The following is a 144,179-nucleotide window of genomic DNA, read 5'->3' on the forward strand; positions in this document are numbered from 1 at the left end:
CTATATGTACCAACTTTTTTCATGCTCCCTCCAGGAGATTGTGGACGGTGACATCAATGTAGGCGGTGCAGGGATCGTGGTGCCATAAATAACCCCATCAAGTCCCCACTACCCTATACAATGCCTTGATTTGCGGCATAGTGCAGCAGGGGGCAAGGTCCCGATTATGTGATTCACCGCAAATCATGACCGGACTGACCACTTTACTGGATTCAAGAGGCTGGTCTACTTTCCCGCTATACTGGGAAGCTCATGGAATTTCAGGATTCTTCTGGACATTATGGGAGAGTAGGCAAGTATGACATACTTTCACTTAGTACTGTAAGCACAGAACTCATCATATATCGTTTGGCTACCTCATCAAGATTAAGCTGGGTACACATTAGACGAAATTTCGGCCGAGCCGACGGAACGGTCCGACATATTGTCAATATCGTATAAAGTGCATGCTGTATGTCGGCCATATGCGCTCCCGTTAGGTCATCAGCCACATCGTCAGGTCGTCCCAACATGCAGCTCAATCTGACAATGCAACTGACGACCCCATGCAGCGGGTGGTTTGGGCACCGGATCGTCTATTGTGTACAGGCCATCTGATATATAAGCCCGTCGCCCGTCCAGTCGTCTGTCAGATCGCTTGGTACACATATCGTTTAATGTGTACCCAGCATTACAGCATAGTGTTCTGTGCCTGGAACAGAAGACCAATTATATAATGCAACGTAACAAAGAGCTGGGACTGGGGTTACTGGCATAATTTACAGTGTTAATCACTACGTCTCTCTTACCAAGTTGTATAAAGGTCATGATAGGGATTGCAGTGTGCCAAGTTCTACATAGACAATTTGGCACATGAAATGCATTGGTGCACCTGCTCTGCTGTAAATATCAATCTATCAATTATTTTAAAACCTTTCCAGCTAAGTCAGCTTTTGTCTCAGATTGTTGAATGCCATTTGCGTTTAATCAATTGATAAGTAAGCTTAGATTTTATATGATGTTAATGGTATTTTAATGGTATTTTATTTATACGTGCCAGTCTGAATTAGACTTAATCCAATCCTAGCGATGTAATTCATAATGGCTGTATCACCAGGATGTAGTTTAGATGCTGACGCACAGGATGCCGGCTGTTGAAATCCTGGTGTCGGAATCCGGACCCAGGACAGAGCACTAGCGCTGGAATGCCTATGCCAGTTCTGATGCAGACGCCGGAATCCCGACAGCCGACATCCCGAACGTAAGTATAGCGGGGCCGGGTTAGGTGTTAGCCAAGGGGGCAGGAGGGATAGTTTTAGGCACCACATGCGGGTTAGGGTTAGGCTACAGGGGGGGAGGTTAGGGTTAGGCTATGGACAGGGGGGTTAGGTTTAGGCACTAATGGGGAGGTTAGGGTGTCGGGTGGTTTGGGGAGTGTTAATGTGAGAATGCAAGAACAGAGGGTTAGGGTTAGGGGTAGAACGGGGGAGGGTTAGCATACTTACCGGACCCCTGTCGGGATACTGAGCATCGGGATGCCGCTGTCGGTATTTTGACAGCTGGCAACTTGACTGCCGGTATTTCATACACAGCCCATATGACCACAGAGCTTACTTGTTCAAGAAATGCATATTAATCACAAAAAAAAATTATTTACACCCATTCATTCTCATTTACTAACACTGCATTTAGTAGCATAACTGGTGCTGAACCCCCAGTCACCATTCAGCAAATCGCTTGTATCTGTCTAGTGTAAGTTAGATGATGAAAGCAAGAGTTTGATTGGTTGCTTTGGTTCCAAGCAATCTTGGCACATGAATGTAATTATTATGTAATGAGCCGCATAGGACTATTATAGAAAACACATGTTAAATTGAGCATGTCAATAAATTAATGAAAATAACATTTTAACAAATAAATAGATATTACTCGTTTTTTAAATTGCTCCTGTCATTTACACAGTGGAAGCATTTATTTTGTGTGCTGTACCAAGTACCGCGAGGATGATGTAGTGAGGAGGAGTGATGTCACTAGTACCTAGCGAACGTATATACAGTATATCTTCTCTGTGTAGGTGACAGGTGCACTTTAACAAGGCCTTATGATATAATTCTGTTTTAATCTTGAAAATATGTTTCAGAAAAATAAATAGTTCCTTCCAGTTCCCAGGAGTATATTATTATTTTTTGCTTGTTTTCTTGGCTTCAAATATGAGACCACAATATTCTTTAGCCTAAATAGGTCAAAAATACAGATAATACCCCCAGTAAATAACATTTACTATCATAAAGCACAATGGAAATGAGAGCCTAGAGTAATTATCTATGTGGTGTGGGTTCTCAATCTGGAAGCAATAAAAAAGGCAAAGCAGTCTCTTCATGGTCGGGGAGACTTGGCGTCTTCGGACCTTCTGTTTTTTAATGACGTCAACTCCAGTTTGTCTCTTTTCTCCACTGGAAACAGCAGCAATGGTGCCATTCATATCGATCTCTTCTTGTTCTTCATCTTCTTCTTCAGGATCCTGCTGTTTAAAAGAAACACATTAAGCTGTGTTGTTATATTACATTAACTGCAAATTATCACCTCAATGAAACTGGAGGTTACCTGGACCATGACTTGGAGGTAACAGAGGGGGTAGCTTAAATGGACGCATGGAGATGTTCGGGAAGATGGGGCTGGGCAGTGACAGAAAAGATTCTGTTGCTGCCATCTTTCTGAACATCACTGGGAAGGTGGCACTGTGGCGGAGAAGGGACCTGCTTGCTGGAGTGAGGTAAGATGCCTGGTTGGAGGGGGGCGCTGTGCAGAAGGGGGTTGCACACGGGTCCCCTCGGGTGTTAATACGCCCATGATCCGTATGAACAGATGTACACCAAAGAAAGGTTTTATAGCGGCATTAGCATAAAGTCACAGCCGCAACTGCCGCAAAAGACACAAGGCTCTGGCCAGAGCCGGTTCTAGGCATAGACAAACTAAACAAATGCCTAGGGGCACCCCAGCCCACCTAGGGCTAGGCAGAGATTCGAGGCAGGCCAGGCACAGCCGGGGCACCTCTTGCCGGCTGGGCAGAAACTCTGGAAGCTGGTACTGCCACAGTGCAGCGTTCACGATCGGTGCTCAACTGACAGCTCCGATTGGGCCTGGCAGCAGAAAACAGTGAGCGGGCAGCGTCGGAACAGCCGGCAGTGGTTTGCGGGGGCGGGGCACCTGGACAGTGGCTAGTGGTTAACACGGGTGCTGTGCTTGGTGAAGGGTGATGTGCTGGGAGAGGGGTGATGGGTGCTGTGATCTGTGCTGTGCTGGGACAGGGGTGCTGGGTGAGGGTTACTGTGCTGGGAGAGGGGTGCTGTGCTGGGTGATGGGCGCTATGATGGGTGCTGTGCTGTGATCTGTGCTGGGTAAGGTGTGCTGGGAGCGTAGCACAATGGGGGTAGGGCCACAGCAAGTGAGACCATGCCCCTTCCATGAGGCCAAACCCCTTTTTTTAGGATCCTGGGACCCCACACAAAATCTTGCCTAAGGCACTAATTTGGCTCTGGCTGTGACTCTTAATTAGGCCCTAAATGTCTATTTCAATTGCTGAAAACTGTGATTAATTGTGGATTACTACAAAATCTAACCCCATTAAAAATAGCTATTAATTAACATTGTTCAACGGTGCAAAGTTGCAGTGACACCATAGCAACCTACTGTAGCAGTCATGAACTTGCATCTGTCTAGTGCAAGTTACACCGTAAAAGAAAAATGATTGGTTACTGTGGCTTTAGTGCAGCTTTGCACTTTTGACTTTTGTAATTTAGAGCTGCATAGACCTGACTCTGGCAGATTCTGGCCAATTTCACTTTAATTATACAGTAGATACGAATATTTAAAACAAGATGGCTCTGAAGTGCCTTAAAATACAAATAGATGAGACAATTTGTACAATACTTTGTGTTGAAATATCTAACAGCTGCCAGTAATGGTAAAAACAGGTGACACTACCAGCAGGCAGCATTAGGATCTTCTAGAAAAATGACATTGAGATTTTGTCCACACAGAATAGACATTATAAAACCTAGCTATGACTGTTATATTAATAGTCATCATCATCATTTTATTTCTATAGTACTTTTTTCCCAATAGGGAAAATTTTGAGCAATTTAAAATTGATGAAAAATGATCAAAATGCTGACTATAGATGTTGTGCTTCAGGGGCTAAATAACACATCTACTAAAGGACAATTTTTGATTTGTTCTTTAAGTATTAATAAATGTGTGATTTACCCCCAGAAATACAACCTAAATGTTGATCGATCACAATCAATTAAAATCGTCCATTAGTAAATATACCCCGTAGACTTGCCTTAAAGCCTGGCAGTTATTATAATTTGGCATATGGGGCAACAGACTAGCAGGGCACATGGCTCTGGCCCCAACCACAGGCCCTTCCAAGCTGGGTTAGAGGGGAAAATAGCATGTGACTGCATAGACCAATAGCTTCACACCCTCCTGACCTGAACTGACAGCAATGGCTGCTTCTGCATCTGGGAGAGGGCAACCTGAGAATTCATAGTTTCTTCTGGCAGCTCTGGATAGTAAATACTTCCCTTTTGGTGCCTCATACTAATAACAAATGTTTAAGAAGCAACCCATACTAATTCCAAAATATTCCGGAGAATATCAGAAGAAATGTGGCCAGCGCCCTCCTGTGTGTGTGTGTATATATATATATATATATATATATATATATATATATATATATATATATATTTCTTGTTTTATTGCAAGTATTTGTACCAGGCAATAGGAGAGTAACAGAAAATGAAATCCCAGTGTCAGGCGCGGAATATACACATTACAGTATATCTGACAGTTATAGTATGCCGTGGTGATACTAGATGGGATGTTACATTACCATTGCAGTGGTCCTTGGTGCAGAGCGATGAAGAGTACAAAAGTGTGCAATTGCATATTCCAGAAGAGCCCCGAATATAAAGCTGAAGCAAATGCCAAGGTAGACATCAATAGCCTTTATAAAGCAGTTTGCATTCGGAAGAGAACTTCTGGCTCCCATCATGAGTGTGGTCATAGTGAGAACAGTTGTGACTCCTGCAAAAATCATAAAGCATAACTGAGATTCAGCTTTACATGTTATGATGTTAGAATAGAATAAGGTATGACCACAAACTCCAAAATATGCAGTCTGAATGGAGCTTCTATATTCAAATAGATTTAAATGTACAAAAAAATGATAATAAAGAAATATATATATATATATAAAAAAAAACATAATTTGTAGCACATAAAAGATTAGTAAATATATCTATACACTCAGTGTTCTCCCCGCGCTTTATTTCTCAGGCGGTCCACACAGCGAAATTACCCTGCCGTCCGGCACTGTGACGCAGGTGAAAGTCGTGCTGCACTGACTTTTCATACAGAAAGTTGGCGCAGTGCGACCTACGGGCACATCACAGTGCCAGATGGCCTTAAACTGGAGGGCAGAGCAGATCCCTTCCCCAATATAAAAGGAAGGGCATGCAGCTGCCTGGGGCTACTCTCTGGGTTGGTTATCAGTTCAGATAGCAAGAGGGGCAATATCTGGGCAGCACTGCCAGCTGTGTCTAGCCAGCAACAGGGTCTGTCTATCTGTGTCCAAATAGCAAGTGGGGCAGTATCTGGGGGCGGCACTGCCAGCTGTGTCTAGCCAGCAACAGGGTCTGTCTATCTGTGTCCAAATAGCAAGTGGGGCAGTATCTGGGGGCGGCACTTACAAACTGGATTTGTGTCCAAAAAGCAAAAGGAGCAGTATCCGGTCAGCTCTAAAGAGGATTTTCTACTCTAACATGAATTAATACCTGTTTAGTAAATCACACTAAATAATCTGACGCTGATCTCTCTAGAGGGACCAGATCCTACAGACTTTGGGCCTGATTCAGAAATGGACGCTAATGCAATGTTCACGCAGATCGAGCGATTGTTTGTCATCACACATGCATATAAGCTGCACTGCACGTGTGCAGCGATCGCACTGCGACTACGGACGCACCGAGGAATCCATCGCAGAGTGAGTGACAGGTTGTCAGCTTTTGGGGCTTGTAATGGGGAGTGGTCAGAAAAACGCAGGCGTCCCTGTCCGTTTAAATGCCGTTACATGGCCATGCATAAATTAGCCACTGCGAGTGCATACGCAGCATGAGAGCCCTCTGCGTGAGAGGAGAGCTCCCAAGTCTGCGGCTGGTCAGAACTGCCACAAAGGCAAGATGGCCGCCTATGTGCTTCGATGGCACCGATATTTACACAGGTATGCATCATCGCATGCAAGTAAGTAGGCAGCAGTGGGCGTCTTTATGCTCAGGTGATCTTTGCAAACATCAGCATATTTTCGCAGCTGCATTGAGTACGAAAACGCAGCTGCGATTGCATTAGCGTCCGTCTCTGAATCAGGCCCTTCGATAATGAAACAGCTGCAGACAACTTGGCCTCTAAGAACAAGTGAAGAATTAATATATAAAATGTTAAACTGGAGTTTAAATCAATATAAGATAAGGATTTCAACATTTCATAATTGCAAACTCCCCCACATGGCTACTTCTTGATGCCCCCGACTGGCAACATTTTCTGGGGAGAACACTGACACTATATGTTTGTCATAAAAAATATATAAAACATTTCAATTAAAATTTTATTTAAAGATAAAAATGTTACTTTTTAATTGGTTTCAAAATATTATCTTTTTCTTTTATTTTAAAAAATATATTAATTTTAAAGGGCGTTGCCCATTTATGTCTAAAAGCAAAAAATTAGTACACAAATTTACCCAAAATGATTCCCCGTATTGCATAAATAATAAGTTTTTACATGCATTTAGCAGTTTTGGGATGTAGGATGTAGTTGTCATCCCGGCATTCGGGATGCCAGCGTTCAGAATACCGGCGCCGGAATCTCGTCAGCAGTCGGAATCCCGGCTCCAGCATCCTGACGTAAGTAGTAGGGTTAGGGGGAGGGTTAGGTTTAGGGTTAGGCTTTTGGGGAGGGGGAAGGGTTAGGCTGCAAAAAAGATGGGTTAGGGGTAGGGTTAGAGGTTAGATGTCGATATCGGTATTCTGACCGCAAGAATCCTGACCGCCAGGATCCCGTACCCAACCTCCTAAACCCAGTTTCTTACACGCTGCTCAGAAGCAAAACAGCCATTTGTCACCACAGTCAGTATCGAGCACTTTGTGTTGATTAGCGGGAATACATTAAAATGAAATCCATCATGTAATAACACAGTAAATGTGAAAAAGCCCAATGGGCCCCTTTAGAGCCACTGTATGCAACATCACAATCTAAGAGTAATCTAAACAAGCTGCCAGCACTATAGTCCTATAGAAAGTGTTACCTATACAAACTCTTGCGGGTACAGAAGATTGACTGATCCAAAAGGACACCCAGGAGAGTACAACCAAAAGGATTGATGGCACATATGTCTCCAGGATGAAATACAAAATGTTTCTTTTGAGTTCAAAGTGAAACACCAGCTTTGGATATCGCCCTGTGGAGGAAAGGTAGAACAATAGCATTAGAATAGTCACAATTCCAAAGCAATGTAATTCATAGTAATGCGGCATATATGAGCATATATGAATCTGTATAGCGATGGGGATGTTGGGGCTTAGAGGGGCAGATGTACTAAGCTGTGGAAAATGAAACATTTCAGAGTGATAAACTACCAACCAATCAGCTCCTGTCATTTTTCAAACACAGCCTGTAACATGACAGTTAGGAGCTGAGTGACTGGTAGTTTATCACTCTCCAATGTATTAGCTACAAGCTACATGGTCCCACATTTTGTGTTATTTGTTGAGTTGTCAGGTGTGCAAATACTAGTAAGAGCCAACATTCATTAATAGCTGTATAATCTATATAATAATTGTAGATGAATATACATAGGGATTCTTTTCACACTTCTCACGAAATGCGTTAGCTCTGTGTTTTCATGCTCTCTCTTTTTGTATCTCTTGCAGTGTGTAAGCCGCTCTTACTTTTCAGTTTTCTAAAGGTGGGAAGTGGAAAAGTATTCAGGGTGTGGGGAATCAGACGCAGCTAAAGAGCTTAGGCTGGTACATGTTGGATATCAGTCCTGGGGAAATGAATTACATGGGCACTATAACAATAATAATACTTTTGTTACATCCCAGCTCACTTTTTGAATAATGTAGATATTGAATATCTCTAATAAATGCAATGAATAAAAATGCAAGTATAATACTCTAATATAATATAAATTCTGTATACCATTTCAATGAAAGAATTTTTCATGGTCGGCTTAAGCATTACTTTTTTATTTACAAATCTGAAGTATTTTCATTTACTTCCCTAACGTATTATGGACAACATTTGTTGATTTGGATGGATTCCAGGCACTTTAGTTTCTTCTAAACGCCAGTGACCAGATATAATAGTAGTTTTCTTTTAATTTTGCCCAAATAGTTTTATTGTTTAAAACATTTTTGAAGATAAGCCTCACTTTTGCATCAAAATCAAATGCAGGGTAACTTTTCATAAGATTGGCAGTGGGTTTGCCACAATATAAATGCGCTTTCAATATTCATATTTATCTGCATTTTTGCCACAGCCTTTTTTAAAGTTACATACAGAACTGCAACACTGGCAGCAGCATTACAGTTTCTGGAAGACAGATTCTGGTATGAGAAAACATTCTGCATATAGAAATAAAGAGAGGTGCCTGTCGTCACCACCTATCAATAAATAGAATTAGATCATCCTTGATGTAACTCCAGGTATCTGACTGCAGAGAATGACTGTTAAGTCCGGCTATAATCAAAGCACAGTGACGGCAGTAATATCCTCTCCCTGGCTGTTGAATCAGCCAGTTAACTTAATGAACTGATTTCCTGATTTTAATCACCATTATCAGAGTAATACTATTCCTCCCTACTGACTAGCTGATCTGTCTACGCAGTTAGAGAGATCTGCAAAGCCTTGGTTCTGATGCACCATAGAGATCTATTCCATGCTTGGGTAGTGAACCTGTCTTATGCTGCAAGACAGACCAATTAAAATGTATTATTTCCTCCGATTGCTTTTGATGCTGTCTAGCATGCTGGGGGCTACGGCAGAGAACCAGATGCAGGTTATATAAGTCATGATATACTTTAGCACCAATGTCAATGTGTTACATCTCATTTATTTTCCTTTAGCTGAGCTGACACAGCCTGACTTAAAGCAACAGCATCCACTTTTTCAGGATCATGTATAAAAGGCTGGAAAACACTGTAGTGAATTTCAGCAAGTTGTCACACTAACCAACCACAGGATGAAATGTAAAAACTGCATCTGTTGTAGACAAGCCCTTTGTTTTCCTCTGTTATGTCTGCATACTGGCCGGTATTTGGGAGGGAGGCGTATCCCTGTTAGAAATTCACAAGTACTGTACAAATTCAAACTTTTGGATGCTGTTGCTGTTGTTACTATGGTTTGATGTTGTGTGAATTATAGAGCTGTGCAGTACAGGTTTTGCTTAGGGGTTCCGAGTCGTATAGAGTCTCGGCTCTGATCACTTTTGGGGTTCCGAGTCAAATCGAGTCCCGGCACTGATCACTTTTGGGGTTCCGAGACGAATCAAGTCCCGGCTCGGATCACTGTTGGGGTTTCCGAGACGAATCAAATCCTGGATCGGATCACTTTTGGGGTACCGAGTCGAAACGAGTCCCAGCTCGGATCTGCTGTAAGTTCGGAACTTGGATTTAAAAACCGAAATCTGATTTTAGTTTTAATTATTTTTTTTAATCAATTTTAAAGAAATTAAAAAGTTAAACAGAAATGAACAAAAACACTTGAGGGTTGTTTTGCCAAAACCAAAACATGGGGATCCGCGCACATCTCTATAGAATTACATTGAGGCTCCTACCAGTTTCATACACGGCTTCAGATACAGACGTGTAGTGGTCTTCCACTGTATATTGCGCCAAGCGCAGGGTGTTCAGCCCTCGTACTGAATCGTTTCCTCTGGTCCAGTAGAACATGACATCATTAATGTTATAGCCCCCTGCAGGGATGAACAGATTACATAGGTACAGTGAAGGAACTTCTCAGAATTGTAGATGGGTCCAATATTCACGTTCAGTTTGCGTAAGAATTGCCTCAGTGCGGCTAAACATCGTGAGTGAGTTTAGAGCTGTGAGAGCAATTCCTGTGCCACATTAGGTCAGTATCTTTTTTAGAGTTTACAAAGCAGAAAAATAAAGAAAAAATAATAATTTTAGGTTTCATTCATTTCTTGCTACCTTTTCATGCATTTATCCTTGTATGGTGCAAATTATTCACTATCGGCAAATTTTTTAACTACATTTTGTTTCACAAAGGGGGAGTTGTACTAAGCCTTGGAGATAGATAAAGTACCAACCAATCAGCTCCTAACTGTCATTTTTCAAACAAAGGCTGTAAAATGACCATTAGGAGTTAATTGGCTGGTACTATGGCCTTCATTCAGAGGCGGCCGTACGGTCTACGACCGCACGGCCGCCTCGATGTTTGTCTAGTGCGCATGCGCACGAGGGAGCCGGCTCCTTCGTGCGCATGTGTGAGACCCGCTACGACCGACAGCGCCGGTCATAGCGGGTCTCTTTCCAAAGGGGGCGAGCTGTCGATGTTGATTGACAGCTCGCCCTGTTTGGAAGGTGGGCCGTGGGGGTGGCAGCCCAAACGGAGGCATTCCCATAGGAACGCCTGCCGTTTGGGGGAGGCCCCACTGACATCACTGACAGAGCCAGAAGCTTTCCGGGGCTTACGACAAGTGAGACCCTACCCTAGGGTCTCGTCGTAAGCCCCGATGGTCGCGATGGTCATCACCCTAGCGGTCGTTAGAGCTGTGGGTGTTAACCCACAGCCTAAAGACCGAAACAGAGGCGGCCGGTCAGGATGCAAGCGGCCGCCCAGTTTCTGAGCGACCGCTTGCATCCTCCGACTGCCTCTGAATGAGGCCCTATATCTTTCTCCACTTTTTCACTCTCCAGAGCTTAGTACATCTCCCCCAAAATCTTTCTCTGCATGCCTTGACTAGTAATGTATACTATTACACTTAATACAGTTTATTGGCATTCGTCCTATTAGAGCTACAGACAGCTCTGAATAGTACATTTCTAATTATGGCTATGTTGTACAGTTAAAAAAATATATATTCCTATTTCTTTGGGCTCTTTGTGTTTTTCTTTCCCTGTATGGCTGTGGAAGCCAAAGGTGCTATTTAGTAGTTATAGGAGGCTTTTTAAAACTCATTGCGTATTGTAAATGGTGCTCCAGCCAATCAGCTCCCAACTGTCATTTTTCAAACAGATGACAGTTGGGAGCTGATTGGCTGGTGTGCCTTTATCATACGCAACAAGTTTTAAAACTCATTGTGTATGATCAAACTCATTGATAAATGCGCCCTCTAGATGCTCCGCCATGGCTAGCAATTCCCAGGCTTTCATACAATTTTCCTGAAATTAGGGCCTGATTCAGAGGTGCCAATATTTACGCAGTTGAGCGATTATCGTCCGACTTTACATGCGCCACAGTAGCACTTCGCACACGCCAAGCTACCTTAGTGATGTTGCTCGCAGTGAGGATTTCTTTGCAAAGTGATCGATAGCCAGGGACCATTTGGGGGCGGCTAAGAGTAGTGGCAGTAAAATACAGGATTGTCACGACCATTTTTCGGAGCATGTCTCAGCATACTACTGCAATCCTGTACGCAGAAAATATGGAGCACAGTGTGACTCGGCAGTGCCAGTGCGCATGAGTTCACACAAGTGCGCAAAAACCTTGCGATCGGCGGAAGGAGCCGAACAGCGGCTGAGGTATCCGATCGGATCCCTCTTTGCAATTCCGGACCTCCTTCCCCTAGAAAGGAACAGGGGTGTGGGAACAAACACAGGGCCTGATTCACTACGGATCGTTGTTCTGCTTATACGCACGCGCCGCAGTTGCTAATATCAGGGGTGCTTTTTAAATGTTTGCATTCACATTGCGAACGCAGCCAGACATAAGGACGCCCACTTCCCCTTACTCAAATACCAGGGGAACATAGCGAAACAATCGGTACCATCGAGTAAAATCGTATCCATATGCACACTTGCACAAGCCCTGACCTTGTGTGCTAACAGCCACGCACGCTATCAGTGCTATGGCTGCTTATGGCCATGCAGTAGATAATTTATGCACGCCCCCGTCACCACCCACAAACAGCACTTCCTGTCATTCACTCTGCTCTGGGTTTTCGTAGCCTCTGCAATTGCAATTCCCATCGCAATTGGTAGTTTGCGCACGCACACTGCAATGCATAGTATACCCATGCGCAGAACACAACAATCGACTAATTGCGTGCATATTAGCAACTGCTGGATCAGGTCCACAGTCTGTTATACCCGAATAATTCATTAATATACCAATTTATTTTAGGATACTTCAAACACAGAACCTTTCGCTCCTCTGAAATTAATCACTTACTATAGTCACAACAGGTAGCGTAATCTGCGCTTTCAGTGACTGGCAAACTGGAAAACGAGGCTCTATAGGAAAACTTGTAGCCTCTGACAGCCAGAGAAGTTACATATGGCCAATGACAGGCACTGTGGGTCAGTAATGATGAATAGAGCTTTGGGTGCTATTTATAGAAATAATTGCCTTTCAAGCATAAGAATATAGAAAAAGTTTTAAACAAATCAACCTGGCGCACATTTATTAACCTTTACAGCTACACACAAGTCCGTAAGTTCAAAGATAATAATAGTTTTGGGCAATTATAGTAATAATAACTTCTTACAGCTTTCCAGTTGCAAAGTGCACATCTGCTTGTCCATGGGATACTTTGTTAAATCCATGCTGCATGCAACAGTGGTAGTTATCCTGCAAGAGATGAATACACTTAATTAGCTGCTCTGGGATTATTAAAATCATTATACATAATCACATAGGCACATAATGCTGCATACACACACAACGATTTTGTTACCAACGATTTTATGAACGATTTTCTGTCAGATTATCTGTCAGATTTTTTAAAGTGTAATGAACGATTTTTTGAACTACAAATGATTTTTGCAGCTTCCCTTAATGAAAATCGTTCAGATGGTCAGTCAGAATGAACTACAAACGGGAACGATAATCGTTCATCGTTATAACTCAGAAACTGAACGATTTTTTCAACGATTGAACGATAACGACGTCGTTATAGTAAAATCGTTCAAAAAGTTGCTACATGTGTATGCACCTTTAGCGAAAACCTGTCATCAAGAGGAAAAAAGTAAATAATTGTGGTTGTTCATTGATATACACGTTTCACCAAATGCTGTTCATCTTCCTACAGTCACTGTGAGGAGCACACAGGGGTCTATTTACTAAGCAGTGTTATGAGACAGAGTGAAAAGTGATAAGGTGCCAGCCAATCAGCTCCCAACTGTCATTTTTCAAACACAGCCTGTGAGATGGCAATTGGAAGCTGATTGGTTGGCACCTTATCACTTTTCACTCTGTCTCCTAACACTGCTTAGTAAATAGACCTCTAACACTCTAGTTAGCAGGGGGTTCTCAGAGGCAGTAGGGACAATGCAGAGCTGAGCACGTCAGTTTTGCAGACATATTTTGTGTGGTTTTACCGAGTATATGTAACTACGAGAAATACTTCATCATATGCGCCTAAGAGTCTGATTCAGGTTGGATCGCAACTGCGATTACGGCTGCGATTACGCACACAGTCTCACTGCTATGATATGCTAATCCATTGCGATCGCTATGCTGTCGCAGCACTACATAAGGACGCCCACCTTACCTTACACACATCTGTAATACTTTGCAAGACTGCGAAAACATCGGTAACATTGAGTACCATTGCAGCCTCACACACACTTGCACAAGGTCTGACCTTACTCAGGACTTACCTACCTTCTAGTACGCAGTGAGAGCTCAGGCTGTGTATGCCATCGCAGTGGATAATTTATGCACACTGCTGTAACGGTGTTCAAACACCTCCCCCAAACGCTACTTCCTGTCAATCACTCTGCGATGTTTCTGCATAGTCACTACGATCACTGTTCCGATCGCAGTGGCTGGTTCGCACACACGCACTGCGATGCATACACATGCGCAGAACGCAGCAATCAGCCGATAGCGTGCATAATCGCAGTTGCAATCCAACCTGAATCAGGCCCTAAGTTGCATCTTCACTCGCAGCTGAAGGGGCGTAACAGGGTGGTAATGGGGTCTTCATATGTAGACTAAGTGCCTGATTCAGAGACGGACGTAATGGCGATAGTTACGCAGAACGAGCTACCGCTTGTTAATGCGCATGCACGAACGCCGCACTATGCCTCGATTGTTTTGCAATTACGTTTGTATACCATTCGCAAAGTGAGTGACGGGCAGTCAGCATTTGAGGGTGGTAATGGGGGGGTTAGAAGAACGCGGGCATGTCTGACCGTTTAAAAGCTGTTAGTTGGGCATGCATAAATTAGTCACTGCGATCTCCTGTGCAGCATGAGAGTAGTAAGGAGAGCTGCAGTGTTTGCGGCTGGTCAGACTTGACACATATGCAACATGACTGCATCGATGGTACCGATGTTTACGCTGTTGTACGGATATGAGAAGGCAGCTGTGGGCGTCGATATGTGCGGCTGTGCTTTGGAAGGCATTAGCATATTTTAGCAACTGCGATACATGAGAGAATGCAGCTGCGATTGCATTACCGTCCGTCTCTGAATTAGGCCCTTAGTTCAGTGAGGGTGTGACCACAGAATTGACAGCTATGCGCAGTTGTTGGAAGTCCTACTGTACAGATACGTACAATTCATTAAACAGGCGAATATACACATTTACTGCCATGAATGCAACACAGGAGCAATTACGGATGACTTTCATCTCTGCATCAGCTCCAGTGTGGGGAAAACAAGCTTAGATGTTGGGGAGAATTTACAAAGCAGCGGCTTCTGTAAGCCGCTGCTTCCCGGCGGGTTGCAAACATATTTAAGCACCCGGAGTCAGTGTAAAGCCCGGCGTGCTTTACACTGACTCTGGGTGCCGTTTTAATTATGTACATGTAACCCGCCGGGAAGCAGCGGCTTACAGAAGCCGCTGCTTCGTAACTCTCTCCGTTAAATGTTTTAGTACATTTTACTCTTGTTGCTCCATATTACGGGTAACAAAAAAAATATACGGAAATCCTAAGAAGCATTATGTATAACATATATTCCAACATATGGCAGGTAGGAAGAGGGACTCTCTGCACAAGCCGAAAGTGTGTACACAGAAAAGGGGTGTAACCCATGGCAAGGGGGTGTGGCCTCTAATCATGTCACCATTTCCATCACTCTGGGGCGTGTCCAGTGCTCCCCAAGCTGCCGTACTACTCCCCTGTCTCTCCTCCGCACGGATTAATTGTCTTGTGTAGGCACATGGTATCTATTCACCCAATGAGCAGCAGTGAGAGAGCGCACCCTCAACATTCCCTCCACTGTGGAATGCTGTGGCCTGCTGGTGGGAAAAGTGGGACAGTTGGGGGGCATGGTATAATGGCTCCAATTGGGGAAATGTATACACTAAGAAGTATATTTACTAAAGTGATAGTTTTTAGAAGTGGAGATGTTGCCCATAGCAACCGATCAGATTCTAGCTATTATCTTTTAGAAGCTGCTAGATAAATGTTAAGTAGAATCTGATTGGTTGCTATTTGCAACATCTCCACTTCTAAAAATTCTCCCTTTAGTAAATATGCCCTAAGCGTTTACACCAGGGAGGGGATATTGGCTCCAATATTATTATATCAGTACAGAGGCATCCACAAAATTTAGATTTTTTTGTTTTTCCATTTATCAGATAATAACACCTGCCAGTTTAAAGGTTGAGCAAAAAATGTCTAACCAAACAATATGAGATATGGTAAGAACTTACCCTTGTTATCTCTATTTCTACGAAGTCCATAGGGTTCCACAGGATACCTTGGGGTATAGGTGTGACGTCAGTCGCAGGGCACCAAAGAGTTAAGCTTTCAGCCTCCCAGGATGCACTAGGTCCCCCTCCTATACCCCGCCCCCAGGCCAAGGCACCTCAGTTAGTTACCAAGCCATAGGCCGGAGGAGGAGAAGGAAGAGAGAGAACAAAGATCTGGACACATACAAGAATCACATTCTCACCAGAGGGAGACGGAAAACCGGTGACCAGAGCAAAGCCCATCTGCAGCACAGGTGCGACAGGGCGGGAGTCCTGTGGAACCCTATGGACTTCGTAGAAATAGAGATAACAAGGGTAAGTTCTTACCATATCTCATATTTTCTACTTCAGGGTCCATAGGGTATCCACAGGATACCTTGGGGATGTCCCAAAGCAGTATCCTTTAAGGGTGGGGACGCTCCTGTGCAGAAAGGAGAATCCGCCGCCTGAAGGAAGCATCCTGAGAGGCGAAGGTGTCAAACCTGTAATACCTCACGAAGGTATGGACAGAAGACCACGTAGCAGCCTTGCAGATCTGAACTGCCGAGGCACCACGTCAAGCTGCCCACGAAGGACCCACAGACCTAGTGGAATGAGCCTTCAGAGAAGGAGGGACCGGTAGGCCTTCATGAAGATAAGCTTCAGAAATAGCCATACGGATCCAGGCTGCCAAAGTTTGCTTTGAAGCAGGCCAACCCTTTTTACAGAAGCCATAGAGAACAACAAAGCGTCCGACTTCCTAAACAAAGAAGTGTGGTCCACATAAGTCCTTAAGGCCCGCACAACATCCAAAGAGGCCTCACCCACGGAAAGACCCGGTGAGTTAAAGGCCGGAACAACTATTTCCTCGTTAACATGAAACTGGGAAACAACTTTGGGAAGAAACTTGGGCCGAGTGCGGAGCACTGCCCTGTTCCCATGAAAAACCAAGAAAGGGGGTCTACAAGAAAGAGCCCCTAACTCAGAAACACGTCTGGCTGAAGCAACGGCCAGAAGGAAAACAGTCTTAGCTGTTAGCCATTTAATATCCACTGAGCCCAGTGGTTCAAACGGCGGTCCTTGGAGAGCCCTCAGGACCACAGCCAAATCCCAAGGCGCCACAGGTGGAACAAAGGGCGGCTGAATACGGAGAACACCTTGCATAAAGGTGCGCACATCCGGGATTGTAGCAATCCTACGGTGAAACCAGACAGATAGGGCCGAAACCTGTACCTTCAAAGAAACAAGGCGAAGCCCATGATCTAGTCCCGCTTGCAGGAAGGCGAGAATCCGAGACAGACGAAACTCCCGCGGTGCATAACCTCTCGGTCGACACCACTGGAAGAACATATGCCACACGCGATGGTATATCCTCGCGGAAGACGGTTTCCGAGCTCGTAACATGGTACGCACCACAGAGCTGGAAAACCCCCGGGACCTCAGCATGGCCGTCTCAATAGCCACGCCGCCAAAGACAGCCGAGTCAGGTCCGGGTGAAGACAAGGACCCTGAGACAGAATGTCCGGTCGTAGCGGCAACCGCAGAGGACTGTCCACGGACAGACCCTGAAGGTCTGAGAACCAGTGCCGTCTGGGCCACGCGGGAGCTATCAACAGGAGCATCCCTCCTTCCTGTTTGAATTTCCGGACTACCCGTGGAAGAAGGGAGACCGGAGGGAACAGGTATGTGAACCTGAACGTCCACCGGACGGACAGAGCATCCACCAGAGACGCCCCTTCGTCTCTTGTGCGAGACCCGTACACCGGCAACTTGTTGTTGTGCCGGGACGCCATGAGGTCGATTTCTGGAAGACCCCACCTGTCCACCAGTAGTTGAAAAACGTCCGGGTGCAGGGACCATTCCCCTGGATGAACGTCCTGGCGACTTAGAAAGTCCGCCTGCCAATTTAGCACTCCCGGGATGAAGACCGCTGATATGGCCGGAAGATTGCGCTCCGCCCAAACCAGGATCCGAGAGACCTCTACGAGAGCCTCCCGACTGCGAGTTCCTCCTTGCCTGTTTATGTAGGCCACGGTGGTAGCATTGTCCGACTGGACCTGCACCGGGTGACCCTGGAGAAACCGCTGTGCCTGCAGGAGAGCATTGAAGACCGCACGGAGTTCCAAGATATTTATTGGAAGCTCCGCTTCTGTCGGCGTCCACCTGCCCTGGAACAAGTGTGGACCCGAAACTGCTCCCCAGCCCCGAAGACTGGCGTCCGTTGTCAACAGGACCCAATTTGGAACCCAGAACGGACGTCCCTTGTTGAGGTGGGTCGTCTTTAACCACCACGCAAGGGACAGGCGAACCTCCGGGGTGAGCACAATCGTCTGGAACTTCAGAGACTGAGGCAGCCCGTTCCACTTGGACAGGATCAGGTGCTGCAGAGGTCTGGAGTGAAACAGGGCGTATTCCACCATGTCGAACACCGACACCATGGAGCCCAGTAACCTCATCGCCGAGTGTAAGGACACCCGGCGGCTGTGCAGACAACTGCGCACCCTTGACTGTAAAGCAGAGATCTTGTCCTCCGTCACGAAGATCCTTTGCTGTCCCGAGTTCAATAAGGCTCCAAGATGCAGAATCCTCCGAGACGGGATTAGAGTGGACTTCTGCCAGTTGATTAGCCAGCCGTGCCGTTGCAGCAGTGCAATGGTCAGGTCCAAGTGGTGTAACAGGAGCTCTGGAGATCCTGTCACCAATAACAGGTCGTCCAAGTACGGCAACATGCGGACTCCTTGCAGCCGCAGAGAAGCCGCCATGACCGTCATCACCTTGGTGAAACACGTGGTGCTGTCGCCAGGCCAAAAGGTAACGCCCGAAACTGGAAATGGTCGCTGCGGTTGCAAACCGAAAGAACTCTTGATGGCGCAAAAGAATAGGGACATGCAGGTAAGCGTCCTGTATGTCCAATGACACCATGTAGTCCCCAGGTTCCAGCGCCAGAATGATGGACCGTAGGGTCTCCATCCGAAACTTCGGGACCCGCAAAGACTTGTTGAGTGCTTTGAGGTTGAGAATCGGACGATATGACCCATTGGGTTTCTGTACCAAAAATAGATTTGAATAGAAACCCTGGCCCCTCTGGGAGAATGGAACAGGCACTATAACTCCAGCCTGGAGCATAGTGTGCAATACCTTCCGCAGCTCCGTAGCCTTGTTCCGGTCTGATGGTAGACCCGTGGTGAAGAATCGAGCCGGGGGTCTGTGCCGGAAGGAGAGGGCGTACCCGTGAGAGACCACCTCCAGAACCCAAGTGTCTGTCGTAGTGAACGACCAACACCGGGAGAACTGCAGCAGGCGGCCTCCCACCCTGGGATCCCCCAAGGGGAGACCCGGACCGTCAGGCCGCAGGCTTGTCATCTGGCTTGGGGGCCGGACGTCTGGTACTCCATGCCTGTTTCCGGGACTTGCCCGATTTCTTAGGGCCAGCCTGTCGAGGAAACGACTGTGGTTTGGGCCTGCCCTGGGCCCTAGATGACCGAAAGGACGATGGTCCAGAACCAGAAGGAGCAGCGGCCGACGGGAGACAAGCAGATTTGGCTGCCGCCAGCGTGGCCACAATCTTATCCAGATCCGGACCGAAGAGAACTTCTCCGGTAAACGGCAACGCTTCCAGACCTTTCTTGGATCTGCGTCCGCCTTCCAGGATCGCAGCCACAAGGTGCGACGAGCAGCTACCGCTGCTGAAGAAATTCTAGACACCAGAGTACTAATGTCTAGAGCCGCCTCGTTGATGTAGGTGGCCGAATCACGGAGATTGCCAATCAACTCCGCTTGTTCGGCCGGACAGTCGGATTCAAAAGAAGCCTCTAATGAATCCGCCCAGCGCTCCATCGCTCTGGCAACCCAGCAAATGGCCATAGCCGGCCGTGCTGCCCCCCCTGCAAGGGAATAAGTGGACTTCAGGCAGATTTCTACCTTGCAGTCCGTAGCATCCTTAAGGGAGGACATGGATGGCATCGGCAATGTGGCACTACGGACAAGACGGGTCACGTGAGAATCCACCTGTGGAGGGGATTCACACTTAGCAAAATAATTATCCGCGAACGGATAAGCCACCGCCAGGCGTCTCTGCGGCTGGTATCTTTTGCCAGGTTGTTTCCACGCCTCCTCTAAATGGTCCACCAACTGACCCGAAAGAGGAAAGACTGTGGCATCGCCCTTCACATCTTTGAAAAAGGCATACTTAGATTTAGCCGCTGGGGGAACTTCGTCCTCAATCACCAAGGCTGTGCGGACCGCCCGAATAAGTCCAGGAATATATACTTTGGACTTAGCATCAGCGTCCTTAGTATGGAAAGGTTCCTGATCGTAAGGATCCAGAATCTCCCCATCATCAGACGTCCCTTCGTCATCCTCATAAGGAGCGGACAGAGACGCCACCGGCCTTTTATGAGGCCGCATCACAGACTCCCCTTGCAATACATCCGACAAGTGCTGTAAAGAACTCGTCAGGGAGTTAACCCACGCTGGCTCCTGAGAACCCGGGTGCGGGGAAATAGGGAGACTGTGGGGTACCACCAATTGTCTCTGCATGGGTGACGACACCACAGACTGCTGGGACAAACCCATCGGAGTAAACGCGGGCTGCGGAGCTAACTGGCCCACTAAAGCTGTTAACGCCTGAGCGAAACAAGCCCAGGGCGGCTCCTGTACCGGTGCTGTAACCGTAATAGGCCGCGCCATGGACAACACTGCCGGCAAAGGCCCTCCGCGCTACCCTCCCCCTCCGCTAACGGTACTTTGCACGTGGTACACTGTAGCCGGAGGGGAAAATCACTTTCAGACATGATGGCACCACGTATGTGACCTCTCTCACCAATTAAGTATTAAATAGGCGAGAGACCACCCTGCAGCACCGCACCGCAAGGGCTTTAGCAGAAAGAACAGGGACAGTAATAAAGCTGACAGTTTAGTGAAGAATAGTTACAGGCAGCGCTAGCACAGTCACATACAATGCAGAGAAATAACAATTCCTGCACTAACAGCGCTGATCACTCAACTACACAGACACAGGGCCTGGTAGGACACAGCGCTGCATACACAGACCTGAGCCACAGCGGAGGAGAGGTATGCGGGGGGACCCAGACCACGATGCTTCCTTCCAGACTTCCAGCAGCGTTCACCATGCGTTGCAGAGAAGATGGCCGCCGAGGAGCAGAGAGAAGCTGGCCTGGGGGAGGAGCGCTGACACAGGACCAGTCAGCACAGTGCAGAGAGGGCTGTGTGCAGCGGGGGAGGCGCCGGCTGTGAGACAGGGAAGGCGCGCTCCCCTGGCATGCATTTAACCCCTGGGACGCCGCAGCGCTACCGCTCTGCTGCGGTCCGCTGTCCCAGGGGGTAGTGGAAGCGCAGGTTGGTCGCCTGGCTCCACGCTGCAGCCAGTCCCCAGGGAGCCCCCTGCCTGGGGACTTAGGACCATGTGATCAGCGGGGACCCACCGCGGGACCCCGCTGCTTACCTCTGTCCCCCTTGAATCCGGCCATGGTCCGGAGCATCTGGGGTCACCGCTAGCTGTGACCCCAGACGCCCACCAGCATCCCCGGATCAGTACCGGCGTTCTGGTACCGGCGGGGTGTAGGGAAGACAGCATGGACGTCAGGACTGACTGTCCATGCTGTTCATCCAGTTGTGCAGCCACAGCTGCATGAAGAATAAGCTTCAGGGGCTCTTCTAGCCCCCACTCCAACAGGTGCACCCGACTCCGGCCGGGCACCAAACTAAACTGAGGTGCCTTGGCCTGGGGGCGGGGTATAGGAGGGGGACCTAGTGCATCCTGGGAGGCTGAAAGCTTAACTCTTTGGTGCCCTGCGACTGACGTCACACCTATACCCCAAGGTATCCTGTGGATACCCTATGGACCCTGAAGTAGAAAGAAGAGATATATGACACAGTAGAGAGATACCAGCAGAAACAGTGTACACATGGGGTGGTATACATACTTTATATGTAGATAGATAAATATACATACTAGCAATGCAGAACATATTTTACGTATATTTACCTATGTATGTATATATTGGTACTTGTGTACTTTACAGAATAATTGCAGAGAGAACCCAAGTGTCCTACACTCATTATTATTATCAATCATGGTAATGTCTAAATCCCCTTCACAGAGAGGACCCTGATGCCATCAGCCAGTGTCCAGTGTCATTCCCAGTGTCCAGCGTCATTCCCTACCATCCAAGTGGGCATAGAGGGGGAATATAACCTTGTGGCGAGCCCGAAGCGTGGCGAGTGCAGCGAGCCCGCGAGGGGACAACTTCCTTCTTTAGGTGGGGACAACTTTCCGTACTTGTGTACGTAAAGTACACAAGTACCATTTAAACCATTCATTGGGTTCTCTCTGCAATGAGGGGGTCATTCAGACCCGCTCGCGAGCAAAGGACGCTCGCAAGCGGGTCGATGTTGGGCGAATGCGCATGCGCACGACGGAGGGAGCTCCGTCGTGCGCATGCGCGAGACCCGGCGAGCGACGAGGAATACGTTGCTCGGGGTCTCGCACCAAAGGGGGCGTGCTGTCGATGGTGACTGACAGCACGCCCCCTTTGGTGGGTGTGCCGGGGGTGTGGCTGCCAGACGGAGGCGTTCCCATGGGAACGCCTACCGTTTGAAGCCAGCCCCACTGACATCAGTAATGATGTCAGTGGGAGTGATTTTGGCTCTGATAGAGCCAAAATCACTCCTGGGCTTGCGGCAGCAAGTCCCTACCGCAGGGTCTCGTCGCAAGCCCGATGGTCATGATGGTCTTGACCATCGCGACCATCTTTTTGGCCGCTCGCATATGCTGTGGGTGGTCACCCACAGCTATGCGAGCGGCCAGGAGGCCGCTCCATTTTCAGGTAGGAGGGCACTGATTCAGAGCGAGCGCTCTGGTCAGAGCGTCCGGCTCTGAATCAGGCCCTGAGTCCGTAAAGTATCTATATATTATTGCAGGTGTTAGAGATTCTCTAGAATGTTTGAATACCTTAGGTGTGTGTTTTTATGTTATCACTACACGGCCATCGATCACATCATCAGAGGCTTTTCTATCATGTGAGCATGATGTGTGGTGCACGTCCTCTGCCTATGACTCCAGGGGTCCCCGTGCTGCACACCAGGCATCCAACATCGACTACTGTGGCTGTCCATGCGGCACCACCGCTCCCCATACTCGTCAGCAGGGCCTTCATTTTGGTGATATATTCAGAGAGAATGCTCCACACAGGAACAAGCACCATCTTGCCAAATATATCATTGGAAAAATGAACACTGCTAGGATAAGGTGTGTGTATAGGGGTCCATTGCACTGTGGTGGTGGGGATACCTCCTGCGCATGGGCTTCCCCAACTCTTAAAATGCCCCTGCACGTCATGTCCTCTATACTACAATGTACAGATATGTCCTTTCTTACTTTTGCTCCAGTCGCCCCAAATAGCCCCTCTCGTCGCCGAGGACCCGGACGGCTCAGCCACAGCCAAGTATCTTTCTTGCTCAAAATGTGCATCTTATTTGCATAAATAAAACACCTGGTAGCGACAAAACTATATAGCATAGCTGGCTTACTGTGATCAATGTGATGTGCAACAGTTTTACATCTGTGTGCGACTGAGTCTGCATCTGTGTAAAAAGGGCTCTGATGTGAGCGGCTGCTGCACATTCCATTGTGCTTCATCTACCACTTACTTTGTATGTATGTAAGACTCAGGGGTCTATTTACTAAGCAGTGTTAGGAAACAGAGTGAAAAGTGATAAAAAAGTGATAAGGTGCCAGCCAATCAGCACCCAACTGCCATCTCACAGGCTGTGTTTGAAAAATGACAGTTGGGAGCTGATTGGCTGGCACCTTATCACTTCCTTATCACTTTTCACCCTGTCTCCTAACACTGCTTAGTAAACAGACTCATAATTCCTTGTGTCATTAAAGTCGCAGCCCAGCGTCTCTGGTACACTGTGTGCAGCTTTTTGCTGCTTCTTGCGAATAAGACACCAGGCATCACTCACAATATGGTGTACGGACATACGATAAGTGAGGGCACGTGTCGACAAATACAAGTTATGAAGCCACACACACATACCTTAAAGCATAAAGTACTGTTCCATTTGGGTAAATCCGTATGAGACGGTTTTCTACAGTGATGTCATGAAGAAATGACTTTTTTGAATCCACTATAAAGGTGTCGGGCACCCACAGCAACTCCACCAGGCGACCGTCTAAACTTAAACTCTTGTTGCCTTCAAAGCAGAGTCTTTCATCGGTCCAGCGCTGTCTCAGGAATATGGTCGCTGTGTAATCCTAGAAAACACAGAATCTGCTGAGTGAAACCCTAAAAGAACCCTGTTTTTAACTGATGTACAGTATATTGTGTACTATACTGCAACCCATAACAACCAATCAGATATCAGCCCTGAAAGGTCTAGGTCAATCTAGACAATATAAATGATACCTGACTGGCTGCTATGCGCTACAGCACATATGCACCATTAAGATTATTTACAATGTTATTGGCTTGTTTCCCGCTCAAATGCTTTTTTGAACACATCAATTACTTAATTCAAAACATATTTATGTTAACACAAGGTCCTTCAAGCGCAACATTTCAGTACAAAATCTGGACCATTACCTGCCTACACAAAGTACAGTGGAGTTATACACTTGCCATGCAAGTACTAGCTTGTATGTAAATTGCACCAATATTTATAGTTGAGATGCGCTGATGAGCAATGCACTTCTAAATATAACTGGGTGCATTTAACGTGGATGTGCCACAAGTGTGAGGACTTAAATGCAAGGAAGCGGAATGATTTACTGCCGGACCCCTGCCCGGCGGTTGGAATCCCGACACCAGGAGGCCGGCAGAGGAGGAAATCCTGATCGTCGAAGGTAAGTATTAGGTAACCTATTTCTAACCCTTAATCCTCCTTTAGGGTGCCTAACCCTAACCTTCCCCCCCCAGTGCCTAACCCTAATCCCCCCTCTAAGTGCCTAAACCTAAACCCCCTTCCCCGCTGCCTAAACCTGTCCCCCTGGGGGGTGCCAAACCCTAACCCTTCCTCCCCCTAGCCTAACCCCTTCCCTCCCGGGGGGGTGCCTAACCCTAAGTCCTCCCCGGGAGCCCTAAACCTAACCCTCCCCCCTTGCGGCTGTCCGCAGCGGCGCCCGGCATCACTTCGATCGGGATGTCAGGCGCCGGTCTCCTGGCGTCGGTAAAATGACAGTTGTCTAGATTTAGATGCCTGTCATTTAACCCAAGCCGGGATAAAGCAGTCGGGAAGCCGGCTGTCGGGATTAGGTCCACTGGCTTCCCAACTGCATAAGAAATGAAACTATGTACAGAATCAACCTACTGTATATAATATTACTGGTGCAAAATATAAGACAAAATGGCTGCCTGCAACTTGGATGGCCGACATCCTGGACGCTAGAGAAAAACTTTCGTAAATGGTTTCCTAGCAAGTTTGGTCTCAAGTGCCCTGGGGTTACTGCTAGGAGAATGGAAACCATAATGTATTCAGGGAATTAAACATAGTCTTACAATTCAATGGCAGGGGCCTTCCCAATCAACTACTGAAAGCCCGTATCCAGATTATGTAATTACTCAGATTTTTGCAATAACTGACCACTCCAGCGGCCAGTGATATTGCCTATGTATGTATAATCAGCCCTTTCTACCATCTTTGTCTAATAAAAGGTTCCTTGTTAAGCCTCCTGAGATAATTATGCAACTAACTGAGGGCCTGATTCAGCAAGGAACGCAAGGGAGAGAACGCACGCACTTGCCCGATATTTTTCGCACTGCGCATGCGTATGCATCGCACTGCACGTGCTCTAACTAGCCAGTGCGATCGGGTAAGGGTATGCAGACCAGGGTTGCCTACCTTTAATATTCTCTTCCCGGGAGAAGCCCGGGTAAGAGAAGCAGCAGGGGGCCGACGGGGGCGGGGCTTGACGATTCGCGTCATTAAGCCCCGCCCCCTCGCGGTAAAATTGCCGCGGTTGGGCACAATTTACATAGGGGGCGGGGCCAAATGCTGTGATTCATGCAGAATCACAGCTTAAGCCCCGCCCCCTTCACGGAGACCCGCGATTGCCGCGGGTATTCTCCTAATTCTGCCCACTTCACTAGGAAGTGGGCAGAATGCGGGAGAAATGCCTACCCTTCCGGGGGTGCGGGGGGTTACCCAAAAAATCGGGAGCCTCCCGCGAAAACCGGGAGGGTAGGCATGTATGACGCAGACTACATGCAGTGTGTATGCAGACCCTTCCAATTTTGATTGACAGGAAGTGCCGTTTGTGGGTGGTGACGGGGGTTGGTTGGGTGAACACAATCGTGTCTGTGCGTCTGAACGCCGTTATAGGTTTTGCACAATTAAAGCAGTGCGGCAGCATACGCAGCCAGACGACTCGATGCACGCAGGAAGTGGCCAAATTCCTACGCCAGGTCAGGTCATCCTCTATTGTGCATCTGGGTCCGATGGTTGTCGATGTTACCGATGTTTGCACTATCGTGCGTACTGATTGAGCATTGAGTATAGGGAGATGGGCGGCGCTATATATTGCTGGTCGTCTGCATCCTTGTGCTGCGGATGCTGTGCGTACGCATTGATTAGCATATACTCGCAGCGGACGGTCCGTGAGTTACATTTATAGACAGTGCCACTGAATGAGCCAGCACTGGGAAGGGCAGACAGAATCGATCAGTGTAGCTGAATGTGAGTGGGACTGCACCATAGGCAGTACAAGGCGAGAATCAATATGGTGGAGGGTCCTGCCTGTGAAAGCCTATATTCACCTGTGAAGCATTTAGAAGATACAAATGTATCCTCATACACTATTGCCGCAGTCACGCCAAACAACCCTACTTGGTGCTCCAGGTCTCAAGCGACTAGGTTTGCTCCAAGTATTTTTTTTGCATCTTTTTAGTCTGAAAATGTGCCTTAGTGGCAAATGGCAATCAGATGCAACATGAGACTGCACTGATTGATTTGAAATCAAACAATTGCATATCTGCGTGTGACAGTCTGAATCTGTATGGCGTGTTTAAAGGGGATAGTGAGAGAGGTTAAAAGCTGACAAAGTTAGGAGTGGACTCAGGGCCTGATTCAGAGCCGCTCGTAAGCGGCCGCTCGTTCGTTCCGAGCAATGTTTGCCCAACTGCGCATGCGTACGGATCGTAATACGCATGCGCGAACCAGTCAGTGCAGCCGAAAATCGTTTGTTCGCTAAATAGCGAATGCCTGCTATTTTGAGTGACAGGAGGAGGCGTATGTGGGTGGTAACAGGGGAAGGTGCTTGAAAACGGGGAGTGGAGATCCGAACGCAGGCGTGCTTAAAGGTCAAAACGGGCGTTTTATGGGTGTGCATAATTAATACAGCAGCGTCATTGACCACGTCACTGGGTTATTTTATAGTCAGAACTGCTCGCAAGATTGCGGTAGGAAAAAGCAACCACAAGAATAGCGAGCAGTTCATACGCTAGTCGATGTACTCGATTAATCTAATAAATAGCGGACATGACGTAGGATGCGAGCGGCCAGGGGGCGTAGTTATCCAAAAAACGACCGCAAGTTTTGTTCGCTCGTTCAGACATAGAGGCGTGAACAGACCGCAAAGAGCGAACGGTTCATTTGAATAGCCACCCCTTTTTTCTGAACGAACGACCGCAAATAGCGTCCGGCTCTGAATCAGGCCCTCAGAGAGAGAAGGAGCAGAGGAAGTGGGAGGTACTGGTGAAAAGGGTGGAGATGAGTAAATAAGGACATCTATCGAAGTTGGTGGTACATGGGAGAGAGACTGTGGTGCATTAACAATAGGTGCAGGGCTGAACAAATAGCTGGAGGGGGGTGCCCCTTGAGAGGAAATGACTGCATCCCCTGCCCCAGGCCCACAGCCAAGAGGACAGCAAGATCTAGCAGCATACAAGAAATTAAGGGCCTGATTCAGACACACTCGTAAGCACTATGCGCTCGTAAGCAGGTCGATGGCAGGGCAGTGCGCTCACACTGCGTGCGCACCACGCGTGCACTAGTTCCGCGGCGAGCAAGAAATCACTCGCTGTGGGACTCACTACAAGACGGGGCGGCTGTCGATGTTGATCGACAGCTCGCCCCGTTTTGTAGGCGGGGAGGGGGGAGTGGCTGGCCAAACGGAGGCGTTCCCGAACGAACGCCTGCCGTTTGGGGGTGGCCCTACTGACATCATGAGTGATGTCAGTAGTGAGCTTCCTGCTCTATTATAGCAGGAAGCTCACTGGGGCTTGCGGCAGACGAGACCCTACCACAAGGGTCTCGTCGCAAGCCTGATGGTCGCGATGGTCAAGACCATCTCAACCATCACCTGGCCGCTCGCTAAAGCTGTGGGTGGTTACCCACAGCTTAGCGAGCGGCCAGGAGGCCGGCTAAAAAAAAAAAGCGGCCGCCCTGATTCTGAGGAACGCTCGCTTTTTGCGAGCGCCTCTGAATCAGGTCCTAATCCAAACCCAAACTCAAAAAGTAAAAACCAAAGAAGAGCAACAAAAAGCCTGCTGCCAAGAGCTGGCCTCTGAGAAGAAAGCAGTGAGTGCGGAAAGCAAGAAGGTAAAGAGGTTATTTTGCAATCAGAGCTTTGCTGGGACATTGCTTTTTTATATTTATAGTTTTAAGAAATGTTTCTCCCATTTCAGAATAGGGGGTCTATTTGCTAAGCCTTGAATAGAGATAAAGTGAACGGAGATAACGTACCAACCAAGCAGCTCCTAACTGTCATTTTTCAAACATAGCCTGTGAGATGGCAGGTAGGTGCTGATTGGCTGGTACTTTATCTCTGTTCACTTTATCTCCATCCAAGGCTTGGTAATGTGCTTTCCAGCTGTTGCCAAACTGTAAAGCTGCATACACACGTAAAGATTTTCTGTCCAACCATCCAACTAGTTGATTGGTTGGAATGAAAATCTGGTACATACATGCCTACCCTCCCGGTTTTCGCGGGAGGCTCCCGATTTTTCGGGTTACCCCCCGCACCCCCGGAAGGGTAGGCATTTCTCCCGCATTCTGCCCACTTCCTAGTGAAGTGGGCAGAATTAGGAGAATACCCGCGGCAATCGCGGGTCTCCGTGAAGGGGGCGGGGCTTAAGCTGTGATTCTGCATGAATCACAGCATTTGGCCCCGCCCCCTATGTAAATTGTGCCCAATCGCGGCAATTTTACCGCGAGGGGGCGGGGCTTGATGACGCGATTTGTCAAGCCACGCCCCCATCAGCCCCCTGCTGCATCTCTTACCCGGGCTTCCCCCGGGAAGAGAATGTTAAAGGTAGGCAACCCTGATCTGGTAACGTATGGGGATAACTGATGATCAGCAATTTTCCCCTAAATGCCAGAAAACAGATGAAAATGGTCGTCAGACAAATTTGTTAAATGTTTGATCTAAACAATTTGTTCAAACAACAGTATTTGTCCATTCTCCAGCATTTGGGAGCAAATTGCTGATTGTCATTTGCTTTCATACCTTACCAGATTTTCATTCCAACTAATCAACTAGTTGGATGGTTGGACAGAAAATCTTTATGTGTGTATGAAGCTATAGTCCCACAAGGTCCTCCTAGTCGCTGGCTAACAGCTGCATGATAGACCAGTATATGTGCATGGACACTGCTCACTACACTAAAGCTGGGCATACACGTGCAGATAAAATGCCTGACAGACCGACAGACATTTTATCTGGCAGCCTGCCAGCCGCAGATGTCCGCGGCATACACTGTGAGAGAATCAGCCCGACATCTGCGCTCCGCCCCCGGGGGAGGAGACATTTCCCTGTTCCTTCCATGGGGAACAAGGGCGATGGCAGATAACATCAGCAGGATGATGGAAAGGGGAAAGAGGGCTATAGAGAGGACTTGGACGGAGAGGGCTCAGGGGAATGACTTGATTGATGCACTGGGGTGGGGAGTAGAGAGGAGAATACGCACGTCACCACTGTCTGCATCACCGGGGCAGGAGATATGGGAAAAGGAGAGTCCACTGAAGAAAAGTTAGTCTGAGAAGTAGTGTCAGAGTGGGGGATCTAAGTGCCAAGTGATAGGAGAATAAGGGACCTTAGCCAGTTCCTGGATTTTACTTTCCATTGTTCTTGTCCACAAAGATGTGTCCACATACATCTAAAATTGCGCCAAATAGCCCCGTTCTGTGCGCCAGAGTTTGCAGCTAAGACGCGCCATGTGTCCCATCGCACACTTTTGTACAAATATACATTGTATTTGCATCACTAATGCGACAGAATTACTATGCACCTGCACCCAGGACCCTGGTACCGGCATTCCATGCAGTTGCTGTGTGCAACTCAAACGCTAACATTAAAAAAAGCAAAAGACTGAGGACCCATACAAGTGGCCACACCATGCATTGCGCCACTGGTGGTTGTGCCTAATCTGACACTATATACTAATTCCTTTGCAGCAACAACATCTAAGAAATACTAATCCAAAGTGCAAAGCAACTTCGGATGCAGCCATGATGCGACTAAGACACTAAGGGCCTGATTCAGACCCACTCGCAAGCGGCTGTCCGCTCGCAAGTGGGTCGATGGTGTGCACTGAGCATGCGCACGACGGAGGGAGCTCCGTCGTGCGCATGCGCCAGACGCGACGAGCGAAGGAAAGTCCTTCGCTCGTTGTGTCTGATCAAAGGGGGCGTGCTGTCGATGTTGATTGACAGCACGCCCCCTTTGGTAGGCGTGCCGAGGGCGTGCCTCCCGTCAGAAGCCGGCCCACTGACATCACTAGTGATGTCAGTGGGAGTGATTTTGGCTCTGATAGAGCCAAAATCACTCCGGAGCTTGCGGTTGAAAACCTCAACCGCAGGCTCCGGCTCACAGTTTCGATGGTCACGACCATCGCGGCCATCAAACTGCACGTTCGTATAGCCTGTGGGTGGTCACCCACAGCTATACGAGCGTCCAGGAGGACGCTCCATTTTCATGGAGGGCGGCCCTCATTCAGAGCGTGCGCTCTGCTCAGAGCATACGGCTCTGAATGAGGGCCTAAATTCACAATAAAGTATGAAAGTCTGGTAAATCACTACCCGTCGTGGAGTGTATAACTCGCGCCCTGTGTCTTGCACCATATAGCACAAAAAGCATTGGATCAATAGTGGCAGCGGTATCCGGATGCAAGATCTAAAATGTCTAGATAGACAGTAGGTCGACACCAGATGGTCAACTGGTTGACAATTAAAAGGTTGACATGGACCTAGGTCGGCAGGGTCAAATGGTCGACATGGTCAAATGTCGACCATGTCAAAAGGTCGACACACTAAAGGTTGAAACATGGTTTTTCATGTTTTTTAGGGTTAGGATGAGGGTTAGGCACTTGGCAGAGGGTTAGGGTAAGGCTGCAGAAGGGGTCGTTAGGGTTAGGCACTAGGACAGGGCTAGACAAAACCCGGGGGCCAAGTCGCCATGGTGACCAGGTTTGGTTGCCTGGCAACCAGATTTTCAGCAACCCCCGGGCCCTGTAGTCAGTGTCGGGCTGGGCCAGGGGGGCAGGGTGCCATGTGCCCCCCCAGGCTGCAGTGTCATGCGGGCCGCTGGCCGCGGGCAGTCTGTGTCTCTGTCACCCAGCTGCACCACGCGTGTATCGCTGACCAGACGGAGTTCGGTCAGCGCTACACAGTGACTGACAAACACACAGCCGCCGCCCCCGGCAGCTGTGTTTTTGTTTAGAGTGGCATCCAATGAGAGTCTATTAGCCTCTCACTTACTGCCGCAGCGCCCACTGCAGGAGCCGCTCCATCTTCCGGCTCCTGCAGAGTGACCCGGCCCGGGAGGACGAATGGAGGAGCGGATGGCGGCGGCGGGAGTGGCGATTCAGGTAAGTGTTTGGTTTTTATTATTACGTGTGGCACTACAAGGTGAAGAGCACTACTGGGGGCACTACAAGGTGAAGGGCACTACTGGGGGCACTACAAGGGGGAGAGCACTACTGGGGGCACTACAAGGGGGAGAGCACTACTGGGGGCACTAAAAAGGGGAGAGCACTACTGGGGGCACTACAAGGGGGAGAGCACTACTGGGGGCACTATAAGGGGGAAAGCACTACTGGGGGCACTACAAGGGGGAGAGCACTACTGGGGGCACTACAAGGGGGAGAGCACTACTGGGGGCACTAAAAAGGGGAGAGCACTATTGGGGGCACTACAAGGGGGAGAGCACTACTGGGGGCACTACAAGGGGGCGAGCACTACTGGGGGCACTAAAAAAGGGGAGCACTATTGGGGGCACTACAAGGGGGAGAGCACTACTGGGGGCACTACAAGGGGGAGAGCACTAATGGGGGCACTACAAGGGGGAGAGCACTACTGGGGGCACTACAAGGGGGCGAGCACTACTGGGGGCACTAAAAGGGGGAGAGCACTTCTGGGGGCACTAAAAGGGGGAGAGAACTACTGGGAGTACTAAAATGGGGAGAGCACTACTGGGCACTACAAGGGGGGGATTACTACTGGGGGCACAACAAGGGGGGGACTACTACTGCGGGCACAAAAATGGGGGGACTACTACTGGGGGCACTACAAGGGGGATTACTACTGGGGGCACTACAAGGGGGGGATTACTACTGGGGCACTACAAGGTGGGACAACTACTGGAGGCACTATAAGGGGGGCACTACAAGGGGGGGACTACTACTGGGGGAAAAGCATATGGGGGACCACTTCTGGGGGCACTGATTAAAGGGGCACTACATAAGGGGACCACTACGGGGGGCACTATATATGGGGACCACTACTGGGGGCACTGCATAGGGGGGGTGGCCGCTACTTGGGCACTGTATAGGGGGGGATGTTACTAGGGCACTGTATAGGGGGGTGCTACTAAGGACAATGCATAGTGGGGACTACTACTGGGGGCACTGCATAGGGGGACTGCTACTGGGGGCACTGCAGAGGGGGGACTTCTACTGGCAGCACTGCAGAGGAGGGACTACTACTGGCGACACTGCAGAGGTGGGACTACTACTGGCGGCACTGCAGAGGGGGGACTACTACTGGGGGCACTGCATAGGGGGGACCACTACTGGGGGCACTGCATAGGGGGGACCACTACTGGGGGCACTGCATAGGGGTGCCCAAAGCATATTCTTGCATCTGGGCCCACCATTATTTAGGTCGCCCACTGCCGGCGGTGGATTTTCTTGCCCGGGTTTTTTGGCTGCGGAGGGGTGGTCTTTCTGGGGGTTGGTTGCCTGGAGAGGCGGGTTAGATGCTCAATAATGTGGCTGTGGGAGGGTGGTTTACCATTAGTGGTGTGGCCATGGGGGTTGGTTGCCTGGAGCGTAGGTGCTCAGTAATGTGCCCTGGGGGAAGGTCTGCCTCCTACACTTTCATCCTGGCTCCTAGGTTTTAGAAAAATTTGTCAAGCCCTGCACTAGGGGGAGGGTTAGGGTGAGGATTAGGGTTAAAATAACAAAAAAATTTGACCTTTTGACTCTGTCGACCATTTTGACCTGCCGAACTTGGTCCATGTCGACATTTTAACTGTCAACATTATAACCATGTCGGCCTATTGCATATCGACCATCTGGTGTCGACCTATTGACTATCTATCTATACACTGTCAGTCTTTTATAGCACCAGTGGCAGCATTCCTGTTTATCGAATGATCTATATAAAGTTTTGGAATGTTGGTGTAGCTTCGCCATTTTGAAAATGTTCCCAATCCCTGGCTCTGTAAGGCTAAACTCCAAATAGTATTAAATAAGATAACTGTACAAATTATTATACTACTAATTTAATAATAATTAGACCAAGTGCCTGGTTTTTTGAGGCAATACCACAGTTTACGAGTTGCAATCTAGGAACATGCAAATTCTGCTACAACATTCAGATTTTTATTCCAAGAAGTAGTGTAACTGTACCGATTCTTACCATGTTAATCTCTGATATTGTATCAATGCTGGCAATATCCAAACTCATTCCGACTGTCACAGGTCCATCTGTAAGGCATTAATCACATTGAAAATTAGCCATAGAATCATGCAGGTGAACAGCTGTCTGCATCTCATCAGTATTACTATAAAATAAGCAATTTAGAGGAGCTGTACTAAAATATACTGGGCTAAAATACTTTGTTCTTCTCTATAGCATAATGAAATGACAGACCTTCTTTAAGTCACTGTGAGGTCTTTTTGTCAAAGGCAAATAGCCCTAAAATCTTACAATGCAAATAAAAACAGGTCTGGCACACAGCTTAGTTCCAAATTGGTACAGCATCAGTAATATTACCAGGATGATAAAATGTGCATCAGACATTAGAAAGTTAACCAATTTCGAAGTCGTGGGCATATGTACAAGATACATTTCATAAAGTGCAACACTAAAAATGCTGCTATATAATAATAATATATGCTATTCAGTGTTCCTGTAATAAGTTATATAGGCAAAACCCTCAAAGTCCGCTGGTCAGAATGCGTTAGGAATATTAGAAATGACAATGAAAGTCATCCCTTCTCATTGCATTTGAAATTGGTACATAATGTCTCAGCTAAACACATACCTGTAATTAAATTCTGGGGCTTGGATATGGTTAAAGATGATTTGTGGAATAATAATAGAGATACCAAGTTAGCAAAAAGGAAAATAAAGTGGATATATGAGCAGAACACTTTGCAGCCCTGTGGTCTTTTTCAAACTCAAGTGGTTCTTACAAATATAATTTGTCTATATTCTGCCTAAATATGTGTTTCTTCTCCAGGGTCCATAGGGGGTCCACAGGGTTGACCTTGGGGTATAGGTTGGGAACCAAATCCGGGCACCACGCAGTTAAAGCTTTCAGCTCCCAGGATGCACTGGGTCCACTCTCCCTATAACCCCGCCCCGAAGCCAGAGGCACCTCAGTTTAAGTTGGTGCCCAGCCGGAGCCGGGGCACCGTTATCACAGGGGGTGCCGATTAGAACAGCCCATAGCTATGTTTTATTTTATGAGTTTTTGTTTTGTTATTTACTTTAGACTCTTCAGAGCGGCAGCGTCGGACTGTCCATTGGACGTCCAAGCTGTCGCTCCATCACCCCGCCGGCGCTGCGATACCAGTACAGATCTCGGGATCTCGGTGGGACCCCAGAGTCTGTGCTAGCCGGAGTCTGCGGGCGCCCAGGACTGCTGCCGGATTGATGGGGAACAGGTATGGCGAGGATCGGTGATCCGCACATTTATGCAGTCTATTGCCTCGGCAGTGGCAGCGGGCCCCCCCCCCCATACCCCGCGTGTCCACTAGACCACCAGGGACTTCAAGATCGGCAGCAGGAGCCGGCGTCCCGGGGGTTAATAGCCGGCCAGGGGAAGCAGCCTTCCATGTTGTAGCGGCTCCTGCCCTCAGCTCAGTGCGCCTTTCCAGCCTAAGGTCCAGCATCCCTGAGCTGCTTCCTCTGCGGGCCACACTTCCTCTGAGGTCTCCGGCGGACATTTTACTATGTGGTGCAGCACAGAACACCTAGGAAAGCACTTGGTCCAGTCCCCCTGCATACCTCACCATTTAGGTCAGTGTACACAGCGCTATAGCCTCCCCAGACACTGAATCTGAGCAGTTGAATGTAGTGCCATTTGTAGGATATTATATTTAACAATTATGTGTATATATTTCTGCACTGTATGTGACTTTTGCTAGCGCTGACTGTCTGTGCTTTATTCTCTCACCTGTCAGTGTATATCTATCCCTTTTCTTTACAATCTGCGCTAATACAGGTGTACTTAGGGTGGTTCTGAGACCTCACATATATATACTTGTCATTATTTGTGAGGTTTGTCATATACTGTTGCATGCTGCACGTTGCCATATTTTAAGTGGAACTGTGTGTTACATACGCTGATAATGGGTCCCTGCAGCTAATATTAGCGCCAGTCTGGACCAGTATAACGCTGCTTGATATTACCACAATGAGTCAGATACGTCTGACCAGGAAATAGAGCACAATACTGCACCCAATTTTTGCTATCCTGCAAGTCATGTGCTGCAGGTGTGAGTACGGAGGATTTGACTCAGGAAGGGTTATGTTTATGGTGCCATCAGGTGCCGGGCCCCTTATAGGACCCCCTCGGGTGGTTTGTTTCTCAAGACCCTGGCCTCCATTGCGGAACGCCTGGCGGCCCCCATGGTTGTTACCCACTTGGGGTTACCTTAACATGCTACCTTTCCCTCTCAGGTTGTCTCGCAGTTCTTGCAATTTACCCCTGTGACACAGACTGTTGCTCCATACCAGGGTTTTTCACAGTACATGCAATTCCCTCAGATACCACAACAGTCTGTCATTTCCCTTGCAGGGATTACCACAACAGCCAGAAATGGTAGATGTTGTTTTTCTAAGAAACACAAGAAGGCGTAATAAACGTTCTGTGGTGTCTCATCAGTCTGCAAGGCTATCTAACACAGTTTGTCAGCCAAGGGTGATCTGGATAATGTATCGGACTCCTATTCCTTTCACACGAGTGGGAGCCTAAATCAAGTAATATTATCCCTGCTTGGGTGCTGGCGGTCTGGTCCATCCTAGTTATAGAGGATGTCAAACCTGCACCTAAGTTAAATCACACTCAGTTTAAGCATTAAAGTGCCTTCGGCTGTTTTTCCCCCTCTGACCAGCAGGTCTGGCAATCGCCAGATAAGAGGTATCACAAAAGCGTTTGGCCTCATGTTACCTATTCCCTGGGGGTCATTACAAGTAATAGGAATCATCTCCTGGGATGGTTTCTCATGTTACTCATCTGATTAAGAGCGCTACTATGCCTCCCATCTCTGCCCGGACAGATTCTATTGCTACGTAGGTGGTAGCTTTGCCTGAAACCAATATACTCACTTTCAGGGGATGTTGGCAGTCCAACCATGGCTATCGCAGGGGTGGCTAATGATATTGAGAGCTGGGCTGATGCATTTGTAGACTTTTTTCCCTCAAAAACTTTTGGGGGGATCAGATGTCTTTTGCTGCTCACATTCAAGACACAGTTTTAGATGTTGGAGCAACAACATTGGTTACCAGTCTCAGGGTTTAGACTGCAACTGTATCTGCCCTCCTTACCTTATGGCTGAGCTATTGGAAGGCTGAGGTCGACTCCAAGATAGGCCTTGAAATGGATTACCCTATAAGGGGGAGATTTTGTTTGGTCCTAACCTTGACAAGATTGTAGCAATGTTGGCAGTGACACAAATGGCAAATTTCCGCCTTCAGCGACTTCCACTACAAGGCCTTGGACTAATTCCGTTACTTCTTTTTGTCCTCAAGGAAAGCCTAAAGACCAGTCTTTTCCTAGGCTGTCGGCCTCCATGAGGGCCTCCATACCCGGAACAAAGCAGATCTGGAACTCCAGATGCCCTGCTTCTAAACGTAAGGATAAACCTTCAGCCTGCCGGGACAGGCCTTCATCTGGGGGATCCCAGAGGGAGACAACGACTTTTTCAGTTCGCCCAGTGCTGGTGTTAAACCACCATGGATGCTTGGGTAAAAGATAGGGTCTCTCACAGGTACGACCTCTCATTGCTCAGATGGCCTCCCTATCTGTTTTGCTACACAGGCACTTCTTCAGACCTGAACAGGGCCTTACCAATCCAGAAAGCTATACAGTTCTGGCTGTAAGCAGGGGTAATTATGCCAGCCCCACTATCTCAGAGAGGGACTGGTTATTATTCTACTTTCTTTCTGGTTCAGAGACCGAATGGTCCTCATTGGCTTATCCTCAATGTCAAATCCCTGAACCAATTCTTAAAGGTGCCTAGGTTCAGGAGGGAACCCCTACCCTCCATCATCCCAGCTATGGAACCTGGGGATTTTATGGTATCGCTGGATATTCAGGACGCGTACCTATAGGTACCTATAGAGTGCTCTCATCAGTGTTATCTCAGGTTTGCTGTGCCACAGCAATTCTTCCGATTTTCAGGCTCTGCCCTTTGGACTGTCCACAGCCCCACCGGGGTTTACCAGATTTATGGCTTTTATGACAGCCCACCTGCACAGGGTATCCGACTGCTCCTGTATCTGGACGGTCTCCTGCTCTTAGCAGGATCACTATGGTACCCATTTCCAGTTAACCATTGCTTACCTTCAAGAGCACGAATGGTTAACCAACTGGGAAAAAGTCCTCCCTGAATCCCTCAAAGGGTATGAATCATCCAGGAGCCCTGCTGGATTCTCAGAATCTGAGAATCTTTCTGATGTCAGACAAGATCTCCACTCTTCAACTGCGAGTGCGCAGATGTCTCCACAGTTGACGAGTGTCCTTACACTCAGTAATGCGGGTTCTGGAATCCATGGTGTCTACCTTTGGAATGGTGGAATATACTCAGTTCCATTCCAGGTCTTTGCAAAATCTGATCCTCTCCAGGTGGAACGGGTTTCTCCATCAGATCAATGCTCTCTCCGGAGGTGCGTCTGTCTCTATCTGGGTGGCTATGGCCATCTCATCTAACCAAGGGTCGCCGGACTGGGTAATCCTTACAACGGACGCCTCTCTCTGGGGTGCAGTGACCGGTCCGCACTCCTTTCAGGGCCATTGGACGTCAGTTGATTCAACCCTGCCAATCAACTTATTGGAACTTCGAGCTGTCTTAGGGCCCTTACTCTGGCCTAACACATACTTCATGATAAACCTGTAAAGGTTCAATCCGTCTATGTCACAACAGTGGCTTACATCTAGGAGTCACTGGAAGTTGGACAGCAATGACAGAAGTGTCACACATTCTGACATGGACCAAGGGTCACCTCCCGGCCATCTCTGCAGTGTTTATTCCGGGGGTTCTCCATTGGGAAGCGGATTTCCTCAGCCGTCATGACATGCATCCCGGGGACTGGTCTCTTCACCAAGAGAGATTTCAACTCCTAATGAGCAGATGGGGCCTCCCAGAGGTGGTCCTCATGGCCTCCTGACTCTATCACACACTGCCGGTGTTAGGGTCCAGAACTAGAGATACCGGAGTAACCTTTGGTGAGGCGTTGTCAGTGTATGGGACCTTCCAATTTGTGTACCTGTTTCCTCCGGTCTCCCTTCTTCCTCGAGTTCTTACATAAGTTCAATCGAGAAGGAGGTTCTCGATGGTGGCTCCAGATTGACCCAGACATCACTGGTACTTAGATTTTCAGAGTCTCTCCATCGACTCTCCGTTCCTGCTGCCTCAATGTCTGGACCTGTTGTCTCAGTAACTTGCCTTTTCCTGGATCTGGATCGTCTGTCTTTGACTGCATCCCTACTGTGGTCCAAAGGATTCACTGGCTCTGTCATCATCGGGATGTTTAGAGTGCGTAAGTCAGCTTCTACTGGGATCTACTACAGAGCGTGGCGTACATATTTCTCATGGTATCGTACCTCTAGCTACGATCCTCAGGAGTTTAGGATTTCCAGAGTTCTGGCATTCCTTCCAGCTGGATTGGATCTAGCCCTCCGCCTGGCCTCCCTGAAAGTGAGGGTCTCTGCACTGTCAGTATGGTTCGTGTGTGGAATTGCTCCACTCCCGGGTGTCCAGACCTTCCTTCAGGGTGTTCTCTGGAAATCCTCCCTAGGGGATCCTTGGGATTTGGCAGTAGTTCTTCGTGGAGCCTCCATTTGAACCACTACTTTTGATAGCCCATACAGGGTTTATAGCTTAGACTCTCTTTCTAATGGCATTTGTATCTGCCAGTCCCTAACATTCAGGGGTTCACGTCTAAGGCACAGGGCACCCCAAAAGAATCCAGCTAAGGACCATCCCAAGGGCATCACACGAAAAAAGGAAAGAAGGTGATAGTGAAGTGTGATGCGCTGGGGATGGTCTTTGGCTGGATTCTTTTGGGGTTCCCTGCGCCTCAGACGTGAACTCCTGAATGTTAGGGACGCCGGTATAGAGGAGTCTTGACGCTGTCCCGGCGCTTAATAATATATTTTTTCAAATGTATGCAACTAATACCTCTCAATTTCTATTATGATGTAGGGTTCAAGTATTTTTGCTGATATTGTTGCAGTGTGCTGGAGGGAACACCCTTTTCTTCTGTAGTTCAGAGTAAACCCTGCCCTTTACAAGCACCTGTGTAATACCATTAAGCTGATATGAGCGACCACTTTATTTTTTATCTTTTGGGGGGTGTCAGGCTGATTTCCAGAAACCTGGCCAGCAAAAGGGCACTTTTGCGCGTGTGTCCGAAAAGGCAAAATGTTCTTGAAATGCGCCCCCATTACATCACTGTGGGGGCATGCCCAGCACTCATTGAGATACTGGGCTGCCCCCAAGCTCACCCTGCAGTGTGAACAGATGCCGTGCGCATGCCCAAGGCATCAATTCCCCCTGGCGGCGATTGTTGCACCACAAATTTTGCCTCCCGCAGGACACTGTGTCACATGGGTGGGGACGGCATCTGGCCGGCTGATTCAGTGGTGCACCGCCATATGGGCAGGGCACATTTTAGCATTTATAAATTGGGGCGGGACGCGACGCACTGCTAAAACAGACTAGTGGGGACACTACACACCATATAATTAACACATTCATAAATAAACCATAATATTAATAAAGACTCCAGAGACATGTATTTTACTCATTTGTTAGCTATTTCTTTAAAACAAATTAAGAATATTCAAATATACTTAAATGAAATGAAGTATGGCGGCAAAGAAAGGAGGTCCAGAATCGGCCAACTCCAACAATGTAATACACAACAAAACGCTATCCATTACCGGCGGATACCGCCAAAGGTGCACACAAACCAAACGATAACAACTGCCAACAATAGGTATCCACCCAACCCTCTAACATGACCACCCACCCGGAAGGGTGATGACGCAGCGATCTAACAAGTCAATGAAAGGTGAGCGCACCCAAAGATTATAATAACTAAACAACCAAATTTGCACCCGAAGTGGTGACCTGACGTTCTTTCCCACTGTGAAAAACGACAAAAGTACCACCAAAAACAAAAATTTTGAGCGGGAGGGTGAGAAAACAGGAACAAAGAGGCTTTGTATCAGCCCACTAAGCCTCACATGCAGCACTAAGAACATACCCCTAACAACAATAGGACCAATTAATGATACGGTGTTCTACAAGTCATCCCCTTTTTTCTCCAAATATTATGTGTAAATGACGGGGAGGTACATAACCACAAATGGAGCATCTGATCCCTCTCTTCCAGTCTTTTGGCACTCCGCCCCCACCCCCTTCACACGCACACACACTCGCTCACACTATCTTCAGATACAGTATGTCCAATTTATGTCAGTACATAAATACTCTCTATAAGCCCTCTATGCCCTGAGGCGTTAGATCCTTACACAGATGTTATTGTCTTAACTGACCTTAATGAAGACACGGACAACTGAAGTGGAATCAAAATTGAACAAATATTTATTAAATACAAATCTCTTTGGTGGCGAATGAAAAGCATTGCTTTCCGAGCTCTAGCCCACGAATAAACTATGAATGAGGCTACCTGAAGGCCTCTGACGCAACCTGAGCTACGATAGGCTACACCCCCTTTCATTTGGCTTAGTACTACTGAGCCCCACCTCTAGGAAGAAGCCCAGGTCCCCCCTTAAGGGCAGAGACAACTTGCCCTGGGAAAGGCAGGCGCCCCGCAACTACCACTTGCGCCCTGTTGGGCCGCTGAGAAGCAATGCTTTTCCGCCAATGCTAGGTCTAACAGAACCGCAGCACGCCACCAAAACTACAATTCCACCCCAAATGCGGAGAAAAGGCTACGCAAAAAAAGAGTCATGCCCGCTTCATTAAGGTTCACCCCGTCCGAACGAAACAAACTGGGGTCATCATATTTGACATAAGGGTGTTTAATGACAGAACCCCATCTTGCTGCAACGAAGTTACCAACAGAAGCATTGACTTTTTTCCTCGTCCGGTCTAAGACCGCCGCGCTGTAAGGGCATCGCCACACTTGACGTTGGGTGATGTCAGACCATATTATTCTAATAGGACCCCATCGAGACTGCACCTCTTCTAAATCAGCTTTAATACGAAGTATAAGGCTGATACCTGTCCCTCTCCCCAGATCGCTGCCACCGGCATGCAAAACCAAGCACCCGGGTGTCCCCCATTTTGCAATGGACTCAGTGACAAGTGGAATGATTCCCTCCCATCTAAGCCCCCTGACACCTAACCACCTAACCTCCCGACCGCCCAATAGACCTGCTGCCCTGGTGGATTGCCCCACCCAGTAAATGAAGGAATGCCCGATAAACCAAATAGGCGAGCCGTCTTGAGATGTATCTGTAATCAGATTAATCCCAAAACAGTTAATGCTAATCCATTAACAAGGACATACAGGCCAATACAACAATTTCACAACAAACAACACCAATATGAAACATAATTGGGCAGCCGAGGGAAGGAAGGGAGGAAAGGAGGGGTAGCGCGATAATGAGGAAAGGAGCAGGCGACCCAGGTGAAGGTAAAACCATCTAAAAAAACCCTCGGGGGTATAAACTCTTTGTTGTTGTTTTTTTTTTTTTTTTTTCATTTTTTTTTTTTTCTTATTTTTTATTTTTATATTTCTTTCTTTATTCATTCATTTTATTTTGTTTAATTTCTTTCTTTATTCATTCATTTTTCATTTCTTTCTTTCTTTCCCCCGAGGTAAAAAAAATTACTTTCGGACAAATCCCTTCACACCCCCACAATGGTGACGAGTAAAAGTCTGGGTCAACCCCGCAGGGAGCGCATTCCTAGCTGCTGGTGGTAGGCCGGATGTACCGCTTGTAAGCGGACGATTTCCAGCGGCCAAGCGACTGAATGCTGCTAACTGACATGCCCTCCTCCGCAGCGCACGTGGCAGCCCCTATCCTAAAAGAATGAGTGCCGTACACAGACGTATCCAATTTTAAGGGAAGTAAACAACGCTTAAATACAGCTGAAAATTGAAATTTTGTGAGGGGAGAGGCATTAGCGTGCGCCAGCCAGTGAGAACAGCCGTCGGGGCGTAAACTGGCAAACTTAACTGCCAACGAAATGGGGCACGCTGTTGACTGAGGCTGCTCCTTGAGGGTGATCCATCGTCCCCGGCCCAGCTGATCGTTTTTTGAGAGGTGAATTTTGCACAACAGGGAATCTGCCCTAAGGACTACATTCTCCGCTAACATTCCAGAATCCAACGATCCCTTGGATGACGCAACCAGCTCGCAGATTCTAAAGGCCCCGTAAAAAGCCATTGAAAAAGCAACCTGGAACAGAGCTGCCTCGTGTGGATCCGCAGCTACCGTCGTGACTATTTCGACTAGCGAACGCAACAACGAAAGGTCAATGGGCCGCCTCCTATCCTCCTTGGGCTTGTCGCAACGAGCCCATCCTTTCATGGCTTTAGAAGCTAAAAAGGATTTAGTTGGATCTGTTCTGCCATATAGGTTTGAAAAATAAGCAATCCCAGCTAGGGCTGTGCTAGTGGACGGCCTGGATCTGCCTCCTTCGTAACAGCCCCATACAAAAGCGCTAAGACATTGCTCTTCTGTCTTACCTGAAGCAACCTCTGACCCGAGGAAGTGCTCCCAATCCCTCCAGGCCGCAAGGTATGCGCGACGCGTAGACGGCGCTAATGCCATGGTCGCCAGCCCTTCTATGCCGGCTCGACAATCTGCCACACAGAAGGAGGACAAATTAAACCTTGCAAACTCGCCTTAGGAGCTAAGCCCCTAAACCTCAACCACTGGAAACGTGACAATGCGTCTGCTATACAGTTGTCAGTCCCCGGGACGTGGCACGTCCTAAAACCAATATTCGCCTCTAAACAACGGAGGACCAAATGCCTGACTAAGCGCAAAGCGGGCATGAAAGACGACTTTTGGTTATTAATGGCTTGCACAACCCCCAAATTGTCGCACCAGAACACAATGTTCCGATTACTCAATTTGTGGGTCCAGAGCTCAACGGCAACAATTATTGGAAAAAGCTCCAATAGAGGCATATTAGCCGTCAAACCCGAGGCATGCCAAGCCTCCGGCCAAGGCTCGGCGCACCAATCGCCATCAAAATAAGCGCCAAAACCGAATGCCCCTGACGCATCTGTGAACAGCTGGAGACACTTGCTATTGACGGGCGGGGAGGGCCAAATCCTAACTCCATTAAACTTGTCCAAGAACAACATCCACAAAGTCAGATCGTCCTTGATTTCCCTAGGCAGTCGCAATTTGTAATGGGGTAAAGATATACCCGAAGTGGCCCTCTCCAGCTTCCTACACAAAACTCTCCCAATTGGTATCACACGGCATGAAAAATGCAACAACCCTAACAACGATTGCACTTCCCATAATGAAACCTTATTTGCCGCTATGCAATGACTAATCTGCTCTCCCAACCGCTGAACCTTGTCCCCAGGTAAGCGACAACAGCCGGCCGATGTGTCTATCTGTATCCCCAGGTAGGATAAGCACGTGTCTGGACCTTCTGTTTTCTCATGCGCGATGGGCACCCCAAGGGTATGGAACAATGAACTGAAAAAAGCACATCGCCGCACGTGGTATGACCCGCTGGTCCCACAACTAAAAACTCATCCAGGTAATGTGTAATACCTGCATGACCGGAACCCGTCTGAATGCACCATTGAAGAAAAGTACTAAACTTCTCGAAGAACGCGCAAGAGACTGCGCAGCCCATAGGCAAACAGCGATCCACATAATAAGAACCGTCGAACTTAAAACCCAGCAGCCGGAAAGATTCGGGGTGTAATGGCAACAAACGGAAGGCAGACTCGATATCCACCTTCGCCATTAGTGCCCCGAGCCCAAAACTTCTAACAAGCCGTAGTGCCTCGTCAAAAGATTGGTAACTCACGCTACAAATGTTAGGCTCGATGGCGTCGTTAACAGACCGGCCGACAGGGTACGACAAGTGTTGTATGAGCCTGAACTTACCCGTGACCTTTTTGGGGACTACACCCAGTGGCGATACGCACAAATTGGGAATGGGAGGTTCAGAAAAAGGACCGACCATGCGCCCCAATCTCAGTTCTGCACCCACTTTTTCTCTGACCACGTCGGGGTACATTCTGGCCGAGCGCAGGTTGCGAGAAGCTACAGCTGTAACAGGTGTTACAACCGGGATGCGAAAACCGAATGAAAAACCGTGAAATAAAAACTCTGCGGATGCCCTATCCGGGTAAAAACTTAACCATCTGCTCAATGCTGGCAAACGAATCGGGGACGGAGCCAACTCCAGACTACTTGGTGTTGTCGCCGCGAGGGGTGCTTGAAGACCCGACTGTCTTAGTGCAATCTTTGGCGGAGTGGTTTCCGCTGCAGCTAGTACAGGAGTGACGAAAACAACACTTCGCACCCCTGTCGCATTGTCCACTGTTAAAGGCAAAACATTTCCCTTTAACGAAAGGAATGGCCTGCGATTTGCCTGCGACCGGATTCTTACGCTTCGGGGCGCTGTTGCCCACAGGGCACCCCAAAAGAATCCAGCTAAGGACCATCCCAAGGGCATCACACGAAAAAAGGAAAGAAGGTGATAGTGAAGTGTGATGCGCTGGGGATGGTCTTTGGCTGGATTCTTTTGGGGTTCCCTGCGCCTCAGACGTGAACTCCTGAATGTTAGGGACGCCGGTATAGAGGAGTCTTGATGCTGTCCCGGCGCATAATAATATATTTTTTCAAATGTATGCAACTAATACCTCTCAATTTCTATTATGATGTAGAGTTCAAGTATTTTTGCTGATATTGTTGCAGTGTGCTGGAGGGAACACCCTTTTCTTCTGTGGTTCAGAGTAAACCCTGCCCTTTACAAGCACCTGTGTAATACCATTAAGCTGATATGAGCGACCACTTTATTTTTTATCTTTTGGGGGGTGTCAGGCTGATTTCCAGAAATCTGACAGCACTATTCACCTGCTTGAGTTTCGCCGGGACGTGTTTTCACGTCCTTTGGAATTGAATATGGGGATAAGTGGGGACGCGCACAATACTTTTCAGCATGCAAAACCAGCGATGATGGCGGAAACTCCGGCATGCGAAAAGTCTGGGACTTTTTGCACCTAACTGAATACGGCCCTCAGCCGCAGACAGATATACAAGTGGTGCATTTCAAATTAATCAGCTCAGTCACCTCATGCATCCTAGTCGCATCACATTGCCACTAATATGTATCTTAGGGTGATAAAAACGTGTGAAAAAGATGCCCAGCGCTAACATAGGTGCAGGGGGCCTGAGGTGCCAGGCATCTCGCACCACATGGCTTATTTAGGATAGATTATGTGGACACATCTGTAGCTGCAGCTTTTTGATTCTATAGTATTTATTTGCCACTGGGTCCCCCTCGGCTTATATGTATGGCAGCATTAGCACAGATTAGTAAATTATATTAAATCTGCTACATACTGTACTAAGGTGTCTATGGGGCCTATTTATTTTGGACATTAAACTTACAATCGTCTTAGGGGTGTCCCGTGTACACACCTAGTGTTCATTCTAGTGGGGCATGCGGCAGGGCACCTGGCCAGCAAAAGGGCACTTTTGCGCGTGTGTCAGAAAAGGCAAAATGTTCTTGAGATGCGCCCCCATTACATCACTGTGGGGGCATGCCCAGCACTCATTGAGATACTGGGCTGCCCCCAAGCTCACCCTGCAGTGTGAACAGATGCCGTGCGCATGCACAAGGCATCAATTCCCCCTGGCGGCGATTGTTGCACCACAAATTTTGCCTCCCGCAGGACACTGTGTCACATGGGTGGGGACGGCATCTGGCCGGCTGATTCAGCGGTGCACCGCCATATGGGCAGGGCACATTTTAGCATTTATAAATTGGGGCGGGACGCGACGCACTGCTAAAACAGACTAGTGGGGACACTACACACCATATAATTAACACATTCATAAATAAACCATAATATTAATAAAGACTCCAGAGACATGTATTTTACTCATTTGTTAGCTATTTCTTTAAAACAAATTAAGAATATTCAAATATACTTAAATGAAATGAAGTATGGCGGCAAAGAAAGGAGGTCCAGAATCGGCCAACTCCAACAATGTAATACACAACAAAACGCTATCCATTACCGGCAGATACCGCCAAAGGTGCACACAAACCAAACAATAACAACTGCCAACAATAGGTATCCACCCAACCCTCTAACATGACTACCCACCCGGAAGGGTGATGACGCAGCGATCTAACAAGTCAATGAAAGGTGAGCGCACCCAAAGATTATAATAACTAAACAACCAAATTTGCACCCGAAGTGGTGACCTGACGCTGTTTCCCACTGTGAAAAACGACAAAAGTACCACCAAAAACAAAAATTTTGAGCGGGAGGGTGAGAAAACAGGAACAAAGAGGCTTTGTATCAGCCCACTAAGCCTCACATGCAGCACTAAAAACATACCCCTAACAACAATAGGACCAATTAATGATACGGTGTTCTACAAGTCATCCCCCTTTTTCTCCAAATATTATGTGTAAATGACGGGGAGGTACATAACCACAAATGGAGCATCTGATCCCTCTCTTCCAGTCTTTTTGCACTCCGCCCCCCCCCTTCACACGCACACACACTCGCTCACACTATCTTCAGATACAGTATGTCCAATTTATGTCAGTACATAAATACTCTCTATAAGCCCTCTATGCCCTGAGGCGTTAGATCCTTACACAGATGTTATTGTCTTAACTGACCTTAATGAAGACACGGACAACTGAAGTGGAATCAAAATTGAACAAATATTTATTAAATACAAATCTCTTTGGTGGCGAATGAAAAGCATTGCTTTCCGAGCTCTAGCCCACGAATAAACTATGAATGAGGCTACCTGAAGGCCTCTGACGCAACCTGAGCTACGATAGGCTACACCCCCTTTCATTTGGCTTAGTACTACTGAGCCCCACCTCTAGGAAGAAGCCCAGGTCCCCCCTTAAGGGCAGAGACAACTTGCCCTGGGAAAGGCAGGCGCCCCGCAACTACCACTTGCGCCCTGTTGGGCCGCTGAGAAGCAATGCTTTTCCGCCTCACAATATAGCTGAAAGAAGATAAATAACAAAAACAATGCATCAACAATTGGGTAGGGACGGGTGGGAATTTGCAAGTCACAAAGAGGAAGTAGAAACTGCTTCCCCTTCTTTAAGTATGTGAGCTAAGCCCTCCCCACCAAATCTGTGATAGGCTGTTTTAACCAGCCTAGGCCTGTCAATCATAAGGCAGATTGACATGAAAACCCAATGAGCTTCTCTAACCCCCATATACAGAGTCTTATGTAGCATCAGGCATATGCTGCCTTCAGCTACCTTAATATGCAGTGTTTCCCTGCCATATATTTGAGTGCATATGCGTCCATCTTTAAAACTCCCATTGTGGCTAGCCTGCTACATTGTTCCCCACTTACTTATATTTTTCTGGGTGGAAGTACTGTACATAACTTCGTGTGGTAAAAAAGCCAAATGGATTTTGAAATAATACATTTACTGGCTAACCAGAAATAATGGCAAAGCAGGGTTTCAGATCACTGAGGTCCATTAATCAGACAAGTTTAAAAATGAATTTGTCATAGTACATAATATTTTGAATACTATACAAGAACATGTGGAAAAGCATCCTATCATACAAATAAATAATAGCGGCATCAGAGCATTTCCCAGTGCAGTAAGTGTCAGTACCTTGTTACTGTACTGTACAGTATAGGTGCACAATGTAAAGCCTGACAAAAATGGAAACTGGTAATAAAGGTCATACCTGCTTATACTACACCACATTCTGACATTTATAAATGCCATTTATGTTGGAACTCAGCTGTCACTAAGTGGATGGGACAGTTGGCACACTGGGCAGATATAATTCACTATATATAAACACAATAAATGGGCTCTGACATATTGTTCTTTGTCACAGAATGGCAGAGATTATCCTATTGGTTCTTACATCTTAGTCATGTGCTCCATCCACTGTAGCTGCAATCTAAAGCCGCCCATACACTGTGCGACATAGCAGCAAATCCGACGGATTGGTACGATATCGCTGCTATATCGTAACGTGTGTGGGCATGATATTGGCCAGTGCGCTCTCCCGTGGGATCGTACATCTCACCTCTGGATCTTACATGCTGCACATAAGATCTGGGGATGCGATGTATGATCCCATGCCGCACTATGCGGAGGGGGGGGGGGGTGCCGGCATACCGGGCAGTCGGACAGCAGATCACTCCGTGTGTGGGGACCGTCCCGATATGTTGGCCATCGCAGCACAAGGTGCCTATCGCACCGTGTATGGGCACTTTAAGGCTTTCTTACCTCCTCTCATGTAGACCTAGGGGCCTATTAATAAGGGTCAGATTAAATGCCATATCTGCCTGGGGCTGAAAATGGGGATGGCAATCGACCATCGATGATTCATAATCATTGATGGTTTATGGCCGATGTCGAATGCTTTTGCCATCGATGGGGGAGAAACAGATGTCTAAGCGTAACCAAAAGTTTTTTGTTGTTGTTGTTTTTTACAAGGTGCCATGGCTCGGAGCATAGCTCCGCACCTGGCACCCGCAAAGCCCCACCCTCAGGTTCTGATTGGCCCACGGGTCAGTCAGTCCCAAAACAGGGATGACCATCGGTTGGTGAAACCATCGAGGATCATCCATCGAATAGTTTGTAGCCATCAAAAGCTACTTGCTATTTTGCTATCGATGGTAACACCGCCGATGGCCAACCCTAACTGAAAATGATCAAGGGCCTATTGTGAGAAGTGTAGGAGGTGTGACCAGTGCTGTGTGGGTGTGGCCAGCGCCATGTGGGCATTTACACCCTACACTATCAGCACCATTTTCTCCCTTTATACATAAAAGTTTAAAAATGGTTTAATTTTGTGAGGGAAAACTGCTGGAAGTGTGACTTCACTCTGAGCAGTGGTGTCACAAGGGGGGTGCAGGCTGCACCCGGGTGTCACCCGCCGAGGGGTGACACCAAGGTGCTGGCTCCCGCTCAGTGACAGGAGCCGGGTGCTGCACTGTAGCATTAAGTGCAGCACTCGGCTTCTGTCACAGTGAGGGAGCCGGCACTCCGCACCTCCGGCACCCCCCACCACCCCAGTGATGATAACCACGGGCCGGGGACGGGCTGGGAGACCACGTCCCCTGTCTGCGATGCCACACCCCTTCCCACGATGCCACGCCTCCTTTCAGCAACACGCACATGGCATCCCTCCCTGCACCAGGTGTCACCACGGGAAGGGACGCCACTGACTCTGAGTACCAAAATTCTAAAGCTGTCAGCACACAACGCTTACACATTACATGGCATAGCCATACAATGCTGATAATAACTATCAAAGTGACTTGGAGCAACTGAAATGCTAAGACACAAATGTAAATTATAATTCTTTAAAATGTACAGTATGGGCAATGTTCCCCGTGCCTATTGTTTAATTTGTGTAAAAAGAGTATTCATTGCAGTGTAATATGACTTATGACTTTTAAGTAGGGATGTGCAGGCTCGGTTTTACTCGGTTTTACTCGGTTCTTATTGCCACTTTACCGCAATTTCGGATTTATTTTATTGGCTATCCAAAACACATGATAGGCGATAGCCAATAAAAAGATCCGAGTAAATCCGAGTAAAACCGAACCCGCTCACCCCTACTTCTAAGATACAGTTACTGCAGCTGAAATCGAAAAAGTCACCCATATATGTATCATAGGACTATACAATATCTAATGCTATATGATACAGCGCTGTGACCTTCCCTTCATGTCCTTATCTGGACTGTGCTTCCCAAGTGTGCTAAGGGAATCCTCAGATTGTTTCTAGCAGCACAGAGCATTAGCACATGCTATATTGCCAGCAGTGTAGCAGCTGTGTCCGTCAGCTGGATCCTCATTAACTTTTTTTTTAACACAAGTAATGAACAAAAAAAATAGATGATATGTTTGGGGCTCAGTTTTAATTGTTGTATCAATAGGTTAATCCTGAAGTCCTAATTAGATTATGCAACAATGGTGAAAAATAAATAGAATTGTCCCACATCGGTTTGACAGGAGCTTTGTTCACCTCATTACTTTCTGCTGTTGGGGTATTATGCACTGTCCACTATCATATCCAAATTCTGCTGCATTTTCCCTTTTCACGTCATAACACTGCCCCCTGTAGAATGCTGCAGTAACTGCAGTTTTAGACCCACAGCAATCAACTAAATTGCACTGTGTATGGGCTTATTTGCATGTACAGTACATCTAATGAGGACCATAAGTCAGGACAGGTGGTACATTTAGTCAGACAACATCTACGCTGCAGTAATAGTTCACTGTTGGATCCAGCCATTCGGGCGGAGCACTGCATGGCTGGATATCCCAGATTACCACTGTTTGTCATTGCATGGCTCTCGCCATCTTTAGATCTCGCCGGCGAGGTAAGTAATCTCTTTGGACCTCGCCATCAAGGTAAGTAATGATTAATAGCAGTGGTATATTTGTTTGTGTCCAGTGGCGTGTTAAGAGAGGAGGGGTCCCGTGTGCATTCCGCGTCCGGGGTCCCCTCCTCTCCACGGTGGCTGCCAGCGAACCGACCGCAGCAGTAGACACCAGGCACTAGTCTGTGCCCGGAGACTGCTGCGCATGGCAGCCATTTTCCAGGTGTTTCGTGTAGCGATACTCCGGCCGATGTGGGACTTCGGAGAGGTAAGTATAAAAAAGTATGAGTGCAGGGTGTGCGTCCCCCTCTGGACCCAGGGGCCCGTGTGCTCCGCACACCCTGCTCCCATTATAGATACGCCCCAGTTTGTGTATCACTGCATTACTAAACGATATATGCCGCTGGTATTTACGTATGTTGATAAATGTGGCCCTTAATGTAATCCAGATGTTTGAAACTTAAAACATGTCATTTAAAAGCCTTTTTGCAAAAGATACAGTACTATATATATAATGGAAATATCACATTCTCTTTCATTAGGAGATTATATTGCTACCTAATATGAATTTTACAGCCACTATAGCAAAACAAAAGCATCAATCTACAATAAAGTGATTGCATAGCTAAACAGTAACAACTTGGTTGAAATAAAATTAATGTCTGCATTTTAGTGTACATAAAGAGCAGTAAACATTTCATTGCCTGCGTGTTCATTGTAAGTTTATTTAATAATGAACAGAGAATTTACACTCCATTAGGGATGCATTTTATCAGTTATATTGTTTCACCTTATAAACCACTTTGAATCATTCAGTACAAATTTATCATATATCTCCATTTTTCAGAGCATGTTAAAAATTATCAATACTATATTTTTTTTGTATTCTTGTGTTCAGATTTACCTAGCTTTTATATTATGTAATGTTAGGTACACACTGGCCGACATATCAACCGTTCAATTGAATGGCCAGTATATCATGTGTGCGTCGGCCAGTGTGTATTTTGAACGACGTGATTGACAGACATATCGCATTGGCTGTGCAGCACAGCTGATGGCAGAGACAGCTGCACATCGTGCTCTGTGTTCGGGTGGTCAGCCGGCCGTCCATACACTTGCTGCAGAGGCAGCCGGTGACTGACATCACAACTGGGCAATCACATGTAAATACCCGCCCAGTTCACAACACATCGGGCCAATGATTGGTAAGTGTGTGTGCACTTAACAATAGTCAGATCTGTTGTCCTAATGTGTACCCAGCTTAAGCCAGCTTGCAGAATTCACCATTCAATAGAAGTGTCAGTGCTCCTATCCCCCACCAATCTGTTTTATCTACTCCTAGAGCCCTTCTGTCAGCCTTATGCATATGTAAAGTACTTTTCTAATACAATATATTTGAGGCATAGCTATGTGTGTTGTTCTTTAGCATGGCATATTATGTAACTGGTAATGTAGCAAGGTCCAAAGAGAAAATATGACAGACACAACCCATTCGCATATATAAACTAACCGATGGGCCTGATTTAGAGATGGACGCTGTGTTGAGACTGGGAGGTGACCTAAAGTCATCGTTTCATGGGCGTGTTATGGGGGTGTCGCTGACTGCCTGGGTACGTTGCTGCTTTCCCAATCACAAGTCCACAGCGTCAGAGGCCATGTTTAGTTGGATTAAAGGAGAGTAGCTAGACTAGACCAAAGTCTACTGCAGATGTTGATGGTGCGACCGATGTTGTGTCGATGTCGGTGTGTTTATAAACTCATCTCAAATGCACAGAGCACGGTGCCTGAGAGTGGACGTATCACTGCTCTTACACTCCATAGCACCATGGAGCAAAAAGGGGAAGGCTGAGCTTAGCATTTGTATATCCCGTAACCTTTATTGCGAGAGCTGCAATGACCACGGCTGTATCACCGACCATCTCTGCACCAGGCCCTATCTCTACAAATACACTGTCCTGTGCTAGTCACAATTACAATTCTGAGATTAGGAAACACTTACTGAATATACATGATGGGCACTAAAATGCGGTTTTAGTGTGATATTTGCACACTACAATATCACAGGGATTTATCACAAAACCCTTGCAGAGACAGAGCTTGTGATAAAGCTCTGTCCCTGCGAATCCCCTCCGCAGTCTTCTCAATGTATTTTTCGCACCCCGCAAATTTATGATTGTGCCACATATCTACACAATACACAGGGAAGGTGCCACCAACTTTGTTACCGAATGAGATGGATGGGATTAACGTTTATTAACAATGGCCCTGATTCAGAGCCGCTCGCTATTTGCGGTCATTCGTTCTAAAATAAGGGGTGGCTATTCAAATGAACCGTTCGCTAATTGCGGTCTGTTCACGCCTCTAAGTCTGAACGAGCGAGCAAAACTTGCGGTTGTAATTTTGAAAAATACGCCCCCTTGCCGCTCGCACCATACATCATGTCCGCTATTTATTAATTAATCGAGTACATCGAACAGCGTATGAACTGCTCGCTATTCTTGTGGCTGGTTTTTTCAACCGCTATTTTGCCAGCAGTTCTGAGTTAAAAAAAAACAAGTGACGTGGTCAATGACGCTGCTGTATTAATTATGCACTCCCTTAAAACGCCCGTTTTGACCTTTAAGCACGCCTGCGATCTAATTCCACCCCCCCGTTTTCAAGCACCTTCCCCTGCTACCACCCACATACGCCTCCTTCTGTCACTCAAAATAGCAGGCATTCACTATATAGCGAACAAACGGTTTTCGGCCACACTGACTGGTTCGCGCATGCGTATTAAAAACCGTAAGCATGCGCAGATGTGCGAACATCGGTCAGAATGAGCGGCCGCTTACGAGTGGCTCTGAATCAGGGCCTATGTCAGCTTCCCCAATCTTGTAACACATAGGTCCCCAGGACCCTGTTATCAGATCCATCGTGGTGCCCTGTTGTTCACTAGACTCCAGTCATCCTCACCTGTGCGGCATGTGTTGTGTCTGCAGGCCTGACCTCCTCCCTGACGGTTCCCGTACTGCCAGCCCCACCTCTGGAGCTGCCACTGCTTGTAGGTTGTTGCCACTAGCACAACTTCTCTCTCTTCTAGAGGCTTCAGTACCTTGGCTCCTAGTCCTGGGTGCTTCATTCATAGTGTTATCATTGTGATATCCTGAAATGCTGCTTGGTTATCCTGATAAAACCTGCACTGTGCAGTCATGTTGGATCATTTTGCTAAACTTACACACAGTGCATTCCTAAAATCCTGCTGGGTTTACCTGCTAGGACCTGCACTGTTCAATCTTTCTAGGTTATCCTGCTAAATCTGCACTGTGCAATTCTGAAATCCTGGACTGTACAGATACAGGTGACAGGAGTGTGTAGTGTGCTCTCCAACTGGATAATCCTGTTAACACTGTGCAATCCTAATATCCTGCTGGCCATCCTGTTAACCTGCAATGTGCTATCCTGCTGTCCTGTCCTGTGCAATCCTGATATCCAGCTATACCTGCATTGTGCTATCCAGATATTTTTTTCTGTACTAATTGGATTCCTACTAACCTTCCCACAGCAAACTTGTACCTGTGTTCTGCTACACTGTTTTCTACTCCGAGGATCCATCATTCCTGCACCTTATACTGTATATCTAAACACTCCGCAGTGCACTGCTTCTGCTATCTATTATCAGTTGTGATAGGTAGCTCCTGATTCTAGTATGTATAATACAGCAATCCAGCTTCACTAATGTTCCAGTCACCACCGCTAGTCCAAGGGGCCCTGAGCTAAATCCCAATCTTCCTAGTGCCACGTTAACACCTTGCATTCATGGTGATTGTCCATGAAGTGTTCAGGAAATAGTTTTAAATGCCACTCAAGCATCAATCACCACAGCTTGAAAGGAATGTGCCAAAGGTCCAACACATGCATTCTTGTACATCTAATCAGATCAGACATGAGTAATAATCTGGAAACATATTGTTTCAAACATTAACTTTTTGTTGTGCTAACTACTACAATCTAGTTTTTGCAGATATTGCTCTTCTATGCAGTATTCCATGTAATGTCCGCTGTTACTCAGACTGTCAGAGCATGTTATGCAGAGATAGCCACATCTGTTGTCTGTGATGAGTACTGTATATGATTAGACTCAGCACATGCCTTGATGTGCAGTTTGCAACATTAAAATAATAACTGCCTGAAAAGATCTTTCAAACCAGGATGGAACACCTATTATATATATAATGTCTTTTTTATAAGCACATATAGAAGCTGAAGGAATTGTATTGCTTTAACAATATAAGCATCATTAGGGCAGCTAAAAGGGCTGACCTGGCTGTATTGTGAAAGTACATGAGGTCAATCCAAGGCCATTGGGTGTAGAAATTAGTACTGTGAGACAATATAACTGGAACAATTCCACGGGTCTAGGGTATTCCAATCCATATCTATCTGCATTGCAGTTTAAGGGGCCTATTTATCAAACCTTAAACCACAAGGAAACAACTATTGTTGCATAGTTTTGGAAAATGTACTGTAAGTATTGGGGATATTTAACAAAAGCATAAAGCACAAGATATCAGAGCTATTGCAGTATACAGCAGTGCCTTTAATTTTCAATAGGGACCGTGGACCTGAGCAATTTGTTAAGGTTGACCCCACTAGATAACACCATCTGAGGATATATACTGTATACTGTATATATTTGATAGATTAGAGCTACACATATACTGAATAAAGATTGTTTGGATAAACCCCACTTAAGTTGTAAGTTAGATGATTCTGTTTACCTATTGCCACAACCTCTAGAGGATATATAGTGGTCGTGCTATGGAAGGGTTAACGTGGTGTACTACAAGAACATTTTTGCCGGAGGCAGCAGGACATACTGCGGGGAGATATTCTTTTTGGACACAACAGTTCTAAGACAGGTATTACCCTGGAACTAACACTATTATATGAAAATACATTGTTGGATTTATTGCGCCATAAAAGTGGATATATTTTTTGTGAGAACTATTGAGCTCATTTACCTAGTATTGCTATTGTAATTAAGGTGGCCACCAAGCATATCATTTAATCCTTGAGATTGCATATTGGACTGAGAAATCTGTTTTTTATTCCTTATTGAATGATTGCTTATGTGTAGCAAAGATATTATTACATGTGATAGATACTTACAGATAGCATTTTGTTAGCCAGTGTTATTATACCTGATACATTTTATCCTTTTACAATTGTCTTTGTGAATAAATACAGTGTTTAATTTAAAGAAGCCTTGAGTCGGGTTGGATATGAAATGCCGATGGCCGAGGAGCTGACTGACTAAATCCCGACGCCACAATCCCGAATTCTGAATATCCCGACTGGAGCTGGTAAGTACCCTAACCCTCCCCTCTCCCCCCTAACACTAACCCTCCTTTAAGGGTGCCTAACCTTAACCTCCCCCGGGGGTGCCTAAACCTAACCCCCCCTCCCCACAACCTAAACCTAACCCCCCCGGGGTGGTGCCTAACCCTAAGTCCCCCCGGGGGTCCCTAAACCTAACACCCCCCTGCACACACGGCTAAGCGCGAACACTGCCCGGCTTACCTTCGTTCAGGAAGCTGTCTGTCTAGATTCTGGCATCGTCATATAGACCGGCATCAGGATTTTGACACCTGTCTTTAGACCTGCATTGGTATTTAGACGCCAGGATTTAGTCAGACGGCTCCCCGGTTGTCGGCATTTTGACTGTATCCCCTTGAGTCATTTGAATCATTCAAGTATTTTAGCAATAGCGCGGTCTATTCATGCAAATAAGACATACTGTAGTTATTTCTGGGACAGTCACTTATCAGATGCGCTGTCCTGGTATGTCTTTAATGATAAATCGCTCCGTTCATTCATTAATAGGAAGAAATTGGAAAAACTCCTAATTAGTCCCCTAAATCTGACCACTATTTTATTTTAAAGAGCACCTGATACCTCCATACAGTGGAGGCAATGTATGAAACCCATTAGGTACACACTGCAAAATGCTTTTGTCTTGTACCATGATTTATGATGATCCACCCAGCACACAAATTACAGATAATTATAAGGGTCTCACAACTGAATTGAGGAAGTGCTAAGAATATACAATAGTATTAGAGAGATCCCTGCAACAAAGAATTTATAATTTGTCAGTGCATTTGTCCAACTTCCTTTCAGGATTATCCTTTTTGCATTAAACTATTGCTGTTTGCTATTGTTTTTTCCCCCTACTTTTATTTTTCTTTCACAACTTTATATTGTATCTTTTTATTTTTGTGGCAAATTAATGTCTCTTTTTAGGTATCTTTCATTTTTGTTTGTCCATCTTTTTATTTAAATCTAAGTTTTTGGAAATCCAGTCTAATTTAAATAAAATAGCTACTTAAAAAAAAAAAACATCATATGGCATATCACGTCTTTAGCGTTCATCAGAAAATGTGTATCATAAGGCATAACCACACCCCCTACTGTAAATGATTAAGCATCCTACATAAAGCACACAGTTTGCAGTTTTGCATCTTGTATGGTAACTGTGATAATTGATACTGCTCTTATACCTAAATTCCAGGTCTGACCCAGAGGTTGGAACAGGGTTCCAATCCGGAACAGACCCGGAAATTTCCACGGCGCCGACCCAGGATATTCCTGAGTTGGCGCCGTTCACGCTGGAGCTGGGTCTGCAATGACCCGGCTTTTCCGGCATTGAAGTGGATGCTTGGAAATGACAACATCTCAAAGTGCCACTGAATCGGCAGGCATGCGATACGATCCAGGTCATCGTGACCTGGATCGTGCCGTTTACACTGCAGGCTTTCACGGGTTATTCCCGTGTTATACCCTGCAAGTTACCTGGGTTGAATTGCCGGGTCACTCCACCCGGGAATCCAACCCTGTCCCCTTTTACACCAAGGAGCTACCCGGGTTAACCCTGCAATAACCCCGGTTTTAGCTCTGGTGTAAAAGGGGTATGACAGAAGTGGTGAAAACCAATAATAAATGTTTTTAGCACCATGGACAGAGAATTCATACAGCACTGATGCATGCAGGACTGTTGGAAAACATGGACATGCTGTAACTGTGAAAGCCGAGTCGCATGCAAGAAGCAGAGTGAAGTCCTTGTGCATAATAACTGGCAAATACAGTGCACTGTGATTTGTTCATGAATACGTTCTATATACATATGTGTAGTTCTTCTTACCAGCCAGTTTTGATAGAGACTAACAACATTTGTATAAAAGTACAAGAATTTGGCTTCCAACTATATAAACACAAATATATATTACATATGTCCAAATGTATGCATACACTTTAATGGAATGCACAGATAAGTATGTTACATGCCAGCCAATCTTGGCAGCATTTCTTATTTGCCCATCCCTTCCTCTGTGCTCTGCATAGTCCTGCACTATCTCCTTCCTTTCCATCAATGTGACAAGTGACCACATGTTGAGATTGCACCTGTTTAGCCAATGGGCAATGGATGTAAGATATGGCTCAGTACATGTTCTTGTGCCTAGTCAACAGGTGGTACTCTGTCAGCTATTCTATTTGATACTGATCTGGCTTGTTCCCTGCCCACCCCTGTGTTAGCAGTCTAATTACTAGTTTTAATACTTGTTATTGACTATGCGTGTTTCTGACCTAATGTCAGTCTGTGACACTGACCCTTGGCTTGCATCAGGATTTAGAGCCTGCCCTACCTTGACTAGGACTGTGTCTCATCCTTTCTCATATGGTTCTTCAATTGCTAGCTATTGTCTAAATGGAATATCCTGCAGCAAAGTTCATTGCTTCCTTGAAGAGGTCCCTGGTGAAGACTGGGCACTCAGACTATTAGGGCTTATGGGGCCTATTCATTAAACCTAAAAATTCTCTAGAGATAATTAGGTTTAGAACTCGCATGGAGTTCTACCTAATTATAGGTGGAATTCATCATTCCACCTCTCCATAAGTATCTATTCCGAAAAGCTGTAATTTTTGCGATGACAGCTTTTCGGGAAATAGATACTTTTCCCTGCCTACACTACCTTATCGCATCTGGAAACAGTGCTGCGCATGCGCTGTTACATCTGTAAAACCAGCGCATGCGCAGCACTGCCTACAGATGCGTTAAGTTTGTGTACCCCCCGACCCCCCCCGCCCCCCTCCGCTCACCTCCCCCCCCCCAGCTTACCTGTCCGTGCAGCAGCCTCCGGCCCCGTCCTGCTGGTCTGTCATGTGGTTTCCCAGCAGACCACATGACAGATTAGAAAAAAAAAAAAAACTTTTTTTTTTTTTTCTAAACTTTCTTGTGCTCTGCTGGGGAGCACACATGTCCGACCAGCCTCCGGAGCCTGAGGACGGAGCAGAGCGCCGGAGGGACTCTTCGGGGGACCTGCACACGCGGATACAGGTAAGTCGATTCTGCTATTCGCCACCCCACAGTGGCGAATAGTAACTGCATCAAATTCCGAAAATTCATAATTTTCGGAATTTGATGAATACCACAATTTCCACATCCCCATACTAATGTATGAGGAGTGTGGAAATTAATGCAGGGGAACTTAGCAAGGAGATATCTGTGATATCTCCTGAGCTAAGTCTGTTCATGAATACCAAAATAACGTTATTTAAGGAAAATGTCCTTAAAAACGTTATTTTAGTGTTGATGAATAGGCCCCTATGACAGTACAGGGACACAAAAAATCACAGACACACATAAAATAGCACAAAACATTTGAATCAAACCACTGCTTCCACCAATGGAAAAAATGGGCAGGTGAGTTATGTCAAGTATATTAGCTAGATATTGTCCGTGGCTTTACCCACGATGAATTCTCTTCTGCTAACACTGTTTGTTTTTATTTGAGGTGTTCTAGTTGTATTGCTTTGCATAGGGGGCCCTGTTGTGGTAGTGGCCCATGTGACCAGCAGCGCTATACAGACTGGTGGCAGCAGCGCCTTCACCCACCACTCACACCAATGTCACTGTGTGCCCTGTGCACAGACTGCTATGTAGCCTATCCTATACACCCACCACTCACACCAATGTCACTGTGTACCCTGTGCACAGACTGCTATGTAGCCTATCTTATTCACCCATCACTCACACCAATGTCACTGTGTGCCCTGTGCACAGACTGCTATGTAGCCTATCCTATTCATCCACCACTCACACCAATGTCACTGTGTGCCCTGTGCACAGACTGCTATGTAGCCTATCCTATTCATCCACCACTCACACCAATCTCACTATGTGCCCTGTGCACAGACTGCTATGCAGCCTATCCTATTCACCCACCACTCACACCAATGTCACTGTGTGCCCTGTGCACAGACTGCTATGTAGCCTATCCTATTCATCCACCTCGCACACCAATGCCACTGTGTGCCCTGTGCACAGACTGCTATGTAGCCTATCCTATTCACCCACCACTCACACCAATGTCACTGTGTGCCCTGTGCACAGACTGCTATGTAACCTATCCTATTCACCCACCACTCACACCAATGTCACTGTGTGCCCTGTGCACAGACTGCTATGTAGCCTATCCTATTCACCCACCACTCACACCAATGTCACTGTGTGCCCTCTGCACAGACTGCTATGTAGCCTATCCTATTCACCCACCACTCACACCAATGTCACTGTGTGCCCTGTGCAGAGACTGCTATGTAACCTATCCTATTCATCCACCACTCACACCAATGTCACTGTGTGCCCTGTGCACAGACTGCTATGTAGCCTCTCCTATTCACCCACCACTCACACCAATGTCACTGTGTGCTCTCTGCACAAACTGCTATGTAGTCTATCCTATAAAAGTGACCGGGTGCCCAAAGCACCTCTCCCCCCACCCCCTTGCTGGCTGCACACATGGTGCCACACCTATCTCTTGTTTTCATGATGTCATTAAAATTGTATTTCGTTATTACTCAGCCTTAACTTTTAGTTAGTATAGATAATAAGGCAGATTTTTGACAAGGGTGTTATATGTGTATGTTACAGATTGTACTGTAAATAGACAGGTGTAACATTGTCTGGAACAGGGATAAAGAGTGACTAACAAAATTAGGTGTAGGTGGCTGTGATGTCTGATTGAGAACTGATGTCTGTGATTGGTGAGGTGACAAAGAGGTAAGTGACAATTTTATATATTAAGGTCCATCCATACAGGGAATTATCAGTGTGGGAATAGGGCCGTTTGTTAGATTCCATGTCACGCTCTGACTGGGCATCACAGAGAGAGAGACGCTATACTGTATTGTCATACAAACCCTTCTGATGCCCACCAGAAATTACTTTTCAATAAAGACAGACTCAAGGTTCCAATTACTATAATGAATAATATAGCTCAATGAGTGCACAATACATTAGGAGAAATGTTTATGTGTGTTTTCTACCTTTACAATCTCATATGCAAAAATCCCACGTCATAATACAAGAAGGATGAGTCAAACTACCAAACAAAGGTCCTGCTAAGTGGGGGAGTGAACAATGGGGGCACATACAGTACATACATCCAGGCACAAAGCACTTCATTTGCAGTCTAAAAATGGGAATGGGCATCCATAATGTACATAATGTAGTTTCATAGTATGAAGGTTGAACTTATTATATGTACCAGTAGAAGGCAATACAAAACATCATTGAGGCAGTTACACAGTCCAAGTTCAATGTACAGCACCTTAGTGTGATGTAAAATATATTAGGCTTTCTCATCCTGCAAAGATAAATACTCTCCGGTAGTCAGGTGGTTTGAAAGTCAACTACTATATTCCTTGCATTTGGAATTGGAGCTTTGTGGATGGTCACTATCAAATCGGCTCCGCTGACAGCACCCAATGAATGTACTTGAGCTTTTTGCATGGAACCAATTGTCATAATGAACCTTTGCTGTTTACACAACACTGACCATGTAAGAGTGGTGACTAAAAGATACTACTACTTGTGGATGCTGTACTTATCAGGCTTCACTGAAACTCTATACCTGTCTCCTGAAGAAGCTGTCTCCTCTCTCTCCTATACATGCTGGATACTGGGACCCAGAGTCAGTAGGAGGTGCCATCTCCGACCTGAGAATGTCACTGCTGGGCTACTTTTCATCTTTACTGCGTAGTGTCACAATTCTGTGCAGATACGGTAGTTCTTAGCTCCTGAGGTGAGACACCATAAATACCGCTGTTAACCCCTGCAATACCGCTATTCTGCTTACCACTGACACCACTGTGTTACCGCTGTTACCTGCTAACCTGTTGATATGAATAAGAATAAGAATAATCCTGGTTAAGAACTCTCTGTGTGATCAGTCACTTTCACTCTCTGTATGGCCTAATCACTTTCACTCTCTGTATGGCCTAGTCACTTTCACTCTCTGTGTGGCCAGTCACTTTCACTCTCTGTATGGCCTAATCACTTTCACTCTCTGTATGGCCTAGTCACTTTCACTCTCTGTATGGCCTAATCACTTTCACTCTCTGTATGGCCTAATCACTTTCACTCTCTGTATGGCCTAGTCACTTTCACATTCTGACTGACATCTATCTTGATCACCACCCCAATATTAGTAACAGGGAACTGCAGTTTACGACAGAGGCTCAGTCACTGCATCTCATGTTTGCCTACATTGTGGTAACAGTTACATATGGAGATCGATGTCCAGTCATCTGTTTAATCCAGTTCTACAGTATCTCCATTGGAAATACAACAGTGTGTCATTACCTGCCTCATTGAGATACCTTGTGTCACACTTGGACATTGTTTTAATTTCTGATCCACGTATGATAAACTTGGCGAGTGTTACTGTTATCACTCGCTGCTGATGGATGGACAGTAGCTTACTTATTTGTGCACATACATTTTTTTAATATACAGTAGTATAGTAATAGACATTGGGATTTATTTCAATGTTTTCGTAATATATATTAAGTTCCACTCCAAGGAGATGTTAGTTATTGTTACTTTTATTATTTATTTAGATTTTTGTTCTCTTATTTAGTATTGAATAAATGTCATAGATGTTATCTACTAGTCTCTGTTTCTGGATTCTAAGCATTTTTCTATCTTTGCTTTTTGTACAGTGCAGCCTATTTATGGTACTGTTACATTGGTGAGTATTTACCACCGGGGCAAATTTCCTTGGTATAAGGATATACAGTAATCACCACAAAGTGGCTGTAGTCGCATTGGACAATAAAACATCACAACCACACTGAGTACAAGTTACATGGAGAAGACACATGCCACAGAAGATGGACACCCTGTAGATCTATAGCCAGGATTGTTCCCCTATAGCAGGGATGGGGAACCTCAGGCCCGGAGGCCATATAAGGCCTGCAGAAACATTTGGTCTGGCCCTCTGAGCTTTTTTCTGCTAGCCTTATCTGGCTAGCAGGGTGCCTAGAATGGCACCCTGCAGGCAGAATCTATGCAGCAGTGCCGCCTAGAGCGTCCTTAGGATGCTTCAGACGGTCACATCGCTGCCCTTACAGCTTCCCGAAACATCCACAGGATGATCTGGGCATTGCTGTAATCACTGGCGAATGTGACCACACCCCCTCTGTGATGTCACATGGAGGGGGCGTGGCCTGCACCGGGCCCGCTAATAATGTAGATATATGAAAATGGCCCTCGGCAGAAAAATGGTTCTCCACCCCTGTCCTATATGCAAGCCTTCCGTTTCCTTACTGCCAGTGGTCAGACCTGGTATTACACTTTTTTCTAGGACAAACATACAGTTACACAAAAAGTTACATTCTTCTCCAAAGATTCAGTGGAGGGAATTCAATTGTTTTTATTGCGGCTATTAGTAACAGTTGCTCAACGCAGCAATTAAATTGTTGCTGTGATCGGGCGCGAGTGCCTTGGCCGTCTACATTTCTGTTTGCCGTCTCCTGAGGTGGCGAGCAGAAGTGTGTGAAAATGGTAGTTGTGCGCCTTAAGCAGTACATTAGATGAGTTTAGCCACTTTATGCGGCTAATCCTGGGACTTTTGGCTGCCCAAAAAACAATTAAATCGCCCCAATGAGTCCACTGCAGCTGATCAATTCCTCCTTCACAGCCACAGTCCTAAAGGAACTGTGATCCCCAGCCAGGACCAAATACAAAATACAGTACCTCCTGCTCACCTGGACACCAATCCTCATATCTCCTCTAATTCTCACTAACACACAGGGAAAACTAACATTAGGTTGAGGCAATTGGACACCCTGTGGTTGGTGTGTTTGATCAATTCTCCCTTGGGGTTTCCAGATGAAAATAGACCTACTTGGTATGCAGATAAAGGTGTAATACAATAGGAAACCATACCTCAGGGTCAATGGCAGATCTTCCTAAAACAGCGCACTTCCTATCAGTAACCCTATTCAGCGACAGCGCAAACAGCCAGTTGTCAAATCCTTCTGCAGAAACCGATGTACATCACAATTGTAAATTGAATCTGAAACATCTCAAATTATGGCAATCTGTACATATATATTTACAAAATGTTATATAAGGTAACTTACAGTTTAGGTATAGTGACCCCATGAAGAGCTTTTACAGTATGGGTCTGTTTTGTGCACTACAGCAATTTTTTTTACATTTAAAGAAACATTCTATAACCAGATCAAAGTTATATTGGAGACCACGGATGTGTTGGATTTGTAGATATCTGCTGTCACCAACCCTACCCCAATCCCAATATTGTACAATATAAAAACATATCACGCTAGTTTTCTTGCTCTATTTTTGCTTAAATATGTGTGTTAATAATTCATTAGACTATATATATATATATATATATATATATATATATATATTGCTTTGACTGATGAGATCTGAACACATAACCTTAGGGAAATATAAATAAACAAGTATATAAAATAAATACCAAGCTGTCTGATGTAGTTTAGCACTATCTCTGCAGACCTCTCTAGGGGACAATATCTTGGAATGCCTTATTAAAGCAGTAGCTGATTATTTAACATTATGAAATTTATTTGAGGTTACAGTTGTTTCATCCTGTGCACTCAGCCATGATGCTAAAGTGAACACTATAACACGGACTATAATAGGAGGTAATAGAAAGGAATAGGAAACAAAAGAGAGAAAGAAATTGCTTAGAGCAGGTGACAAACGTTTTGAATGTCGCTTTATCAAAAACAGAACTATTCGGCGTGACATCACAATCAGCCAAGATGATGTAATGATAGTGACGTAAGTTTTACCACTAAAAACACATTTAATCAGGTCAGACAATATAATGTGCAGCCACATCCTGCAATAGAAAAACACATTTCAAATTTTATATTTTAATAACGTTTAACAAAAAATTGCTAATACTTTAGTATTATTTGTATTTCATTAACATTTCATTATAAATTACAGTAGCATTACACTGTAAAAAGGATGCAAAGTTAAAAGACTTTGTGTACACAAACTCTGACCAGTTTTTTTGTGTAAGAACCAGATGTGTTTATAGTGTAAATGTCACCATGAATTAATGTTCTCTGATTCAGCAGTGCGCAGCGGCACCCTACCTACTGTATATGTTGTCTTAGACATTTGTTTAGAAAAAAAAACAATAACCTTTTTGCAGTTATTTCTCTTTTTCTGTTCTTTGTTTTGTGGCACTAACTCTCCAATGCTGATGATGGTGAAATTCCAAGAAAATGGAATAGACAGATTAGACAGACATGCTAGTATTCTACTACAGGTCTGTTGAGATATATGTGCATTAGGAAAACTTGCCCTGGGCTCACCAAGACAACCTAAATTAATCTGAAGTTCTTAAATGCAGTGAGTGCTAGTGTACCCTTCCTCTATTACCAGGAATTGCAGAGCGGTGCCCACCCATTTTTACGTTATATTAGGGGAAAGGAGGGGGATGTCTGTCACTAGACATCTTTGGGCCCAATAGCAAAGTTTTGCAAGGGACCCTCTATACCAGGAGTGTGGAACCTTTTTTCTGCCAAAGGCCATTTGGATATTTATAACATAATTTGCGGGCCTGGTGCAGGACACGCCCCCTCCATGTGACATCACGTGGAGGGGGAGGGGCCACAATCGCCAGTGATTACAGCAATGTCCGGATCATCCTGAGGATGCTTCGGGGAGCTGTAAGGGCAGTGGTGTGACCATCTGAAGAATCCTAAGGACGCTCCAGGTGGTACTGCTGCATAGATTCTGGCTGCAGGGTGCCATTCTAGGCACCTTGCTAGCCAGATGAAGCTAGTAGATAAAAGCTCTTAGATTTATTGAATTTCGACTCCCATCTGCTGTAACGTTGCAGGTCCAGACCAAATGATTTTGCGGCCCGTGGGTTTGGACTTTCCCCACCTCTGCTCTAAACCATCTAATGGTGAAAACCCCACATACACGCACACAGGGCTTTAACAGGAAACTACTCCTAAATTTGTAGGTTCGTCCCTAATAAGGTTCACATGATTTTAAAATAAAACCTGTACAGCTATATTTGCATTTAGGTCATACTTGCCGACAATCTGGCTGCTCCTTCCGGGAGGGAGCAGCCAGATCGGCAGAACAGGGGGCATGGCCGGCAAAAGGGGGCGGGTCCAAAGGAGCTGAGGTCGGTTTGCGGGCGTGACAGGGGGTGGGGCCAGGCGATCGCATAATTTTAGCCCCGCCCCCGCTACACAATGCAGAAAAAAGGCATTGCGAAGCAGGGGGCGGGGCCAAAATGACGCGAATCGCGTCAGCGGCCCCCCGCTGCTGGGGTTAATTAGGTAATGGGGTCGGGGGATCGGCGGCAGGCGGGAGGCTTGCCTGCCTTTCCGGGGGGGCGGGAGCTGCACCCGTTTATCGGGAGGCTCCTACCCGAATCGGGAGGGTAGGCAACCCTGCTTTAGGTCCACTCCAAACCTAAGTAAAGCATGTATAGGAGCCTAAATACATTTAACCTGTTAGTATTGAGAATTAAATATACTAATTGGAAAAGCACCTGTGAAAAACTAACTATTAGGTTGATCTGAGCAACCATTATTTTGCATTGCTGTTCTGAGTGGCATGGATGGGACAAGAATTGGGAGGGTGTGCTGGTTCCTGTAGTGCTATTTGGAGCTCTCTGGGGTACCTTCAGGTGAGTTGGCTCTCAACTTAAATATATCTGTGTACAACCAATTACATCCTAACTGTCATGTAACAGGCTGTGTTTGAAAAATGACAGTTAGGTGCTGATTGATTGGTACTTTAGCTCTCTCCACTTTCTCTCTCTCCAAGGCTTTAGTACATCTTCCCCTGAGTCTCGTATAAGCCACAAGGAGTATGCAAAGGAGAATAAAGAACAAAGCCAAGGTACATACACTGGGAGGTCATGGAAAATGTCATATGTTGGTGCTATATAGATAAAGGTAATATCATATAATAGTATTTGTTCATTACAGAATCATGGAGTGATGGGCACTTTAGAGACATAGGTTACACAGTATGGATGAGACAAATAGAATATGCACTAGTTTTCCCATTCCTTGTTCTGTCATCGGGTTAACAGTGGCGTAACTAGGGTTTTTGGAGCCAAGGGCAAATTCAAAAATGGAGGAGACAGTCATAAAAATGGCACGTGCTACTACAGTAGCTGAAGTGCCAAAAGTTTTGCAAGTAAACTGTCTATTCTCCACTACGATAGATCACAGAGGGGAGATGCAGGTGGCAAATGCAGGAAGTGTGGTGAAGTGAATTGCGCAGTGGGTACGGGCAGGCCCGCCGAGAGCCACGGCAGGCTCGGATAATAGGGGGTGTGGCCTAATCGTGGGAGGCGTGGCCACGTCCCCTTCCTAGAAAAAAAAAAGTTTTGCGCGGCGCTGGGGAGGGGGGTCGCTCTAAGCCACCTTAGCCTGGGCGCAAAGCCAGGGGGGCCTGATCAGTGTGATCGCTCCCCCCAGCAAGCATAGGAAACTGCTGTGGCTGCTTCTCAGCAGCCACGAGCAGTCTCCCACTGCAGCTCAGCACACGCTGTGTGCTGTGCTGCTGTGAGGGAAGGGGGGGCGGCGCTGGACCCAGGCCCCCGACGGGCCCCTCAGGAAGCCTGGGCCCGGGTAATCTGTACCCGCCCCCCCCTCTCGGCGCCCCTGGGTTACGGGGCCATGATGATGCAATTCACTACAAATAATGTCATCACACCACCCATCCTGTCCATTTCACTAGGGGAGTGGGACCTGCTCTCTCATGAGTCTGGGGCAGCCTCCCCAAAATTGCAAGTTCTACCCATGTATTTTGGAAATGTGGTTAGTGCCATATTTGCCCTAAGGTCATGATTACGTACAAGTTTATCTACCATACAAAAAAGTAGCCTCTGGACAGTTCTTAAAATAATAGTTATGTGATTTTATGGGGTTATGACAGATCCACTTTTATGGTTGCAGGAAAGTACAACCCCTGTGGCCTCAAAATATCTAGGTGTATTATATTCTATTACATAAATACTACCAAACAATACCTCACTTTGTATCCTGCAGAATTGTGTTGGTGAATTGGTAAAGAGAATGTGAAAGTTTATGTTTAAGCAGAGACCTATGATCGTACTTCATTTTAGAGGAACATACTGTAACACACTTCAATTTAGAAAAACTAATTGTGCCCATACAATGAAAATATTGAGGTCTCACACAGGGCCATTGATACAGCTGCGGGGCCAGAGTAGGGTTGGACTGGCCCACAGGGGTTCAGGAGAAATCCCCGGTAGGCCCCACTGCATGTGGGCCCACCCCCTCTTCTAGGTATCAGGTTCAAGACTTCAAATTATGGATTGTTACTCTATTAGATTGTAAGTTACCTGGTGGAGCAGGACCACTGATCAACATGGTTCCCTTCTATGGAAACTGCACCAAGATTTGACTATTGGATAGCCAAGTGTCTGTGGTGGCTGGCCACACCCTCTCTGGTGGATGGTCACACCCCCATAGCATGGGCCCCTACCACTGCATTCTCCCGGTGGGCCCTTCATGCCTCAGTCCGACACTGGACCAGAGTAATGAAATTCTGGAAAATATACCCCACAGCAGCTATCCAGGGCCCTGCTGGGTGCCTCTAACAGGCCTGGGTAAATAGTCCTCGCCCCCACCCCCTTGGCACCCCTGGTCTGGCATTAAGGCAATTAGTTGAGCTGACAATTTTATTATAGGATCAGGACATAATTACCACTATAGCAACATTGGATTTGGATAGACAGCGTGACCTAGAACATGTTAGTGACAGGTGAATGTTAAAATTGTGAAGCGTTACCATACAAGTATAAAGTATGTAAGTACAATGTTGAAGATAGGTGATAAGATTGGCACACAGCGTAAAAGAATTGTATTGCACCTACTGTATTATTCAAAGCAAACCTGCTATATCAGTACATAAAGTAACATAATATTTGCAGTTCAGTTTGGCAGATTTGATACATTAAAAAAATATATTTTTTTATTTTTGGGCCAGCAGCCCCTTGACAGACAGCAGCACAGCACCCCACAGAAAAAATTGTTTATTTTTATTTTTTTAACACTGGGGTGTACCCCTGAAAAGAGGCAGCAGCCCCTTAACATACAGCAGCACAGCACCCCTGCACTGATGACAAGTGTGGCTAACGCCCTGAACCCCATAGAGCACCCCCAGGACAAAACAGCACTACAGCCAGCCAGCGCCTATGGACAGGACAATGACAGCCAGCCAGCCCCTATGGACACGACAACAACAGCCAGCCAGCCCCTATGGACAGGACAACGACAGCCAGCCAGCCCCTATGGACAGGACAACGACAGCCAACCAGCCCCTATGGACAGGACAACGACAGCCAGTCAGCCCCTATGGACAGAACAACAGCCAGCCAGCCCCTATGGACACGACAACAGCCAGCCAGCTATCCCCTCTATAGACAACAGCCAGCTCTTATTGATAACAGTAGCCAGCCCCTATGCACAGAGTCAGCGTGCAATTAACAATAACAACAGCACAGCTCCCTCCCTCCTCCCTCTTCACTCTTTACAGCCGGAATTGAAAATGGCAGCGAATCGCAGGACCTTTCTAGAATCCAAAAGCCGCGAGAATCTGATAGCGGGATGATGATGTTTTGCCTCGTTTTCAGATCCGATTCAGGCGGGAAAACCCCAGCCGACTCGTATCTGCCTCGTATCTCCGTAGTTCGGGTGAGTTCGGTTCTCAGGGAACCGAACCCGCTCAACCCTAATTATATCCCAGCACTCATTAGTCACTCTGCCAACATTTCTGTATACTATATCACAGTAGTCGCTAGTCACTCTGCATACATCTCTGTATATTATATCACAGTACTCGCTAGTCACTCTGCCAACATTTCTGTATATTATATCACAGAAGTCGCTAGTCACTCTGCCAACATTTCTGTACATTTCTGTACATTATATCACAGTACTTGCTAGTCACTCTGCCTACATTTCCGTATATTATATTACAGTAGTCGCTAGTCACTGCCTACATTTCAATATATTATATCACAGTGCTCGCTGGTCAATCTGCCTACATTTCTGTATATTAAGTCACAGTACTCGCTAGTCACTCTACCTACATCTCTGTATATTATATCACAGTACTCGCTAGTCACTCTGCCTACATTTCCGTATATTATATCACAGTACTCGCTAGTCACTCTGTCTACATCTCTGTATATTACATCACAGTACTCGTTAGTCACTCTGCCTACATCTCTGTATATTATATCACAGTACTCGCTAGTCACTCTGCCTACATCTCTGTATATTATATCACAGTACTCGCTAGTCACTCTGTCTACATCTCTGTATATTACATCACAGTACTCTCTAGTCACTTTGCCTACATTTCTGTATATTATATCACAGTAGTCTCTAGTCACTCTGCCTACATCTCTGTAATTATATCACAGTACTCGCTAGTCACTCTGCCTACATTTCTGTATATTATATCACAGTAGTCTCTAGTCACTCTGCCTACATCTCTGTATATTATATCACAGTACTCGCTAGTCACACTGCCTACATTTCTGTATATTATATCACTGTACTTGCTGGTCACTTTGCCTACTGTACTCGCTGGTCACTTTGCCTACATTTCTGTATATTATATCACAGTACTCACTGGTCACTCTGCCTACATTTCTGTACATTACACAGTACTCGCTAGTCACTCTGCCTACATTTCTGTATATTATATCACAGTAGTCGCTAGTCACTCTACCTACATATCTGTATATTATATCACAGTAGTCTCTGATCACTCTGCCTACATCTCAGTATATTATATCACAGTACTCGCTAGTCACTCTGCCTACATTTCTGAATATTATATCACAGTAGTCGCTAGTCACTCTACCTACATATCTGTATATTATATCACTGTACTCGCTAGTCACTCTGCCTACATTTCTGTATATTATATCACAGAACTCACTGGTCACTCTGCCTACATATCTGTATATTATATCACAGTAGTCTCTAGTCACTCTGTCTACATTTCTGTATATTATATCTAGGGGTGAGCGGGTTCGGATTTCTGAAATCCGAACCCCCCCGAGCCCCCCCGATCCGAGTCCGATCCGAGTCAGGCTCGACTTTTCCCGCCTGACTCGGATCTGAAATCGAGGCAAAACGTCATCTTCCCGCCTTCCGAGTCTCGCGGGTTTTGGATCCTATATAAGGTACACACGTCGGCGCCATTTTCTCACTCGGCTGTGGACAGTGAGTGAAGAGGGAGGGTGGGAGTTAGGGCTGTGTAGTGTAGTGTAGTGCTGCTGTTGTCCACTACTTCAAAGTCCATAGGGGCTGGCTGTGTTGTGCTGTGCTGCTGTTGTTAATAGGGGCTGTGTCCACTACTTCAAAGTCCATAGGGGCTGGCTGGACTGTGTTGTGCAGTCAGTTCTCCATAGGGGCTGTGTCCACTCCAAAGTCCTGTGCAGTGTCCCAGTCCTAAAGGAGTGCTGTAGTGTTGTCCAGGGGGTGCTCTGTCCATCAGGGGTGCTCCCCCCAAGTGCTAAAAAATAATATATTTTCTGTGTTTGTGAATTGTAGTGCGCAGTAGCCGCACGTGCATCAACAAAGTAGTGCCAAGCGTGCGCCTGTGTCATAAGTAAAGGGCCGGCTGGCTTGACCGTTAAGGGTGCTGTAACCCCCGAAAGTACACTCCAGTCCAAACCAAAAAAAAATTATTTTCTGTGTTTGTGAATTGTGTGCGCAGTAGCCGCACGTGCATCAACAAAGTAGTGCCAAGCGTGCGCCTGTGTCATAAGTAAAGGGCCGGCTGGCTTGACCGTTAAGGGTGCTGTAACCCCCGAAAGTACACTCCAGTCCAAACCAAAAAAAAATTATTTTCTGTGTTTGTGAATTGTGTGCGCAGTAGCCGCACGTGCATCAACAAAGTAGTGCCAAGCGTGCGCCTGTGTCATAAGTAAAGGGCCGGCTGGCTTGACCGTTAAGGGTGCTGTAACCCCCGAAAGTACACTCCAGTCCAAACCAAAAAAAAAATTATTTTCTGTGTTTGTGAATTGTGTGCGCAGTAGCCGCACGTGCATCAACAAAGTAGTGCCAAGCGTGCGCCTGTGTCATAAGTAAAGGGCCGGCTGGCTTGACCGTTAAGGGTGCTGTAACCCCGAAAGTACACTCCAGTCCAAACCAAAAAAAAATTATTTTCTGTGTTTGTGAATTGTGTGCGCAGTAGCCGCACGTGCATCAACAAAGTAGTGCCAAGCGTGCGCCTGTGTCATAAGTAAAGGGCCGGCTGGCTTGACCGTTAAGGGTGCTGTAACCCCCGAAAGTACACTCCAGTCCAAACCAAAAAAAATATTATTTTCTGTGTTTGTGAATTGTGTGCGCAGTAGTCGCACGTGCATCAACAAAGTAGTGCCAAGCGTGCGCCTGTGTCATAAGTAAAGGGCCGGCTGGCTTGACCGTTAAAGGGTGCTGTAACCCCCAAAGTACACTCCAGTCCAAACCAAAAAAAAAATTATTTTCTGTGTTTGTGAATTGTGTGCGCAGTAGCCGCACGTGCATCAACAAAGTAGTGCCAAGCGTGCGCCTGTGTCATAAGTAAAGGGCCGGCTGGCTTGACCGTTAAGGGTGCTGTAACCCCCGAAAGTACACTCCAGTCCAAACCAAAAAAAAAATTATTTTCTGTGTTTGTGAATTGTGTGCGCAGTAGCCGCACGTGCATCAACAAAGTAGTGCCAAGCGTGCGCCTGTGTCATAAGTAAAGGGCCGGCTGGCTTGACCGTTAAAGGGTGCTGTAACCCCCGAAAGTACACTCCAGTCCTAACCAAAAAAAAATTATTTTCTGTGTTTGTGAATTGTGTGCGCAGTAGCCGCACGTGCATCAACAAAGTAGTGCCAAGAGTGCGCCTGTGTCATAAGTAAAGGGCCGGCTGGCTTGACCGTTAAGGGTGCTGTAACCCCCGAAAGTACACTCCAGTCCAAACCAAAAAAAAAATTATTTTCTGTGTTTGTGAATTGTGTGCGCAGTAGCCGCACGTGCATCAACAAAGTAGTGCCAAGCGTGCGCCTGTGTCATAAGTAAAGGGCCGGCTGGCTTGACCGTTAAGGGTGCTGTAACCCCCGAAAGTACACTCCAGTCCAAACCAAAAAAAAAATTATTTTCTGTGTTTGTGAATTGTGTGCGCAGTAGCCGCACGTGCATCAACAAAGTAGTGCCAAGCGTGCGCCTGTGTCATAAGTAAAGGGCCGGCTGGCTTGACCGTTAAGGGTGCTGTAACCCCCGAAAGTACACTCCAGTCCAAACCAAAAAAAAAATTATTTTCTGTGTTTGTGAATTGTGTGCGCAGTAGCCGCACGTGCATCAACAAAGTAGTGCCAAGCGTGCGCCTGTGTCATAAGTAAAGGGCCGGCTGGCTTGACCGTTAAAGGGTGCTGTAACCCCCAAAGTACACTCCAGTCCAAACCAAAAAAAAATTATTTTCTGTGTTTGTGAATTGTGTGCGCAGTAGCCGCACGTGCATCAACAAAGTAGTGCCAAGCGTGCGCCTGTGTCATAAGTAAAGGGCCGGCTGGCTTGACCGTTAAAGGGTGCTGTAACCCTGAAAGTACACTCCAGTCCAAACCAAAAAAAAATTATTTTCTGTGTTTGTGAATTGTGTGCGCAGTAGCCGCACGTGCATCAACAAAGTAGTGCCAAGCGTGCGCCTGTGTCATAAGTAAAGGGCCGGCTGGCTTGACCGTTAAAGGGTGCTGTAACCCCCGAAAGTACACTCCAGTCCAAAGCCAAACCAAAAAAAAATTATTTTCTGTGTTTGTGAATTGTGTGCGCAGTAGCCGCACGTGCATCAACAAAGTAGTGCCAAGAGTGCGCCTGTGTCATAAGTAAAGGGCCGGCTGGCTTGACCGTTAAAGGGTGCTGTAACCCACAAAGTACACTCCAGTCCGAACCAAAAAAAAATTTATTTTCTGTGTTTAGCCGCACGTATATATCAAATCGATATAACATAAATGGAGGACCAAACTTTCTCCGATAAAAATAAAATAGAGAAAGATCAAGAACCACTTCCTCCTAGTGCTGAAGCTGCTGCCACTAGTCATGACATAGACGATAACATGCCATCAACGTCGTCTGCCAAGGCCGATGCCCAATGTCATAGTAGAGGGCACATACAATCCCAAATGGCAAAGTTCAGGAAAATGACCTTGAAAAAGACATTTAAATCAGCTGAAGAGAAACGTAAACTTGCCAATATGCCATTTACGACACGGAGTGGCAAGGAACGGCTAAGGTCGATCCCTAGTATGTTCATGACTAGTGGTTCAGCTTCACATGACGATGGAAGCCCTCCTCCCACTAAAAAAATCAAAAGAGTTAAGCTGGCAAAAGCACAGCGAAGAACTGTGCTTTCTAAGAAGATATCACAAATCCCCAAAGAGAGTCCAAGTGTGGTGGTGGTTGCGATGCCTGACCTTCCCAGCACTGGACGGGAAGAGGTGGCTCTTTCCACCATTTGCACGCCCCCTGCAAGTGCTGAAAGGAGCACCCACAGTCCACTTGCTGATATGCAAATTGAAGATGTCACTGTTGAAGTACAACAGGATGAGGATACTGGTGTAGCTGGCGCTGAGGAGGAAGTTGGCGAGGAGGATTCTGATGGTGATGTGGTTTGTTTAAATCAGGCTCCGGGGGAGACAGTTGTTGTCCGTGGGATGAAAAAGCCCATCACGGTCATGCCTGGGCAGAAGACCAAACATTCCACCTCTTTGGTCTGGCAATATTTCTATCCAAATCCGGACAACAACTGTCTTGCCATATGTACCATATGTAAAGGTGAAATAAGTAGGGGTAGGGACGTCAACCACCTAGGAACATCCTCCCTTATACGGCACCTGCAGCGCGTTCATAAAAAGTTACTGTCAAGTTCAGAAACTTTGGCTCAGACCGTAAGCAGTCCAGGGACACCTAAATCCCGTTGTCCTGTTGTATCCAAGCGCCTGCAAACCACACCGTCAACTCCCTCCTCGTCAATTTCCTCCTTAGTCAGGATCGGAAGTAGTCCTGCAGGCCATATCACTGGCATGACTGACTCTCCTATCCGGGATTCCTCCGGAGGATCCTGCATTGCTACGCCTACTGCTGCCGCTGCTGCTGTTGCTGCTGCTGCTGGGAGTCGTTCATCATCCCAGAGAGGAAGTAGGAACACCACTACTTTTACTAAACAATTGACCCTCCAACAGTCCTTAGCGAGGAGGATGAAGTACGACAGCAGTCATCCTGAAGCAAAACGTATAACTGAGGCCTTGACTGCTATGTTGGTGTTAGACGTGCGTCCGGTATCCGCCATTAGTGCAGTGGGATTTAGACAATTGATGGAGGTAGTGTGTCCCCGGTTCCAAATCCCGTCTAGATTCCACTTCACTAGGCAGGCGATACCGAGACTGTACAGAAACGTCAGAAAAAGTGTCCTCAGTGTCCTGAAAAATGCCGTTGTACACAATGTCCACTTAACCACGGACATGTGGACAAGTGGAACAGGGCAGACTAAGGACTATATGACTGTGACAGCCCACTGGGTAGATGTATCACCTTACGCAGCAACAGCAGCAGCGTCACCAGTAGCAGCATCTCAGAAACGCCAGCTCGTTACAAGGCAGGCTACGCTGTGTATCACCGGTTTCAGTAAGAGGCACACCGCCGACAACCTCTTAGAGAAACTGAGGGAAATCATCGCCCAGTGGCTTACCCCACTTAGACTCTCCTGGGGATTTGTGATATCTGACAACGCCACCAATATTGTGCGGGCATTACATCTGGGCAAATTCCAGCACGTCCCATGTTTTGCTCACACAATAAACTTGGTGGTGCAGAATTTTCTGAAAAGCGACAGGGGCGTGCAGGAGACGCTTTGGGTGGCCCGAAAAATTTCTGGCCACTTTCGCCATTCAGCGACTGCGTGCCGAAGACTGGAGCGCCAGCAAACACTCTTGAACCTGCCCCGCCATCACCTGAAGCAAGAGGTTGTGACGCGGTGGAACTCAACCCTCTATATGCTTCAGAGGATGGAGGAGCAGCAAAAGGCCATACAAGCCTATACATCCACCTATGACATAGGCAAAGGAGGGGGTATGCACCTGACTCAAGCGCAGTGGAGAATGATTTCCGTGTTGTGCAAGGTTCTTCAGCCCTTCGAACTTGCCACACGTGAAGTCAGTTCAGACACTGCCAGCTTGAGTCAGGTCATTCCCCTCATCAGGCTTTTGCAGAAGCAGCTGGAGAAAGTGAAGGAGGAGCTAAGACGGAGCGATTCCGCTCGGCATGTGGGACTTGTGGATGAAGCCCTTCATTCGCTTTGCCAGGATTCCAGGGTGGTCAATCTGTTGAAATCAGACCACTACATTTTGGCCACCGTGCTCGATCCTAGGTTTAAAGCCTATGTGGTGTCTCTCTTTCCGGCCGACACAAGCCTGCAGAGGTGCAAAGACCTGCTGGTGAACACACTGTCAGCTGAAGCGGAACGTGACACGTCAACGGCTCCTTCTTCATTTTCTCCCGCAACTGGGGCTGCCAGGAAAAAACTTAGGTATCCTAAGCAACCCGCTGGCGGTGATGCAGGGCAGGCAGGACCAAGTTTGGACATCTGGTCCGGACTGAAGGACCTGGCAACAATTTCTGACATGTCTACTGTCACTGCATATGATACTGTCACCATTGACAGAATGGTGGAGGATTACATCGGTGACAGCATCCAAGTAGGCATGTCAGACAGTCCATACCTGTACTGGCAGGAAAAAGAGGCAATTTGGAGGCCCCTGTACAAACTGGCTCTATTTTACCTGAGTTGCCCCCCCTCCAGTGTGTACTCCGAAAGAGTGTTTAGTGCAGCCGGGAACCTTGTCAGCGAAAGGCGTAGGAGGTTGCTTCCACAGAATGTGGAGAAGATGATGTTCATCAAAATGAATTATCAGCTCTTCCAGGGAGACCAGCCTCCAGAAGGTACAGAGGGACCTGTGGTGGTGGATTCAAGTGGGGACGAGTTAATACTTTGTGAGGATGAGGATGTACACACTGAAGAGGGTGAGGAATCGGTGGATGAGGAGGATGAGGATGACATCTTGCCTCCGTAGAGCCAGTTTGTGCAGGGACACATTAATTGCCAGCTTGTTTTGTGGGGGCCCAAACGAACCAATCATTTCAGCCACAGTTGTGTGGCAGACCCTGGCGCTGAAATGATTGATTTGTTAAAGTGTGCATGTCCTGTTTATACAACATAAGGGTGGGTGGGAGGGCCCAAGGACAATTCCATCTTGCACCTCTTTTTTTCTTTGCATTATGTACAGTTTGGGGCCTAGTTTTTCTAACTGCCATCCTGCCTGCCACTGCAGTGTCACTCCTAGATGGGTCACGTGTTTGTGCCGCCCACTCGTGTCGCTTAGCATAGTCATCCAGCTACCTCGGTGCAACCTTTTGGACATAAAAACACTATTGTGAGGTGTGAGGTGTTCAGAATAGACTGGAAATGAGTGGAAATTAAGGTTATTGAGGTTAATAATAGCATAGGAGCAGAAAAACCTACAAATTCTGTGATTTTAGCTGTTTTTATGCTTTTTTTCAAAAAAATACAGATCCAAAACACAAAACCCAGAACCCAAAACACGGAAGGGTGGTTTTGGCAAAACCAATCCAGATCCAAAACACGAAGAAAGATCCAGATCCAAAACCAAAACACAAAACACGAAAAGTGGCCGGTGCACACCCCTAATTATATCACAGTAGTCACTAGTCACTCTACCTACATATCTGTATATTATATCACTGTACTCGCTAGTCACTTTGCCTACATTTCTGTATATTATATCACAGTACTCGCTAGTCACTTTGACTACATTTCTGTATATTATATCACAGTACTCGCTAGTCACTCTGCCTACATTTCTGTATATTATATCACAGTAGACGCTAGTCACTCTGCCTACATTTGCGTATATTGTATCACAGTACTCGTTAGTCACTCTACCTACATATCTGTATATTATATCACTGTACTCGCTAGTCACTTTGCCTACATTTCTGTATATTATATCACAGTACTCGCTAGTCACTTTGCCTACATTTCTGTATATTATATCACAGTACTCGCTAGTCACTCTGCCTACATTTCTGTATATTATATCACAGTAGTCGCTAGTCACTCTGCCTACATTTGCGTATATTGTATCACAGTACTCGTTAGTCACTCTACCTACATATCTGTATATTATATCACAGTAGTAGCTAGTCACTCTGCCTACATTTCTGTATATTATATCACAGTACTCGCTAGTCACTCTGCCTACATTTCTGTATATTATATCACAGTACTCGCTAGTCACTGCCTACATTTCTGTATATTATATCACAGTACTCGCTAGTCACTCTGCCTACATTTCTGTATATTATATCACAGTAGTCTCTAGTCACTCTGTCTACATCTCTGTATATTACATCACAGTACTCGTTAGTCACTCTGCCTACATCTCTGTATATTATATCACAGTACTCGCTAGTCACTCTGCCTACATCTCTGTATATTATATCACAGTACTCGCTAGTCACTCTGCCTACATTTCTGTATATTATATCACAGTAGTCTCTAGTCACTCTGCCTACATCTCTGTATATTATATCACAGTACTTGCTAGTCACTCTGCCTACATTTCTGTATATTATATCACAGTAGTCTCTAGTCACTCTGCCTACATCTCTGTATATTATATCACAGTACATGCTAGTCACTCTGCCTACATTTCTGTATATTATATCACTGTACTTGCTGGTCACTTTGCCTACTGTACTCACTGGTCACTTTGCCTACATTTCTGTATATTAAATCAGAGTACTCACTGGTCACTCTGCCTATATTTCTGTACATTACACAGTACTCGCTAGTCACTCTACCTACATTTCTGTATATTATATCACAGTAGTCGCTAGTCACTCTACCTACATATCTGTATATTATATCACAGTAGTCTCTAATCACTCTGCCTACATCTCAGTATATTATATCACAGTACTCGCTAGTCACTCTGCCTACATTTCTGTATATTATATCACAGTAGTCGCTAGTCACTCTACTTACATATCTGTATATTATATCACTGTACTCGCTAGTCACTCTGCCTACATCTCTGTATATTATATCACAGTACTCACTGGTCACTCTGCCTACATCTCTGTATATTATATCACAGTAATCTCTAGTCACTCTGTCTACATTTCTGTATATTATATCACAGTAGTCGCTAGTCACTCTACCTACATATCTGTATAATATATCACTGTACTCGCTAGTCACTTTGACTACATTTCTGTATATTATATCACAGTACTCGCTAGTCACTTTGCCTACATTTCTGTATATTATATCACAGGACTCGCTAGTCACTCTGCCTACATTTCTGTATATTATATCACAGTAGTCGCTAGTCACTCTGCCAACATTTGCGTATATTGTATCACAGTACTCGTTAGTCACTCTACCTACATATCTGTATATTATATCACAGTAGTAGCTAGTCACTCTGCCTACATTTCTGTATATTATATCACAGTTCTCGCTAGTCACTGCCTACATTTCTGTATATTATATCACTGTACTCGCTAGTCACTCTGCCTACATTTCTGTATATTATATCACAGTAGTAGCTAGTCACTCTGCCTACATCTCTGTATATTATATCACAGTACTCGCTAGTCACTCTACCTACATATCTGTATATTATATCACAGTAGTAGCTAGTCACTCTGCCTACATCTCTGTATATTATATCACAGTACTCGCTAGTCACTCTACCTACATATCTGTACTGTATATTATATCACAGTAGTAGCTAGTCACTCTGCCTACATCTCTGTATATTATATCACAGTACTTGCTAGTCACTTTGCCTACATTTCTGTATATTATATCACAGTACTCGCTAGTCACTCTGCCTACATTTCTGTATATTATATCACAGTAGACGCTAGTCACTGCCTACATTTGCGTATATTGTATCACAGTACTCGCTAGTCACTCTACCTACATATCTGTATATTATATCACTGTACTCGCTAGTCACTTTGCCTACATTTCTGTATATTATGTCACAGTACTCGCTAGTCACTTTGCCTACATTTCTGTATATTATATCACAGTACTCGCTAGTCACTCTGCCTACATTTCTGTATATTATATCACAGTAGTCGCTAGTCACTCTGCCTACATTTGCGTATATTGTATCACAGTACTCGTTAGTCACTCTACCTACATATCTGTATATTATATCACAGTAGTAGCTAGTCACTCTGCCTACATTTCTGTATATTATATCACAGTACTCGCTAGTCACTCTGCCTACATATCTGTATATTATATCACAGTACTCGCTAGTCACTGCCTTCATTTCTGTATATTATATCACAGTACTCGCTAGTCACTCTGCCTACATTTCTGTATATTATATCACAGTAGTCGCTAGTCACTCTACCTACATATCTGTATATTATATCACAGTAGTCTCTATTCACTCTGCCTACATCTCAGTATATTATATCACAGTACACGCTAGTCACTCTGCCTACATTTCTGTATATTATATCACTGTACTTGCTGGTCACTCTACTTACATATCTGTATATTATATCACTGTACTCGCTAGTCACTCTGCCTACATCTCTGTATATTATATCACAGTACTCACTGGTCACTCTGCCTACATCTCTGTATATTATATCACAGTAATCTCTAGTCACTCTGTCTACATTTCTGTATATTATATCACAGTAGTCGCTAGTCACTCTACCTACATATCTGTATAATATATCACTGTACTCGCTAGTCACTTTGACTACATTTCTGTATATTATATCACAGTACTCGCTAGTCACTTTGCCTACATTTCTGTATATTATATCACAGGACTCGACAGTCACTCTGCCTACATTTCTGTATATTATATCACAGTAGTCGCTAGTCACTCTGCCAACATTTGCGTATATTGTATCACAGTACTCGTTAGTCACTCTACCTACATATCTGTATATTATATCACAGTAGTAGCTAGTCACTCTGCCTACATTTCTGTATATTATATCACAGTTCTCGCTAGTCACTGCCTACATTTCTGTATATTATATCACTGTACTCGCTAGTCACTCTGCCTACATTTCTGTATATTATATCACAGTAGTAGCTAGTCACTCTGCCTACATCTCTGTATATTATATCACAGTACTCGCTAGTCACTCTACCTACATATCTGTATATTATATCACAGTAGTAGCTAGTCACTCTGCCTACATCTCTGTATATTATATCACAGTACTCGCTAGTCACTCTACCTACATATCTGTACTGTATATTATATCACAGTAGTAGCTAGTCACTCTGCCTACATCTCTGTATATTATATCACAGTACTTGCTAGTCACTTTGCCTACATTTCTGTATATTATATCACAGTACTCGCTAGTCACTCTGCCTACATTTCTGTATATTATATCACAGTAGACGCTAGTCACTGCCTACATTTGCGTATATTGTATCACAGTACTCGCTAGTCACTCTACCTACATATCTGTATATTATATCACTGTACTCGCTAGTCACTTTGCCTACATTTCTGTATATTATGTCACAGTACTCGCTAGTCACTTTGCCTACATTTCTGTATATTATATCACAGTACTCGCTAGTCACTCTGCCTACATTTCTGTATATTATATCACAGTAGTCGCTAGTCACTCTGCCTACATTTGCGTATATTGTATCACAGTACTCGTTAGTCACTCTACCTACATATCTGTATATTATATCACAGTAGTAGCTAGTCACTCTGCCTACATTTCTGTATATTATATCACAGTACTCGCTAGTCACTCTGCCTACATATCTGTATATTATATCACAGTACTCGCTAGTCACTGCCTTCATTTCTGTATATTATATCACAGTACTCGCTAGTCACTCTGCCTACATTTCTGTATATTATATCACAGTAGTCTCTAGTCACTCTGCCTACATTTCTGTATATTATATCACAGTAGTCTCTATTCACTCTGCCTACATCTCTGTATATTATATCACAGTACACGCTAGTCACTCTGCCTACATTTCTGTATATTATATCACTGTACTTGCTGGTCACTTTGCCTACTGTACTTGCTGGTCACTTTGCCTACATTTCTGTATATTATATCACAGTACTCACTGGTCACTCTGCCTATATTTCTGTACATTACACAGTACTCGCTAGTCACTCTACCTACATTTCTGTATATTATATCACAGTAGTCGCTTATCACTCTACCTACATATCTGTATATTATATCACAGTAGTCTCTAATCACTCTGCCTACATCTCAGTATATTATATCACAGTACTCGCTAGTCACTCTGCCTACATTTCTGTATATTATATCACAGTAGTCGCTAGTCACTCTACCTACATATCTGTATATTATATCACTGTACTCGCTAGTCACTCTGCCTACATCTCTGTATATTATATCACAGTACTCACTGGTCACTCTGCCTACATCTCTGTATATTATATCACAGTAGTCGCTAGTCACTCTGCCTACATTTGCGTATATTGTATCACAGTACTCGCTAGTCACTCTACCTATATATCTGTATATTATATCACAGTAGTAGCTAGTCACTTTGCCTACATTTCTGTATATTATATCACAGTACTCGCTAGTCACTCTGCCTACATTTCTGTATATTATATCACAGTAGTCGCTAGTCACTCTGCCTACATTTGCGTATATTGTATCACAGTACTCGTTAGTCACTCTACCTACATATCTGTATATTATATCACAGTAGTAGCTAGTCACTCTGCCTACATTTCTGTATATTATATCACAGTACTCGCTAGTCACTCTGCCTACATTTCTGTATATTATATCACAGTACTCGCTAGTCACTGCCTACATTTCTGTATATTATATCACAGTACTCGCTAGTCACTCTGCCTACATTTCTGTATATTATATCACAGTAGTAGCTAGTCACTCTGCCTACATTTCTGTATATTATATCACAGTAGTCTCTAGTCACTCTGTCTACATCTCTGTATATTACATCACAGTACTCGTTAGTCACTCTGCCTACATCTCTGTATATTATATTACAATACTCGCTAGTCACTCTGCCTACATCTCTGTATATTATATCACAGTACTCGCTAGTCACTCTGCCTACATTTCTGTATATTATATCACAGTAGTCTCTAGTCACTCTGCCTACATTTCTGTATATTATATCACAGTAGTCTCTAGTCACTCTGCCTACATCTCTGTATATTATATCACAGTACACGCTAGTCACTCTGCCTACATTTCTGTATATTATATCACTGTACTTGCTGGTCACTTTGCCTACTGTACTTGCTGGTCACTTTGCCTACATTTCTGTATATTATATCACAGTACTCACTGGTCACTCTGCCTATATTTCTGTACATTACACAGTACTCGCTAGTCACTCTACCTACATTTCTGTATATTATATCACAGTAGTCGCTTGTCACTCTACCTACATATTTGTATATTATATCACAGTAGTCTCTAATCACTCTGCCTACATCTCAGTATATTATATCACTGTACTCGCTAGTCACTCTGCCTACATTTCTGTATATTATATCACAGTAGTCGCTAGTCACTCTACCTACATATCTGTATATTATATCACTGTACTCGCTAGTCACTCTGCCTACAACTCTGTATATTATATCACAGTACTCACTGGTCACTCTGCCTACATCTCTGTATATTATATCACAGTAATCTCTAGTCACTCTGCCTACATATCTGTATATTATATCACAGTAGTCGCTAGTCACTCTACCTACATATCTGTATATTATATCACTGTACTCGCTAGTCACTTTGCCTACATTTCTGTATATTATATCACAGTACTCGCTAGTCACTTTGCCTACATTTCTGTATATTATATCACAGTACTCGCTAGTCACTCTGCCTACATTTCTGTATATTATATCACAGTAGTCGCTAGTCACTCTGCCTACATTTGCGTATATTGTATCACAGTACTCGCTAGTCACTCTACCTACATATCTGTATATTATATCACAGTAGTAGGTAGTCACTCTGCCTACATCTCTGTATATTATATCACAGTACTCGCTAGTCACTCTACCTACATATCTGTATATTATATCACTGTAGTAGCTAGTCACTCTGCCTACATCTCTGTATATTATATCACAGTACTCGCTAGTCACTCTACCTACATTTCTGTATATTATATCACAGTAGTAGCTAGTCACTCTGCCTACATCTCTGTATATTATATCACAGTACTCGCTAGTCACTCTGCCTACATTTCTGTATATTATATCACAGTAGTAGCTAGTCACTCTGCCTACATTTGCGTATATTGTATCACAGTACTCGCTAGTCACTCTACATACATATCTGTATATTATATCACAGTAGTCTCTAGTCACTCTGCCTACATTTCTGTATATTATATCACAGTAGTCTCTAGTCACTCTGCCTACATCTCTGTATATTATATCACAGTACACGCTAGTCACTCTGCCTACATTTCTGAATATTATATCACTGTACTTGCTGGTCACTTTGCCTACTGTACTTGCTGGTCACTTTGCCTACTGTACTTGCTGGTCACTTTGCCTACATTTCTGTATATTATATCACAGTACTCACTGGTCACTCTGCCTATATTTCTGTACATTACACAGTACTCGCTAGTCACTCTACCTACATTTCTGTATATTATATCACAGTAGTCGCTTGTCACTCTACCTACATATTTGTATATTATATCACAGTAGTCTCTAATCACTCTGCCTACATCTCAGTATATTATATCACTGTACTCGCTAGTCACTCTGCCTACATTTCTGTATATTATATCACAGTAGTCGCTAGTCACTCTACTTACATATCTGTATATTATATCACTGTACTCGCTAGTCACTCTGCCTACATCTCTGTATATTATATCACAGTACTCACTGGTCACTCTGCCTACATCTCTGTATATTATATCACAGTAATCTCTAGTCACTCTGTCTACATTTCTGTATATTATATCACAGTAGTCGCTAGTCACTCTACCTACATATCTGTATAATATATCACTGTACTCGCTAGTCACTTTGACTACATTTCTGTATATTATATCACAGTACTCGCTAGTCACTTTGCCTACATTTCTGTATATTATATCACAGGACTCGCTAGTCACTCTGCCTACATTTCTGTATATTATATCACAGTAGTCGCTAGTCACTCTGCCAACATTTGCGTATATTGTATCACAGTACTCGTTAGTCACTCTACCTACATATCTGTATATTATATCACAGTCGTAGCTAGTCACTCTGCCTACATTTCTGTATATTATATCACAGTTCTCGCTAGTCACTGCCTACATTTCTGTATATTATATCACTGTACTCGCTAGTCACTCTGCCTACATTTCTGTATATTATATCACAGTAGTAGCTAGTCACTCTGCCTACATCTCTGTATATTATATCACAGTACTCGCTAGTCACTCTACCTACATATCTGTATATTATATCACAGTAGTAGCTAGTCACTCTGCCTACATCTCTGTATATTATATCACAGTACTCGCTAGTCACTCTACCTACATATCTGTACTGTATATTATATCACAGTAGTAGCTAGTCACTCTGCCTACATCTCTGTATATTATATCACAGTACTTGCTAGTCACTTTGCCTACATTTCTGTATATTATATCACAGTACTCGCTAGTCACTCTGCCTACATTTCTGTATATTATATCACAGTAGACGCTAGTCACTGCCTACATTTGCGTATATTGTATCACAGTACTCGCTAGTCACTCTACCTACATATCTGTATATTATATCACTGTACTCGCTAGTCACTTTGCCTACATTTCTGTATATTATGTCACAGTACTCGCTAGTCACTTTGCCTACATTTCTGTATATTATATCACAGTACTCGCTAGTCACTCTGCCTACATTTCTGTATATTATATCACAGTAGTCGCTAGTCACTCTGCCTACATTTGCGTATATTGTATCACAGTACTCGTTAGTCACTCTACCTACATATCTGTATATTATATCACAGTAGTAGCTAGTCACTCTGCCTACATTTCTGTATATTATATCACAGTACTCGCTAGTCACTCTGCCTACATATCTGTATATTATATCACAGTACTCGCTAGTCACTGCCTTCATTTCTGTATATTATATCACAGTACTCGCTAGTCACTCTGCCTACATTTCTGTATATTATATCACAGTAGTCTCTAGTCACTCTGCCTACATTTCTGTATATTATATCACAGTAGTCTCTATTCACTCTGCCTACATCTCTGTATATTATATCACAGTACACGCTAGTCACTCTGCCTACATTTCTGTATATTATATCACTGTACTTGCTGGTCACTTTGCCTACTGTACTTGCTGGTCACTTTGCCTACATTTCTGTATATTATATCACAGTACTCACTGGTCACTCTGCCTATATTTCTGTACATTACACAGTACTCGCTAGTCACTCTACCTACATTTCTGTATATTATATCACAGTAGTCGCTTGTCACTCTACCTACATATCTGTATATTATATCACAGTAGTCTCTAATCACTCTGCCTACATCTCAGTATATTATATCACAGTACTCGCTAGTCACTCTGCCTACATTTCTGTATATTATATCACAGTAGTCGCTAGTCACTCTACCTACATATCTGTATATTATATCACTGTACTCGCTAGTCACTCTGCCTACATCTCTGTATATTATATCACAGTACTCACTGGTCACTCTGCCTACATCTCTGTATATTATATCACAGTAATCTCTAGTCACTCTGCCTACATTTCTGTATATTATATCACAGTAGTCGTTAGTCACTCTACCTACATATCTGTATATTATATCACTGTACTCGCTAGTCACTTTGCCTACATTTCTGAATATTATATCACAGTACTCGCTAGTCACTTTGCCTACATTTCTGTATATTATATCACAGTACTCGCTAGTCACTCTGCCTACATTTCTGTATATTATATCACAGTAGTCGCTAGTCACTCTGCCTACATTTGCGTATATTGTATCACAGTACTCGCTAGTCACTCTACCTATATATCTGTATATTATATCACAGTAGTAGCTAGTCACTTTGCCTACATTTCTGTATATTATATCACAGTACTCGCTAGTCACTCTGCCTACATTTCTGTATATTATATCACAGTAGTCGCTAGTCACTCTGCCTACATTTGCGTATATTGTATCACAGTACTCGTTAGTCACTCTACCTACATATCTGTATATTATATCACAGTAGTAGCTAGTCACTCTGCCTACATTTCTGTATATTATATCACAGTACTCGCTAGTCACTCTGCCTACATTTCTGTATATTATATCACAGTACTCGCTAGTCACTGCCTACATTTCTGTATATTATATCACAGTACTCGCTAGTCACTCTGCCTACATTTCTGTATATTATATCACAGTAGTAGCTAGTCACTCTGCCTACATTTCTGTATATTATATCACAGTAGTCTCTAGTCACTCTGTCTACATCTCTGTATATTACATCACAGTACTCGTTAGTCACTCTGCCTACATCTCTGTATATTATATTACAATACTCGCTAGTCACTCTGCCTACATCTCTGTATATTATATCACAGTACTCGCTAGTCACTCTGCCTACATTTCTGTATATTATATCACAGTAGTCTCTAGTCACTCTGCCTACATTTCTGTATATTATATCACAGTAGTCTCTAGTCACTCTGCCTACATCTCTGTATATTATATCACAGTACACGCTAGTCACTCTGCCTACATTTCTGTATATTATATCACTGTACTTGCTGGTCACTTTGCCTACTGTACTTGCTGGTCACTTTGCCTACATTTCTGTATATTATATCACAGTACTCACTGGTCACTCTGCCTATATTTCTGTACATTACACAGTACTCGCTAGTCACTCTACCTACATTTCTGTATATTATATCACAGTAGTCGCTTGTCACTCTACCTACATATTTGTATATTATATCACAGTAGTCTCTAATCACTCTGCCTACATCTCAGTATATTATATCACTGTACTCGCTAGTCACTCTGCCTACATTTCTGTATATTATATCACAGTAGTCGCTAGTCACTCTACCTACATATCTGTATATTATATCACTGTACTCGCTAGTCACTCTGCCTACAACTCTGTATATTATATCACAGTACTCACTGGTCACTCTGCCTACATCTCTGTATATTATATCACAGTAATCTCTAGTCACTCTGCCTACATATCTGTATATTATATCACAGTAGTCGCTAGTCACTCTACCTACATATCTGTATATTATATCACTGTACTCGCTAGTCACTTTGCCTACATTTCTGTATATTATATCACAGTACTCGCTAGTCACTTTGCCTACATTTCTGTATATTATATCACAGTACTCGCTAGTCACTCTGCCTACATTTCTGTATATTATATCACAGTAGTCGCTAGTCACTCTGCCTACATTTGCGTATATTGTATCACAGTACTCGCTAGTCACTCTACCTACATATCTGTATATTATATCACAGTAGTAGGTAGTCACTCTGCCTACATCTCTGTATATTATATCACAGTACTCGCTAGTCACTCTACCTACATATCTGTATATTATATCACTGTAGTAGCTAGTCACTCTGCCTACATCTCTGTATATTATATCACAGTACTCGCTAGTCACTCTACCTACATTTCTGTATATTATATCACAGTAGTAGCTAGTCACTCTGCCTACATCTCTGTATATTATATCACAGTACTCGCTAGTCACTCTGCCTACATTTCTGTATATTATATCACAGTAGTAGCTAGTCACTCTGCCTACATTTGCGTATATTGTATCACAGTACTCGCTAGTCACTCTACATACATATCTATATATTATATCACAGTAGTCTCTAGTCACTCTGCCTACATTTCTGTATATTATATCACAGTAGTCTCTAGTCACTCTGCCTACATCTCTGTATATTATATCACAGTACACGCTAGTCACTCTGCCTACATTTCTGAATATTATATCACTGTACTTGCTGGTCACTTTGCCTACTGTACTTGCTGGTCACTTTGCCTACATTTCTGTATATTATATCACAGTACTCACTGGTCACTCTGCCTATATTTCTGTACATTACACAGTACTCGCTAGTCACTCTACCTACATTTCTGTATATTATATCACAGTAGTCGCTTGTCACTCTACCTACATATCTGTATATTATATCACTGTACTCGCTAGTCACTCTGCCTACAACTCTGTATATTATATCACAGTACTCACTGGTCACTCTGCCTACATCTCTGTATATTATATCACAGTAATCTCTAGTCACTCTGCCTACATATCTGTATATTATATCACAGTAGTCGCTAGTCACTCTACCTACATATCTGTATATTATATCACTGTACTCGCTAGTCACTTTGCCTACATTTCTGTATATTATATCACAGTACTCGCTAGTCACTTTGCCTACATTTCTGTATATTATATCACAGTACTCGCTAGTCACTCTGCCTACATTTCTGTATATTATATCACAGTAGTCACTAGTCACTCTGCCTACATTTGCGTATATTGTATCACAGTACTCGCTAGTCACTCTACCTACATATCTGTATATTATATCACAGTAGTAGGTAGTCACTCTGCCTACATCTCTGTATATTATATCACAGTACTCGCTAGTCACTCTACCTACATATCTGTATATTATATCACTGTAGTAGCTAGTCACTCTGCCTACATCTCTGTATATTATATCACAGTACTCGCTAGTCACTCTACCTACATTTCTGTATATTATATCACAGTAGTAGCTAGTCACTCTGCCTACATCTATGTATATTATATCACAGTACTCGCTAGTCACTCTGCCTACATTTCTGTATATTATATCACAGTAGTAGATAGTCACTCTGCCTACATTTGCGTATATTGTATCACAGTACTCGCTAGTCACTTTGCCTACATTTCTGTATATTATATCACAGTACTCGCTAGTCACTCTGCCTACATTTATGTATATTATATCACAGTAGTCGCTAGTCACTCTGCCTACATCTCTGTATATTATATCACAGTACTCGCTAGTCACTCTACCTACATATCTGTATATTATATCACAGTAGTAGCTAGTCACTCTGCCTACATCTCTGTATATTATATCACAGTACTCGCTAGTCACTCTACCTACTTATCTGTACTGTATAATATATCACAGTAGTAGCTAGTCACTCTGCCTACATCTCTGTATATTATATCATAGTACTGGCTAGTCACTTTGCCTACATTTCTGTATGTTATATCACAGTACTCGTTAGTCACTCTGCCTACATTTCTGAATATTATATCACAGTAGTCGCTAGTCACTCTGCCTACATTTGCGTATATTGTATCACAGTACTCGCTTGTCACTCTACCTACATATCTGTATATTATATCACTGTACTCGCTAGTCACTTTGCCTACATTTCTGTATATTATATCACAGTACTCGCTAGTCACTTTGCCTACATTTCTGTATATTATATCACAGTACTCGCTAGTCACTCTGCCTACATTTCTGTATATTATATCACAGTAGTCGCTAATCACTCTGCCTACATTTGCGTATATTGTATCACAGTACTCGTTAGTCACTCTACCTACATATCTGTATATTATATCACAGTAGTAGCTAGTCACTCTGCCTACATTTCTGTATATTATATCACAGTACTCGCTAGTCACTCTGCCTACATTTCTGTATATTATATCACAGTACTCGTTAGTCACTGCCTACATTTCTGTATATTATATCACAGTACTCGCTAGTCACTCTGCCTACATTTCTGTATATTATATCACAGTAGTAGCTAGTCACTCTGCCTACATTTCTGTATATTATATCACAGTAGTCTCTAGTCACTCTGTCTACATCTCTGTATATTACATCACAGTACTCGTTAGTCACTCTGCCTACATCTCTGTATATTATATCACAGTACTCGCTAGTCACTCTGCCTACATCTCTGTATATTATATCACAGTACTCGCTAGTCACTCTGCCTACATTTCTGTATATTTTATCACAGTAGTCTCTAGTCACTCTGCCTACATTTCTGTATATTATATCACAGTAGTCTCTAGTCACTCTGCCTACATCTCTGTATATTATATCACAGTACACGCTAGTCACTCTGCCTACATTTCTGTATATTATATCACTGTACTTGCTGGTCACTTTGCCTACTGTACTTGCTGGTCACTTTGCCTACATTTCTGTATATTATATCACAGTACTCACTGGTCACTCTGCCTATATTTCTGTACATTACACAGTACTCGCTAGTCACTCTACCTACATTTCTGTATATTATATCACAGTAGTCGCTTGTCACTCTACCTACATATCTGTATATTATATCACAGTAGTCTCTAATCACTCTGCCTACATCTCAGTATATTATATCACAGTACTCGCTAGTCACTCTGCCTACATTTCTGTATATTATATCACAGTAGTCGCTAGTCACTCTACCTACATATCTGTATATTATATATCTGTACTCGCTAGTCACTCTGCCTACATCTCTGTATATTATATCACAGTACTCACTGGTCACTCTGCCTACATCTCTGTATATTATATCACAGTACTCGCTAGTCACTCTACCTACATTTCTGTATATTATATCACAGTAGTAGCTAGTCACTCTGCCTACATCTCGGTATATTATATCACAGTACTCGCTAGTCACTCTGCCTACATTTCTGTATATTATATCACAGTAGTAGCTAGTCACTCTGCCTACATTTGCGTATATTGTATCACAGTACTCGCTAGTCACTCTACATACATATCTGTATATTATATCACAGTAGTCTCTAGTCACTCTGCCTACATTTCTGTATATTATATCACAGTAGTCTCTAGTCACTCTGCCTACATCTCTGTATATTATATCACAGTACACGCTAGTCACTCTGCCTACATTTCTGTATATTATATCACTGTACTTGCTGGTCACTTTGCCTACTGTACTTGCTGGTCACTTTGCCTACATTTCTGTATATTATATCACAGTACTCACTGGTCACTCTGCCTATATTTCTGTACATTACACAGTACTCGCTAGTCACTCTACCTACATTTCTGTATATTATATCACAGTAGTCGCTTGTCACTCTACCTACATATCTGTATATTATATCACTGTACTCGCTAGTCACTCTGCCTACAACTCTGTATATTATATCACAGTACTCACTGGTCACTCTGCCTACATCTCTGTATATTATATCACAGTAATCTCTAGTCACTCTGCCTACATATCTGTATATTATATCACAGTAGTCGCTAGTCACTCTACCTACATATCTGTATATTATATCACTGTACTCGCTAGTCACTTTGCCTACATTTCTGTATATTATATCACAGTACTCGCTAGTCACTTTGCCTACATTTCTGTATATTATATCACAGTACTCGCTAGTCACTCTGCCTACATTTCTGTATATTATATCACAGTAGTCACTAGTCACTCTACCTACATATCTGTATATTATATCACTGTACTCGCTAGTCACTTTGCCTACATTTCTGTATATTATATCACAGTACTCGCTAGTCACTTTGACTACATTTCTGTATATTATATCACAGTACTCGCTAGTCACTCTGCCTACATTTCTGTATATTATATCACAGTAGACGCTAGTCACTCTGCCTACATTTGCGTATATTGTATCACAGTACTCGTTAGTCACTCTACCTACATATCTGTATATTATATCACTGTACTCGCTAGTCACTTTGCCTACATTTCTGTATATTATATCACAGTACTCGCTAGTCACTTTGCCTACATTTCTGTATATTATATCACAGTACTCGCTTGTCACTCTGCCTACATTTCTGTATATTATATCACAGTAGTCGCTAGTCACTCTGCCTACATTTGCGTATATTGTATCACAGTACTCGTTAGTCACTCTACCTACATATCTGTATATTATATCACAGTAGTAGCTAGTCGCTCTGCCTACATTTCTGTATATTATATCACAGTACTCGCTAGTCACTCTGCCTACATTTCTGTATATTATATCACAGTACTCGCTAGGCACTCTGTCTACATCTCTGTATATTACATCACAGTACTCATTAGTCACTCTGCCTACATCTCTGTATATTATATCACAGTACTCGCTAGTCACTCTGCCTACATCTCTGTATATTATATCACAGTACTCGCTAGTCACTCTGCCTACATTTCTGTATATTATATCACAGTAGTCTCTAGTCACTCTGCCTACATCTCTGTATATTATATCACAGTACTCGCTAGTCACTCTGCCTACATTTCTGTATATTATATCACAGTAGTCTCTAGTCACTCTGCCTACATCTCTGTATATTATATCACAGTACATGCTAGTCACTCTGCCTACATTTCTGTATATTATATCACTGTACTTGCTGGTCACTTTGCCTACTGTACTCACTGGTCACTTTGCCTACATTTCTGTATATTAAATCAGAGTACTCACTGGTCACTCTGCCTATATTTCTGTACATTACACAGTACTCGCTAGTCACTCTACCTACATTTCTGTATATTATATCACAGTAGTCGCTAGTCACTCTACCTACATATCTGTATATTGTATCACAGTAGTCTCTAATCACTCTGCCTACATCTCAGTATATTATATCACAGTACTCGCTAGTCACTCTGCCTACATTTCTGTATATTATATCACAGTAGTCGCTAGTCACTCTACTTACATATCTGTATATTATATCACTGTACTCGCTAGTCACTCTGCCTACATCTCTGTATATTATATCACAGTACTCACTGGTCACTCTGCCTACATCTCTGTATATTATATCACAGTAATCTCTAGTCACTCTGTCTACATTTCTGTATATTATATCACAGTAGTCGCTAGTCACTCTACCTACATATCTGTATAATATATCACTGTACTCGCTAGTCACTTTGACTACATTTCTGTATATTATATCACAGTACTCGCTAGTCACTTTGCCTACATTTCTGTATATTATATCACAGTACTCGCTAGTCACTCTGCCTACATTTCTGTATATTATATCACAGTAGTCGCTAGTCACTCTGCCAACATTTGCGTATATTGTATCACAGTACTCGTTAGTCACTCTACCTACATATCTGTATATTATATCACAGTAGTAGCTAGTCACTCTGCCTACATTTCTGTATATTATATCACAATTCTCGCTAGTCACTGCCTACATTTCTGTAAATTATATCACAGTAGTAGCTAGTCACTCTGCCTACATCTCTGTATATTATATCACAGTACTCGCTAGTCACTCTACCTACATATCTGTATATTATATCACAGTAGTAGCTAGTCACTCTGCCTACATCTCTGTATATTATATCACAGTACTCGCTAGTCACTCTACCTACATATCTGTACTGTATATTATATCACAGTAGTAGCTAGTCACTCTGCCTACATCTCTGTATATTATATCACAGTACTTGCTAGTCACTTTGCCTACATTTCTGTATATTATATCACAGTACTCGCTAGTCACTCTGCCTACATTTCTGTATATTATATCACAGTAGACGCTAGTCACTGCCTACATTTGCGTATATTGTATCACAGTACTCGCTAGTCACTCTACCTACATATCTGTATATTATATCACTGTACTCGCTAGTCACTTTGCCTACATTTCTGTATATTATGTCACAGTACTCGCTAGTCACTTTGCCTACATTTCTGTATATTATATGATATAACTCGCTAGTCACTGCCTTCATTTCTGTATATTATATCACAGTACTCGCTAGTCACTCTGCCTACATTTCTGTATATTATATCACAGTAGTAGCTAGTCACTCTCCCTACTTTTCTGTATATTATATCACAGTAGTCTCTAGTCACTCTGTCTACATCTCTGTATATTACATCACAGTACTCGTTAGTCACTCTGCCTACATCTCTGTATATTATATCACAGTACTCGCTAGTCACTCTGCCTACATCTCTGTATATTATATCACAGTACTCGCTAATCACTCTGAATACATTTCTGTATATTATATCTAGAGATGAGCGGTTCGGATTCTGTGGAATCCGAACCGCTCCGAACATTGGGGATCCGAGTCCACCCGAACCCTGTTCGGGTGTTCACCGCCTGACTCGGATCCCCGTTCGGGGCCGAACGGCGGCCGCCTGATGTCGGATTCTCACTAGAGAATCCGACATCAGGTCTCCTCGCGTGTAGGGCAGAGCGCAGTGATAGCGCTCTGCCCTACACAGACACAGACACACAGCCGCCAGCGGCAGCTGTGTGTTTGTTACAGCAGCCAATGAGAGTCACACAGACTCTCATTGGCTGCTGCACGGAGGGAGCCGGCTGGAGCTCACACATGAACTCCGTCTTCCGGCTCCCTCCTCAGCGTGTGACAGAGCGGACGGCGCGGGAGCGGGGATACAGGTAAGTTTTATTTTTTTTATTTTTTTACTTGTCAAAGGTCCGGGGGCGCTACTGGGGGGGGGGTCTGCACTACTGGGGGGGTCTGCTACTGGGGGGGGGCTATACTACTGGGGGGGCCATACTACAGAGGGGCCTGCTACTGGGGGGGCTATACTACTGGGGGGGGGTCTGCACTACTGGGGGGGGGTCTGCTACTGGGGGAGGCAATACTACTGGGGGGGCCATACTACAGAGGGGCCTGCTACTGGGGGGGGCTATACTACTGGGGGGGGTCTGCTACTGGGGGGGCCATACTACTGGGGGGGATCTGCACTATTGGGGGGCCATACTACAGAGGGGCCTGCTATTGGGGGGGGGCTATACTACTGGGGGGGTCTGCACTACTGGGGGGGGGTCTGCTACTGGGCAGGGCTATACTACTGGGGGGGCCATACTACAGAGGGGCCTGCTACTGGGGGGGGCTATACTACTGGGGGGGGTCTGCTACTGGGGGGGCCATACTACTGAGGGGCCTGCTACTGGGGGGGGCCATACTACTGGGGGGGCCTACTACAGGGGGGGCCATACTACAGGGGGGGCCCATACTACAGGGGGGGCTACTACTGGAGCAGCCTACTACTGGGGGGGCCTGCTACTGGGGCAGCCTACTACTGGGGGAGCCATACTACTGGGGGGGCATACTACTGGGTGGCATGCTAATGGGGGGCATACTACTGGGGGGGCCTGCTAATGGGGGACATACTACTGGGGGGGCCTGCTAATGGGGGGCATACTACTGGGGAGCATTCAACTGGGGGCACTGCATAGTGGACCGTACTACTAAGGGGACTGCATAGGGGGCACCACTGCTGGGGGACATTGTGTAAGGGACACCGCTACTGTGGGCATTGTGTAAAAGGGTCACTACTGTGGGCATTGTGTAAAAGGGGCACTACTGTGTGTCGTAACATAAATAAGAGACACTACTTTATGGTGTAATGTGAATCAGGCCCTATGTGCGGTGTAATGCTAATAAGATTGTGCACTGTGACTCCTAGGGCCGTAGCCCACTTTGTAAACAAGTACTGTGACTCTGCTGGCCGTACCCCACTGGGTGGGTGCACTACTTTTCATTTCTGTCACTGCTGTGTGGCAATGTGTCATAGATGTGCTTTATACTGTGGTGTCTGTGTCGTTGTGCCGCTGCTTTGTCGCTTAGTAACCAGTCAGCTCACTGCAACCTTTGGCCAATAATGTTGAAAACAATATTATAAGCTGTGATATGGTCTAAATTGACTGGAAATTAATGTTATTGAGGTTAATAATACTCTAGGAAGAAAAAAAAGACCAATTTATGTGATTTTAGCTTTTTTTGTCAATTTTTGTAAAAAAATCCAAATCCAAATCCAAATCCAAAGCCAGTCACCGCAGTTTGGCAAATCCAAATCCAAATCCAAAGCCGGACGACGAATTAGAACCAAATCCAAATCCAAATCCGGCAAAAATGGTCCGGCGCACATCCCTAATTATATCACAGTAGTCTCTAGTCACTCTGCCTACATTTCTGTATATTATATCACAGTAGTCTCTATTCACTCTGCCTACATCTCTGTATATTATATCACAGTACACGCTAGTCACTCTGCCTACATTTCTGTATATTATATCACTGTACTTGCTGGTCACTTTGCCTACTGTACTTGCTGGTCACTTTGCCTACATTTCTGTATATTATATCACAGTACTCACTGGTCACTCTGCCTATATTTCTGTACATTACACAGTACTCGCTAGTCACTCTACCTACATTTCTGTATATTATATCACAGTAGTCGCTTGTCACTCTACCTACATCTCAGTATATTATATCACAGTACTCGCTAGTCACTCTGCCTACATTTCTGTATATTATATCACATTAGTCGCTAGTCACTCTACCTACATATCTGTATATTATATCACTGTACTAGCTAGTCACTCTGCCTACATCTCTGTATATTATATCACAGTACTCACTGGTCACTCTGCCTACATCTCTGTATATTATATCACAGTAATCTCTAGTCACTCTGCCTACATTTCTGTATATTATATCACAGTAGTCGTTAGTCACTCTACCTACATATCTGTATATTATATCACTGTACTCGCTAGTCACTTTGCCTACATTTCTGAATATTATATCACAGTACTCGCTAGTCACTTTGCCTACATTTCTGTATATTATATCACAGTACTCGCTAGTCACTCTGCCTACATTTCTGTATATTATATCACAGTAGCCGCTAGTCACTCTGCCTACATTTGCGTATATTGTATCACAGTACTCGCTAGTCACTCTACCTATATATCTGTATATTATATCACAGTAGTAGGTAGTCACTCTGCCTACATCTCTGTATATTATATCACAGTACTCGCTAGTCACTCTACCTACATATCTGTATATTATATCACAGTAGTAGCTAGTCACTCTGCCTACATCTCTGTATATTATATCACAGTACTTGCTAGTCACTCTGCCTACATTTCTGTATATTATATCACAGTAGTAGCTAGTCACTCTGCCTACATTTGCGTATATTCTATCACAGTACTCGCTAGTCACTCTACCTACATATCTGTATATTATATCACTGTAGTAGCTAGTCACTCTGCCTACATCTCTGTATATTATATCACAGTACTCGCTAGTCACTCTACCTACATATCTGTATATTGTATCACAGTAGTAGCAAGGCACTCTGCCTACATCTCTGTATATTATATCACAGTACTCGCTAGTCACTTTGCCTACATTTCTGTATATTATATCACAGTAGTCGTTAGTCACTCTACCTACATATCTGTATATTATATCACTGTACTCGCTAGTCACTTTGCCTACATTTGTGAATATTATATCACAGTACTCGCTAGTCACTTTGCCTACATTTCTGTATATTATATCACAGTACTCGCTAGTCACTCTGCCTACATTTCTGTATATTATATCACAGTAGTCGCTAGTCACTCTGCCTACATTTGCGTATATTGTATCACAGTACTCGCTAGTCACTCTACCTATATATCTGTATATTATATCACAGTAGTAGGTAGTCACTCTGCCTACATCTCTGTATATTATATCACAGTACTCGCTAGTCACTCTACCTACATATCTGTATATTATATCACAGTAGTAGCTAGTCACTCTGCCTACATCTCTGTATATTATATCACAGTACTTGCTAGTCACTCTGCCTACATTTCTGTATATTATATCACAGTAGTAGCTAGTCACTCTGCCTACATTTGCGTATATTCTATCACAGTACTCGCTAGTCACTCTACCTACATATCTGTATATTATATCACTGTAGTAGCTAGTCACTCTGCCTACATCTCTGTATATTATATCACAGTACTCGCTAGTCACTCTACCTACATATCTGTATATTGTATCACAGTAGTAGCAAGGCACTCTGCCTACATCTCTGTATATTATATCACAGTACTCGCTAGTCACTTTGCCTACATTTCTGTATATTATATCACAGTACTCGCTAGTCACTCTGCCTACATTTCTGTATATTATATCACAGTAGTCGCTAGTCACTCTGCCTACATTTGCGTATATTGTATCACAGTACTCGCTAGTCACTCTACCTACATATCTGTATATTATATCACTGTACTCGCTAGTCACTTTGCCTACATTTCTCTATATTATATCACAGTACTAGCTAGTCACTTTGCCTACATTTCTGTATATTATATCACAGTACTCGCTAGTCACTCTGCCTACATTTCTGTATATTATATCACAGTAGTCGCTAGTCACTCTGCCTACATTTGCGTATATTGTATCACAGTACTCGTTAGTCACTCTACCTACATATCTGTATATTATATCACAGTAGTAGCTAGTCACTCTGCCTACATTTCTGTATATTATATCACAGTACTCGCTAGTCACTCTGCCTACATTTCTGTATATTATATCACAGTACTCGCTAGTCACTGCCTACATTTCTGTATATTATATCACAGTACTCGCTAGTCACTCTGCCTACATTTCTGTATATTATATCACAGTAGTAGCTAGTCACTCTGCCTACATTTCTGTATATTATATCACAGTAGTCTCTAGTCACTCTGTCTACATCTCTGTATATTACATCACAGTACTCGTTAGTCACTCTGCCTACATCCCTGTATATTATATCACAGTACTCGCTAGTCACTCTGCCTACATCTCTGTATATTATATCACAGTACTCGCTAGTCACTCTGCCTACATTTCTGTATATTATATCACAGTAGTCTCTAGTCACTCTGCCTACATTTCTGTATATTATATCACAGAAGTCTCTAGTCACTCTGCCTACATCTCTGTATATTATATCACAGTACACGCTAGTCACTCTGCCTACATTTCTGTATATTATATCACTGTACTTGCTGGTCACTTTGCCTACTGTACTTGCTGGTCACTTTGCCTACATTTCTGTATATTATATCACAGTACTCACTGGTCACTCTGCCTATATTTCTGTACATTACACAGTACTCGCTAGTCACTCTACCTACATTTCTGTATATTATATCACAGTAGTCGCTTGTCACTCTACCTACATATCTGTATATTATATCACTGTACTCGCTAGTCACTCTGCCTACAACTCTGTATATTATATCACAGTACTCACTGGTCACTCTGCCTACATCTCTGTATATTATATCACAGTAATCTCTAGTCACTCTGCCTACATATCTGTATATTATATCACAGTAGTCGCTAGTCACTCTACCTACATATCTGTATATTATATCACTGTACTCGCTAGTCACTTTGCCTACATTTCTGTATATTATATCACAGTACTCGCTAGTCACTTTGCCTACATTTCTGTATATTATATCACAGTACTCGCTAGTCACTCTGCCTACATTTCTGTATATTATATCACAGTAGTCACTAGTCACTCTGCCTACATTTGCGTATATTGTATCACAGTACTCGCTAGTCACTCTACCTACATATCTGTATATTATATCACAGTAGTAGGTAGTCACTCTGCCTACATCTCTGTATATTATATCACAGTACTCGCTAGTCACTCTACCTACATATCTGTATATTATATCACTGTAGTAGCTAGTCACTCTGCCTACATCTCTGTATATTATATCACAGTACTCGCTAGTCACTCTACCTACATTTCTGTATATTATATCACAGTAGTAGCTAGTCACTCTGCCTACATCTATGTATATTATATCACAGTACTCGCTAGTCACTCTGCCTACATTTCTGTATATTATATCACAGTAGTAGATAGTCACTCTGCCTACATTTGCGTATATTGTATCACAGTACTCGCTAGTCACTTTGCCTACATTTCTGTATATTATATCACAGTACTCGCTAGTCACTCTGCCTACATTTCTGTATATTATATCACAGTAATCACTAGTCACTCTACCTACATATCTGTATATTATATCACAGTAGTAGCTAGTCACTCTGCCTACATCTCTGTATATTATATCACAGTACTCGCAAGTCACTCTACCTACATATCTGTACTGTATAATATATCACAGTAGTAGCTAGTCACTCTGCCTACATCTCTGTATATTATATCACAGTACTCGCTAGTCACTTTGCCTACATTTGCGTATATTGTATCACAGTACTTGTTAGTCACTCTACCTACATATCTGTATATTATATCACAGTAGTAGCTAGTCACTCTGCCTACATTTCTGTATATTATATCACAGTACTCGCTAGTCACTCTGTCTACATCTCTGTATATTACATCACAGTACTCGTTAGTCACTCTGCCTACATCTCTGTATATTATATCACAGTACTCGCTAGTCACTCTGCCTACATCTCTGTATATTATATCACAGTACTTGCTAGTCACTCTGCCTACATTTCTGTATATTTTATCACAGTAGTCTCTAGTCACTCTGCCTACATTTCTGTATATTATATCACAGTAGTCTCTAGTCACTCTGCCTACATCTCTGTATATTATATCACAGTACACGCTAGTCACTCTGCCTACATTTCTGTAAATTATATCATTGTACTTGCTGGTCACTTTGCCTACTGTACTTGCTGGTCACTTTGCCTACATTTCTGTATATTATATCACAGTACTCACTGGTCACTCTGCCTATATTTCTGTACATTACACAGTACTCGCTAGTCACTCTACCTACATTTCTGTATATTATATCACAGTAGTCGCTTGTCACTCTACCTACATATCTGTATATTATATCACAGTAGTCTCTAATCACTCTGCCTACATCTCAGTATATTATATCACAGTAGTCGCGAGTCACTCTGCCTACATTTCTGTATATTATATCACAGTAGTCGCTAGTCACTCTACCTACATATCTGTATATTATATCTCTGTACTCGCTAGTCACTCTGCCTACATCTCTGTATATTATATCACAGTACTCACTGGTCACTCTGCCTACATCTCTGTATATTATATCACAGTACTCGCTAGTCACTCTACCTACATTTCTGTATATTATATCACAGTAGTAGCTAGTCACTCTGCCTACATCTCTGTATATTATATCACAGTACTCGCTAGTCACTCTGCCTACATTTCTGTATATTATATCACAGTAGTAGCTAGTCACTCTGCCTACATTTGCGTATATTGTATCACAGTACTCGCTAGTCACTCTACATACATATCTGTATATTATATCACAGTAGTCTCTAGTCACTCTGCCTACATTTCTGTATATTATATCACAGAATTCTCTAGTCACTCTGCCTACATCTCTGTATATTATATCACAGTACACGCTAGTCACTCTGCCTACATTTCTGTATATTATATCACTGTACTTGCTGGTCACTTTGCCTACTGTACTTGCTGGTCACTTTGCCTACATTTCTGTATATTATATCACAGTACTCACTGGTCACTCTGCCTATATTTCTGTACATTACACAGTACTCGCTAGTCACTCTACCTACATTTCTGTATATTATATCACAGTAGTCGCTTGTCACTCTACCTACATATCTGTATATTATATCACTGTACTCGCTAGTCACTCTGCCTACAACTCTGTATATTATATCACAGTACTCACTGGTCACTCTGCCTACATCTCTGTATATTATATCACAGTAATCTCTAGTCACTCTGCCTACATATCTGTATATTATATCACAGTAGTCGCTAGTCACTCTACCTACATATCTGTATATTATATCACTGTACTCGCTAGTCACTTTGCCTACATTTCTGTATATTATATCACAGTACTCGCTAGTCACTTTGCCTACATTTCTGTATATTATATCACAGTATTCGCTAGTCACTCTGCCTACATTTCTGTATATTATATCACAGTAGTCACTAGTCACTCTGCCTACATTTGCGTATATTGTATCACAGTACTCGCTAGTCACTCTACCTACATATCTGTATATTATATCACAGTAGTAGGTAGTCACTCTGCCTACATCTCTGTATATTATATCACAGTACTCGCTAGTCACTCTACCTACATATCTGTATATTATATCACTGTAGTAGCTAGTCACTCTGCCTACATCTCTGTATATTATATCACAGTACTCGCTAGTCACTCTACCTACATTTCTGTATATTATATCACAGTAGTAGCTAGTCACTCTGCCTACATCTATGTATATTATATCACAGTACTCGCTAGTCACTCTGCCTACATTTCTGTATATTATATCACAGTTGTAGATAGTCACTCTGCCTACATTTGCGTATATTGTATCACAGTACTCGCTAGTCACTTTGCCTACATTTCTGTATATTATATCACAGTACTCGCTAGTCACTCTGCCTACATTTCTGTATATTATATCACAGTAGTCGCTAGTCACTCTGCCTACATCTCTGTATATTATATCACAGTACTCGCTAGTCACTCTACCTACATATCTGTATATTATATCACAGTAGTAGCTAGTCACTCTGCCTACATCTCTGTATATTATATCACAGTACTCGCTAGTCACTCTACCTACATATCTGTACTGTATAATATATCACAGTAGTAGCTAGTCACTCTGCCTACATCTCTGTATATTATATCACAGTACTCGCTAGTCACTTTGCCTACATTTCTGTATATTATATCACAGTACTCGCTAGTCACTCTGCCTACATTTCTGTATATTATATCACAGTAGTCGCTAGTCACTCTGCCTACATTTGCGTATATTATATCACAGTAGTCGCTAGTCACTCTGCCTACATTTGCGTATATTGTATCACAGTACTCGCTTGTCACTCTACCTACATATCTGTATATTATATCACTGTACTCGCTAGTCACTTTGCCTACATTTCTGTATATTATATCACAGTACTCGCTAGTCACTCTGCCTACATTTCTGTATATTATATCACACTCACAGTAGTCGCTAATCACTCTGCCTACATTTGCGTATATTGTATCACAGTACTCGTTAGTCACTCTACCTACATATCTGTATATTATATCACAGTAGTAGCTAGTCACTCTGCCTACATTTCTGTATATTATATCACAGTACTCGCTAGTCACTCTGCCTACATTTCTGTATATTATATCACAGTACTCGTTAGTCACTGCCTACATTTCTGTATATTATATCACAGTACTCGCTAGTCACTCTGCCTACATTTCTGTAAATTATATCACAGTAGTAGCTAGTCACTCTGCCTACATTTCTGTATATTATATCACAGTAGTCTCTAGTCACTCTGTCTACATCTCTGTATATTACATCACAGTACTCGTTAGTCACTCTGCCTTCATCTCTGTATATTATATCACAGTACTCGCTAGTCACTCTGCCTACATCTCTGTATATTATATCACAGTACTCGCTAGTCACTCTGCCTACATTTCTGTATATTTTATCACAGTAGTCTCTAGTCACTCTGCCTACATTTCTGTATATTATATCACAGTAGTCTCTAGTCACTCTGCCTACATCTCTGTATATTATATCACAGTACACGCTAGTCACTCTGCCTACATTTCTGTATATTATATCACTGTACTTGCTGGTCACTTTGCCTACTGTACTTGCTGGTCACTTTGCCTACATTTCTGTATATTATATCACAGTACTCACTGGTCACTCTGCCTATATTTCTGTACATTACACAGTACTCGCTAGTCACTCTACCTACATTTCTGTATATTATATCACAGTAGTCGCTTGTCACTCTACCTACATATCTGTATATTATATCACAGTAGTCTCTAATCACTCTGCCTACATCTCAGTATATTATATCACAGTACTCGCTAGTCACTCTGCCTACATTTCTGTATATTATATCACAGTAGTCGCTAGTCACTCTACCTACATATCTGTATATTATATCTCTGTACTCGCTAGTCACTCTGCCTACATCTCTGTATATTATATCACAGTACTCACTGGTCACTCTGCCTACATCTCTGTATATTATATCACAGTACTCGCTAGTCACTCTGCCTACATTTCTGTATATTATATCACAGTAGTCGCTAGTCACTCTGCCTACATTTGCGTATATTGTATCACAGTACTCGCTAGTCACTCTACCTACATATCTGTATATTATATCACAGTAGTAGGTAGTCACTCTGCCTACATCTCTGTATATTATATCACAGTACTCGCTAGTCACTCTACCTACATATCTGTATATTATATCACAGTAGTCTCTAGTCACTCTGCCTACATCTCTGTATATTATATCACAGTACACGCTAGTCACTCTGCCTACATTTCTGTATATTATATCACTGTACTTGCTGGTCACTTTGCCTACTGTACTTGCTGGTCACTTTGCCTACATTTCTGTATATTATATCACAGTACTCACTGGTCACTCTGCCTATATTTCTGTACATTACACAGTACTCGCTAGTCACTCTACCTACATTTCTGTATATTATATCACAGTAGTCGCTTGTCACTCTACCTACATATCTGTATATTATATCACAGTAGTCTCTAATCACTCTGCCTACATCTCAGTATATTATATCACAGTAGTCGCTAGTCACTCTGCCTACATTTCTGTATATTATAACACAGTAGTCGCTAGTCACTCTACCTACATCTCTGTATATTATATCACAGTAATCTCTAGTCACTCTGCCTACATTTCTGTATATTATATCACAGTAGTCGCTAGGCACTCTACCTACATATCTGTATATTATATCACTGTACTCGCTAGTCACTTTGCCTACATTTCTGTATATTATATCACAGTACTCGCTAGTCACTTTGCCTACATTTCTGTATATTATATCACAGTACTCGCTAGTCACTCTGCCTACATTTCTGTATATTATATCACAGTAGTCGCTAGTCACTCTGCCTACATTTGCGTATATTGTATCACAGTACTCGCTAGTCACTCTACCTACATATCTGTATATTATATCACAGTAGTAGGTAGTCACTCTGCCTACATCTCTGTATATTATATCACAGTACTCGCTAGTCACTCTACCTACATATCTGTATATTATATCACAGTAGTCTCTAGTCACTCTGCCTACATCTCTGTATATTATATCACAGTACACGCTAGTCACTCTGCCTACATTTCTGTATATTATATCACTGTACTTGCTGGTCACTTTGCCTACTGTACTTGCTGGTCACTTTGCCTACATTTCTGTATATTATATCACAGTACTCACTGGTCACTCTGCCTATATTTCTGTACATTACACAGTACTCGCTAGTCACTCTACCTACATTTCTGTATATTATATCACAGTAGTCGCTTGTCACTCTACCTACATATCTGTATATTATATCACAGTAGTCTCTAATCACTCTGCCTACATCTCAGTATATTATATCACAGTACTCGCTAGTCACTCTGCCTACATTTCTGTATATTATATCACAGTAGTCGCTAGTCACTCTACCTACATATCTGTATATTATATCACTGTACTCGCTAGTCACTCTGCCTACATCTCTGTATATTATATCACAGTAGTCGCTAGTCACTCTGCCTACATTTGCGTATATTGTATCACAGTACTCGTTTGTCACTCTACCTACATATCTGTATATTATATCACAGTAGTAGATAGTCACTCTGCCTACATTTCTGTATATTATATCACAGTACTCGCTAGTCACTGCCTACATTTCTGTATATTATATCACAGTACTCGCTAGTCACTCTGCCTACATTTCTGTATATTATATCACAGTAGTCGCTAGTCACTCTACCTACATATCTGTATATTATATCACAGTAGTAGGTAGTCACTCTGCCTACATCTCTGTATATTATATCACAGTACTCGCTAGTCACTCTACCTACATATCTGTATATTATATCACAGTAGTAGCTAGTCACTCTGCCTACATCTCTGTGTATTATATCACTGTACTCGCTAGTCACTCTGGACAAAAGACCAGGAATGATGATGTTCGTCCATGTAAGATGACGTTTTGCCTCGTTCTGAGTTCCGTTTTTTTGGAGGGAAAAATCCGAACTCCACGTGCAAACTCGAACCTATCCGAGCCTGCACATCCCTAGTAATTATATCACAGTAGTCGCTAGTCACTCTACCTACATATCGGTATATTATATCACTGTACTCGCTAGTCACTTTGCCTACATTTCTGTATATTATATCACAGTACTCTCTAATCACTTTGCCTACATTTCTGTATATTATATCACAGTACTCGCTAGTCACTCTGCCTACATTTCTGTATATTATATCACAGTAGTCACTAGTCACTCTGCCTACATTTGCGTATATTGTATCACAGTACTCGTTTGTCACTCTACCTACATATCTGTGTATTATATCACAGTAGTAGCTAGTCACTCTGCCTACATTTCTGTATATTATATCACAGTACTCGCTAGTCACTGCCTACATTTCTGTATATTATATCACAGTACTCGCTAGTCACTCTGCCTACATTTCTGTATATTATATCACAGTAGTAGCTAGTCACTCTGCCTACATTTGCGTATATTGTATCACAGTACTCGCTAGTCACTCTACCTACATATCTGTATATTATATCACAGTAGTAGGTAGTCACTCTGCCTACATCTCTGTATATTATATCACAGTACTCGCTAGTCACTCTACCTACATATCTGTATATTATATCACAGTAGTAGCTAGTCACTCTGCCTACATCTCTGTGTATTATATCACAGTACTCGCTAGTCACTCTACCTACATATCTGTACTGTATATTATATCACAGTAGTAGCTAGTCACTCTGCCTACATCTCTGTAATTATATCACAGTACTCGCTTGTCACTCTACCTACATATCTGTATGTTATATCACAGTAGTAGCTAGTCACTCTGCCTACATTTCTGTATATTATATCACAGTACTCACTATCAAAGAATGGGCGTAGATATTTGTTGTATCCTCTCATTAGCTTTTGTATTGTTGGGGGAAGAATCTCTCCCTCCTTTCCTTCAGCATAAACAATGGAACAGTACATGATGCTGGTGGAAATAAAGGGGAAAATAATTATTACAACTTCATATCTGCCAGCAAAACTTAGACTGGACACACTACAGTACAGTGACTTGCACCAGTTATGCTGTTTCATTCCTTCATGTTTGCTGCTGTGATTTTGCCTAATAAAGTGGATTGTGGTGTGTTAAATATACTAAGATTTGAGGAATTACTATTGCCATGGATGTATCTTTAGTGGGTGCAGGATGTGCCATTGCTATAGGGCCCAGAGGCTTATGGGGCCCCGGACTCAGATTTTACACTCAGCGGAAACTGCAATCTTCTCAGCCCTGAATGCCCTGCAGACATGGCGCTGCCCTGTTTGGATGGAGCACTTAAAGTAACGGCAAATAAGTTATTAGATAAGAGGTCAATGGCATATAGGGTAGATGCATTAAGCCGCTAAGAGATATAGGGGTCTATTTACTAAGCCTTGGATGGAGATAAAGTGGCCAGAGATAAAGTATCAACCAACCAGCTCCTAACTGTCATTTTTCAAATACAGCCTGTGACATGGCAGCTAGGAGCTGTTTGACTGGTAAATAGACCCCATAAAGTGGATGGAGATTAACCAACCAGCTCCTAACTGTCATTTTTCCAGCACAGCCTGTAATTTGACTGTGTTCAAAAGCTGATTGATTGGTACTTTATCTCTCGCCAAGGCTTGATACATGTCTCCCATAATCTTTTAAAAGAGGCAGATTTCCCGCTATACAATATAGGCACTTGCCTAGAGCCCGGCCTGGGGGGCCCATGGACAGGGCTGTATGCAGGGCTTTTCTGGCGGATCACGAACTCTGATGTAAATATCAATGGGCGCACCGCGCTGGCTGACTGAAGACTCCGGAGGCTACGCTGACAGCCTGCTGTGCCTGCTCCAGGGGCGCACACTAGTTTCTGTACTGCGTTGTGCCTGTGACATCATGATGCAGGAGCGTATAACGTCACATGAACAGAGAGAGGAGCCAGGACCAGCGAAGGATGAGCAGCAAGGGGAGTGTGAGACACTAGAGGCTGCTATTAAATATTGTATAGGAGATGGGGACTGGTACTATATGGGGGAAGGAGGAGGGGCGGCTGGGTGACGCTGATTACCTAGCTGGTATTAAATACTATATAGAAGATGGGAGCCTGCACCAATATGTGAGGGAGAGTCACTGATCTAAAATGTGGTAACTGAGTGGAATAATAATGGAATTAGAGGGATATGGTGCAATCAGTGTAGGTGGGACAGTAATATAATACAGTCAGTGAGTGAGGGGTAAAATATAATAATAGTACTTAGGAGGGAGAGGGTACAATCAATGAAGAATGTGCAGTAATATAATACAGTCAGTGAGTGAGGGTGTAATAATGGGAATTAGAGGGTAGGGGACATGGAGCCTGATTCAGACCCGGACGCTATGCTGCGCTCGCTCGCATTGAGTGATTTTTAGCAATCTGCTCATGCGTATGAGTCGCAATGCGCGTGCACGAACCAGTCATTGCGATGGGAAAGAGCTCGCCCGTAGCCCGCAGCCTGGACGCTATTTTGAGTGACAGATAGTGCCGTTTGTGGGTGGTAACAAGGGAAGGTGCATGAAAACGGGTGTGTGGATGTGCAAATGCAGACGTGCCCGACCGTCAGAACGGCGTTTAATGGGTGTGCATAATTAGAAAAATAGCGTCATTACACACATGACTAGGTTGTATTTTAGCCTGAACTGCTCGCAATGCTGTGGTCTGAAAAGGCTATCACAAGCAGCTCCGATGGCTCTCGATGTTCCCGAACAATCCTACAACTGTTGGAGATGACGTATGTTGCAAGTGGCAAAGGGGCGTTTTTATACAGGTGCGAGCGCATAGTGCAGCCGCTCGCTATTACTTAGTGGGCGGCTTTACGCGACACAGTGCGAGCGCATGATTTAAATAGCTGGCCCCTTTTATCCAGCGAGCAGACGCAAATAGCGTCCGGGTCCGAATCAGGCCCATGGTGCAATCAGTGAAGGGGGAAAGTAATATAATAGAGTCTGTGAGTGATGGATTTAATAATGGGAAGGTGTGCAGTCAAGCGCGGAATGCTAACCTAATGTAGGTGGGCCACGAACCCTAACTAAGGGCCTGATTCACTACCGTACGCAACTGCGTATGCAATAGCGATTACGCACACAGTTCAACTGGGATAGTATGCTAATACATTGCAATCACTATTCCCTTGCAGCTCTATATAAGGACGCCCACTTTACCTACCACACATCCATAATGTTTAGCAAGACTGCAAAACCACCGGTATAATCGAGTACCATCGCAGCCTCACGCACACTTGTACAAGCTCTGACCTTACTCAGAAATTGCTAACAACCACGCACACTATCAGGCCTTAGGCTGCGTAGGGCATCACAGTGAATAATTTATGCAGACCCCTGCAATGGCGTTGAAACGCACTGGCACGCCTGCATTCGCCCAACCCTTCCCCCCATTACAACTAGGGGTGAGCGGGTTCGGATTTCTGAAATCCGAACCCCCCCGAGCCCCCCCGATCCGAGTCCGATCCGAGTCAGGCTCGACTTTTCCCGCCTGACTCGGATTCTGAAATCGAGGCAAAACGTCATCTTCCCGCCTTCCGAGTCTCGCGGGTTTTGGATCCTATATAAGGTACCCACGTCGGCGCCATTTTCTCACTCGGCTGTGGACAGTGAAGAGGGAGGGTGGGAGTTAGGGCTGTGTAGTGTAGTGTAGTGTAGTGTAGTGTAGTGCTGCTGTTGTCCACTACTTCAAAGTCCATAGGGGCTGGCTGTGTTGTGCTGTGCTGCTGTTGTTAATAGGGGCTGTGTCCACTACTTCAAAGTCCATAGGGGCTGGCTGGACTGTGTTGTGCAGTCAGTTCTCCATAGGGGCTGTGTCCACTCCAAAGTCCTGTGCAGTGTCCCAGTCCTAAAGGAGTGCTGTAGTGTTGTCCAGGGGGTGCTCTGTCCATCAGGGGTGCTCCCCCCAAGTGCTAAAAAAATAATATATTTTCTGTGTTTGTGAATTGTGTGCGCAGTAGCCGCACGTGCATCAACAAAGTAGTGCCAAGCGTGCGCCTGTCTCATAAGTAAAGGGCCGGCTGGCTTGACCGTTAAGGGTGCTGTAACCCCCGAAAGTACACTCCAGTCCAAACCAAAAAATAAATTATTTTCTGTGTTTGTGAATTGTGTGCGCAGTAGCCGCACGTGCATCAACAAAGTAGTGCCAAGCGTGCGCCTGTGTCATAAGTAAAGGGCCGGCTGGCTTGACCGTTAAGGGTGCTGTAACCCCCGAAAGTACACTCCAGTCCAAACCAAAAAAAAAATTATTTTCTGTGTTTGTGAATTGTGTGCGCAGTAGCCGCACGTGCATCAACAAAGTAGTGCCAAGCGTGCGCCTGTGTCATAAGTAAAGGGCCGGCTGGCTTGACCGTTAAGGGTGCTGTAACCCCCGAAAGTACACTCCAGTCCAAACCAAAAAAAAAATTATTTTCTGTGTTTGTGAATTGTGTGCGCAGTAGCCGCACGTGCATCAACAAAGTAGTGCCAAGCGTGCGCCTGTGTCATAAGTAAAGGGCCGGCTGGCTTGACCGTTAAGGGTGCTGTAACCCCCGAAAGTACACTCCAGTCCAAACCAAAAAAAAAATTATTTTCTGTGTTTGTGAATCGTGTGCGCAGTAGCCGCACGTGCATCAACAAAGTAGTGCCAAGCGTGCGCCTGTGTCATAAGTAAAGGGCCGGCTGGCTTGACCGTTAAGGGTGCTGTAACCCCCGAAAGTACACTCCAGTCCAAACCAAAAAAAAAATTATTTTCTGTGTTTGTGAATTGTGTGCGCAGTAGCCGCACGTGCATCAACAAAGTAGTGCCAAGCGTGCGCCTGTGTCATAAGTAAAGGGCCGGCTGGCTTGACCGTTAAGGGTGCTGTAACCCCCGAAAGTACACTCCAGTCCAAACCAAAAAAAAAATTATTTTCTGTGTTTGTGAATCGTGTGCGCAGTAGCCGCACGTGCATCAACAAAGTAGTGCCAAGCGTGCGCCTGTGTCATAAGTAAAGGGCCGGCTGGCTTGACCGTTAAGGGTGCTGTAACCCCCGAAAGTACACTCCAGTCCAAACCAAAAAAAAAATTATTTTCTGTGTTTGTGAATTGTGTGCGCAGTAGCCGCACGTGCATCAACAAAGTAGTGCCAAGCGTGCGCCTGTGTCATAAGTAAAGGGCCGGCTGGCTTGACCGTTAAGGGTGCTGTAACCCCCGAAAGTACACTCCAGTCCAAACCAAAAAAAAAATTATTTTCTGTGTTTGTGAATTGTGTGCGCAGTAGCCGCACGTGCATCAACAAAGTAGTGCCAAGCGTGCGCCTGTGTCATAAGTAAAGGGCCGGCTGGCTTGACTGTTAAGGGTGCTGTAACCCCCGAAAGTACACTCCAGTCCAAACCAAAAAAAAAATTATTTTCTGTGTTTGTGAATTGTGTGCGCAGTAGCCGCACGTGCATCAACAAAGTAGTGCCAAGCGTGCGCCTGTGTCATAAGTAAAGGGCCGGCTGGCTTGACCGTTAAGGGTGCTGTAACCCCCGAAAGTACACTCCAGTCCAAACCCAAAAAAAAATTATTTTCTGTGTTTGTGAATTGTGTGCGCAGTAGCCGCACGTGCATCAACAAAGTAGTGCCAAGCGTGCGCCTGTGTCATAAGTAAAGGGCCGGCTGGCTTGACCGTTAAGGGTGCTGTAACCCCCGAAAGTACACTCCAGTCCAAACAAAAAAAAAAAATATTTTCTGTGTTTGTGAATTGTGTGCGCAGTAGCCGCACGTGCATCAACAAAGTAGTGCCAAGCGTGCGCCTGTGTCATAAGTAAAGGGCCGGCTGGCTTGACCGTTAAGGGTGCTGTAACCCCCGAAAGTACACTCCAGTCCAAACCAAAAAAAAAATTATTTTCTGTGTTTGTGAATTGTGTGCGCAGTAGCCGCACGTGCATCAACAAAGTAGTGCCAAGCGTGCGCCTGTGTCATAAGTAAAGGGCCGGCTGGCTTGACCGTTAAGGGTGCTGTAACCCCCGAAAGTACACTCCAGTCCAAACCTAAAAAAAAATTATTTTCTGTGTTTGTGAATTGTGTGCGCAGTAGCCGCACGTGCATCAACAAAGTAGTGCCAAGCGTGCGCCTGTGTCATAAGTAAAGGGCCGGCTGGCTTGACCGTTAAAGGGTGCTGTAACCCCCGAAAGTACACTCCAGTCCAAACCAAAAAAAAAATTATTTTCTGTGTTTAGCCGCACGTATATATCAAATCGATATAACATAAATGGAGGACCAAACTTTCTCCGATAAAAATAAAATAGAGAAAGATCAAGAACCACTTCCTTCTAGTGCTGAAGCTGCTGCCACTAGTCATGACATAGACGATAACATGCCATCAACGTCGTCTGCCAAGGCCGATGCCCAATGTCATAGTAGAGGGCACATACAATCCCAAATGGCAAAGTTCAGGAAAATGACCTTGAAAAAGACATTTAAATCAGCTGAAGAGAAACGTAAACTTGCCAATATGCCATTTACGACACGGAGTGGCAAGGAACGGCTAAGGTCGATCCCTAGTATGTTCATGACTAGTGGTTCAGCTTCACATGACGATGGAAGCACTCCTCCCACTAAAAAAATCAAAAGAGTTAAGCTGGCAAAAGCACAGCGAAGAACTGTGCTTTCTAAGAAGATATCACAAATCCCCAAGGAGAGTCCAAGTGTGGTGGTGGTTGCGATGCCTGACCTTCCCAGCACTGGACGGGAAGAGGTGGCTCTTTCCACCATTTGCATGCCCCCTGCAAGTGCTGAAAGGAGCACCCACAGTCCACTTGCTGATATGCAAATTGAAGATGTCACTGTTGAAGTACAACAGGATGAGGATACTGGTGTAGCTGGCGCTGAGGAGGAAGTTGGCGAGGAGGATTCTGATGGTGATGTGGTTTGTTTAAATCAGGCTCCGGGGGAGACAGTTGTTGTCCGTGGGATGAAAAAGCCCATCACGGTCATGCCTGGGCAGAAGACCAAACATTCCACCTCTTTGGTCTGGCAATATTTCTATCCAAATCCGGACAACAACTGTCTTGCCATATGTACCATATGTAAAGGTGAAATAAGTAGGGGTAGGGACGTCAACCACCTAGGAACATCCTCCCTTATACGGCACCTGCAGCGCGTTCATAAAAAGTTACTGTCAAGTTCAGAAACTTTGGCTCAGACCGTAAGCAGTCCAGGGACACCTAAATCCCGTTGTCCTGTTGTATCCAAGCGCCTGCAAACCACACCGTCAACTCCCTCCTCGTCAATTTCCTCCTTAGTCAGGATCGGAAGTAGTCCTGCAGGCCATATCACTGGCATGACTGACTCTCCTATCCGGGATTCCTCCGGAGGATCCTGCATTGCTACGCCTACTGCTGCCGCTGCTGCTGTTGCTGCTGCTGGGAGTCGTTCATCATCCCAGAGAGGAAGTAGGAACACCACTACTTTTACTAAACAATTGACCCTCCAACAGTCCTTAGCGAGGAGGATGAAGTACGACAGCAGTCATCCTGAAGCAAAACGTATAACTGAGGCCTTGACTGCTATGTTGGTGTTAGACGTGCGTCCGGTATCCGCCATTAGTGCAGTGGGATTTAGACAATTGATGGAGGTAGTGTGTCCCCGGTTCCAAATCCCGTCTAGATTCCACTTCACTAGGCAGGCGATACCGAGACTGTACAGAAACGTCAGAAAAAGTGTCCTCAGTGTCCTGAAAAATGCCGTTGTACACAATGTCCACTTAACCACGGACATGTGGACAAGTGGAACAGGGCAGACTAAGGACTATATGACTGTGACAGCCCACTGGGTAGATGTATCACCTTACGCAGCAACAGCAGCAATGTCACCAGTAGCAGCATCTCAGAAACGCCAGCTCGTTACAAGGCAGGCTACGCTGTGTATCACCGGTTTCAGTAAGAGGCACACCGCCGACAACCTCTTAGAGAAACTGAGGGAAATCATCGCCCAGTGGCTTACCCCACTTAGACTCTCCTGGGGATTTGTGATATCTGACAACGCCACCAATATTGTGCGGGCATTACATCTGGACAAATTCCAGCACGTCCCATGTTTTGCTCACACAATAAACTTGGTGGTGCAGAATTTTCTGAAAAGCGACAGGGGCGTGCAGGAGACGCTTTGGGTGGCCCGAAAAATTTCTGTCCACTTTCGCCATTCAGCGGCTGCGTGCCGAAGACTGGAGCGCCAGCAAACACTCTTGAACCTGCCCCGCCATCACCTGAAGCAAGAGGTTGTGACGCGGTGGAACTCAACCCTCTATATGCTTCAGAGGATGGAGGAGCAGCAAAAGGCCATACAAGCCTATACATCCACCTATGACATAGGCAAAGGAGGGGGTATGCACCTGACTCAAGCGCAGTGGAGAATGATTTCCGTGTTGTGCAAGGTTCTTCAGCCCTTCAAACTTGCCACACGTGAAGTCAGTTCAGACACTGCCAGCTTGAGTCAGGTCATTCCCCTCATCAGGCTTTTGCAGAAGCAGCTGGAGAAAGTGAAGGAGGAGCTAAGACGGAGCGATTCCGCTCGGCATGTGGGACTTGTGGATGAAGCCCTTCATTCGCTTTGCCAGGATTCCAGGGTGGTCAATCTGTTGAAATCAGACCACTACATTTTGGCCACCGTGCTCGATCCTAGGTTTAAAGCCTATGTGGTGTCTCTCTTTCCGGCCGACACAAGCCTGCAGAGGTGCAAAGACCTGCTGGTGAACACACTGTCAGCTGAAGCGGAACGTGACACGTCAACGGCTCCTTCTTCATTTTCTCCCGCAACTGGGGCTGCCAGGAAAAAACTTAGGTATCCTAAGCAACCCGCTGGCGGTGATGCAGGGCAGGCAGGACCAAGTTTGGACATCTGGTCCGGACTGAAGGACCTGGCAACAATTTCTGACATGTCTACTGTCACTGCATATGATACTGTCACCATTGACAGAATGGTGGAGGATTACATCGGTGACAGCATCCAAGTAGGCATGTCAGACAGTCCATACCTGTACTGGCAGGAAAAAGAGGCAATTTGAAGGCCCCTGTACAAACTGGCTCTATTTTACCTGAGTTGCCCCCCCTCCAGTGTGTACTCCGAAAGAGTGTTTAGTGCAGCCGGGAACCTTGTCAGCGAAAGGCGTAGGAGGTTGCTTCCACAGAATGTGGAGAAGATGATGTTCATCAAAATGAATTATCAGCTCTTCCAGGGAGACCAGCCTCCAGAAGGTACAGAGGGACCTGTGGTGGTGGATTCAAGTGGGGACGAGTTAATACTTTGTGAGGATGAGGATGTACACACTGAAGAGGGTGAGGAATCGGTGGATGAGGAGGATGAGGATGACATCTTGCCTCCGTAGAGCCAGTTTGTGCAGGGACACATTAATTGCCAGCTTGTTTTGTGGGGGCCCAAACGAACCAATCATTTCAGCCACAGTTGTGTGGCAGACCCTGGCGCTGAAATGATTGATTTGTTAAAGTGTGCATGTCCTGTTTATACAACATAAGGGTGGGTGGGAGGGCCCAAGGACAATTCCATCTTGCACCTCTTTTTTTCTTTGCATTATGTACAGTTTGGGGCCTAGTTTTTCTAACTGCCATCCTGTCTGCCACTGCAGTGTCACTCCTAGATGGGTCACGTGTTTGTGCCGCCCACTCGTGTCGCTTAGCATAGTCATCCAGCTACCTCGGTGCAACCTTTTGGACATAAAAACACTATTGTGAGGTGTGAGGTGTTCAGAATAGACTGGAAATGAGTGGAAATTAAGGTTATTGAGGTTAATAATAGCATAGGAGCAGAAAAACCTACAAATTCTGTGATTTTAGCTGTTTTTATGCTTTTTTTCAAAAAAATACAGATCCAAAACACAAAACCCAGAACCCAAAACACGGAAGGGTGGTTTTGGCAAAACCAATCCAGATCCAAAACACGAAGAAAGATCCAGATCCAAAACCAAAACACAAAACACGAAAAGTGGCCGGTGCACACCCCTAATTACAACCCATAAATGGCACTTCCTGTCAATCACTCTGCAATGGATCTGCGTAGCCACTGCGATCACAGTCCCGATCAAAAAACGCAGTACGCGACAATCGGACGATTTGAATCAACTTGCTGAATCAGGCCCTAACTACAGTAAATGATCAATTCGCATGAATCCTGGCTCTGATGAGTTGTGGATCTTATAGTGTAGCCTGGCCTATGTCTATGAGAATTACAAATGTGAATCCTTGGTGTTTAATCACTACTATTTTAGAAAGAGCAGACTGAATAGGATAGCTATGTGCCGCGGCTATTTAAAGTTGCCTATTTTATTTTTACATAATGTACATTGATTGCATTTTCTATGATATCAGGCGTTAAAAGTTTACATAACTTATTTTGTTTTATATTAGCACTGTGTTTTATGTGCCTTTTTACTGTTTGCAATGTTTGTAATGTTTAAAGCTTTAAACAGTTGTATACTGTATATGAAGTATAAACAACAAATAATGTAAGGGGTATGGATCAGGAATGAAAATATTGTGCTACGGATTGTTTGAGGTAGGGGGGGCCCCAAACTGGAATCTTGCCCAGGGCCGTAGAGAGCGCCACGGGGCCCCGGTAAAGAGGGGACGTGGCCTAATCGCAGGAGGCGCGGCCACGCCCCCTTGAAGAGGAAGAAAAAAAACACTTTTTTGTGGCGGGGAGGGGGCACTGTGAGCCCCTCTGCCCGGCGCAAAGCCATAGGGGGGCGCGATCAGTGTGATCGCTCCCCCCCTCAGGCAGAGGAGATTGCTGTGGAGCTGCCAGCAATCTCCCACGTGCTGGGCTGCTGCGAGGGAGGTGGGAGGAAGGGAGGGGTGAAGCCCAGGCCCGGGTAAAGTGTACCCGCCCCCCCCCCTCTCGGCGCCCCTGATCTTGCCTAGGGCCCCATGAGGTCTAAATCCGGCTCTGACTCTTACCAGTCTTCTATGTAGGATAAGGCTGTCTAATGGGACGACATTCCATTTTCAGTGAGTGGTGGATGTTATAATGGTAATGATTTCCACTTATTGTCTAACTAGTAAAAAAAAACGTGAAGCATTCACATGAAAAAAAAAACAATGCAATTATAACTAGGCAGTGTTTTTATAGATCTGATTCAGTGACCTTGGCTATGGGGTGAACTTATTTAGAAATACAATATGGCAGCATGCAGTCAACAACTTTTGAATAAGTTAAATAGAGCTGAGATAATATTCAAAGAATCTCTGAATCGTAAAGATCCTCTACCTTTATAACAAACCGATACTGCACGTATTATTATTGCGGTTGTACTTTCTTTTTTTTACTTGCAAAAATCTGTTGGGATTCTGACTGTGGTATACAATCGGGAAGCCGGCTGCCTTAATACCGGCAGCCGGCTTCCCGACTGTCATATCCTGGTGAGGGTGAAATGCCGGGCGTCTATATGTAGACGCCTGACATTTCCCCGACGCCGGGAGATCCCGAACGAAGGGATGCCGGGCGCCGTGAGCGGACAGCCACGGGGGGGAGGGTTAGGTTTAGGGTACCAGAGGGGACTTAGGGTTAGGCACCCCCCCAGGAGGGTTAGGCTAGGGGGAGGGAGGGTCAGGGTTAGGCACCCCCGGGAGGGACTAAGGTTTAGGCAGAGGGGAAGGGGGTGGTTAGGGTTAGGCACTTAGAGGGGGGATTAGGGTTAGGCACTTGGGGGGGAGGTTAGGGTTAGGCACCCCTAAGGAGTGTTAGGGTTAGGGGGTTAGGTTAGTTAGTACTTACCTATCCACGATCGGGATTTCCAGTGCTGTCGGGTTTCCGCTGCCGGGAACTCTGCTGTTTCGGCCAGGCGCTGCCGAGAATCGAACCGCCAGCGGTATTTCATACCGATTCCCTACCTGTGGGGATGCCGCTGTCGGTATACTGACGATCAGCATACTGACCATTGGGATCCCATACCCAACCCCTGAGGAAGTCCTATCACACTTCCTCCATCTGTCCGAGGTCCCACACCCACTCCAACCAGGCCAAAAGCATGCCGCCGCCCAAATGAAGAGCGCTATAATGATACCAGCCATGGGAGTACCCGTGTGCAGAACTGTCCAAGTTAGATAGATACACTGTATCATAGGTATTGCCAAGGTCAAGGAAAGAAATATCAGCAGCCTCAGTTATTCCACTACTGCTCCGGCTATTTAGATTGTTACAGATACCCAAACACTTGCTGTTCATGATTGAACAACTGTTACATTGAGTCATTGGGCTGAACTAATTTTATTCTTATGGATTTATAACATCGTCATCTACTCATTGCAGGCTATACCATTTCTCTGTCTGGCTGTTCTGCCATTGTCCGCACCTCGCTCACTATTTATTTGTTTGTTTTCACTATTCTGCCACCACTTGCCCTGGCCTGGCTTGATACTGGTTATTCTTGTCTGCTGTCTGCCATAAGATTTGCCTGTTATAATTTATGAATCTATCCCCCTGCCATGACATTCAGGGGTGTTGAGGGGAAGGGGTGGCGGGTACTATTTAGTATTTATCCATGTCCAGGCCAGTTGGAGGAGCCCAGCGGGGGCCCGGGTCAGTGACGGCTCGCACTGCTCTGCCCACTACTGCTGGCTGTGGCCGTATAGCAGCGCAGTGCCACATCGGGGAGTAAGATAGCTGAGACTGCTGCTGTAGCAGTCTTCTCTCACTGACAGATGTGCCGCTGCGACTGCGCAACTATACAGGTGCGGCCAGTGGTATTGGGTAGAGCAATGGTAGGTGTTACAGGTGGGGTTGATCGCACTGAAAGCCCCTCCTCCCCTGGAGTGCCCCCCTGTGCTGAGCGCCATGCCAACTGGATTTAGACACTCCCCCGCCCAGAACTTGGGTACGTCACAGCTCTCAACAGTCCTGACGACATGTTGCCCTTTAAAGTCAAAAGCCACCTGAATGCTGAATATTTGCTTTGAGATATTGCTCTGTCCCATTATCTGCACCAGCTTTTAGTAAGACCTATACTACCACACACGAGACCCGAGCAAGTGGCGGATTTTACTTAGGGGCGGCAGGGCTGCAGCCCCCAGTAAAATCTGCCACCCCCAGTAAATCTGTGCACTGGGCATCTTTATTTGCAGCGACAGTGGCTTCCCATTAGGAGCGCTACCTGATAATCAAACGCCAGACAGGCAGTCCCAGGGGGAGGTGTTAGCAGACAGCACTTCCATTGAGAAGTCACTCTCCTGTCTTGCCGTGAGTCCTATCCATCTTCCTGGGGCTGCTGCCGATGCAGTCCCTAAAAGTCTGTGTTTTTGCACATGGGCAATGCCCCTAACAGGAGCTGCAACATTCCAGACCTGAGACTGGTCTGCATACAACATAAACATAGGCAGCTGAAGCCCCATCTTTCAATACAGTAAGGTCCGCCACTGGAATTGAGGGCAACTGAGTACTAATTCTGCTGTATGCGGAAAAAGGGCTCCTAGATTTGAAGACCTAGGGGTAAATTTACTAAGATGGGAGTTCTATTTAAGAAGTGATGTTGCCCATAGCAACCAATCAGATTCTACTTCTCATTTATCTAGCACCTTCTAAAAAATAATACCTGGAATCTGATTGGTCACTATGGGCAACATCACTTCTTAAATAGAACTCCCATCTTAGTAAATTTACTCCCAGATGCGAGTTCTAGAGGCTTGAAGCTGAGGGCCTGATTCAGACCCGCTCGCGAGCGCACAGCGCTTGCAAGCGGGTCGATGGTCCCCCACTGCGCATGCGCACGCCGGAGCCGGCTCCGGCGTGCGCATGCGCGAGACATGGCCAGTGACGGCACTCCGTCGTTACGGGTCTCGCACCAAAGCGGGGCAGCTGTCGATTTTGATTGACAGCTTGCCCCGTTTTGGAGGCGGGCAAGGGGGGTGGCAGGCCAAACAGAGGCGTTCCCGAAGGAGAATTAGAGCCGAAAGCTCACTGGGGCTTGCGGGAATGAGACCCAACCACAAGGGTCTTGTCGCAAGCCCCGATGGTCGTGATGGTCGTGATCATCGCGCCCATCACCTGGCTGCTCGCTAAAGCTGTGGGTGGTCACCCACAGCTTAGCGATCGGCCAGGAGGCCGTCTTTAAAAAAAAACAGGGACGCCCTGATTCAGAGCGAGTGCTCTCAAAGAGCGTCCGGCACTGAATCAGGCCCTGAGTGCTTTCATTACATAATGTTCCTCATCTCCCTGGTCAGTTGAGTATTAGGACTCTAGCTGAGCTGGGAGGAGCTGAAGGGACATGTGTGAGTGAATTGAACAGAAAGGGATTCTGAGTGTGGCTGTCCATAAGTACTGGACATGTTAAATTGACTGCATACAGGTGAAATAAGACCGACAAGGAAGTGTTCTTCTGATCCCGGAGCCATGGAGGAGAGAAGAACTGAACAGTTATGTACAGTGCAGGGAAATTAGGTCTTATCTTGGTTCAGGCTAATTAAGGTCTGTATTTTAGTAGTGTATAAGTGGAGTCTGTCGTGTTACATGCCTTTCCGGATTTTCATTTAAAAATTCTAGGAGCTTTAGAAAAAACGCATCTCCAAGACATACTTTCTGTCCATGGTTTCTGGACCAGCACTTTACTTTAATATTATTATTCATCATATAAAACCTTTTTACTGTTTAAGATATCACTCGTTAATGTCAGCATAAAGAAGCCACTTGAATATCATAGTGAACAAGCCATTTAATCCCTCATGGGAAAGAAGTCACAAAAGTATAGACGACAAAAAGGAAGATGAATATTTCATACTTTGTTAAGTGTTTGACACTTTGTTGTGTTCAGCGTAGAAAACGGCTTTGTGAAGCTGAACTAAATTCCAATCTTTAAAAATGGCAAAAGTATGTGAAGCTAAATGACAATCAGCCTTAAAGGGGAAGTGTAACAAAGACAGGGAGCCGGAGTATATTTACTAAAGTGAGCTTTTTCAGAAGTGGAGATGTTGCCCATAGCAACCAATCAGATTCTAGCTATTATCTTCTAGAAGGTGCTAGTTAAATGTTAAGTAAAATCTGATAGGTTGCTATGGGCAACATCGCTACTTCTAAAAACTCTCACTTTAGTAAATATACCCCGTAATGAAAGCTTCCTAGATAGTTGTGTTTTGAGACATGAATACGAACAGTATGGGGGTTAATTATTTAGGTTCGCCCCATTAGTAAGTGTGAGTAAACATTCCCCAATCTCGGCAAAGGGCTGCGTGCAAATTTCTGCAAGTCTGGGGTGAGACTGCGGCGAGAGGAGGTGCCTTTGCTGGTGTTTCCATGTCGTCGCAATGGTAATTTGCACCTAACTAAATCGACCCCTACTGTATATGTTAAAGAATGGGTTTTCTAAAGCTTAATTAATAAGGAGATGGGAAAAAATACTTTGGGCAATGAAACAAATTGCAGCGATAATACAACCAATGGCATTATTCAGAGCATAATGTTCTCTTTAATGTTCCCTATGGTTTATATACTGTACATATATTTATAAAGCAATTAGCAGCAAAATGGAACAATATATCAAATGCAAAACAATCTGACATTTTTTTTCCTTGGTTGTGGAACTCTGCAAGGACGAGCAGAGCACATTTACCTGCACATGATGGATAGAAGCGCTTTCATTCCCAGGTGAAAATAATACATTTTTAGGAATGGGAATTGAAGCAGCAGCCACAGTATTTCCTGCAATGACAAATGAAAGGCTTCAGCAAATCCTAACAAGTTATGGACAATCCAAAACATTGCAACGTATTTGGTCAAATAAATATAAGAATTCCTATATTGTAATATCATTCTGAGCTTCAGATTCCTATAGGAACAATTGACATGTGACCTTAACTACTCCTATGCAACCTTGATTTACGTTTTCTCATTGCAGCTTTATCTTAGTGATGTTGCTAATAGTTACCTGATGATTTAAGCTGCTGATTTAAGCTGCACTTGTTAAATAGAATGACAGCAGGTAAACACTATGGGCGGGATGTACAAAGCATCGCATCCACGATGCAGTACATTCCATCTCTCATCGGGTGCATACCGCGGTTGATTACCACAGTATGTACCTAGAAACGCAAATGAAATCTCCCATTAAGATCTGTCCTTTGCGATGCCCCTGGATAGAGGAACTTCCAGGTTTAACACCCAGAACTCCCTCTGGCACCCTTCTGTGCATGCGCAGAAGGCCGTGGGCCGCAGGGGAAGATGAGAGAGATCCGTTTGAATCCGTCTTAGGGGGAGCATCCCAAAAAGAAGCCCATATGCTTCTTTAGGGTAACGCCACCTGAAGATGGTGTTATTCACCGGGATGAAGCACTGGAATGTGCTTAGTTCATATGGAAAATGCGGAAAAGCCCCCGTAAACTGCATTTTCGGGGGTTTTACCGCATTTTACACTTTAGTACATCACGCAAATTAAAATTAATGTATCTTATTTATTTTTTTATTGTTCTGTATACAGCCAATTTTAGATAGCTATAAACATGGAATTTTGTGTTTTTTGGGCAACACAGACCATTACACCTAGTGTCTGATTTTGGTGTCAATCCCGGTTTCTGAACCTTGAGAGGTGGAGCGTAGCATCATGGAAGTGGACCTGATTGGGTGTACAGTAGTTGTGTTTTAGTAGGGACATATTATGCCCCGATTTTGCATGAAACTCCTCTGTAGCAAGACATAAACAGTAACTGAAGTTGACAGCACTACTTTGGGGTTGGGTATGAAATACCGACAGTGCATGCCCAAAGGTGGAGAATCCCGACGGCGATGGGAAGTAACCTAACCCTCTCCCTCTCCCTACTCTAACCCTCCCTTAGTGGTACCTAACCCTGACCTCCCTGGGGGGTGCCTAACCTTAACCTCCCCCTGGTGGTGTCTAAACCTAACCCCCCCTTCCCACACCCTAACCCTCTCCCTCTACCTACCCTAACCCTCCCTTAGTGGTACCTAACCCTGACCTCCCTGGGGGGTGCCTTAATCTAACCTTCCCCTGGGGGTGTCTAACCCTAACCCCCCCTTCCCACAACCTAACCCTCCCTGGGGAGTGCCTAACTCTAATTTCCACCCAGGGGTCCCTAAACCTAACCCCCCCTTTCCCAGGCTAACCACGCATACTTACCCGGATCCATCATTTGGAATTCCGGTGGTCGAGATGCTGACGCCAGTATCCTGATCCCTTTCTGGATAGTGGCGTTTGCATTTTGCGGGTAAGCGGGATTATGACATCGGTATATCGACGGCCCCTACCTTGAATAGTGTGATAATTTCTTAATTTTATTAGATGAGAAAATATTTAGGATCTCATTTTGTGCTAGAAGCAAATACAGCAAAAAGAAAAACAAATATAATTTTGTGTGTGATTTTTTTTTTTTTGCATGCAGGGTAAATGCTGGCTGCTTTTGCATGCAGCACAGAAACACTGGCCAGTATTATTTTAGAACTGCTTCTCTCCTAACTATAGATATGTCCACAGCCCCATCCCAGTAATGCAACATGGTTTACCAAGGTACAAAATTGCACATTCTAGCTAGGTTTTTCCCATCCTACAGGGCTGATTCTAGCCATTCTGCATCTTGGGGCAAACAAAATAATGGTGCTCCAAACGTAAAAAAAAAAAAAGCTGCACTTACCTTAATCCCCGCTCCGGGGTCCGCTCCTCTGTCCCCCCGGGCCAGCCCGCTCTGCAAGATGGGAGAGACGTCATGACGTCTCTCCCATCACTCACTGCGGGAGCCGGAAAATGGAGCTCATGAGTGAGCTCCAGCCCGGCTCCGGCAGTGGGCGCAGCAGTCGATGAGAGTCTGTCTGACTCTCTTTGGCTGCTAAAACAAACAGTGTGTTTGTTACTAGCAGTGTAGTGCAGACTGCACTTATGTGCGGTTCACACTACAAATCAATCCAGAGGCGCCCTGCAGTGTCCGGCGCTCTTAGGCAGCTGCCTAAGTTTGCTTAGTGGTAGCGCCGGCCCTGATAGTGTTTATAACAATTGTGACATGTACAGGACCAGCAATCACAGTATGCCATTATATGCAGCAGTAGGGCCTCCTCTTGAGCTGAATATTTCCAGGCAACCGGAGATCCCCCTGTGTTTACCTATGGCTCAAGACCAATGAATGAAATGTGCATTAAAAATATTATCATACATTTTCCAGTGCATAGGTAACAAGGACTAAAAAGTACAATTGTGACATATGCAATAAAAGCAATACCCAATCTGCTTACTGTAGTCCCATGACTTAACCAAGAAATAAAAAATCCCAATAAGTAGCATTTTAGGTTTAAAAAGATACTTCACATCATAATAATTTATCTAATTTCTAAGCAGTGCACCTTTACTCCCTCCCAGCAAGTAAGCATACTTGGGGAAGTTCAGAGAAGAGTCATAGTACTGGCTGCCAGGCAGATGCCGCCACGATCAGCAGTGGAACCTCTTCAGCTGCCCAACATTACTATACAGCCCTATGTCCCTGCCCTGCATGAACGGGATCTTTATGGTTCAAATCCCGATGCCAGAAGATGAGCATCGGTGAAGATCCCGACAGCAGCTAAGGTAAGTACTAACTAACCTAACCCCCCCTAACCCTAACCCTTCCTTAGGAGTGCCTAACCCTAACCTCCCCCCCCAAGTGCCTAACCCTAACCCCCCTCTAAGTGCCTAAACCTAACCCCCCCTTCCCGCAGCCTAAACCTAAGTCTCCCGGGGGGTGCCTAACCCTAAGTCCCCCCAGGGAGCCCCTAACCTAACCCTCCCCCCCACAACTGTCCGCGCCCAGCACCCGGCTTACCGGCGATCGGGATGCCGGGCGTCAGGCTCCCGGCATAGGTAAAATGATAGCGTCGGGATTTCAATGCTTGTCATTAGACCCTTGCCGGGATTAGACAGTCGGGATACTCTAAACAAGATAAGCATCCAGCACTTTGTGATTTATTTACTCTTTTTACTCTATGCTTGATTTTTTTTTCCATGAAATATATATTTTAATAATGTTCTTGGTATAAATAGGCTATATACAGTATGTGTTGTTTTTATCTATATTTATAAACCTCATGTTAATAGTTAAATAAAACTATTTGTATTTTCTTCAGGAATTGGCACTTTGTGCATTTGTGGGACTAAGCTGAGGGTTTTGTCACTTGGGAGTATATTTACTAAAGTGAGAGTTTTTAGAAGTGGAAATGTTGCCCATAGCAACCAATCAGATTCTAGCTATTATCTTGTAGAAGATGCTAGATAAATGCTAAGTAAAATCTGATTGGTCGCTATGGGCAACATCTCCACATCTATAAACCCGCACTTTATTAAATACACCCCTTGGTCTCTTTTTTTAAGGTTTATGGGACGATATTAGTGGTATAAAACGTGGGATCATAATATACTGTATGTCTACAGCTTTACATATAAAATTATTTTGCATGGTTGCATTAAACACTTTATTGCATTTGTTTGCACAATTTATTTATAAAAATTACAAAATCACCAATAGATACAATTTCATATGGTTGCACTGACACTTTGTTGCATTTTCATTTGTTGCACTGACACTTTATTGCATTTGTTTACATAACTTATTTATAAGACAAAACCACTATTAGATACAATATTACTTAGCTGTAAGTGGAATAAAAGATACTTTTATATAGAAGTCCTCTTACAAACACAGATTAAAGCATAATTGTTTTATTTACTCATTCACTTAAGCACATTTTTTGTCGCTGCACATCAAGTCCATTATAAACTAACTATTACTATACATATGTTTACAGATATCATGATGGTGCCTACAAAAATCACAGCTTATAGAAACACTGGTATTGCCAGAAAGCATCAATTGTTAACGTCCATTTACACCATAGTGTATGGAATTAAGGGCCTTATTCAGACCCGCTCGCGAGCGCTATGCGCTTGCAAGCGGGTCAATGGTGGCCAAGTGCGCATGCGTATAACGGAGCCGGCTCTGTCATGCACATGCGCGAGACCCGGATAGCGACGGGCAATCCGTCGCTCCGGGTCTTGTACCAAAGGGGGCGTGCTGTCGATGTTGAGTGACAGAACGCCCCCTTTGGTGGGTGGGCCGGGGAAGTGGCTGCCCAAACAGAGGCGTTCCCATGTGAACGCCTCCGTTTGGGGGCGGCCCCACTGACATCACGAGTGATGTCAGTGGGAGAGATTGCGGCTCTGTTAGAGCCGAAATCTCTCTGGGGCTTGTGGCCACGAGACCCTACCACAAGGGTCTCGTCGCAAGCCCGATGGTCTTTCTGGCCGCTCGCTATAGCTGTGGGTGGTCACCCACAGCTATGCGAGCGGCCAAGAGGCCGCTCTATAAAACAAGAAGGCCGGCCCTGATTCAGAGCGAGCACTCTGTCACAGCGTCTGGCTCTGAATTCAGGCCCTAAGTATGCAACTGTGTCAACATTAATTCCATACATCTTATACAATTGTTGGTTCATAATGGGTCAATGAATGAACATTAACTACTGTCATTTCAAATTCAAACAAATGCATAAAAGCAATTACCCCAAACGTACCCTTGCAGGGTAACAAGGGAGCTAAGAAGGGAGGGGACTGTTAATAATACCCGGGCCCATCCTTGTGTAAAGGGAACTGCTGTGCAAGGAGAAGAGTGCCCCCCACTTCGGTGTGTTCCCCCAGCCACATACTAGTTTTCATTCATTTATTTTTTATGCGTGGACAGGGACACACCCCCATGGCTTAGACTCGCCTTCCCCATCACCCAGGCACATCTATGCTCTCTGGGGCCCCGGTAACAGTTATGATTATGAAGGGGAGCTAAAGCCTCAGGGGGAGATTTACTAAGCCTTGGAGAGATATAAGGTGGAGGGAGATAAGGTACCAACCAATCAGCTCCTAATTATCATTTTTCAAACACAGCCTGTAAAATGTCCGTTAGAAGATTGATTGGTTATCTCTCTCCACATTATCTCTCACCAAGGTTTGATACATCTCCCCCTTAATGTGGCAAAAAAAACAGGTGATCATGATATAACGTCATTCTTGCTCTGGATAAGGGGCACATTAGCATCAGGGACAGGAATACAAAGTGATGAAAGTTTCTAGGGTCGAAGATCTTGAGCTCCGCTACACACAGTGTAGCCAAAGCCTGATAATTGGTGTGATGAGTTTTGTTCTGACACTGATTCCTATGTTCTTAGCTGAGTGCATCTCTGGGCTTCAGTAGCATGAAGGTACTGTACAGTTAATGACATAATATGGAATTATCAGAATGTGACAGCGTTGGTGTTTTATAACCCTTTGTATAGGATGCAGTAGTCAGAGCCGTAGCTAGACTTTTTGGTGCCCTGTGCCAAAGAGAGCATTGGCGCGCCCCCCACCCCCTTTTTAAATAGGGACATAAGATAGTGCACCTGAAAAAGAGGCATGGCCTCATGGGGAGGGGCCAGGGAAGAGATAGGGGTTCTCCTGGGGCAACCAGTAGATGCTGGGGATAAAAGAATAGGAAGATACAAGTGAGAATGATAATAAACAGGTAAATTGACAGGCCCAAACAGCGCCCCCTGCCCTGCGGTGCCCTGTGCCCTGCCAATAGTTGAGGTACAGTAGTAAGGAACACATGCTAAACTGTCAGCTAACACACAATTTGATTACACTATTATCTACAGTATTTACATAGGTAGTATTTGTGTATGAAATGTTTAGTTTAAGTTTAGATAATTATTCAATTCCTCTATTCTCTTTGCCACTGTTGCCATGTTCCATGTTCTGGATGTAGCTCGTAAAGTCTCATTTTCAGACAAAAGTATAAAGATTATTTAATTAATCTTATGGCACTATCCTATGTATCTTGAACTAAGGAGCAGCTACTGTACTAACCCTGTCCGCTCTCTGGTGTAGCTATAGTGGCATCGATAGCATAGGGCAGCATGGTCAGTGCCCCCAGCGATCGCATGCCGTCTGTCTGGAAGAATGACACTCCATCTGTAATGGAGGAAAGTCACTCTCTATTTTAATATTATACTGCGCATATGTCGTTTGGACTTACTGTATTGAGTGCTTTCAATATATAGTGCACGTCTTTAGAACATATAAATAAATATAATTTAAACATGTCAAGTGTACATAGTAGAATAATCTCCAATGCATATATTGTTCAAAAAGTGGCAGTGTGCCGTCCATTGCAAGTAATTATTGTTAAATCACACTCCGAAATAAGAACATTTATTCAGGGCCTTGGGCCTTTCAGTCCGGCTCGATGAGTTGGCAGTAGCCCAACATACAGTATCACGTGGATGTAATAGGAGAAACTATTCAAATTGACTTAATTTCACATCTGATTGACCATGGATGCTGATTCAAATAGCTCCAGAGTCCAAGTAAAGGGGAAATCCGTCTGAGAAAAATACTAGTTATGACGATTCTCTCATTAAATTTCTCTATTAGAGGAGAAAGTGGGTTTTAAACACACTAGATAGAGCACCAGTGTATCCTTTGCTACCTGGTTCAGCCTGTCTGCACTAGCGTGCTGATAAGGCCATGCAGTCTGTCAGGGGTTTAGCCATGTTGGAGAATAAATGTAAGAAAAGCCTAACAGTGTGTCCAACATGGGAGGTGAGAAACAATTGTGCTGCAGGAGCCATGGCTGCAGATTTCACTAATTATGCAAAATATATTTTCTCTTTGTGGTAAACATGAAGGCAATTTCTATATCTTAGAGCCATAGGTTGCTATCTAAAGGCTCAAATGCAGTTCCAGAGACTAAAATTGTTTTTTGTTTTTTTTATTAATTTGTAGCTCTTTATGGTGATACTTGCCTATTCTGAAACACCCCGGGAAAGTCACATGAACTCCCAATAGAGCATGTCTACTGCCAGCATTCTAATGAAATGGGTGGGATGGGGGATGCGATTGTCAGAGAAGCATCCCATCCCCCAGTGTGATAAATTGCATCTTCCCTCCGGGTTCTCTCCTGGATGGGAACATTTTAAAAGTGTGAAGCATGTTTATGTTATGCTGAAACTTTTGTTATTCCAACACATTAGCTACATCAAACAGAGATTGATTTGTAACTTTGTTACTTTGTGCAGAGCTTTAGATAATAGGGGGTACATTTATACCCCTTTTCCACCAAAATTCCGGGTCTGACTCGGAGATGGAACAGAATTCCTATCCGGATCAGACCCGGAATTTAGCCGGCGCCAACTCGGGATATTCCCGAGTTGGCGCCGCTCACACCGGAGTCGGGTCTACATAGACCCGGCTTTCCCGGCGTGAAAGTAGACGCTTGGAGATGACGTCATCTCCAAGCGCCACTGAAGCCGGACCAATCGGCCAGCTTGCAGCGCACTCCAGGTCATTGTGACCCGGAGTGCGCTGTTCTCACAGCAGGGTTTCATGGGTGTGTTAAACCCTGCTAGTTACCTGGGTTGGATTGCCGGGTGACTCGACTCGGCGATCCAACCCTCTCCCCTTTTACACCAGGGAGCTGCCCGGGTTAACCCTGCAATAACCCGGGTTTTAGCTCTGGTGTAAAAGGATTATTACTAAATGTTGGTTTAATCATTAAAATCATCTAAATCATTCAATATTGATGTTGTGTTTCAGAGACTAAATCTCACATTTACTAACACAATTGTTTTTATATTGATTTTTAAGTTTTAGTAAATGTGTGATTAAGAGGTCTATTTTCTAAGCCTTGGATGGAGATAAAGTGGATGTAACAGTACATCAACTCAAGAGCTATGGATAAATGTTGTTGGAACTCTCTTCAAATTTGTTGGGGGCAATTCATCTACAAACTGACAACTGGCACTAGCGTTGAGACAGAGGAATATGTTTAAAGTTTGGAATATTTGCCATAAATATATACATAAAATATTTTGTCCAATCACACCGATGATCACATTGGTAATATAATATCATACAGGACTGTTTAGTCTTATCAATCTGGACATTGCTTTGAGGATATTACTATAGAGAAAAGGAAAAGTCGGTTCCCAATGTTTTGCAGAATTCTCTCCAAAATATAAAACTAAACTGTGATCCTCTCAGATAACACGCTGGTAGGAATTCCATGATACATGAATAATTGGGGGCTGATGTTGAACGAGCACTATGCATAAAGAAGACAATGACAGTCCCCAGTACTAGCATGCAGTTTGCGATTGGCATTGGCTGAATGTGAATGTACGCTGATTGGCTGTTCCTTCGTTGCACATGCATATATTATATTTTTTGTGCGCGTGCGTAAGCAAAGCGTTTGACGTGAGACAGTGAAACTAGTTCTCTGCTTTATTACAGTGGTTTTAGTAATTTTGGATTTGGCTAATAGCAAATGTATTTGCTGCAGATAAAACAAATGGTTAAAAACATGGGAGCATGTAGGATGTGAGTGTATGTGACGTATCCTAACTTGCAAGCATCTTGAGATAGTTGCTTCTTTGCATACGGTTGCAATTAAGTGATACGACCATCCAAACAACAGTGAAACTTTTAGTCATTTAAATCCATGCATATATACTATTCCATGAGATTGGAGATGGGCCCAAAAGTTGACACAGCGCCTTCACCCACCACTCACACCAATGTCAATGTGTGCCCCGTGCACAGACTGCTATGTAGCCTATCCTATTCACCCACCACTCACACCAATGTCACTGTGTGCCCTGTGCACAGAATGCTATGTAACCTATCCTATTCACCCACCACTCACACCTATGTCAGTGTGTGCCCTGTGTACAGAATGCTATGTAGCCTCTCCTATTCACCCACCATTCACACCAATGTCACTGTGTGCCCTGTGCACAGACTGCTATGTAGCCTCTCCTATTCATCCACCATTTACACCAATGTCACTGTGTGCCCTGTGCACAGACTGCTATGTAGCCTCTCCTATTCACCCACCACTCACGCCAATGTCACTGTGTGCCCTGTGCACAGACTGCTATGTAGCCTATCCTATTCATCCACCACTCACACCAATGTCACTGTGTGCCCTGTGCACAGACTGCTATGTAGCCTCTCCTATTCACCCACCACTCACACCAATGTCACTGTGTGTCCTGTGCACAGACTGCTATGTAGCTTATCTTATTCAAGTGAATGCGGGCCCAAAGCATCTTTTTCCTCACCCCTTACCGACCGCGTGCATGGTGCCACACCTATCTCTTGCTTTGATTATGTCAGTACATTTTGTTTTTGTTATTGCTCAGCTTTAACTTGATGCATAAAAAATGATGAAACAAAGTACAGGTTATATCTAGGAGTTTCCACTACAGAGGGCTCTATTTACTACAATCCGCATATTGAATGCGGATTGTAGTGTGATATTACCGAGTGAATTCGCATTGCGAATTCAGGCAATATCACAGGGATTTACTATAAATCCCTTGCACGGACAGAGCTTGCGATAAAGCTCTGTCCCTACGGATCCCATCCGCACTCTAGTCGCGGTATTTTCGGAAAAAATACCGCGACTAAGAGCCCGCGCATGCGCTAACCCACCGTCGCTGCTACCCCACACCGACGCTAAGCCCCGCCCCCCGGCACTAAGCCCCACCCCCCGCAATCGTGGACCCCCGCGACCCCCCCTCCCCCCCCCGCGACCCCCCCTCCCTTCATTACACTTACCTGCATCCTCCTGGCCTCCGGTGATCTTCTCCGGGCTTCCCGATCAGGTGATCTCCCATACTGCACTGGGGCCCGATCACCTGATGACCGGGCCGCAGTGCACTGTGGGAGACCAGCTGACCGGGGAGGAGCCATCACCGGAGGCCTGATCACCGGTCCCTGGATTCAGGTAAGTAAAAAAAAAATGTTTCTTTTTTTCTTTTTCTTTTTTTTACAGCAATCAGCTTGCGGTCTATTTAGACCACATAGCTGATTACTGGTACCGGCTCCCGGCTCTGCTCTCCCTGTTAGAGCAGAGTGGGAGCCCAGTAACCGGGGGAGACCCTGGATAACGCCACCTCCAGGTGGCGTTATTATCACAGGGCTTCCCCCAGTATTTTTTTACAATTTATTTTTAGTAACTATGGTCGGATCACATTTCCCATTACAATTATGGGAAATGTGATCTGCTTTACTAAAAATAAGTGATACTAGGGGTTGGAGTAGAATTTTACTAATTTTACTCCAATTGCCCTATAGTAACTACAGGTGAAACTAAAATAATGTGAAAAGGGTGTGAAAACACCCTTTTTCACTTTATTTTAGTAAAAATAATGTTAATAAATAGAGCCCAAAATGATGCAGTTTTCATGAAAAGTTGTTCAGTAGTTTTTGTGCCAACTTGGAACAAAAAGACAGACACAACCGTCTTATAGTATTAGTATAGATATCAGCATAAATAAATAGAACTTCAGTAGTTTCAAAAATACAATACGTGTAACCTACAAACCAGTTTCTCAGAACCAGGTCTAAAGCCAGGTACACACTAGACAATATGTCGTCCGATCCAACAGACCAGACAACATATCGTCCACATCGCCCAGTGTGTACCGGCTATGGCCCTCATTCAGAGCCGTACGCTCTGAGCCAACGCCAGAATCCCGACATTACTTGAGATTCCGATGCCGGAATCCTGACAGCCGGCATCCTGAACGCATGTATAGCCAGGCGGGGTAGGCTTAGGCCACGAGGGGGAGGGGGGTTTAGGTTTAGGCACCCCACGGGGGTTAGAGTTAGGCTACAGGAATAGGGGGTTAGGCTTCAGCACCACTGGGGTGGGGGGAGTGGGGGAGGGTTAGGGCCTAAGGGGAGAGGGTTAGGTTTAGGCACCAAGGGGGGAGGGTTAGGTTAGGCACTAATGGGGAGAGTTAGGCTGCGGGATCGGGGAGAGTTAGGGTTAGGATGCAGGAAGGGAGGGTTAGTGGGTAAAGGGTTAGGATACTTACCGAGTACCTGTCAGGTTTATGAGCATTGGGATGCCGCTGTCGGTCTCCGGACTGCCGACATCCCGACTGTATTCCGCTCTGAGAACTAGTGGATACAGCAAATGTATGTCAATTTAGAAAATGTTGAGTTTAACAAACTATGAAGTTTATGTGGATAGCTCAGCAATATGCCAATCATTAAAAGGATTATGTTTATGCCACCAAGGAAGATCCACAACTGACACGTCGGAAAATGATTCAAGAGAAATTGTTTTTAATGAGTAGACGACCAACAGTGGCAGAAATCTCAGTAGTTACAAAATAATCACTTTGTCCTTCAATGTCTATTATCTAGGGCATTTTTTTTAGCAGGCAGAATCACAATGTCTAAAGCCTTAGGCGAACTCACCTAGCAAGTTTCCTGCAGGAATTGTCTACGAATGCGGAAAGATGAACAAAATAAAATCCCCAGTGTAATTCAAGTGGTCTACATAGATACTTAATCATCTAGATGATTTTTTTTTTTTTTATTTCTTACCGCAGATTCAAACCAGACAGCCTTTTACACCACATTAATGCCTAGATTTCAGCAGCGTAACTTATCCTGCACTGATAACCTGATGGATTATATTTTCATGGGTTCTTCTGACTATACTGTAGTTTGTGTTGCAGTCGGGTCATAGATAGATTGAGTGATTTTAGTAAATCCTCATTCCAGCTTCTATTAGACATCTGTCAATTTTAATGGCTAATTGAAATAATTTGAAGTGGATCAGGGCAGGATTCAGGGCCACATGGGCCTGGGACAGGAAATGTGCAAGGGTCTACTGTGTGAAGCAGAGGAGGTGTGACCAGTGCTTTGTGGGTGTGGCCAGTGTCATGTGGATGTGGCCAGTGCCATGTGAGCAGGCGCACCCCCTACACTATCAGCCCCACAATCTCCCTAATTACATAAAAGTAGAAAATTTGCATCATATTGTGAGGAAAACAGTAAAACTATTTTAATACATATGATTTATGGCTGAATGTGTGGCCAGCTGGTGACCATGATGTGTAATGATGATTGGCCTATTTTTATGTGAAGGCCTGGAGCTATAGCTGCATCCCCCCCTTTGTTAAGCTGGTCCTGAAGAGGGCAATGTATCATTGTATCTCTCTGGACATCAGAAGGTCCCAGACAAAATAAACTAGCCAGCATCATTCAACTGAGTAACAGTAGCAGGAAGTTGGCACAATACTTGTTAACAGACATTCTATCTCATCTCGAAAAGTATAGGGCAGCCTCTGTGGTGACTCAATTAATTGATGACACAACTCAGGGCTCTGGTAATTCAAATTTAAGCCTCTAAAGTAGTTAAGAAGTCATTTTGAGCCAATGCTCCTCTGGCCCCCAAACAATGTGTTTTAAACTTGAAATACAATCAAAATGTTCTGTGAAATGTTTTTGAAGTTTGACTGACACCAGCGATCCAGTCAAGAAGGTTAAACTTCAGTTCGGGAGTAGGAGCTAGAGCCAGTTGGGTTTCCACACAATGAACATCACTGTCTTGGGCTGAAACTCTGGGATCATGGATGATTTGGGACTAGGCTTGAATTTGGTCCATAAAATCTCAGACATATATATATATATATATATATATATATATATATATGTCCTGAGTTATAGTCACTGGTAATAACAGTATGTACAGTACCAACCACTACAGTGATGCTATTCATGGTCTCCGGCTTTAGCAGCCCCCTTTCATTTTTTAAACTTAATGGGGCCAATGTAAATATGAACGCAAGTCGGATATAATTCCTCTCACGTTGCGCGCTAAGGGCCTGATTCTGAGTAACATGGATCTCTCTGCACGGATGCAAATGGCAAGTGTTCTGCTGCAGAACAGTGCTCCCCACAGAGATAAATAACATTGCTCCCCACAGAGAAAATAACTTTGCTCCTGTCGATAGCTCTGCTGAGCTGTCCCTCATTGGCTGGGGCTGAGCAGTCAGCACACTTAGGCCCAGTGGAGAGATGCAGCGTGTAAGCAGGTGGACGGGAGGGCGGGCGGATTCGGGAGGGAGGGCATGCAGGTGCAACGTGACATCATAGGTCACGCACATCACGTCTCCATAGGTTATAGCCAGGCACGCTGCTGAGCCTTACAAGAAGAGTCAGCGCTGCCGGCCCCGGGTCTACTGGCCGGAGCACACTAGTGTGGGGTTGCAAGCCGCGCACCCCTATAAACAGCCCTGGTTTTACATACAGCTTATGCACAGCTGTGAATTTACGCATTTGTACAGAACTCGAACAGATCTGTCTTTCAGTGAGATTGGGCATTTTGGGGTAGTAACAATGCGAAAATACGGAACCACCCTGTCTCCTGGAAGCGTCATGTATGAGTCATGTGTATGAAGAAGGGAAGCTAGTTTCTGATGAATCTTGGACACCTACTATGGGGCTGGTGCAAGTGCAGATACTAATGATGACAGTTGCGGCATCTGGCACAAAATCAATGGACAGCACGGCTTCCCACTTGCAGACGTACGGACCCCCGCATTGGCCCTGTGGACTCTTGCATTAGCAAATCAGGCTTCCGTGGCTGCCCACAAATGCAAAGGCTAATGCTGGACAGACACTGGGGGGCTGGAGAGACAGAAGCGGGCTGGCTGGAGCTGGAGATACTCTGGAGGGATGGAGAAACAGAAGTGGGATGGCTAGAGCTGCATAGACACTGGGGGGCTGGAGAAACAGAAAGGTGCAGGGGGCACAACCATTTATTTTACCTCCGGGCACCTGGCATGAAGTTACATTCCTGAACACTACCCAATATGTCTGACAAGCAATCAGTGAAAAAAATAATAAAAACCACATCATACACAATCAGACAAAGAGATACATATGTGAAACTCAAGGTTATAACTGGTTATAGCTGGTGGCAAGGAACATTGGTTGGGAACAAAACAAAGTTCCATTAAAGTAAGATCAATCGATCGACCTATCTATCTTGCAATTTATTCCAGAAAGTTGTGCATAAACTCAAACCCTTTAAAAAAAATATATATATATATATATATATATGCTCGGCAAGATACCCATGACTGCGCACAAGACTGCTCAGGGTTTACAAGAAGAAATGAAGTAACCACGAGACTCTAGACAACGATCATCATGCCCAATGCTGCTGCTTAGTATATTGACAATCTTGTACTAGTAATTTGCAATTAAATTATTAACTAACCTCTTGCAAATTCACATTTTGATGGACCATTAGGTTCATCAGCCAGGGCAGACAAATATTGCAGTGTACTGTACATAAATCAAATTAATGAAAGAACTGACTACAGGACCTCCACACATCATTTCAGCAGGTATATTTCTATGCTACTGTATAACTTCCTGTTCTCTCGTGTATCATAACTGGAGCTGTTTGTGGATTTTACCTATGTCATACTTGCTGCATTCTCATTTTAGTCTCATGTAAATCTTAGCAGTAGCCTACGTTATAGTCTTATAGTTCCTCATGGAATCTAACCCCTGGGGGCACCCAAGTACTCCAGGGTGGTCCCGAGACATAAGACAGCTGTTATATGCCCCAGAACACACTAAGACTGAGAACTCAATGCTTTGCTAGTGATTTCAGAATCAGATTTGTTCTGAATCATTCTTGTCATTCAAACTTCAGTATTGTCTATTATCTTGTGCTGTGTTGATGTTTGCATCAACTCCTTGGGGTATATTTACTAAAGTGAGAGTTTTTAGAAGTGGAGATGTTGCCCATAGCAACCAATCATCTTATTCTAGAAGGTGCTAGATAAATGATAAGTAGTATTTGATTGGTTGCTATGGGCAACATCTCCACTTCTAAAAACTCTCACTTTAGAAAAGATACCCCCTGGTTTTGACCACTTCCATGCCTGACTCCCTGTTTCAATTTTCACCATGTGCTGTATGACCCCTGACTCAGGCCGGTTTTCTTGTTGAGATTCTGTACTTGCCTTTGCTGTGTCCATTAACTGTAGTGCCACTCTATAATCTCCCCATCTATCTGTCCTTTGCTCTTATGCTAACTACCACCCTGGGATTCTGTTCTCACCCAGTTACAAATAGTTTCATTCACATGAGCACCCCAAAGTGATTTAATTTACAGTGGTGTTTAATGCCTACAGGTAAATCAAAGGCATTTGAATCACACAAGTACTGTAATGTATATCATAGCTATTACTTAAAGTGACTTAATAGTGAGTGCATATACTTTTACCAACTTAAATGCAAGAGTTATCACAGTACCTAAAAGTTGACTCAAAGTTAATTCTGTATTTAAGGAGCCCATTTATCAAAGAGTTTTATCATACACAACGAGTTTTTAAACTGATTGCATATGATAAATGGTGCTTCAGCTAATCAGCTCCCAACTGTCATTTTTCAAACAGATGACAGTTCGGAGCTGAGTGGCTGGAACATTATTGATCATACGCAATGAGTTTTAAAACATGTGCATGATAAAACTCATTGCTAAATGGGCCCCTAAGGGACAGCCTTATCAAAGCTTGGCGAGAGATAAAGTGGAGAGAGGTAAACTACCAACCAATCATCTTATAGCTGTCATTTTACAGGATGTGTTTGAAAAATAATAGAAGTTGATTGGTTGTTGCTTTATCTCTCTACGCTGTTTCTCCAAGCTTTGATAAATCTCCCCCCACGTTCTCAAAACATATTTTCGTGATCCTGAACATCATTGTTACATTTTATAATACTCTTTTTCTGGTTGGAGTTGAAACTAAACAAGATATAGGGAAGATGAAACTGACCCGTTAATAGATGTTTTGCCTATATAACACCACAGTACATTAATATAGGATATGCTAAATATGTAATACGCTAAATGGCACTAGAACATGAGTTCCGTGCCATTTAGCATTCATTTTACTTATATTCAGCATATGTGACTGCTTGGTACAATTTGCTCCTATTACTGCCTATGAAAGAGCACTTAGGATGGAGAATTAACATGCTGACAGTACAGGGCACATCTGGATGGCAGTCAGCCAGTCGGAGAAAACAGCTGCTCACCAATGCACTGCACTGAATCTTTTCTAATAAAACGTTCTTTTGTGCCATCATTTTTATTTCATGCAGTAAATCAAATTAATAGTTTGACTGAGGAAACTGGAAAATCAGACGTAACATACTGTATTGTCTCTCACAACATACACTGAGCGGACACACAACCATCCGTCGGTCTATCTTATTTATCTGCGTACAGTATCTACTGTAGATAGCACAGCTGGGCTTAATCCAACAGATGACACTGCCTGACAATAAACATAAACAATAAACACGAACACGTGAAGAGCACACAAGGAGAGGCAAAGCTAGGTATTAAGTCACAGTTACAGGAGGTTGCATGTGAGCTGATAAATTAGAGCCAGCTGAAGTGCGAAAACTTAGATAAAATATTCACTTGCCAAAAGGCTTATTATTGGATTTGTAAATGAGATGTGTGGTAAGAAGAAGAAACGATACTGTCAGAGATAAAGATTTGCATAGGTTTATTATAGATTTATATAAAAAAAAATTATTTACTATAAAATTATGCAAAAAAAAAGTAAAAAAAAAAGTTAAATATATTATATTATAATTATTAACATCTAAAAGGAAGTCGAATTGACTATATTTATCATCGAATAATGATCAGAAATTCCACTCTTGATATTGACAAAGAAATATGGGTAAATAATATGTCAGCATACAGTACTAGTAAATGCGCCATAACGTTCTGAATAAATTCACTGCTTGAAATGTATACCTCAAGTAAAGGTTAATGTATCTGTTTTAAATTCATGATTTCCAAATCCAGTGTTAAATATGAGGGCTCATTCACATATGTGCTGGGAACAAGGCATAAGGAATAAGAATGCCTGATATCTAGTGCTCTTTGGTCATGCATTTTTTTGCATGCGTTCCCTTTGGCGCACATTTACCATCACAATCTATTGTGATGGCCGTTATCGCGTGAGCAAGAGGAGGTGCTGTGTTGTATAAAAATATTGCATAGCTGTTGTTGAACAAATGAGCTGACAATCTAAAAACATTCACGATGATGGGAAATGTTGAATTTTTAATTATGAGTATCACTGGTTAATGCAAAAGTTATTCCGTAAGTCATAATACTATACATTCATTAATGTATGCCATCTATGTCATCTCTTTACAGAAATTAGATTATACAACAATCATAAATTAGATTTAGGTATTAATATTTTGAAATGTTATGGTCTTGAGCATATTATTTAGTTTTCTTTTACTCTAATCAACAAACAGATTTACTTTCTGGGAGAGGAAAATGCACTTGTTCATTGTGCCTGAGAGTATGTCAGTTAATTTGTATTTCATTTAATTTGTTTACAACGTAGCTGCTGTAATTTCATGACTTTTTGCAAAACATCACATTAGACAAAATGATCTTGCCAGGCACTCTGTACAGTATTTTGTAGTTCATTACAACATCTGCCATCTCTTTAAACAGATTAGTATGTATACACTTATCAGCAGCAAAAAAAACCCAGTAGTACTGTATATAATCAGAAAACTCAAATCTGTCCTGATTCTACCAAGTATCCTAAACTGATCTAATTCCCTATTGAAATAATTTTTTGCAGCATGTAAAAACACGTTTTAAAGGTCTGTCACATAGGTTTGTACTTTAAGGAAAGATTGTATTGTACTTTAAGCAAAGCTCAGCCTTGCTGTGAATAAGCTGGAGTCATATACTTACCTATAAGTTGATTGTGCACATATCTTTTCTTCTGAGGATATGCAGGGAACTGAGGAATCCTGAGAAGCTTATGTGGTAACAAGTCACTCCTGTAGTCTGTAAGGGATTGTCAGGATCACAGCATGTTGATAGTGTGCTAGATGTGTGCAGCAGCCAGGCTCTGGAGGTTTTGGAGGTTTCCAGCTGTACTAGATAAGGGGGAAGGCTTATGTCAGAAATATCTGTCCGTGACACAACAGGAGCTAAGATGAGTAAATATAAGTTGAATGAAGGGGGGGCACTGTACAATTATGGTACAATGACCACAAGGCATGATTACATGACTAAAGCAGTGGTAGTCATGCCTAATATATATATATATATATTAGGGGTGTGCACCGGCCACTTTTCGTGTTTTGGTTTTGGATCTGGATCTTTCTTCGTGTTTTGGATCTGGATTGGTTTTGCCAAAACCACCCTTCCGTGTTTTGGGTTCTGGGTTTTGTGCTTTGGATCTGTATTTTTTTTTAAAAAAAGCATAAAAACACCTAAAATCACAGAATGTGTTGATTTTTCTGCTCCTATGCTATTATTAACCTCAAAAACCTTAATTTCCACTCATTTCCAGTCTATTCTGAACACCTCACACCTCACAATAGTGTTTTTATGTCCAAAAGGTTGCACCGAGGTAGATGGATGACTATGCTAAGCGACACGAGTGGGCGGCACAAACACATGGCCCATCTAGGAGTGACACTGCAGTGGCAGACAGGATGGCAGTTTGAAAAACTAGGCCCCAAACAGTACATAATGCAAAGAAAAAAAAGAGGTGCAAGATGGAATTGTCCTTGGACCCTCCCACCCACCCTTATGTTGTATAAACAGGACATGCACACTTTAACAAACCAATCATTTCAGCGCCAGGGTCTGCCACACGACTGTGGCTGAAATTATTGGTTCGTTTGGGCCCCCCAAAACAAGCTGGCAATTAATCTGTCCCTGCACAAACTGGCTCTACGGAGGCAAGATGTCGTCCTCATCATCCTCATTCACCGATTCCTCACCCTCTTCAGTGTTGTGTACATCCTCATCCTCACAGAGTATTAATTCGTCCCCACTGGAATCCACCACCACAGGTCCCTCTGTACGTTCTGGAGGCTGGTCTCCCTGGAAGAGTTGATAATTCATTTTTATGAACATCATCTTCTCCACATTTTGTGGAAGCAACCTCCTACGCCTTTTGCTGACAAGGTTCCCGGCTGCACAAAACACTCTTTCGGAGTGCACACTGGAGGGGGGGCAACTCAGGTAAAATAGAGCCAGTTTGTACAGGGGCCTCCAAATTGCCTCTTTTTCCTGCCAGTACATGTACGGACTGTCTGACATGCCTACTTGGATGCTGTCACCGATGTAATCCTTTAACAGACAGACGCACGCTTGTCGCTGCTGCTTTGAGGATGCAGGTGCGGCTACAGCCCACACAATTAACAAAGACAGGAAAAAATATATATATTTTTTGTGGAGCGCACTTTGAGGGTTACACCACCCTTTAACAGACAGACGCACGCTTGTCGTTGCTGCTTTGAGGATGCAGGTGCGGCTACTGCGCATACATTTCACAAACAAAAACAGAAAAAAAGATTATTTTATTTTGGTTGGAGAGCACTTTGGGGGTTACACCACCCTTTAACAGAAAGACGCATGCTTGTCGGTGCTGCTTTGAGGATGCAGGTGCGGCTACAGCCCACACAATTCACAAAGACAGAAAAAAAAAGAAGAATTTCTTTATTGTTTGTGGAGCGCACTTTGAGGGTTACACCACCCTTTAACAGACAGACGCACGCTTGTCGTTGCTGCTTTGTGGATGCAGGTGCGGCTACTGCGCATACATTTCACAAACAAAAACAGAAAAAAAGATTATTTTATTTTGGTTGGAGCGCACTTTGGGGGTTACACCACCCTTTAACAGAAAGACGCACGCTTGTCGGTGCTGCTTTGAGGATGCAGGTGCGGCTACAGCCCACACAATTCACAAAGACAGGAAAAAAAATATATATTTTTTGTGGAGCGCACTTTGAGGGTTACACCACCCTTTAACAGACAGACGCACGCTTGTCGTTGCTGCTTTGAGGATGCAGGTGCGGCTACTGCGCATACATTTCACAAACAAAAACAGAAAAAAAGATTATTTTATTTTGGTTGGAGCGCACTTTGGGGGTTACACCACCCTTTAACAGAAAGACGCACGCTTGTCGGTGCTGCTTTGAGGATGCAGGTGCGGCTACAGCCCACACAATTCACAAAGACAGAAAAAAAAAGAAGAATTTCTTTATTGTTTGTGGAGCGCACTTTGAGGGTTACACCACCCTTTAACAGACAGACGCACGCTTGTCGTTGCTGCTTTGTGGATGCAGGTGCGGCTACTGCGCATACATTTCACAAACAAAAACAGAAAAAAAGATTATTTTATTTTGGTTGGAGCGCACTTTGGGGGTTACACCACCCTTTAACAGAAAGACGCACGCTTGTCGGTGCTGCTTTGAGGATGCAGGTGCGGCTACAGCCCACACAATTCACAAAGACAGAAAAAAAAAGAAGAATTTCTTTATTGTTTGTGGAGCGCACTTTGAGGGTTACACCACCCTTTAACAGACAGACACACGCTTGTCGCTGCTGCTTTAAGGATGCAGGTGCGGCTACAGCCCACACATTTCACAAAGACAGAAAAAAAAAAAGAATTTTTTTATTGTTTGTGGAGCGCACTTTGAGGGTTACACCACCCTTTAACAGACAGACGCACGCTTGTCGCTGCTGCTTTGAGGACAGAATCATATGCAGTGACAGTAGACTT

General features: G+C 44.5%; 2 protein-coding genes across 2 annotated transcripts; both read right to left on the reverse strand.

The window, feature by feature from the left end:
- Positions 1–1,410: 1,410 nt before the first annotated feature.
- On the reverse strand, positions 1,411–108,703 carry LOC148518906 (gamma-aminobutyric acid receptor subunit pi-like). The gene is made up of 8 exons (XM_088477008.1): positions 108,595–108,703; positions 33,790–33,857; positions 23,973–24,190; positions 12,773–12,855; positions 9,878–10,015; positions 7,346–7,498; positions 4,877–5,070; positions 1,411–2,503 (listed from the first exon to the last, which is right to left on the reverse strand). Exons 1-8 carry the CDS (start codon positions 108,701–108,703, stop codon positions 2,222–2,224), a joined length of 1,245 nt encoding a protein of 414 aa, XP_088333134.1. The 3' UTR covers positions 1,411–2,221.
- On the reverse strand, positions 42,545–43,414 carry LOC148518907 (uncharacterized). Its single transcript, XM_088476937.1, has one exon. It carries the CDS (start codon positions 43,412–43,414, stop codon positions 42,545–42,547), a length of 870 nt encoding a protein of 289 aa, XP_088333063.1.
- Positions 108,704–144,179: the final 35,476 nt, after the last annotated feature.

The sequence above is a fragment of the Taudactylus pleione genome, unplaced genomic scaffold, assembly GCF_031769625.1.
Source record: "Taudactylus pleione unplaced genomic scaffold, aTauple2 ptg000198l, whole genome shotgun sequence".
NCBI lineage: Eukaryota > Metazoa > Chordata > Amphibia > Anura > Myobatrachidae > Taudactylus > Taudactylus pleione.

Bases quoted from the DNA above. Each gene is read 5' to 3' on its own strand.
- LOC148518907 (XM_088476937.1), bottom strand. From the start codon at position 43,414: ATGGCATTAGCGCCGTCTACGCGTCGCGCATACCTTGCGGCCTGGAGG.
- LOC148518906 (XM_088477008.1), bottom strand. From the start codon at position 108,703: ATGTACTGTTCCATTGTTTATGCTGAAGGAAAGGAGGGAGAGATTCTT. The intron at 12,856-23,972 runs GTATGTGTGTGT...CATCTCTTGCAG, and splicing joins ACAGTACTTTATGCTTTAAG to GATAACTACCACTGTTGCAT. The intron at 7,499-9,877 runs GTAGGAGCCTCA...TTTCCTCCACAG, and splicing joins TGAAGCCGTGTATGAAACTG to GGCGATATCCAAAGCTGGTG.